Source organism: Dioscorea cayenensis, chromosome 6 (genome assembly GCF_009730915.1).
Source record: "Dioscorea cayenensis subsp. rotundata cultivar TDr96_F1 chromosome 6, TDr96_F1_v2_PseudoChromosome.rev07_lg8_w22 25.fasta, whole genome shotgun sequence".
Classification (NCBI taxonomy): Eukaryota; Viridiplantae; Streptophyta; class Magnoliopsida; order Dioscoreales; family Dioscoreaceae; genus Dioscorea; species Dioscorea cayenensis.
In genome coordinates this window covers 6,465,450-6,609,628 of record NC_052476.1, presented here as the reverse complement: position 1 = coordinate 6,609,628, position 144,179 = coordinate 6,465,450, and the positions used below count along the sequence as shown (strand labels likewise).

General features: G+C 38.3%; 2 protein-coding genes, 1 long non-coding RNA gene, 1 other non-coding gene and 2 pseudogenes across 4 annotated transcripts; 4 read left to right on the top strand and 2 right to left on the bottom strand.

The window, feature by feature from the left end:
- The first annotated feature begins 26,560 nt into the window (after positions 1-26,560).
- On the top strand, positions 26,561-28,955 carry LOC120263802 (patatin-like protein 2). The gene is made up of 6 exons (XM_039271784.1): positions 26,561-26,698; positions 26,783-26,964; positions 27,047-27,236; positions 27,310-27,468; positions 28,334-28,636; positions 28,719-28,955. Exons 1-6 carry the CDS (start codon positions 26,561-26,563, stop codon positions 28,953-28,955), a joined length of 1,209 nt encoding a protein of 402 aa, XP_039127718.1.
- A 7,720-nt stretch (positions 28,956-36,675) lies between these two features.
- Positions 36,676-38,515, bottom strand: LOC120262999. Its single transcript, XR_005537019.1, has 3 exons — positions 38,460-38,515; positions 37,895-37,967; positions 36,676-36,769 (listed from the first exon to the last, which is right to left on the bottom strand). It is a non-coding gene; the product is annotated as an uncharacterized LOC120262999 (long non-coding RNA).
- Positions 38,516-59,566: 21,051 nt separating this feature from the next.
- Positions 59,567-60,202, bottom strand: LOC120263089. Its single transcript, XM_039271000.1, has one exon. It carries the CDS (start codon positions 60,200-60,202, stop codon positions 59,567-59,569), a length of 636 nt encoding a protein of 211 aa, XP_039126934.1.
- A 20,569-nt stretch (positions 60,203-80,771) lies between these two features.
- Positions 80,772-80,878, top strand: LOC120264178. Its single transcript, XR_005537350.1, has one exon. It is a non-coding gene; the product is annotated as a small nucleolar RNA R71 (small nucleolar RNA).
- Positions 80,879-97,452: 16,574 nt separating this feature from the next.
- Positions 97,453-97,544, top strand: LOC120264156 (annotated as a pseudogene).
- A 2,147-nt stretch (positions 97,545-99,691) lies between these two features.
- Positions 99,692-142,555, top strand: LOC120263088 (annotated as a pseudogene).
- The last annotated feature ends 1,624 nt before the right edge of the window (positions 142,556-144,179 follow it).

Below are 144,179 nucleotides of genomic sequence, written 5' to 3'. Positions count from 1 at the left end.
CCAGCTGTTTGGGATTGCTTGCTAATGCTTGCAATGACTTAATTAATAGTCATCTTATGAAGCTTTTCAAAATAACTTGAAGGCATTAGCATCATAATGAAAAAGATTAACTAAGAATAACCATTTCCATCTTCTCTATATATATATTCCAGCTGTTTGGGATTGCTTGCTAATGCTTGCAATGCTTAATAGTCATCTTATGAAGCTTTTCAAAATAAATCAAACGGCCAACGACCTTCGGGTCTGTTGGTAAACTGGTTGCCGATAGAGCTCTCACCGAGTGGTGAGAGCTCGATTTTCGGCTAAGGGCACATTTCTGAGAGTTGTGAATAGTGGTTGTGTATGGGTGGTTCCAGCGCCCATGTGAGCTCGGCCCCGTCCCCACTTGTTCCACCGAGGCTTGTGCATGTCCCTGGGTCTCTAGTGGGTTCAGCCTCGATCCTCTTCCCAAAAAAAATAATAATAAATTAAGGGCATGTTTGGATTGCGAAATAGGAATGAGAATCGAGAGAATAGGAAAAGGAGAGTAATATGAATGGGAATAAGGGGAATGGGAATAATGTGTTTGGTTTGAGGGAATAAGGATTGGGAATGGAAAAAGTAAAAAGAAATGATGTAGTAAAATTACATCAATACCTTTATAGGTAAATGGTATGATATTATATAAAGTAATGGATTATGTTTAATGATAAACATTTAAAATTATTTATTATTAATTATTTATAATATAAATATATATTTCAATATATTATAATTATATAATTAATTTTAATAATTTATTTAACTAATATATATTTATTAAATTAGTTAATATCATGAAATATGTTTAATTAAGTTAATTTCATTTATTGATTTTAATTTTAATTTAAAAAAATTATTTAAAAATTATTTAATAATTAAAGCTAAGTAGGGTTCAGTTGCTAGAGAGGGAAAGAAAAAAGAGAAAGTGAGAAAGAGAGGCTTTATATATGATAGGGGTATATTAGTAATTTTATGACTAAAGGAATACTCTCCCCCCATTTTTGGGTGGAATAGGATGCCTCTCCAGGAAAGTAATCTTTTTCCCATGCATGGAGGCAACCCATACCTTTCCTGGTTACCAAACAAGGGCTTAGGAATGAGATTCTAATTCCCAAGCCCTCGATCCATGATCCAAACGCCTCTAAAGGCATTAGCATCATAATAAAAAAAAACAAAGAATAATCATTTCCATCTTCTCTCTCTATATATTCGAACAAGGGTGTCACTAGAGATGCAAAATAAAAGCTTTTGATTTCTCCATGGCTAGCAATGAAAATCCAAGTTCAGTCATTCCAGTTTCTCAGGCTAAAATTATCACAGTGCTTAGCATAGATGAAGGTGGAGTTAGGGGTTTAATTCCAGGCACAATACTTGCTTTCCTGGAATCCAAACTACAAGTCAGTCTCACTGCTAAAATATTCATGTGAACATGTATACCGTCGCCTACCTTGAATGATATATGATTATATTATTTCTGATAAGAACTTGATGGAGAGGACGCAAGGATTGCAGATTACTTCAATGTGATTGCAGGAACGAGCACCGGAGGTCTTGTTACAGCAATGCTTACTGCTCCTGACAAAAATAATAAACCGCTATTCCCAGCCAAACAGATTAACGAATTTTATCTAGAAAAACTGTCCAAAGATATTTCCTCAAAAAGAGTAAGCTATTAAGTTTTCATTTTCTCAATAATTAACATCAAGATTGCAGAAGCTAATAAGGATTGTTGATATATGATGTAGATCTTGCATATTAAGTTCAGCATTTAATTTTCTTTGTATTGCCACGAGGCCAAAGTACAATGGCAAGTATCTTCACTGGAAGATTCAACAACTGCTTGGCAACATGACACTTGATAAAACACTAACTAATATAGTCATTTTGTAATGGATTCTCAGCTGAAACCAGGAGATCAATATAGAACCAATAACTAGAAGGATCTCTTTCTAGTATGATTTTTCTTAATTAAATTCAGAGATTATCTCATCAATATCATCACATACATTGGATCTAACAATCAACAACCAATTGATGTTCAAATCTCACAAACAAGCTAATAAGCAACAGAGAAATTCCCAAACAAGCAACAGATGATAAAACTAAGCTCACAGAGCTTTAGATCTACTAGAAATGAACAAAAAAAAAGTACTATAAATGGGAATCACTTCCCTATCATCAAAAAACCCAAATGAGCCCAAGATCCTTCTTCTTTCTTCTTAGCTAATTCCTTCCCCCTTTTCCTTTAGCTTTTATACTGAAGCATAACTAGCTCTCGCCCTCCTCTAATCCCTCACCTTGCTTTTGCTGTGCTGTCAGGTGCATATATAATCCCTCCACCGTACGTTGCACTTCCCTTCCCATTTGTTCATAGGTCCAGCTAATAAAGATTCTGCCACATCATGAGCCGAGTCTATGGCTTATTTAACTTCTGATGCTTTTCTCACTGTGCTCCTCCTTACGTGCCCCTGTTTTAAACTCTTTGGGGCCTTCAACTTACCCGCCATTACATTACCCCTCCCATTGAAATTAACATTATCCTCAAGGTTCAAAGATGGATAGTATTGCTATAGTTAAATCACATCCTCCCAAGAATTTTTAGTATCTGACATACCATCCCATTGAATCAATACTTGCTCCATAGGTTGATTGTCACGGGAGAATTATTCTTTTTTTTTGAAGAACTGAAATTAGTTGTAATTATGGGCCTTTCTCAATTGTAAGCAATGGAAGAAGAATAGAATTTTCCTGTGCACTAGGATCTCCTTCACATAATTTCAATAAAGAGACATGAAACATAGGATGAATGCAAGCACTCTCAAGCAAAGCTAACTAATAAGCCACATAACCCAACTTCTTCATGATTTGGAATGGACCAAAATATCTCATACCCAACTTCTAGTTCTTTCGCAAAGCTACTGAGTGTTTTCTATAAGGTTGCAACTTTACAAACACCCACTGGCCTTCTGAGAATAAAATCTCACTTCTTTGCTTATTTGCCAATTTCTTCATGCATATTTGAGCCTTGATCAAATTGTGCTTCAATTGCTATAGAACCTTGTTTCTCTGCTGGTGGAAAGCTATGTCTAGTGGATCATGCTCATTAGAGTATTATGTAAGCAATGGTAAAGGTTCCTGTCCATAAACTACATGAAATGGTGTCATACCGACACTACATTGGAAAGAAGTGTTGTACCACAATTGGGGCCAAAAAAGGAATTCATACCATTTCTGGGGGTGATTAGTAACAAAGCATCTGAGATACATCTCTAAACACTTGTTTAATGGTTCAGTTTGACCATCTAGTTGAGGGAGATAAGAGGAGGACATTGATAGTGTTGCACCCATTGCTTGAAACAGAGATTTCCAAAAGATTACTGAGAAAGACTCTTTCTCTATCTGTTACTATAGATCTAGGAACCCCATGTAATTTCAATAAATTGTTTATAAATGCTACAACTAATGTAGAACTTGAGAAATCTCCCTTAAGTGGGAAAAAATGGAAAAATTTAGAGAGTCTATCGACCACAACCAAGATTACCATGTAGCTCTTTGAATTTGGAAGCCCAATAATAAAGTCCATAGCAATATCTTTCCATATTTTCTGTGGAATGGGAAAAGGCTGTAATAACCCTCCTAGATGTGTGTTGCAGATTTTGCTTGTTAACATATTTAATAAACCTTTATAAATTCTGCAACATCCTTGCGCAATCCATGCCAAAAAATTAAGAAAAGTCTACATGCTCTTTAGAAAATTCCTGAACATGTATACACACTCAGAGCCTGCTTCTACAATGCAAAATATACCAAAGAATCATGAAAAACATGCTCAAATGACTAAGAACTTCGCCACACACATTTAAGCACACGATAACACTAAACAATCCACGAGGAAATCACAGCAATAGCATCTAAAAATCAAGACACCAAAGCTCATGCTTTTATTCATGCAAACACTAACTAAAAATAGAAAAACAGTAAAGACTTGGGTTTCCTCCCAAGAAGCGCTTGTTTAATGTCACTTAGCTTGACATACCTTGCCTTACCTCACGAGGGTTCATGAATGAAGGTTTGCCTCTTACCCATGACTTGAAAGCATGATGAACATAATCTTTTTAAGGTAGAGGGGGAGTTATCAAGCATGTTACCACATGAGGGTTTGTCACCCTCACTCCGGTCTTTGCACATCCCCAATAGCCTTGGGGCATTTCTTGTGGCGTCGTCTTACTCGTTTCATCTTCCGGAGCACCTTCTTCATAATCCCTGGGGTAGATGGTACATTTTCCTCTAGACCAAGCATCAAGACTTCTTCATTCTCCTTCCCGTGGTCTAGCAACCTCTCGTATGGGTCTGGATTCATCATTTCCTGCACATATTCATCTATTACTTCATCGGTAGTGTCAAGGAAGTAAAGAGTATCATCAAAGTCAAGAGAATGTCGCATGGCTTCGGTGAGGCAGTATGTAAGATTGTCATCGCCAACCCTCAGTGTCAACTCCCCAGCGTCCATGTCGATAAGTGCCTTGGAAGTGCACAAGAATGGCCTCCCAAGTATCAAAGGAAAATCTACATCCTCATCAACATCCAACACTACAAAGTCCACAGAAAATATGTACTTGTCAACCTTCACAAGTACGTCTTCAATAATGCCCCTCGGATGTCTAACCGTTCGGTCCACCAATTGAAATGTCATCCGAGTGGGCCTAGGCTCTCCCAAGCCTAGCTTCTAAAAGAACGAGTACGGCATGATGTCGATACTAGCCCCTGAATCTGCCAATGCCATCTCTTCACCCATGTTACCAATGTTACACGGAATAACAAAGCTTCCGGGGTCTATCTTCTTGTTCGGCATATTCTTTTGCAACACTGCCGAACAAGAGGCATCTAAGATTACCGATGCACTCTCCTCCAACTTCCTCTTGTTGGTCAAAAGAATTGAGTTTCAGGGTTGGAAAACCGGATGACCCACTTAGAGAAGGCTTTGACCAGTTCATTTCATCATCGGATACAAGATTTCAATCGGTTGAAGCCACACTTCGCAACCACACCGCTTCATTACACAACTTGGAGAACCAAGTGGACAAATTGCAAAGTTATTCTCGGAAAGACTTCAAGGGAGTTTGCCTAGCAACACAGAGACCAATCCAAGGAAACATGTGAAGGTGATCACTTTGAAAAGTCATCCTGAAGTTGAGGGTAGGCTCCCTAGTGAGAAGATTAGTGTTGAGCCACCTGTGGTCGTGAAGGTTGAGGAGAGAGCCAACAAAGAAAAGGAGATGGCAACCCCACCTTACAAGCCAAGAATCCCTTATCCTTCAAGATTGAAGAACGACCAAAATGATAAGCAATATAAGAAGTTCTTGGGTCTATTCAAGCAGTTGCACATTAACATTCCATTTGTAGAGGCGTTGTCTCAAATACTTCGCTATGCAAAGTTTCTCAAGGACCTCTTGACCAACAAGAGGAAAGTTGGAGTGCATCTGTGATCTTAGATGCCTCTTGTTCGGCGGTGTTGCAAAAGAATATGCCAAACAAGATGAAGGACCTCGGAAGCTTTATCATTCCATGTAACTTTGGTAATTTGGGGAAGAAAAGGCATTGGCGGATTCAGGGGCTAGCATCAACATCATGCCTTACACATTTTTCCAAAAGCTAGGCTTGGGAGAACCTAGACCCACTTAGATGACGCTTCAATTGGCCAATCGAACAGTTTGAAATCTGAGGAGCATCATTAAAGACGTACATGTGAAGGTTTACAAGTACATATTTCCTATAGACTTTATGGTGTTGGATGTTATTGAGGATGCCGAGTTTCCATTGATACTTGGCAGGCCATTCTTGCTCATTTCCAAAGCTCTCATTGACATGGACGGTGGGGAGTTGACATTACGAGTTGATGATGATAAGTTGACATTCTGCCTCGCCAAAGCCGTACGACATTCTCTTGATTTTGATGATATATTATTTTTTCTAGACACCACTAATGAGCTAATTGATGAATACATCCAGGAAATGATGTGTCCGGACCCCTAGGAAGGGTTGCTAAACCAAGAGGTGGAGAATGAAGAAGTCTTAACACTTGGTCTAAAGGATAAGGTGCAACCTACCCCAAGAATCATGAAGAGGATGATCCAAAAGATGAAGCGAGCAAGGAGATGTCACAAGAAGCACCCTAAAGATAATGGGGATGTGCAACCACGGAGTGAAGATGACGGACCCTTGTGTGGTAACAAACTCGATAACCCTTCCTCTACCTTGAAACAATTACATGCATCATGCTTTCAAGTTGTAGGTAAGAGGGCAACTTTCATCTATGAGCCCTCGTGAGGTAAGGTCAGGTATGTCAAGCTTAGTGACATTAAACAAGCCCTTCTTGGAAGGAAACCCAAGTCTTTATTGTTTTTCTAGGTGTTAGTTTAGTACTTCCATGAATAAGAGCTTGAGTGTTGGTGTCTTGATCTTTTACATGCTATTACTGTGTTTTACTCTTGAATTGCTGCTATTTTAGTGTGCTTAATTGTGATTGGAGAAGTTTCTTAATCATTTGAGCATGTTTTCCATGATTCTCTGGTCTGTTTTTATAGTTTATGCAGACTCTGTGTGTGTATAAGTGTGCAGAACTTTTTTGCAGAGTCTGTGATAAGTGCTTGTGCGATAAGAATGCGAAGCATTCTTTCCTTATGATAAGCATTACTTTTGTCAGGTTTTAGCGCTAATACATGTGTATTTGTGTACTTTTATGCAGGTTGGGTTGTGAGGCCGATTATTTGTGAAAGAAGCCATTGTAGATCATTTTACGCATTATTTGGAGGAGATCTTGAGAAGGTTCAAACGCGGAGACATGAGTCAGGTTTAGAATGCTAGAATGTATGCCAACCTCCTTGTATTCGAGCTAAGGCAATGATTCGGAGGGGCACGAAGGCAGTTACATCCTAGTATTCTGGCTTGTGCATATTTAGCAAGATCTCCACCAACGTGACTGTTTATTGAAGAACCAAGATGATCTATGACGTGAACGTGTGCTCGTTTACGTTACCTCGATGAAAGCATGGATTCGGGAGTATTTTGGGCCATTACTGTAGCAGAGCACTATAGTAATCACTGTAGCAGGTACTGTTCATAGCTGGCCGAAGAAAGAGCAAAACAGAGGAGCCACACGGGCGTGTGGAAATTCCACATGCCCGTGCGTTAATTCCACAGGCCCATGTGGAATATCCACAGGGGCGTGTGGAATCCTGATTCCAGCCCTATTTAAGGCCGATTTCAGCCCCGATTTCAACATTCTTTTCTCCATCTTTTCCCCAACTTGAGATAGGGCTGCGGCTAGGGTTTTGAGAGGTATTGGCTAGGGATTTGGAGAGGTTCTACGGCTCTGACATCGTCATCTCTTTGGAAGAAGGTTGGTAAGTGATAAGTGCTTGAGTGAACATGTTTTTATGCATGTTTTACATACATTGAGCATCATATTTTATACGGTTTATGTCTCATTTCGTGTATTGGGTGTTCTTTTATGCATATAGGTTGTGAAGGCATTGGGAATTCAAAAGGGAGCGAAGATAGGCTATCATGGCATAATATTGGGAGTTCTTGTACAAATCAAGTTGGAAGACACAAGAGGAGTTCGTGTATGAGGAGATGTGTGCCAACTTCCATAGTTTTGCAAGCCAAGTTATTAATGGAAGGGCACAAAGGTAGCCATGTCTCCACATTCCTCCTCTTTGTAAAGATTTCAAGACCTTTCAAGACGCATTGATGAAGGAAAAGCCGTATAGCCTACCATATGATCGTGTGCCCGATCGTATGGCCTTAAGAGGAGAATGTTTATCATCGCGTTGTGGAAATCACTATAGCAAAAGTACTGTAGTAGAATTACTGTAGCAAAAGTACTGTAGCGTGGAAATTCCTGCAGCCCACGCGGGCGCGTGGAAAATCCACACGAGCGCGTGGGGGCACGTGACAGACGCGACGTGAGGCTATAAATACACCTTTTGGCCGATTCTAAAGGGACTTTTTGCGAAGCTTTGAGAGAGACATTGAGAGAGAGGCGGCTAGGGTTTGAGGAGAAGGTCTTCGCCGATTGAGAGGGAGTTCTTCACCAACTTTGATAGGTTCCTTCGACGTCATAGCATTTTGGGGAGCCATTGGCGACCTAGCTTCGGAGAGGAACCCTTCAAGACGTAGAACTACCAATCAAGGCCAATCCGCGCGAATTCGAGGGGGTTTTCTCTATGGGTTTTATTGCTTTTCATTATATCCATTATTGTTTTATAACTAGGCCCATGGAGGGCTAAACCCTAGTGGGTATTTGGGCATGTGAACCCTAAGATTTATATTTTGGATTGATTCTCTTAATGCTTCTAGTTAATCCGAGTTGTCTTGAGTTTTAATCTTGTGATTTAATTGCTTGCTAGAGTTGTTAATCCTTGTGGTTGATTTACATTGCATGATTTAATACTTTGATGTGAGAGGTCTCCATTATAGTTAGATTTCCAAGATTAAAGAGGGTTGAGAGGGTGAGCCTTGAGATGGAGGAGTGTCCCCTTTCCCCTTCGATTGAGTGTTTCCTATCTCCGCTTTTCCATATTCTCTTTGCAACCATATTTGGTGTGAGGCGTGAGATTGCTCGATTTCTCCGCCCGGGACCTTGTAGGGGGTTAGGATCCTTCGCCGGGAATTAGGGTTGGATCTACATTTAGGAATCGGTTTCACTCTTAGGTTTCCTTATAGCATATTGTGGTCATATAGGGTGTGAAGTGTTGAGATTGGTCGATTTCTCCACCGGGACCTTGTAGGGGACTAGTGCCTTTTGCTTGGAGACAAGGATTGGTTATCGTTGGACTACCTCAACTCATTAGACTCGATTCTAGAGCATTTAGTGAATCGTGAGCTTCAAGGAAGATCTTAGGGGGATCATTGCCCGAATACCTCATCCTTAGTGATTGAGACTCTTCTACTTTATTTCTTGCATACTTGTTTGCTTTGCTTGCAATTAGTTCACTTCATCATATTCATTGATTCCGACTAGATAATTGAGAAGTGGTTATTACTAATACTTCCGTTCCCTGTGGATTCGACTACCCGACTCACCGGGTAATTATTACTTCGACACTCGTGCACTTGCGGTTTATATGCATATTCGGGCGTGTCAGTAAGGGAGCCTCCATTGTATTGATTCGGCGAGGCGTATCTTATACCGGACAAGGGAATCTTGCGACGAGTAGAGGACTCTCCACAAGACCATCGCCACGACTATCAAGGTGGTTTTTCCTATGAATTGTTCTCTTTTATATTTGATTTCATTATCGTTTGTATTGTGCTCCATGGAGAGCTAAACCCCTAGTGGGTACTTGGGTATTTGTGAACCCTAGGATGTATTAGTTTCATTGAATCTTTTTATTATGCTTTCAATTAATTGATGCTATTGTGAGTTCCAATCTTGAATGCTTGATTGTTTGAATATTCCCCTAGAGTGACACTAAGGTTGAGAGTTCATGTGGTAACCCTTGTGAGTGAGTGACACACCACTAGAGTTAGACAAAGCTTGATTGGAGAGGGTTGAGAGGGTGAGTCGAGAGGTACAGGAGTGTTCCCTTTCTCATTCAGTGTGATAAATTCTACCTCCGTTCCTCAAGTTCTTTGCAGCCATAATAGAGCGAATGAGCTAAGGGATGACCCTCCATTGGGGCTTAGTTGCAAGTGCAACAGAGTGAAGTGTTGAGGTGATTTTAGCATCTAGGGCTTAATTGTGGTTAGGGACCTTTCTTCTGGACCAAAGGGTTAGGTCTACAATTAGGAAGAGATTTATCACTTGGAATCCCAAGAGCTTAATGCAGTCCTTCTTACGAGTGCGAGGTTGAGAGGTTGTTCAACCTCTCCTCCGGGACATGTAGAGGATTAGGCTTGGTAACCCTAGATTCAAGGCCATGCAGTAAAGGATATCCCTGACTCACCATTGCATTAGTTAGGAAGTATAATAGAGAGTTCTTGCACTTGAAACAATTTTCCTAGGCGGATCAATACCCGGGTACCCCATCTTTATCGATTGCCTTATCTTCTCTTTTACTTTTACTCTCTTTCGGGTTGCTTTACTTTTGAGAATTGAATCTTGTCACATATCACTATTCATCTTTCATATAGTTAAGAAGCAAATTAAGTATTTTTATTCCCTTTTTCCTGTGGATACGATACCCCACTCACCTGGGATTTATTACTTCGACAACTCTGTGCACTTGCGGGTAGCACTGTCAGTCTGTAATTTTTTTTCTAAGTCATGCAGAAAAGACACACGGCCATGTGGAATTTCCACACAGGCGTGTGTTTCCGTTCAGAGCTTATCCCGAAAGAACACATGGGTGTGTGTCTGCTCTTGTGAATGATCTTGTGACGGTCACACGCCCGTGGGTAATTTCTACATGGGCTTGTGGATCTCTACAGAGTTCTCAGACTCCATCCTGGGAAAATAAAAGAACGTGTGAGTGCCCCTGTGGATGGCCCTGTGAAATACACACAGGCGTGGGTAATTTCCACACGGGCGTGTGGAACTCTGTAGAGAGTCCTCCTCCATCCCGAGATGACACAGGGGCATGTGAGTACCCATGTGAGTACCCCTGTGAATTTCCACACGCCCGTGTGGAATTTCTAAAGGGGCATGTGGAACACTTAAAAATTTTCTTGGGATGACAAAAAAGCCACAGGGGTGTATGGGTGCCCCTGTGGGTCGGGCGCACGGGCGTGGGTAATTTTCACACGCCCGTGTGGATGCATTCAAAGACAATTCGGGCTATCTTGAGAGCACACAAGGGTGTGTGTCTACCCCTGTGAAGCTCCTCTATGGAGTCACATGGGCGTGGGTGATTTCCACATGCCTGTGTGGATGTACAGAACTCAAAAAGCCGTGATTTTTCTTTATAAACTCTTTGTGCCTTTTCATTTTTGAACATCTCCACACTCAAAGAATGCCTTTGCTCGCTCTCCTGACCTTGTTGCTCTCTATTTGAGAGGATTTAGGGTGCTTTCTTGCCATATTCAATGTTTTTCACTTCCATTTCGTCGCTAAGCCCTCTTTCCCTTTTTCTTCACTAATCTTGATTTATTTTCGATAAACTGGTGATTGTTGCTTCGATTTCATGTTTAAATGGTTGATGAGAGCTTTTAGGAAGAATTTAGAATAGATTCTTGATGTTTTTTGGATTTTTGCATAGTGGCCGTGCGGTTTTCATGCCCCGTGGATCCACATGGGCGTGTGGAATTTCCACACAACCGTGTGGATTTCTGTAGTATTGGATTCTTAAATTTATTTGATCAATTTCCTTTTCAATTCTTGCAAACATGGCTCCCAAAACAAAGAAGCAAGCCAGTAAGCGTCCACGTGAGCATTGTTTAGAGCCGGAACTTATGGAGTTCACCATTCCTGAGCACCAAGCCCATTTTGAGCGTTTGTCCAAGTTGATGTTTGGACAGTCTCATTTCCCAGATTTGAGCACATTCAGAGAGATATAGTTAGGGGATGAGATGGCCAATGAAGTAGAGGAGCTCCTAATTGTGGGCAGTTGGTAGCGGTTATTTTTTATTCTAGAGCTAGCGATTCGTATGCTCACATTGGAGGTTTTAGCGTCATTCGAGTTCGACAGAGCATATAGCAATTTTTCCAACACTGACCCTATCCAGTTCCGAGCGTTTGGGAAGTATCATAGCATGCGTATGATGCAGTTTACTATTTATTTGGGCTTATATGATGAGGCATTCACCGACACTGAGGAATTTGATCAGTTACCGACAGACTATCCTGGCAGTTTAACTTCACAAAGAGCTTATCGAGCATTATGTGGATAAGGGCAGTATGAGCCAGGCATGTCCAAGGCCACCTGCCTTTCTCGGTCATCGTATAGATACATCCATGCCGTCCTCAGCCGATCAGTGAACGAGCGTGGTGACAGCACAGGAGTTATAATACTTGTACTCCATGGTCCAGAGCGAGCCGATTCACCTTGGGCACATCTTGGTCGGGTACTTATACCACCAGGGCTAGTATATCAGTGTTGGAGTTCCCTTCTCGGGCCCGTACATTACCAGACTGATCATGGGGATGGATCTTATGGATGCCATTTCGAGGGGCCGAGAAGATCATGGTACCCTCTCCTCTTGGTCTCGAGACGATGCGATTGATGGATATGATCAAGACGTATAGAGATGCGGGTTTATATGATGAACATGCCACACCAGAGCCAGTCAAGACCGAGACAGATGCAGTAGAGGGGTCTCAGCCTGCGCAAGACCCACAGCTGGAGCATAGGGAGACATAGGCACCACCTGCAGCACAGGAGTCACCTCCAATACCTATGTTTTCTCCATCTCAAGCCTATGATTGCTTTAAGAGGCTCGAGAGTGTTGTAGGGGTACTACGGGCGGAGATTGGTGAGGTTCGCACTACACATGCTGTGAACCACAAAGAGGTGATGGTATGTCTCGACATCTTACAGCAAATTCTCGAGCGAGACGTGACCTCTCCCTTTGTGATGCGACCTAGAGCTCCACCGACTCCTCCGGCATCATCAACACCACTATCACCAGTTTCAGCAGTACCAATTGATCCAACAGCAAAAGCATTAGTAGAGGCAGCAGAGGTTGACACTGACGCTGGATGCATCTTTACTTGTGTTGTCTTTATGTTTTCCGTATTTTATTTTTGCATCTTATTTGGACTTGTACTATTCAGAAAGGATCCTCCTTCTGAGTTTTTCTTTTATTTTCGGTTATCTCGAGTTGTATTTCATTTTCATATCTTTATATACTCGGGTTTATTTTGTTTTTGTTGAGCTCCATGGAACCCCCTTGTGTATACGTGCAGATGGTCTTGTGAGTCAGGAAATTGAGGAATAATCATGGACACAATTATGTTTCTATTCACATGGCCGTCTATGCTCCACAACCCATTGGAACTTAACTCTCAATGAATTTAGATCCATCAAACATGCCATTAGGAGTTCATGGGAGTATTATTTCTATTGCCCATCTTCACACAGGCTTTTGATTGTTATATTTTTTTTATTGTGCTTGCATGCGTACATTGAGGGCAATGTACATCTTAAGTGTGGGGGAGAGTTCAAATTACACATTTCCTATACTTATGCTTTCATTTTTCATGCCCATGTAGCCAATGGCGGTTCACCTTAGTTGCAATGGTTGTATTCTTAAGTTTAGGGTAGTTTTTAACATTGAATGTTCTCATGCTCTAGTTTTACTTGAATTTTTAGGATTTTTTGCCCGATTGACACTTGTTGCACTACTCACTCATTAAACCTTGTGGAAACTCGAGTTCAATGTTTAAGGGACTACATTAGTTTGTTTTTTGTCCTAATTTCATTAAAAAAAAAGAGTGTTGTTTGTACAGTTTTGTTTGTGGATTGGGGGTGAAAAGAGCTACCACCTATGAAGAATGAAGCTAATCTCATAAGTCAGATACTAGTTATGCCCTAATGAGAGAAAGAGTTATCTCATGGGATGAGTGAAAGCTACCACCCTGGTAGAAAGAGCTACCACCTCAAAAGTGTGAAAGCCACCTTAGCGGCCGCTTAGGAAAGGGCTACCTTAGAAGATGTGTGAAGCTACTACCTTTTCTTTTTTTTATTTTGTAAATAAATAAGTCCCTCTTACTTAGAGCTTTGAGGAGTATACGTTGGATTGACTTGAGTAAGTTTACACACACTTACACGATATAGGGTTGTTATCCTTTTTCATTCAAGTTTTTAGCTAGAGTATTGATTTTTCTTATTCGGTGTTGAAATTTTCATTACTTGTAGAATGCTTCCCTTGCATGCTTATGGTGAAACTAAGGCCAAGCACTTTCAATTCTCCTTTTATATGCTTGAATGTTTTATTTTTACTTGAGGACAAGTAAAAGCTTAAGTGTGTGGGAGTTTGATAAGTGCTTGTGTATTAGTAATATGATTATTCTTTTCTTATACTGAGCATTACTTTTCTTAGATTTTATCGCTTATGAATGTGTATTTGTGTTCTTTTGTGCATGTAGGGTTGTGTAGACAATAGTGGAAGAAAAGAACCAAAAGTAGATCGTGGATGCATATTTTTAATGAAATCTTGAAGTGAACAAACACAAAGTCACAAGTTATGCTCAAAGACATGTGAGTGTGTGCCAACCTCCATTGTGCTAGAGTGAACATACAAATTGGAGGAGCACAAAGACAGTCACACTCATATGTTCCAACTTGTCCAATACTAGCAAGATCTTCGTCAAATGTGATTTTATTGAAAATGCAACGCGATCTACCGCATGGATGTATACCCATTCGTGTGGCCTCGATTAAAAGTGTGGATTCAGGAAAATTTTGGCTGAGCACTGTAGCAGTAATGCACGAAACCTCTGTAGTAAAATTACTGTAGCCGATACTGTTCACAGCCCGCAGAAATTCAATTCCTTGAAATTCATATGGGCGTGAAGAAATTCCACAAGTCCATGTGGATGCCTGACTCTAGCAATATTTAAACCGCGACTTCAGACGTTTTGAGGGATCCTTTTCACATCTTTTTCCACCCACTAGGTCTTTGGAGGGGTTCTACGGCCTTTGACACCGTGTTTCTTCGGAAGATAGTTATTGGGGGAGCTTTCGTCGGCATCAGTTCGGGGAGGTGTGCCATAGGCTTGACGAGGGAATCTTTGGAGAAGACAAGGCAACTCCACAAGACCATCGATATAGACACTGAGGGGGTTTTAGTTATGGATTACATGCTTATACATTCGATTTCATTATTGATTCTATCTTGCTCCATATAGAGCTAAACTCCTAGTGGGTGCTTGGACTTGTAAACCTTAGGATGATTTTGTTTTATTGATCTTTCATTATGGTTTCTTTAATTGATGTTTTTTTTTAATTGAGTTCCATCCTTCAATGTTTATTGTATTGATTTTCCCTTAAAGTGACACTAGGGTTTAGATTTTATTGTTTTTTTAATTGTTTTTTATAATTTCCATGCGGATATGTGAAAATTCCACACGTCCGTGTGGATGCCCGATTCCAACCCTATTTAAACCGCGATTTTAGATGTTTTGAGGGATCTTTTTCACATATTTTCCCTACGTTTGGAGGCGCACGTGGCTAGGGTTTGGAGAGGCTATGGCTAGGTCTTTGGAGGGGTTCTATGGCCTTCAACATTGTGTTCTTTCGGAGCATAGTTATTGGGGGAGCTTTTGTCGACATCGATTTGGCAAGGTGTGCCCTAGGCTTGACGAGGGAACCCTTGGAGAAGATGAGACAACTCCACAAGACCATCAATACTGGCCACAAGGGGGTTTTACTTATGTATTACATGCTTTTACATTTGATTTCATTATTATTTGTATCTTGCTCCATGGAGAGCTAAACTCCTAGTAGGTGCTTGGACTTGTAAACCCGAGGATGATTTTGTTTCATTGATCTTTCGTTATGTTTTCTTTAATTGATGTTTTTCTTAATTGAGTTCTATCCTTGAATGTTTATTGTATTGATTTTCCCTTAGAGTGATACTAGGGTTGAGAATCTATCTTGGTAATCCTTGTGGATGAGTGACACACCATGAGGGTTAGACAAAGCAAGGTTCGAGAGGGTCGAGAGGGTGAGTCGAGAGGTAGCGGAACGTCCCCTTTCACTTCCGATGTGATTTATCCTACCTCCACATTCCAAGAGTTCTTTACGGACATGATAGAGTGAAGTGCTAAGAGACAGACTCCGCTGGGGCTTAGTTGCGGAAGCAACAGAGTGAAACGTTGAAGTAATCCTTAATACTGGGGCTTAATTGTGGCTAGGGGTCTTTCGCCTGGACCAAAGGGTTAGAACTATATTAGGGAATACGGTTTATCACTTGAGCTTCTTGCAATCCCACATAGTGTGAGGCATCGAGAGTACTCCTTTCTGCCGGGGCATAGTGTGAGGGTTAGTCACAGTTGACCTTAGGTTTGGGACTGTATGACTTAGGATTTCTATGACTAGTTAGACATCAATTATGAGACATAATGATTGGTCTTGCACTTGAAACAATAGTCCTAGGGTGAGCAATGTTCGGGTTCCCCCACTTTCTATCGATTGCCTCTCCTATTATTCTATTGCGTCTCTTTATTCTTTACTTTATTCCTATTTGCGTTGATATTGTTCACACCACTCTTAAATCATCTTCACTACAGCTAAATAGCAATACTTGTGTTTCTGAGCACTATTCCTTGTGAATACGACTACCCACTCACCAGGGTACTTTATTAATTCGACAACCCGTGCACGTGTGGTACACACTCGCAAGGGGTATGTCAGACACTTAGAAAAATATGCATTCTTTGGTTGATTTTCCTCCCGATATCACTCCTATTAGCTCTGAACACTAAAATCCTGTACCATGAACAAACATACCCAGAATAGAATCCTATATATCCAAAAAGTGCCAAAAGATGGGCAAAAGTACGAATTGGGAGTAATTAAAGCATGATATAAATTGCACTCATCATTTTTTCTGCTAAAGAAATGAGAAGTGGTTAAGATCCTTATAACGTGAGAGTTTTCCTTTTATTCCCTCCGCAATCTGAAATGCTTAGGGTTGGCTAAAATGGTAACCATATTTACAAATAATTATCTAGTTTATTTAAAGAATGATTTGAGTTTACAACGTGAGAGTTTTACTAATTCTAGTTTATTTGCCTATGTAAGTGCTCATTGATATACACTTTCTTATTATCAATTGTGTCAATTTGCATGCATTATCAAATAATTCTAATCGTTTAGTTACTTAATTTGTTGTTTTTAGTGACTGATACCATTATTACCCCATTTCTAGTGAAAAGAGCAGAGATAAGATCATTTGGAGCCATTTTTTTTAGATAGATAGCTAGAACCATTTCTTTGAGGATCCACTCCCACACACACGGCCCATGCAAGACCCATGAATGCTATGCCCCTACTCAAGTCAAAAATTAAATTTCGTTGGAGATCCATAGCCTTATCCAGGAAACCATACAAACCCCATGGATAATCATCAAAGGGGTTAATCAACACCCTATGAATCCATTCAAGGACTCAACTCCGAAGAGGATCCATAGCCCATCAACGGGCTACATTCACCCTTTTGATTACTACATAAAGCCCAACTAGGGACACCAATTCTAGAGATTTGGAGATAGGTTTTTCTCGCTATAATGTGGGGGCAAGTACACTAATAGAGATCGATTAGAGAGAACAATCCATAAAAAATCATTGAAGAAATAAAGGAGGCTTTTCATCATGTTCATTGTTTTTCTATTTTTCTCCTTTTTCATATTTTGGACATCCTTGGGTATTCAGGTATAGGTAAACCCTAGGATGGCATTATAATCAGATATCAGGTCTATATCAAACTTTATTCATCCATTCTGTGATAATATATTGTTTGTTGTAGAAACAACTCCAATCGATGTTATGACTATGTGTGGATGATTGAGAAATCCATCGCATATTGATTTAGCATATATGAAGGAAATATATTTGATACCTAGAGATAGCATGTCATATTTCTTCTAATTAGGGTTAGTGTTGGTAGGTTTGAGAGAGCTATCAACATGGATTAGTAATCTTTGTTATCCAAGCGATTCAATCCTTAATTAAATTGATATAGATGTCTAGTTACAGTTAACTTTCCAGGTGGATCCATATCGGAGTGCCTTATCCATCAATTGATAGTACTCTTGGTATAGTTTTTTGCCATTACTTTAGTAATATTTAGTATACCTTAGTTAGTTTTCCTTATCCTCACATTTAATTTGGTGGTCTAGATAACAAAAATGTATATAGTATAGTTACTGGTCCCCATGCAATATGGTGCCCCTACTTATCACTTTATTACTTAAGCAACTAGTACATTTGCTAGTGCAAGAGACCCATCGTATACACACACAAATTTACATATCGTGAATATGGTAAAATGTTTTTCTTTGGAGCTTTCATATTAAATTTGACACCTTCCATCTCTCTTAGATTGTTGAGACCCCCATTGTTGAGGTTTGAGGTCGAACACTTATTTTCCTCTTTGTTTTCATCATATTTTATTTATTTATTTATTTATTTATTTTAGGACAAGTAAAAGATTAAGTGTGGAGGAATTTGATAAGTGCTTGAATACAAAAATGATATTTTTTTTATGATTTTAACCACTTTGGATGTATTCTCGGAGAATTATGACTTGTCTCATACTTTGTTTATTTTATATGTCCAAGTAATATAAAGTTTTAGGAAATAGTTTGGGACATTTTTTAAGTGAATTAACCAAATTTGGATCTTTATAAAGTGGCACATGTTTGTAAGCTTGATAGTGTAAACCCTCAATAGTAGAACAAAAAAAAAAGACACGGAACAATACTTTATGGGCTAGCTTACACCTTAGTCTTACGTCCGTGGCATCCATATGGCCTTATGGCTTCTCAAGGTACTCATAAGGTTTGGAAATCTTTAGATATAAACCCTTAAGCTTTGCCAACACCCGTAAGACCCTTTATAACTGCTCAAGTATAAATAGGTAATTATTAGGATTTGAGAATGACTTCTTTCGGCAGGATGCTTTTGACCATGATTCATTGGTGATATTTTCACTAGTGAGAGCTCAACAATGAGAGGAAGTGGAGTCTCATGTGGAGGGATCCCAATGTTGACATTGCTTCTTTGTTAAACTCCATCAATCCAAACTTGAGAAAGCTTTTTTTTATTTTGATTCTTTTGCATCATTTTGGATTATGTTTACTTTCTTTCATGATGAGTAATTAAACTATTATAGTATTAGGGTGTAGATGAGCCATGGGGTAATTTTGTATTAGACTTGGGATATTGGCTTTTAATGCATTGTGTTTTGGTTGAGATTTAATTATATGTGCTTCACTGTCATGGTTAAATACACAGTGAGAGCCCAGATCTTCACGTTTCATTCACATGCAAGAGATTGAGAAATCCTCTGTATGTAAATCTAAGATAGTGAAAGTTATGAGTAAGCAAAGAGATAATGTACTTTAGATTAAATCCTCGAAGTTCTTCCGACCAAGGGATTTGTAGAACCCAATGCAATCATATGGATCTCTACATTAGCTATGTATTGTATTAGGTGTTGATTACCTTGAGAAACAGATCAATGCATCTTAGGAATACTGTAACGGACCAACCTCCGGATTCGTTACAACAGATCACTGTAGCAGATTAACAAAGTGTTACAGAATAAGTGATACAGTTCAGACTCTTCTTAACAAACCACATCCAATTTCTCAACAAAACACAACCATACCATAGCATCCACAAAACGGGTTGCAACAACTCATAACCAACAAGATTTCCTCTGAACTACAATAGGGATATCTTTACAGATAAAACACAATCAAGAACATACAAGAAAGATACAAACTCCAGACAACTCGTCGACGACCCACTCGCCACTCCTTGTTTAGCCTCTGGTTCCCCTTCCAAGAGCCACCAGCCAATACTAAATTTTTCCCCCCTTCCACTCTTGCTACCTTCCTCCCTAAATATCACCTCCATAGCTGTCCCTCACAAAGTCCCTGAAGCGAGAATTAACTTTTCTTTCTCGAGTACTACGCCATGAAATTCCCCCACGTCCATTCGCCGTTTTGATAAGACTTTCTCTCTCAATTTCTTTCCAGCTGTCATCTTATCCTTCACTGACGTACTGAGGATGGTCTTCGTTGTCTCTTGTTAATGGGGCCACGATGTCCTTCTGCAGAGCTATCTCGATAGGGAACATTACATTACTCCCCCATCGTTAAGGACCTTGTCCTCAAGGTCCAGGTGTGGAAACTGGTGCTGCAAATGAGAGAAGTTCTCCCATGAATTGTCAGCGGAACTCAGACCGTCCCAGTGAATGAGGACCTGAACATGCGGTTGCCCCTGCTGAATGACAGAGCGAGCTTGCAGGATATAAGTCGGTTGGATGAGGGGTCTGTAGTCGGCCGTTAGTTGTGGCAGCGGTAGTGCTGCGGTGTCTGGGTCACCATGACATGGTTTAAGTACCGACACATGAAAGACCGGGTGAATCTTAACACCCATCGGTAGTCGTAACTTATATGCCATGGTGCCAATCCTCTGAACAACTTGGAAAGGCCCAAAGTAGCGCATTCTAAACTTCTGATTCCTGCGCAAGGAGACCGAATGCTGTCGATATGGCTATAGTCGAACGAACACCCAGGCGCCCTCCTCATATGAGACTTCGGTTCGACGTTTATCGACAAATTTCTTTATCCGTGCTTGTGCCTTGGAGAGGTTGTGTTTTAATTGAGCTAAGACTCGAGCACGATTCTGGAGAATGGATGATACGTCGAGGGGGTCGTCATCCTGGCTCAAAGAAGGAAGGAGTGCAGGCGGGTCACGCCCATAGACCACCTGGAAAGGAGTCATGCTGATACTGTTATGATACGCCGTATTGTACCACAATTCCGCCCATGGCAAGAGGATAGTCCAGCCCTTAGGATTTGTTAAGGGCCTCCGTTTGCCCATCGGACTGTGGGTGGTAGGCCGAGGACATGGCCAACGTCGTTCCCATTCGCTGGAACAAATGACACCAAAAACAGTTGGTAAATGCTCGATTGGGATCGCTCACAATCGACTGTGGAATACCATGGAGCTTAACAATAGTGTTAAGAAACACCTCTGCAACCCCCGTGCTCATATAATCAGCCCGCAATGGCATGAAGTGCCCATGTTTGGAGAGGCGATCAACGATGACAAAGATGACGGAGAACCCCTTTGAGAGAGGCAACCCGGATATAAAATCCATCACGATATCATCCCAAATGCGGCTGGGAACCGGCAACAGTTGGAGGAGACCCGCCGGTCGTGTATTGGGGTCGTTGGCCTGTTGACAAATCATACAAGTCTTGACGAACTGTGCGATGTCTCGGCACATGCCGCTCCAGTGGAAGTGAAGAGCCATGCACGCATAGGTGCGGAATGCTCCTACGTGGCCTCCCCCGAATGTAGCATGGTACTCCAGCATGAGTTACCGCTTAAGACCCATATTGTCTGGAATGACCAGGCGATCCTTGCACCAGAGCACATTATGTTTCTAGGTATAGTGATCAGCTATGGACGAGTGAATGTGCAGCGCCCGCACGATGGAAATGCAGCGGGGATCTTGCTCTTGAAAAAGCTGCAACTGCTCCATGAGGAGAGGATGTGGCTGAGAACACGCTAGGGTGAAACACCTGGAGAATGCATCCGCAGCTAGATTCTCACGACCAGGCCGATATTCAATAGTGAAGTTATAACCCAATAATTTCGGAAGCCAGAGTTGCTGTTCGGGGGTATGAATGGTCTGGTTGCGCAGATGCTTTAAGGCCTGCTGATTTGTGCAGATGATGAAGCGATGACCGAACAGGTAATGCCGAAATTTGGCCACGGCTTCGGTGATAGCAAAGAATTCACGCACATAAGCAGACTAGGCCTTCATGCGTGGTGTGAGTTTCTTCGAAAAGAATGCGATGGGGAGGCTATCCTGGCTAAGGACTGCACCCACTCCCTCACCTGAGGCATCTGTTTCTAACACAAATGGACGAGAGAAATCCGGCATTTTCAACACCGGAGCAGATGTAACGGCTTTCTTAAGGTTAGTGAAAGCATCTGCAGCAGTCGAACTCCACTGAAAGCTGTAAAGCTTCAATAGGTCTGTTATCGGATGTGCGATGGAGGCATAATTTTTGATGAATCGGCGTTAATAGCCGCTCAAGCCGAGAAACCCCCGCAGCTGTTTGATGTTTGTTGGCACGGGCCAACGAATGATCGCATCGACCTTGCCGTGATCCATCTAAACACCTTGATCAGAGACAATGTGGCCAAGATACTCGATGTGCTCGAGGCCGAAGTTACACTTGGAATACTTGGCAAATAACTGATGTGCTTGGAGAGTTGCGAGGACAATCTCCAAATGGTGAAGATGATCATCCCAGCTGGTGCTATAGACTAAGATGTCATCAAAGAAAATGAGGACAAACTTCCGCAGGGCAAAGTGGAATACTTGATTCATTAGGGCTTGAAAGGTTGTCAGTGCATTGGAGAGGCCGAAAGGCATAACCAGCCATTGATAGTGTCCGTGATGCGTGCGGAACGCCGTCTTATGATGGTCCTCCGGATGGTCCAAGACTTGGTGATAACCAGCTGTTAAATCCAGCTTAGAGAAAACAACAGCACCCGAGAGTTCATCCAGAAGCTCATCCACCGTGGGGATAGGGAAGACATCCTTGAATGTGATGGCTTTTAATGCTTGGTAGTCAGTGCAAAAATGCCATGAACCATTCTTTTTTTTACCAGAATAACCGGAGAGGAGAAAGGGCTGGTGCTTGGTTCGATGAGCCCCTCTGCTAGCATATGTGAAACCATCTCTTCAATCTCGGTCTTTTGACAGTGTGGGTACCGGTAGGGTCGGACCTTCACAGGTGGTGTAGTGGGCATAAGGGGAATCCTGTGATCGCATGGACGAGTTGGTGGCAGGCCGACCGGAACAGCGAAAACTGGGTGGTATTGCTATAATATTTGTCGCAGATCAAGTGGCATTTCTGCAGGAAAAATTAAGGATGGAGTGGAGGACTGGGTACCTTGCTCCGGTGGAGTTGGTGCTGGGCGAGCTGTGAACCTCTTGCCAGGTTAATGTAAAGTATTGCACTATGGCTTTGGTCGACTAGAGGCGGTGTAGTTGATAAATGGAAGAGTGTTGCAGAGAAGGTGGAGTCTCCCCTCGCAAGGTGACAAAGCGATTGTCCTGAATGAACTACAGAGTAAGGGTGTTGTAATCGACCAAGTGGAGGCCCAAGGTTGCCAACCAAGCAGCACCCAGAATTAACTCGGCACCGTCGATCGGTAGCACATACACCGGGCAATGCAGCAGGTAACCCTGCACTTGAACCTGTAGGCGCTCGATGAAACCTTCAACTTGTAGGGAATTCCCGTCTCCCACTAGCACTCATAGCGGCTTTGCTGGGTAAACAGAAAGATTAAGGAACTTGGCCACCCGTGGCTGGATGAAGTTGTCATCACTCCCACCATCAAGTAAGATCTGCATGGGATGGTCCTGGATATAGTCCATGAAACGCATGGTGCCGGATGGCTGTGTGTGATTCATAGTATTCAACGACATCCTGTGAAATTACTCGCCTAAAACCTTGGAAGGTTCGGTTTGCAAAATGAACTCCATGGCGGAAACCTCAGATGTGTCATCAGTCATTTGCAAGACGAGAAGCTTTTTATTGGCGTAGATATGAGACTTGGAGAATTTCTCATCTCAGTTGAAGCATAAACCTTTCGCTCGGCGAAGTTGCATTTCCTCCAAGCTGATGCGTTTGTAAGCTGGACCCCGAGAGGAAGACGTCGTCGCCATGGGAGCAGGTAACATGGGAGGTGTGTGGGCTGCTTGAAGTGGTGAGGCAATAACGGTGGGGGCCGGTAGGTGTGGCGGCCGAATACTTGGTGTAGACTGCACGTTGGACAGCCCCGGGCCCGGAGAGAACACATGCCGATCTTCATAGAGTTCAGCAAGGGCTACAGCCTTGGAAAGTGAGTCAGGATGCCATGGTAACATGCCGCGCTGAAGCTCACGCTGGAGACCGCTAATGAAGCAGTTCAATAAGGCCGTTGTGGACATGCCCTCGACGCTGTTTGCCAAGGCATTGAAGTGAGCATTATAGTTAACCACGAAACCTATTTGACTGAGCTTGAACAGGGCATACTGTGGGCATTCAAAAATAGATGGTCCGTATGCTAGCTCGATCGCCTGTGCTAATGTATGCCACGACGTTATAGTCCCCGATTTTTGCAACATTTGGAACCAAGGCACCACCTGTCCTTCGAAATGGATCGCAACAATCTTCAAGCGATAGGTGTCGGAGATGTCGTAGTAATCGAAAAATTGTTCCGCTTTAAAGATCTAGTGCAAGGCATCATGCCCATCGAACTTCGGGAAGTCCATTTTCACGCAGGGAGCTTGAAAGGGAACACACTGGCGGGACTCACGCACCATGAGGTCCTGATGTGCGGAGGTTGGGGCTTCGAGAGAAGCATCGGAGGGACCGCCTTCGTGCTGCGCTTCAATGTACTTGGTTACAGCAGCCATAGATTACTCCAGTAGTTTAAATCTTTCTTCTTCTTGGTCGACGACGGCAATGAGGGTGTCAACTTTGTTGCTGAGTTCCTTCAAGCGGGTGTTGTCAGCCATTTAGAAAGGAGTTCGAATGAAAGCACCAAATTGTAACGGACCAACCTCCGGATTAGTTACAACGGATCACTGTAGCAGCTCAACAAAGTGTTACAGAATAAGTGATACAGTTCAGACTCGTCTTAACAAACCACAACCAATTCTCAACAAAACACAACCATACCATAGCATCCACGAAACGGGTTACAACAACTCATAACCAACAAGATTTCCTCTGAACTACAACAAGGATATCTTTACAGACAAAACACAATCAAGAACATACAAGAAAGATACAAACTCCAAAAGATACTAACTCCAGACAACTCGTCGACGACCCACTCGCCACTCCTTGTCCAGCCTCTGGTTCCCCTTCCAAGAGCCACCAGCCAATACTAACTTTTTCCCCCCTTATACTCTTGCTATCTTCCTCCCTAAATATCACCTCCATAGCCTGTCCCCCACAAAGTCCCTGTAGCGAGAATTAACTTTTCTTTCTCGAGTACTGCGCCTTGGAATTCCCCCACCTTCATTCGCCGTTTTGATAAGACTTCCTCTCTCAATTTCTTCCCAGCTGTCGTCTTCTCCTTCACTAACGTGCTGAGGATGGTCTTTGTTCTCTCTTGTTGATATGGCCACGACGTCCTTCTGCAGAGCTATCTCGATAGGGAACGTTACAAATACCCACGGTCCAATGGAGCTTTTTTGTCTTTCCAATATCCAAGCGCTTAATAGAAACCCTCGGGATTCTCTGTCTAGATACCCACTTCCTATACTTGATTCTCTTCAGTTTGGTATTATCATCTATATTAGACTTAGTTTATTTAAATTCTTTGCTACTTCAGTTTTCATTACTTCGTTATGATAGATAATAGATGAGTAGTAGGTACTAGTATTCTTAGTCATTGCGTGAATGACAACTTAGATTTTTAGCTCAATATATTACTTGATCGATTTGGGTATGCATTTGCACTTAGTTATTACATACCTCACATATAAAAAAATATGAGACTAAATGGGCGATCTGACATAAATGAAAGGACTATTTAGGGTTTATACCTATTTCGAATTATAAGGTTTTAAATTTGGATGTAATTTCATATTTAACATCATGAATTATATAGAGTTGTACGTAGAATCTAGTTCAGATTTAGGAAGCTGAATGGTCATATAGGAAGCTTTACTAACTGTTAATCTCCTCATGAATTTGGCAAGCAAATAACATAGGAGAGATAAACAAATTTTGTCATCTTTCATAATTATGTATTCTATCTTGGTTTTTATTTTCTAATAAAATGTAGACATTTGGTGCACAATAGTGACTTTATTTAGTTATCCTCCATTTTCTCATGTGGGTGATATTTATAACTCATACCATGTCTACAAAGCACAGTAAAAAAAATTTAATATTTTAGATTTTTCTAATTTACATTTTTCATGCATCAATAACGTGGTGGACGCCTACCATTTGGTTCCTCGTGCTTATTTGCACCGACAAGGTTGATAATATTTCCTACTGGAGTGCTTTAAAGAATTTCTGATAATTAGTTCCTTAAAATAAATTATATTTATTTGTTTAGTAAATATGACAGAATATAACAATAACAAGTGGCCATTTATGTAATCATGTATTTTATGGAAAGGATGTAAAATTTTCCATGTATTAAAAAAAAGCACCATTTTATTAGAGGAATTCAAAGTGTGAGAAGCAATATTAATGGAGAGCACATTATCATCATTGAAGATGTTTAGTTAAATTGATTTTCCAAACTTATAACAGAAGTAAAATAATATATATATATATTGATGTGTTGCATTGTAAAATCATATAATTTAGACAAACGTGTGGAAGTCTAACCTGAGGGGAAGTTGACTTGCCACCTCTCGTGGAAACCAAACATTACTTAATTAAAAGCATAATCAGATCATTTATTTTAGTAATCAGATCTTTGAGAATAAAATCAAAGTCTTCTCTCCGAATCTTAATAATGAAGTGGTGTGGGTTCTACATGTCCAGCTGTTTGGGATTGCTTGCTAATGCTTGCAATGACTTAATTAATAGTCATCTTATGAAGCATTTCAAATAACTTGAAGGCATTAGCATCATAATAAAAAAGATTAATTAAGAATAACCATTTTCATCTTCTCTCTCTATATATTCCAGCTGTTTGGGATTGCTTGCTAATGCTTGCAATGACTTAATAGTTATCTTATGAAGCTTTTCAAAATAAATTGAAGGCATTAGCATCATAATAATAAAGATTAACTAAGAATAACCATTTCCATCTTCTCTCTCTATATATTCTAACAAGGGTGTCACTGGAGATGCAAGATAAAAGCTTTTAATTTCTCTATGGCTAGCAATGAAAATCCAAGTTCAGTCATTCCAGTTTCTCAGGATAAAATTGTCACAGTGCTTAGCATAGATGGAGGTGGAGTTAGGGGTCTAATTCCAGGCACAATACTTGCCTTCCTGGAATCCAAACTACAAGTCAGTTTCACTGCTAAAATATTCATGTGAACATGTATACTGTTGCCTACCTTGAATGATAGATGATTAATTTGTTTCTGATAGGAACTTGATGGAGAGGACGCAAGGATTGCAGATTACTTCGATGTGATTGCAGGAACGAGCACTGGAGGTCTTGTTACAGCAATGCTTACTGCTCCTGACAAAAATAATAGACCGCTATTCCCAGCGAAAGAGATCAACGAATTTTATCTAGAAAACTGTCCAAAGATATTTCCTCAAAAAGAGTAAGCTGTTAACTTTTCATTTTCTCAAGAATTAACATCAAAATTGGAGAAATTAATAAGGATTGTTGGCATATAAATGTAGAACTTGCATAATAAGTTCAGCATTTAATTTTCTCCGTGTTGCCACGGGGCCAAAGTACAATGGAAAGTATCTTCACTGGAAGATTCAACAACTGCTTGGCAACATGACACTTGATAAAACATTAACCAATATAGTGATTCCCACATTTGATATCAAACTTCTTCAGCCCACAATCTTCTCAACATTTTCGGTAACTCTTTGATTAGTTCTCAAAATTATTAATCCATCGCTAGATGGATACTCATTGTAGTCTTTAAATACAGGCAAAGAATCAACCTTTGAAGAATCCTCATCTCTCGGATGTTTGCATAGCAACATCTGCAGCCCCAACTTTTCTTCCTGCTCACTACTTCGAAACTAAAAATCAAGGGAAAACTAGAAGCTTTAATCTTGTGGATGGAGGGGTGGCAGCAAATAATCCAGTTAAGTCGTGAATACACGTTGAGCATATTGACATAATGCCTTGAGTGTTTCTATTATATTATTATGCCGAACTTTAGAGGTGTACTCTAACCGTTTGGATCATGGAATAGAAATACGAATGAAAAAAAAATAGTAATAATAATGGTAATAGTAATGGTAATGGTAATGGAAATAAAACTGTGTTTGGTTGGTAAAAAATTTCATTGGAAATGGGAAAAAGAAAAAGAAGTATGTTGTAAAGTTACCATTTTGACTTTAGTGCAAATGAATAATATCGAAACATTACTTATTTTAAATTTTTTATTAGTGAAATATTTTGAATATTATATATTTTAATTATTATCTTATATTAATTAAATAATTTATTTTTATTATGATTTAAATTACTTACTACAAATAACTATTATAAATATTTAGATATTATTGTCCATTTTAATAATTATAGTTAAATATGTACATTAAACTATTCGTATTATTATTATTATTATTATTGTTTATTTTAAAAATTAGAATTAAATATATATGTTAAATATGTTGTAATTAAATATAATGGGAGAAGGGCATTAATGTATTTTCCCTTTAATTCTCATCCATTACCCCCAAATTTGGGGTAATGGAGAATAGCCATCTATTGCTTTGACCAGGGCATCCATTCTCATTCCTTACCTTCCCAAACATGTGCTTCTCTTGAGATATATGCTCATTCCCATTCTTGGGTAATCAAAACCCCCATCCGAACACACACTTAAGAATTTTTCCATGGAACCTCTCTATGTATCTATTTAGGATCTATGTTTTCCCGTATTACTAATAATGTAATTTATATTCTCTATTTTAACAAGAAATATAAAAATATATCCATAGACCTTAACAGCGATGAACTACGTAACAAAGGAGATCTTCTTGAAACATCAACAATTCTTTCCAATCAAGCCTATGGACTATGGAAAATTCCTCATCATCTCTCTAGGAACTGGTTCCTCAAAGAAAGAAGAGAGGTTCAGTGCTCAAGAATCATCCAAATGGAGTCTGTTTGGATGGCTATTCAACAAGGGAACCAGTCCTTTGGTCAATATCTTTAGCCAAGCTAGTGCTGATATGGTCGACATTCACGCATCGGTTCTCTTTCAAGTGCTCCAAAGTCAAAAGAATTACCTTCGCATTCAGGTATTGTTCATTAACTTGTATTGTTGAAGTTCGGTAAAAGAGAAATCTATAACAGTGTTTTGAAATTTCTTGTGGCGATTAGGATGATAGCCTTGAAGGTGAAACGTCATCAATGGATAATTCTACAAAAGAGAACTTGGAAAACTTGATAAAGATCAGTAATGAATTGTTGAAGAAGCCGGTTTCAAGAGTAAACCTTGAGACGGGAGAGTTTGTGGCAGTTGGTGGTGAGGCAACAAACGAGGAGGAGCTCACTCGTTTCGCAAAGCTTTTATCTGATGAAAGACAATGCAGGCAAGGAAACTTGTCAGCCAAATGAAAACATCCTTTGCTCTTTCAACTCAATGATTCACGCATACAAGGAATGTTGTTCTACGATTGATATATATATATATATATATATATCAAATAATAATTCAATTCATTTTGTTTTTCTAGTAACTTATTTAGTTTTTTTATTTGAAAAAATAATGGATATTAATTATACATGGCCAAATAGAATGAATGGTAAGAACTATTTGATTATTCAAAGTGTTATGAAACCAACAACATATTGGCAATCTCCTCCAGTCAAATAATCACAGAACAAATTAATAAACTCTAACAAATTAATCAACAAGGACATCAAGCATCAACATACTAATCGATGGCGGCGATTGCATGTTAAAGTGTGTGAGATGATTTTTTATTTTTTATTTTTTATTTTGGGTTGTGCTTTGGATGTATCCCAAATTAAATAGGGAATTAAATAAGATGGTTACTTTGATTTGTTCAAGTTGAACTCCCATGTCTTGCCTTCTTTAAGTACTTCTCGTTCTTCCCTATGTTGTCACCTTGCATCACCAACAAATCCTTACAATTCCACGATTCTCACTCAGTCACTTTCTTAATTCACTACAAGAAAGACGATCTTTAGCGACATAAAAATCCGCCACTATAGATCCCATTTTAGTTTCAAAATCCTTATAACAGCAGATAGCCAATTAGCCAATAAAACCTTCATCGCTATATATTTATTGTAACAAATGTACACTTTTGTCGCTATCCCATATGATAGGGTTGGAGTTGCACAATAATCTGTAGCGGCAGAGAATTTTGCCGCTATAAATCTTATAACAGTAGAATATTTGGACCTATAGTGGCAAAAAAATCTACCGCTATAGCCCTTGTAACTCACCCGAAATATTAAATCCATCGTAGATGCGTTAATAGTTAATCAAAAGTATTTCTTATATTGACAAACAAATATATATATATATATATATATATGAGACAACATCAAAGACAAAATTAATCTCACACCTTGAGGCCCGTTTGGTGGACATAATAAGAATAATTGCATATGATAGACTATGATATCCTGCTGTTGTCCTTTATTTGGTGTGCCAATAGGATATAATAGCCTTATCCTGTTGGCCCACTTTATCATGTTGGTCACATGATAATGAATCCTATGGGGGGAGTAAGGATAAAAACAGGTAGGATATGATAAAAAAATAAATTTATTTTTTTGTTCTATTATTTGGTTTGTCTCCCTTATCTAGTGTTTCATTATATCTCGTTCTTTTGATCTTTTAAACACTATGCTTGGGACAAGAATCTTGTCAACAACTAGATAGAACATTAATTTGACTATATTAAATAAAATTTTACACATTTAGAGTGGTTAAAAAGTTTCTTTATCAATCTTGGTGCTTGAGCAAATTATTTTTCATCTAAATCTTTTTTTTAATCATATCTTATTTTTAGTTTCTCTAGTTTGATGATTTTTTTCCAAATTGATTTCGATGTGATCTATTTATTTTCTATTAATGAGTTTGTTACTCTAGCTTTATGTCATATTGATGACTTTGTATATGATTTTCTCCAAGGAAATAAGTAGTAACTATAATTTTTGCAAATTTCTGATATTGTAATTTATATATTTGTGGACATTATTTATAAGTTATTTATTTTTAAAAAATTTAAAATATACTGATAAGTAAATCATTAAGGAACAAAATTTAAAAAAAAGTCTATTTAAAAAATATATATAACTATATTATAAAGGCTAATTTTGTCTATTTACATACTATTCATATTATATCTGTCATTACCCAGTCCACTTCAAACATAAAATAGGATAACAAAATGCTATCTAATGGTTTATCCGGTGTCCATCAAACATCTAATAAGATATGAGCTTATTATGCCCATATCCTTTCCTACTCCTATCCAGTTCTCATATCATATCCATCGATATCTTATCTTGTCCGCCAAACTGGCCCTAAAAGTTACAAAAATAATTAACTAAAAAACAGCTTTCCTTTTTTATAATAATTACACATATTATAAGAAAAAACACACATGAGCTACTAAGGAATGAATCAAAACCACCAGACAATAAAACTACAAATGAACGTCACTCATGAGCCTCTTAATCACAACCTAAACAAAATCAAGAATATAATAGCGTTTAACAATGAACTCAAATTCTTAGTTCTTCTAAAGTTTTAATTGCTTTAGTGATCTTTATAGTTTACATCCTCAAAAGCCTTTCTCAATACCTACGGATCATATAGAGTAGAAGGAATATGATTGAATATTCAAAGTGGTAATACCTAACTAAATAAAGAGAAATTGCTGCATAGTTTTTGCGACAAGTAAACAGCTTTTACTGATGAGAAAGTAAACATATTTATGCAAAATTAGGGTGAACATTTTATACTATGCATATGATAGTTGTAAATTGGGGAAAAGGTAACCGCTTGTTTTCCATCACTTTAAATCATTTGTTAAAACTATCTATGGGCATCTATGCATTTATGATTGCAGAACAACAGAAGGCAAAACTTGTTGGGCATATAAAAGTTCAAGAGATGGGACTTAGAACTTATTAAGATAAACTCTAAATCTTATGTTACACCAAAATCAGTGTGTGAAATTATTAACAAGCACATCACTAACCAAAATTCTTTTCATAAGCTTATGTGAATAACTTTACAAGCTCAAGCACATGTTTGTTTATAAACTACCATATGCATATACTCATAAGACTTCACATAAAGTTTTTTTCTTAGCCCTTGCTTGAGTTTCATCCTAATGTTATAAAACAAGTCTACACATGAGCTCCAAACAAGTTAGTTCATCACCCAATGCAAGACAAGCTTAGCTCATTTGCTATAGAAGCCTAGGAATGGGACTTAAATTTGTCTATTTGAACAAACACAAACAGACCATTAGAATTAGCTTTGTCAGTCACTTTGTTCATTGCCTTATGTACAATAAAATTTTCTTTATCTTACTTCTCAGTAAGACAATGGTCAAGGTCCAAGGATATTTTATCAGAGATTTTGATATCCCAGATAAAATGGACACACTGGGACATGAAATTCAAAAGAACCCTATCATTGCATATGACTAATGTATAAAATTTGGACACTCACAAAAAATAAATGCAGCTTCCATTGATGACCTTGAGATCCTTGATGACAGTAACATGCTTTTTAGGTATAATGCATTTGCAAGATCTTGTAGAATAACTTGAATTAAATCTACAAATTGTGATTGGCCCAATTTTTCTTCACCCTCAGCTCCATGTTTTTTTATGATGTTTGGAAACAGATCAATGGATTCTGATTCTAACAAAAGCCAAATACAGTAAAAATTCAATAGAGAAATTGAAAAACATTAGATGATGATGATACAGGCATAACTAAAGCTTATGTCTTCTTGGGGCATTTGATGTTACATAAATAGGTCCTCTTTAAAATGTTTTAGAACTTTTAAAAATGCCTAAATTGAAGCAAAGGATCCATTACTATGATTTTCAGATAGTTTGTTGGATCAAACAGAATATAGAAATATAGTCATTGATGTTATATACAATTATAGTCATTGGTGTTATAGTACATATACATGCACAAAATGGAGAAACAAAGTGCTAGATCCCACGGGCAGCCATAAAGAAACCAGAGAGAGATACGTAGACTCAAAAAAGCATAGCTATATTGTGTATGTGTGTATGTATGGCTTTATTTGCACACTGAGAAAGGGAACTAATATATACTATATAGTGAGACTTCTAAATTCTCAAAATTGAGGTTAAAGGCCATTAATGTCTCTCGAACATATCACCATAACTCCATAAGCCATTGAACCCAATTTAAGAACCTTGTTGTCGTGGAACACACACAACTATGTAACAAACCAAGCAATAGTTTCTTTATAGGGATAAATACCACAAAAACCGTGAAAATAAGATGATTGTTTAGGTAACTTTCAACCAATTCATAATGCCAACTTTTAGAATCACTCATGTATAATTTAATTAATGATGACCTCAAAAAAATCACAAATAGTGTCGCTAACTACAATTTTCAAGAAATGGGGGCAAGAATATGGGAAAAATTAAATAAAACAACCATATCATTTTCTATTCCCTTTCTCATGTGAAGAATCCTCCATATATATTCACTACATCAGTGAAAAGTTGGTGTACTTTGCATCATAATGAATGTATAAGTTATTCTAATAAAGAAATGAGTATTTGCCTAGATCTAGTTCAAATTATCATCCTCAAACAGTTCTTGAAGAAATTGATAAGAAACCAAATATCATAAGTGGAACCAGCAAATGAACAACAGTAATATTTCAGACGCACAAGCAACATGACCAACCTCGAACAGGAGGAACCCTCAGTTGTACCCCCAAACATAGAAAGACATTTGTTATATCAATTTTTCTAGGTTTTTTGCTAACATTGCAAAATCATCATTATCATCCAGAACAATCCGAAGAACATTTCCATCCAATATCATAACAACAAAAGGATCATCTATAGCACAAAAAAATAAAAAGGCAAAATCAACTGGATGGTAAAGTAAAAATAAAAGCATGCAAAGCAAATAGTTGGCAAAAAACTATATTTAAAAACCTTCAAATAACACTATACATCATATGATAATAGTCACTATTTTCCAATCCTTAACCTAACAATAACAAGGAGACCATTTATAACACAAGACAAAGAGAAAATCAAAACAAATTAGAAACATGACACATGTATATAGTCAATAATGAATTTCATAGAGCTTAGTCAATATCTTCCAAGCTAGAAATCTATATTAAGTTGTTGTTTTGAAGAGCAAGCACAAATCAAGAAGGAACTTGTAAGAGATCAACCTTTTTTTTTTCAATATTTGACAAACTAGCATAGCTCTTGATTAGCCGATATCAAAATGCGCCTTTGAGTTTCAAAGAAGAAACTTGTTGAATAGAATAAATAGAAAAACAAGTTTAGAAATTGCTTGTTTTAAGTGATTAATTGCTGCATTGATGATGGGCTGCAGAGAAAACCCAAATATGTGTGTGAAAGTGGCTTGTTATAAGGGTCCTGCCTTACACGGTCAGCAAAGGGTGGTGCCTTGCCGAGAGAAAATGGACGATGATGCCAAGGTTGGCCAAAATCCAAGTCCAAGTAGGTATTGTCCGTCCGATCATTCGATGTGTGGGTTGAAGCCGTACATGATCGAGGATTCTAGCCGGGAATGCCGAGCAAGAGTTTCACGAGCAGGGTGCTACAAGTTATCGAGGGCTTATCGACAGCGCACTGGGTGTGAGGCTCATGGCCAAGGGATCTCGACGGGGTTGGTGGGTAATCGTGTGATCATAGGTCAGGGGACCAAAAAATTGGCTAAGTATGAGACAATTTACTGGGTCAGCGTAAGCACAAGCAGTATGGTCGGTATGGACTTATACGGTCAGTCGGCTTGATCTGGTGGATGGAGCGTGGGCTCTTAGCTCAACTGTGAGCCGTGATAGCATGGATGCTCTTGGCCGATAACGAGCGTTGTTACCGAGAAATGGCACGGTAAGATATAGGGCAAGACTGAGAGGGAGCGGCCGGGCATAAGGCTGGACACAGTAGTGGATCAGCACTATTCCAATGAGTGGTCTGTACTGTTCCAGGGGATAGGGATGACCACTGTTGTTGGTACTATAGCATTGAGAGTGATGATGTGTTTCTTGTGTGTTTTCTTGGACATGACCATTGACTTGTGGTGGCCCTTGAATTATTCTCATGCTAGCCATCCATGGACGTGTTGGATTGGCTATATATATCCCTTATATCCCTTAGTATCCATTAGGTTAGACTCTTGGGAGAGAGTTCCTCTTGGTTGTTAGCTGGTTCCCCTTTATCCTTTGGTTTGGGTAAAGGTCTTGGCTTTGCTATTCCGGTTCATGATGCATTCTTGGTATTATTTATAGAGAGTTTATTTTTTTTCTCTCATATGTCCTTGTTAGTATGTATGTTTGCTTGTATCTTGCTTGTGTGTGGCCAGTTGTAGCCTATTCTTGGGCGTATGCTGGGTTGGTGGGTGTGGGTGTAGCTAATCGCCGGACGGTGTGATCGAGGGGTCGCATGGTATCAGAGCTGTGTGAGCTCTCCATAAGGCAATATCGGTGCTGGTGGTGACGAACTGTTGCCGGACAAGCAATCACAAAACAAGAAGAGTTTCTCTAAATGGATGCAGGGACTAAGGATATAGGCTGGACAATTTGGAGAAGTGTACAAGAGGCATCGAACAGGTGCTGGGGTGGTTCGATGATGTGTTGGAAGCTTCAGAGAGGAAGCAGTGCCCTTCAAACCTGTTTGTGCTAGATTGGTTGATCTAGACATTCATGGGCTAGAGATGAGGCGTTCTATTGAGGCGTTGGCTTTGAAGGTCCAGGTCCTTACTGATGAGTTGGGGAACTCATAATTGCCAAGAGTGTTGGCGGAGGCACATCGAACTGGGAATAAGCCAAGAAAGAGAAAAATCATGAGAGCCAAGGTGTGGAGGGTGAGGATTCAAAGGCATCTTGACCGCAATTGGGTTCGTGGTGTAGAAAAGGTTGTGGTGGAGTCTATCCATTCAGCGGCTTCAGTGGTACATCCTGATTTCGCTGGTCCTCCCTTGGTTCATGAGTTCAAGGCTCAGGAACTATCCGTTGAGATGAGGTGGGAAGGCTCGAGAGGCTGATGGAGTCTTTCATCTAGGATGGTTCGTATTAGGCAAGGGAGTGTCCGAAGAGGACAAACCTCGCTGCCCTTGTCACTGCAGCAAAGGAGAGTGAAGGTTAGGCTGATGTTTGTTTGTTACCTCTACAGCTACATAAAAGGTAGTTTGTGCAAAGTCAAAAGATGAAGCTCAGTTGCTTGCTATGCTATACGGAGTCCGAAAAGGCATCAAAGTGCTGTAGGACCGAGTCCTTTGTGTATCAAAAGAGATATGTTATTCTTTTTTGGGGTTGTCAAAAGAGATGGGTGTTCTCTTTTGTCTGTTTTGGAACCATGTATGTAGACCAGATGGCTAGTCATCTCTTCATTGTATGTTAGGCGCTTTAGGAGGCAAGAGGTTGGGTAGTCCCTTTGCAGGAAAGATAACTTGTTAGAGGTAGGGGCTTGTGAGGCAAAAGCAAGATAATTTTTTACATGGCCGTCAAGAATAGCAAAAGCATAGGCTACTTGATTGATCGATCAAGGGCGGTAGGTTTGGTCGAGGTAGGGATGATAACTAGCACAGATTGCTTGGTTGAGAGCAAGTTGAGAGACTTTACTATTTTGTTATAATGAAGATATTGCAAGGGCGGGTAGACTGTGGTGATGTTGGCATGAGATGGGATGAGATTCGGGATAGATTTCCTCATGTCAAAGTGCCAAATAATCATCATCCGTTGAGGATGGTGATAGAGTCCCGAAGAGGAGGAATCCTCGAGGGGGATCTGAAGTTCAACTTTGGCGCTGGAGAGCAAAGGGATGAAGTTGAAGTTCAGTGACACATGTCACGTCCCGACCCGCGGGCCCGCCACGTGACAACCACCGCGACGATCCCGAGGAGGAACACACACCACTCAACCCTCGAGTCATCGCAAGGCTCACAAACTCCTGCTAAACAACACAACAATAATAAAGGTACCAAAAGCAAAACTTTCACTCGAAGAATCAACAGTAAAGTGAAAGATATACAAATCACAGTTACAGAGTTAAGAACACTAGTGGATCCACTGTAATCATACAATGCAATCTGATTAACAGTAAATAAACAACCTGACTTGGGATACAAATTGCCAAACACTTCGCCTCGCTATGACGACCAAAACCACTAAATCCTGGAAGGGAGAAGGGGGTGAGTAACCATAGTCACTCAGTGAATGGGTTAGCACAAATCTAAAAGAATATCAAAATGAATCGATGAAATATATTAAACACGATTTACAATAACATAAATGAACTGGAACGTTTCGCATTTACACCACAATGAAAGTGCAAGATAAGAAACCTTTGTATTTAAAAACCAAAACATAGGTTCTCACAAGTATAGATAAAACATTAACATGTATAAAACAAATGCCTGTATATAAGTTACCAAAATGAGTAAAAGAATCAACTTAAACAAATAAAATTCTCGATCAAATAAGTAATGGCCTAAAATCACTTTCCCCAACATTAGCCGCCGTCGCGACTAAGTTGAGAGCGGTCAAGGTCTTCGTACCATTGACGTTGGCCCACCGGTCCCGTGTGGTGACCCCGGCATCCCGATGTATCATCCAATCAGGGTTCTACGCTCCCACCTGTAGATACCACACTATGATCGTACTACAACTAAGCACCCTACACTATGCTCACAAGAACAAACCTCATCAACTTTGATAATTCTACAACATAAGTATAATAATGTCATTCATGGTTCTCAAATATTGCAAAGAAGATATTAGTATAAATCTCACTAAGTACCCAAAATCATGTATAAGGTTCCACAAGTCATTCAATTTCCAACGTACTAGTGTAATTATATGTCTTAGCATTTAAGGCTTCATCAGGTTCCATGTACCATATGTATCATATCATGTCTCAAACTTTAGAAATTATGTATCATTAAGGAGAGATTAAATCATCCATTGAACATACATAATCAATTTCACTTATAACACATAGACTCAATGAACTCATTGTAATAATCCACAATTTTCATTCATCCACCAAGCATGTATGTCCTCAAGTTCAATCTCAACTAACACAAGTACATCATCAGTAAGCTTTCTCATGATTTTTCAAAAAAAATAAACCATAAGTCATTCCAAATAAACCATAGTCTCTAGTGGTCATCTACACTTTCTTTTCTCCTATAGCTAGTGATTTAAAAACATGATAAAGCCATGGAAATCATTTCAGAAAAACAAATAAAATATTTTCGATACTCAATTAGAATTGTGCACTCAACATAACCCACTCACAGAACATGTTTCCATGCATGGAGACGCGCACACTGATTGGCGGTTTCCTTCCCCTTGGAGGATGCTTTGCCACCTAGATACAAGCAGGGAATCTAAATACTAAGGAACACAAGAAAGATAGCTAAAAGAAAATGCATGCAAATGCATTTATACATGTCTAATATGAAACGTTAGGGTTTTAGGGCAAAACATTGTCATTTTGGACCCAAACGACCTCAGAATGGAGTAAACCTAGTACCCAATAAGTTCAGTGAATGAAGGGCTTCTATTTGGATCAAAGAAATACAAGAAAAGGCCAATGTTTTTCCAGTGCTACAGTAATTTCGGGATTGCTACAGTAAAACCCGAACCTTACAAATGATTTTCTCTCATTTTACAACATCAAACGATGAAATTTCACCACAATTTTCATGAATAACTATTGACAACATCAAGGGCTTCATTTTAAGCCCAAAAACTCCCACAAATCATGGAAAATCTAAGGTTTTGGTCTAGTTTTCTAAATAATGAATACAATGAAAATATGGAAGAAATACATGGTAAAAACTCGGATAAAGGCTCTTACCTTACTCAAGAGGATGTGGGGAATAAACTTTTGGGGTTGGTTCGCCGGAATTGGTCGTCGGAAATAGTTATAGATTTTTAAGGGTTGGGCCGGCATGGAGAAGCAAAGAAGGAGAAGGAAAGAAGAAGGAAAAGAAAGGAACTTAGACATTAATTCCCGGTCTGCTACAGTGCTAAGCTGCTACGGTGTCATTTTTGCTACAGTATCGGGGTGCTACAGTGTCAGACAGAATCAATAGTGCTGGGCTGCAAAAACTACAGGAACAGGCTGGTTTAACTATAGTAATGGGCTGCTACAATGTTTTTATTCTTTTCTAAATTACTCTATTACCCCTCTAATACAAGAATGGGAACAAAATCCAAATGACCGAATTGCCCCTATTTTTGGCAGAATTTTCGCACATAACCAACTTGCAATCCAGTAAAAATCTATTAATGCAAAATGACCATTTTACCCTAATGCATTCACAGAAATAAGAGAAGATCGTAGGTCCAAATTTGGACTGGGTACAACAACACACCTCTTGCGTGCATGTACAACAAGTGCACGAGTGTCGAACTAATAAAGTATCCAATGAGTCAGGTAGTTGAATCTACAGGGAACAGAAATATTAGTAGTAACTACTTCTCAGTTATCTAGTCGGAATCAAGATTATGGTGAAATGAACTAAATTGCAAGAATATGAATGCCTCAAGCAAGCAAGGAAAAATAAAATTAAGGGAAGTCTCAATTAATAAAGAAGAAGTACCCGAGCAATGCTCCCTCTAGGATCTAATATGAAGCACAAGATTTATCATATGTTTCTAAACAGAGTAAATCGATCGAGGTAATCCAAGAATAATTGGCCCCTACCTCCAGGCCACCGATAGTAGTCCCCTATGAGGTCCCGGTGGAGAAATCACTCAATATCACACCTCACACCACATATGACCGCAATAAACTCTAGGGATTCCTTAGAGCACACCCGATTCATAAGGAGACCTAACCCTACTTCTAGGTGAAAGATCCTTAACCCCCTACAAAGGTCCTGGTGGAGAAATCTCTCAATCTCACACCTCACACTAAATATGGAGGGGAAAGGTGACACTCCACTATCTCATGACTCACCCTCTCAACCCTCATCAATATTGGAGTTCTAATCCTAATGGAGACCTCTCTCTCACCAAGGCAATAAATCATGCAATACAAATCAACCATAAGGATTAATACAACATGTAAGCAATGAGAAAATAAGATTGAAACTCAATTAAACTCGAATTCAATAGAAAACATAAAGTAAATCAATACAAAGATAATATCCTAAGGTTCACATACCCAAATACCTACTAGGGTTTAGCCCTCCGTTGGGCAAATTACAAAGAAAATAATAATACAATGGAAATCAATAAAAACCATGGAATAACCCCCTTTGAATTCATGATGATGGCCTTGATTGGTCGCTTAACGTCTTGAAGGATCCCTCTTTGAAGCTAGGTAGCCGAAGGCTCCCTTGATGCTATGACAAAGAATAGATCTATCAAAGTTGGTTAAGAACGCCCCATAAATTCACCAAAGACCTCTCGAAACCCTAGACACTTTGCCTTTCAAACGCTAGCAAAAAGTCTCCAAAGAATAGAGCAAAAGGGCTATTTATAGTCAAAAACTGTCTCTCATATGACTTCATGCGATCGTGTTTTGTTACAACACTTTGCTACAATGCTCTTCATAACAATACTCCACATTCTTTCCTTGAGGCCACATGGACGGGAACACGTCCGCGTGGTAGATTATGAGGCTTCTCCTCGTCTAACTATCATTGGGAAGATTCTTGAATTCTTCACACAATTCGGGACATAGGAGTGTGATTGCCTTTGTACACTTCCAACTCACAATTTAGCTTGAATTCTCTTGGAAGTTGGCACACACCCCTGTGTGCATGAGCTCCTCTTGTGTCTTGATCCTTATGATGTACAAAAACTCCTAAAAGGTGCCTCCATAACCTATCTGTGCTTCTTTTTCTTCTATTAAGACCTTCACAACCTAATTGTACAAAGGAGCACCAAATACACTTTATGATATATAAACCATGGCAAAATGATGCTCAATGCATGTAAAACATATAGAGAAATATGTCTACTCAAGCATTTATCATTCAACAAGTGGAAAATTAGATAGTTATGCTACTTTAGCCGTGAGGGATTACAAGCAAGACTTGCATTTTGCTCGATAAGGGCGTCAAGCTTTCTCTAGCGAGGGAGGTTTATAAGGGTCCTTCCTTACATGCTCCGTAGAGGGTGGTACCTTACCGAGGAAAGATAGCCAATGAAGCCAAGGTTGGCCAAAATCCAAGTCTAAGTAAATATTGTCCATCTGATCATCTTATGTGTAGCTTGAGGCCGCACATGATCGAGAATTCTAGCCAGGAGTGCCGAGCAATCAAGTCACGGCCAGGGTGCAATGGGTTATCGAGGGCTTGCTAAGCAACCCACAGGGTGTGAGGTGTGTGACTGAGGGATCTCAGCTGGGTTGGTGGGTAATCGTGTGATCATAGGGCAGGGGGCTAAAATTGGCTAAGGATGCGCCAATTTACTGGGTCAGTGTAAGCAAAGACAGTATGATCGGTATGGACTTTTACAGTTGGTCGGCTTGATTTGGTGGCTAGGGCATAGGCTCTTAGCTCAGTTGTAAGATGAGATAGAATGGATGCGCTTGGGCGGTACTGAGCATCGTTACCGAGCATCATTACTGAGAGATGGCATGGTAGGATACCAGGTAGGATCGAGAGGGAGCTGCCAGGTATGAGGCTGGCGTACAGTTGCAGATCAGCACTATTTTGTACTGTTCCAAGGGATAGGGATGAGCACTGTTGGGCACTATAGCACTGAGAGTGATGGTGTGTTTCTTGTGTGTTTTCTTGGACATGATCATCAACTTAGTGGTGGCCTTTGGATTGTTCTCATCCTAGCCATCCATGGAGGTGTTGGATGGCCTATATATATCCCTTGAATCCCTTAGTGACCATTAGGTTAGACTCTTGAGAAAGACTTCCTCTTGGTTGTGAGATAGTTCTCCTTCATCCTTTAAGTTTGGTGGAGGTCTTGGCTTTGCTATTCCAGTTCATAGTGTATTTGACAACGTCCCTTGCGTATGTCCCGTAAGTGCATGTGTTTGTCGAGTAATAAAATCCCAGGTGAGTGGGTATCTTATCCACACGGAATAGGGAATAAAAATACTTAAGGTGTTTCTTAACTAAGCGGAATATAAATAGTGATTTGTATGGTAAGAAGTACTGCAAACAAAAGTAAAAGAGACAAGAGAGAGAGCACAAGTAAAGGAGAGGTAAGGCAATCGATATAAATGGGGTGCTCAGATATTGATCCGCCTAAGATAATCGTTTCAAATGCAAAAACCGTCTATTATGCTTTCCTAACTAATGCATTAATGAGTCATGGAGATTCTTTAATACATGGTCCCAAATCTAAGGTCAACCATGCCTTACACTATACATTTCCCAGAGGAGAAATTAAACAATCTCTCAACCTCGCACTCGTATAGAATTGCAATGAGTTCTAGGGATTCCAAGTGATAAATCCTCTTCCTATATGTAGATCTAACCCTTTGGTCTAGGCGGAAGGTCCTTAGCCACAATTAAGCCCTAGATGCTAAAATCACTTCAACGCTTCACTCCATTGCACTCGTGACTAAGCCCCAGCGGAAGGTCATCCCTTAGCCCATTCACTTTATTATGACCGCAAAAGACTCGAGAAATTGGAGGTAGAATAAATCACACCGGCGGAGAAAGGGGACGCTCCGCTACCTCTCGACTCACCCTCTCAACCCTCTCCAATCTAGCTTTGTCTAACTCTTGTGGTGTGTCACTCACTCACAAAGGTTACCAATAAGAACTCTCAACCCTAGTGTCACTCTAAGAGAGTATTCATACAATCAATGCATTCACGATTGGAACTCAATAAAAACATTGATTAATGAAAGCATAAATACAAGGTTCAATGAAACAAATACATCATAGGGTTCACAATCCAAGTACCCACTAGGCGGTTTAGCTCTCCATGGAGCTAAGTACAATCAATGAAATCGAATGTAAAAGCAATGAATCCGTAGAAAACCCCCTCAATAGTCATGAAAATGGTTTTGTGGAGAGTCCTCTACTCATCCAAAGGTCCCTTTGTCCGCCTAGGATACACCTCACCGGATCGGTGCCAACGAAAGCTCTTCCACTAACTTTCTTCCAAACGGAGCGCGATGTCAGAGCCATAGAACCTCTCCCAATCCCTAGCCGAAAACCTCTCAAAACCCTGGCCGCTGCCCTCTCTCAAGTTGGGGAAAAGATGAAGAAAAAGGATCCTGAAATCGGGGCTCAAATCGGCCTTAAATAGGGCTGGAATTTGGAATCCACAAGCCCATGTGAATATTTCACACGGCCCGTATGGAATTAACGCACGGGCGTGTGGAATTTCCACACGCTTGTGTGGCTTCTCTGGATAACTACTTCTTCGGCCGGCCGTGAACAATACCTGCTACAATATTTTGATACATTGTTGCTATAGTGTTTTGCTACAGTACTGGTTCGAAACACTTCTAAAACCATGCTTTCATCGAGGTAATGTAAACAGACACACATTTACGTCATAGATCACTTTGCTTCTTCAATGAACGACTGCGTTGGTGGAGATCTTGTTACACATGCACAAGCTGGAATGCTTAGAATGTGACTGCCTTTGTGCCCTTCCAAATCATTGTGCTAGCTTGAATACAAGGAGGTTGGCACACATTCTAGCATCTTGAACCCGACTTATGTCTTCGCGTTTGAACCTTCTCAAGATTTCCTCCAAATGGCGCACTCACGATCTACGTTGGCTTCTTTCTCTAAGATTCGGCTTCACAACCCTATATGCATGAAAGTAACATAAATACACATATATTAGCGTTAAAAGCCGATAAAAGTAATGCTTATCATAAAGAAAGAACACTTCGTATTCTTATCACACGAGCACTTATCAAACTTCCCCACACTTAAGCTTTTGCTTGTCCTCAAGAAAAAATTAAAACATTGTATGCATAGATGAAGGAAATATTGGAAGTGCTTAGCCTTAGGATCACCAAAGCATGCAAAGAGAGCATTCTACATGTAAGGGAGATTTCAACACTAAATACGAAAAATCAATGCTCTAGCTAAAAACTTGAATCGAAAAGGAAAATAAACCCAAAATCGTATAAGTGTGTGAACTCACTAAAGTCAACCCAAAGTATACTCCTCAAAGTTCTACATATAAGGGACTTATTTATCTACAAAACATAACAAAAATTTAAAAAGGGTAGTAGCTTCACACATCCTCTAATATAGCCCTTTCCAAAGAGGCCACTAAGGTGGCTTTCACACTTTCGAGGTGGTAGCTCTTTCTACCGGGGTGGTAGCTTTCACACATCCCATGGGATAGCTCTTTCTCTCATTAGGGCATAACTAGTATCCGACTTATGAGAGTAGCTTCATACATCATAGGTGGTAGCTCTTTCCACCCAACAAGCACAACAAAACTATTTTGTTCTTTCTTTGCATTTTTCCAATTTTTTTTCACAAATAACAAAAGAAATAACAATAATTAGACCCTTTAACATTGAACATGAGTTTTCAAAAGAGTTTAAAGAGTGAGTAGTGCAACAAGTGTCAATCGGGCAAAAATTCCTACAAATTCAAGCAAAAAACTAGAGCATGAAGACATTCAATGTTAAAAATTCTCCTCCTAAACCTAAGAATATAATTATTACAACTAAGGTGAACCGTCATTGGCTATGTGAGCATATATGACAATCAAGACTAATATAAAAGAGATGTGTGCACTATGAAACTCCCCCCCCCCAACACACACACACACACACATAAGTTGTACATTGTCCCCCAATGTACACATGCAAGCTCACTCATGATGTATATAAATCAAGAATAAGTGTGGGAGAAGCAATCGAAATAATACTCCCCTCACTCCTAGTGTTGCATTTGATGGAGCCAATTTGTTGGGAGTAGTGTTCCAACGGGTTGTGAAGCACTCACGGCCAAGTGTCGAAGCACCTTGGCCATGTCTATGACAAGTTCTCAATTCCCATGATGACAAAACCATCTGTACGTATAGACGAGGGGGTTCAGTGAAGCTCAATAAAACAAAAACAGCTCGAGTATATAAAGGATAGAGAAATGAATACAACTCGAGACAACAAAATGGAAATAAACTTAGAAGGAAAGTCCTTTATGAGTATACAAGTCTAAAATAAAATGTAAAGAGTAATAAAAATAAAAGAATATAAATCAAGTGTCAGTGCCGCGCTCTGGCTCCTTTGCTGCTGATGCTGGTGGTAGGTCAAAGGGTGCCTGTGGAGGTGGTGATGGTGATGCTGGAGGGGTCTACGGGACCCTCGGTTGCAAGACAAATGACAAGGAGACGTCTCGCTCTAGAATCTCTTAGAGCGTGTCGAAACGTGCCATGAACTCTATGTACTGTGTGGCCTCCGCAGCCCGAACCTCAGCAATCTCTGCTCAGACCTAAGCGATCTCTGTCCGTATCACCCTTACAGCATTCTCGAGCCTCTCAAAGCGATCATGGGTTGCGAGATGGTGAAAACATGCGTACTAGGGGTGGGTCCTCTGCCACCGGATGTATATCGGTCTCCATCTATGTCGGCAGGGGCTCAGGAACAGGCTACGAAGCCTTGGCATCATAACCCTCTTCCTCTGCTATCTCTGGAGCTTGTAGAACCAATGCATAAACTACTGTTCAAACCCTGCAGACCACACCCATCAATCTCATCATTTCTAGGCTTAGGGGAGCAGGTACACTCATCTTCTCAGCCCCGCGAATCGCGTCTAAGAGACCCATACCCAAAACTAGTCTCGTAATGTAAGGGCCTAAGAAGATCGCTCCCAATCTGGTATACTACCGCTGATGTTAGATGTACTCTGCGACGATATACCCCAGCTGAATCGGTATGCGCTAAACCATCGAATACAGTTACAAAAGCTCCTGCCGGCTAAGGACACCAGTGCTATCACCACTGCCATTCACCGACCTGCTCAGAATGGCATGTAAATATCGGTATGTAGGTCAGGAAAGGCACGTGGCTTTGGACACCCCCGGCTCATATTGACCCTGACCACACAATGCTTTATAAGCTCTCTGCGGGGTCAAAGCACTTGAGTAATCTGTCGGTAACTGGGAATACTCCTCAGTGTCAGTAAATGGCTCCTCGTATAAGCCAAGCCAAACTGAAAACTGAGTAATGCTCATGCTATGGTGATATCCAAATGCTCTGAACTGAATGGCATCCAAACTGTCAAATCTCGCATAAGATCTATCAAACTCGAAGGATGATAAGACCTCAAGTGTAAGCTCACGAATGGCTGGCTCCCTAGTTCACAATAACTGCCTCAAACCTCCTACTGAAATGAGATCATCTACCTCATCTGTGAACTCATCTCCCTTGTAGATCTCTCAATATGCTCGTGTCTAGGAATCGAGTCTGTCCGAAATGAAGTCTCGATAACAGATCAAAATGTGCCTGGTGCTCGGGAATAGCAAATCTCATGCATTCGGACACGGGAGATGACTCACGCTGCTGTTTCTCAGCTTGCTTCTTAGACTGAGGTGCCATAAGCTGCAAGAATTGAAAGAAAATCAATTAAACCAGTTAATTAAGCAATGATGCAGAAATCCACATGGTCGTGTGGATCCATGGGGCATGAAAAATGCATGGCCGCGCCTCAAAAATCCAAAAATACACCGTTAGATTGCTTCTAACTTCATTCTAAACACGCATGATCATTCTAATTGCAAAGACAAAACATTATTCACCAGTTTCATTGAATAAAATCAAGAATTGACGAAGGAAACAAAAGATAAGGCTTACCGATTATGTGAAATGGGAAAAATTTGAATCGGCCGGAAAACAAAAAAAAATCCCTCCAAATTGGCACTACGAGGGTGGGAAAAGGTGTGAGATTGCTCTCGGATAACTGGAGAATGTGAGGATGAAAAGAAACGATGATCTTTTTAAAAGGACTAGTGCCTCTTGACATTCTGTACATCCGCACAGGCGTGCAGAAATTCTCCACGCCCGTGCGCCTCCACAGGAAAGCATCACAGGGGCAGGTACACGCCCTTGTGGGCTATCGAGAAAACCCTCAACCTCTCTGAACGCAACCGGACAGGCGTGCGGAAATTACCCACGCCCGTGCGCCCAACCCACAGGGGTAGCCGCACGCCCCTGTGGGTTCTCTGTCTAACCGAGAAGAATAGCTAAGTGTTTCACATGGCAGTGCAAAAATTCTACACTGGCGTGGACAGTCATAGGCCTGACTTACAAGGGTAGCCACAAGCCCTGTGTCTTTTCAGGATGGAGAGAACTCATCTACAGAGATACGCACGGGCGTGCAAAAAATGCCCACGCCCATGCATTTTTTCACAAGGTCACTCACAGGGGCGAGTACACACCCTTGTGTGCTCTTGGGATAATTAGCCAAGTCTCTGCAGGAAGGCGCACGGCCGTGCAAAAATTACCCACGGGGGTGGACCATCACAAGGTTGCTCACAGGGGAGAGTCCACGCCCCTGTGCCATCTCTGGATGAGCTCTGAACAAAAAACGGACGCCCGTGCGGTAATTCCACATGACCGTGTGTTATCTCTGGACACTTAGAGAACTTTGCAAGCACTGCAGAAAATTTCTGAATGCAACTATACACTCAGAGCTTGCTTTACAAGGCAACTTTAACCAGAGAAAACACGAAAAATAGGCTCAATGACCTAAACTTCACCAAATCCACATGAAAACACACGATGACATTAAAAATCCACATTAAAACACAGCAAAAACATCTAAAAATCAAGACACCAACATTCAACACTTTATTCACACAAAACTAAACTACAATCTAAGAAAACAGTAAACGCTTGAGTTGCCTCCCAAGAAGTGCTTGTTTTACATCACTAAGCTTGACGTACCTCTTCCTTACCTCACGAGGGCTTATAGATAAAGATTGCCCTCTTACCCATGGCTTGAAAGCATGACGAGCAAAGTCTCTTGAAGGTAGAGGGGAGTTATCGGACTTGGGACCACCTAGCAATGGTTCATCCAACTTATTCTGTTCACGCACATCTCCAATAGCCTTTCAGCATTTTCGGTGGCGTCTTCTCGCCCTCTTCATCTTCCGGAGCACCTTCTTCAGAATCCTCGGAGTAGATGGTACTTCTTCAGTCGAGCCAAGCATCATTACTTCTTCAGTTTCCTCCTCTTGGTCGAATAGACCCTCATACGGGTCTGGATTGAACATTTCCTGCATATATTTGTCAACAATCTCATCAGTAGTGTCTAGAAAATACAAAGTATCATCGAAATCAAGAGAATACTGCATGGCTTCAGCAAGGCGGTATGTGAGCTTGTTATCTCCAACTCTCAAAGTTAGCTCCCCGCCATCCATGTCAATCAATGCCTTGGAAGTCCGCAAGAATAGCCTCCCAAGTATCAAGGGTACATCTGCATCCTCATCGATGTCTAGCACCACAAAATCTACAGGAAATATGTACTTATCCACCTTGACAAGCACATCTTTGACATTACCCCTCAAATGTCTCACCGTTCGGTCCGCCAATTGCAAAGTCATCCTAGTGGGCCTAGGCTCGCCCAAGCCTAGCTTCTGAAAGAATGTGTACGGCATGACGTTGATACTGGCCCCTGAGTCCGCCAATGCCATTTCTTCACCTAAATTGCCAATGTTACATGGAATGATGAAGCTTCCCGGGTCTTTTCCCTTGTTCGGCATGTTCTTTTGCAAAACCGTCGAGCAAGAAACATCTAAGATCACTGAAGCACTCTCCTCTTACTTCCTCTTGTTAGTCAACAAGTCCTTCAAGAATTTTGCATACTTAGGTATTTGAGACAATACCTCAACAAAAGGAATGTTGATGTGGAGTTGCTTGAACAAACTCAGGAACTTCTTGTACTGTTCAACCGCTTGGTCATTCTTCAACTTAGAGGGATAAGGGATTCTTGGCTTAAAAGGTGGGGGTGTCACCTCCTTCTCTTTGCTTGTTCCCTCTTCAACCTCTATGACCTCGAGTGCGTGTTCATTGGGCTTCTCACTTGGAAACTTGCCTTCAACCTCACGACCACTTCTCAAAGTGATCACCTTCACATGCTCTCTAGGATTGGTCTCTGTATTCCTTGTGGTCTCTCCGATAGAGACTTCGCAATTTGCCCCACTTGATTCTTAAGGTTGTGCAAAGAAGCAGTGTGGTTGCGAAGTGTAGCCTTATCTGATTGAAACCTTACATCCAATGATTACACGAATCTAGTCAAGGCCTTCTCAAATAGAGACTCCAATTCCAACTGTACAAAGGACGAGATCTCATTCCTAAGCTTAGCAGATTTTTCGGGAGGGAAATATCGGGCAAGAAAAGCTTCTACCATCTCCACCCATGTGGTAATTGATTCTCTAGGTAATGAATGTAGCCACTGTTTCGCTCTTCCCTTTAAGGAAAATGGGAAGGCTCTCAACTTCATGGCATCATCCGTCACCCCGTTTATCTTGAGCATATAACACACCTCGAGAAAGTTCTCTATATGACTGTTTAGATCCTCATCAGCCAAACTATTGAACTATGCGGATTATTGCAACATGTGGATGAATGTCGGTTTCAGCTCGAAGTTCTGAGCTGTAATCAGGGGACGCACAATACTCGATTGTGTCCCAAATACTGAGGGTCTGGCATAATCGGATAATGTCCTCTGTTGCTCATTTTGTTCCACCATATTATCCGACCTTTCAACTTCCAAATCAGCTAGATTAGACTGTTCTTGTACAGGTTCTTTCCCTTTTCTTCTAAATGTACATTTGAACTCAGGGTCTCCTTCAATTAATATCGAAGGGTTCCATTGGGTTATGAACCTGGAGCTGCACGAAAAGAAGGAAAACAAATCAGAATGATGATAGAATAGAAGATGTGAAATAGAATGAATAAATGAATAGCTAAGAAAACAAAGTGCAAAGTATCTCTAAACGCCTATTCCCGGGCAACGGCGGCAAAAACTTGACAACGCCCCTTGCGTATGTCCCACAAGTGCACGGGGGTTTGTCCAGTAATAAAATCCCAGGTGAGAGGGTATCGTATCCACAGGGAATAGAGAATAAAAATACTTAAGTTGTTTCTTAACTAAGCTGAATATGAATAGTGATTTGTATGGTAAGAAGTACTGCAAACAAAAGTAAAAAAGACAAGAGAGAGAGCACAAGTAAAGGAGAGGTAAGGCAATCGATATAAATGGGGTACTCGGATATTGATCCGCCAAGGACAATCGTTTCAAGTGCAAAACCCTCTATTATGCTTCCTAACTAATGCATTAATGAGTCGTGGAGATCCTTTAATACATGGTCCCAAATCTAAGGTCAACCATGCCTAACCCTATACATGTCCCGGAGGAGAAATTGAACAATCTCTCAACCTCGCACTCGTATAGAAATGCAATGAGTTATAGGGATTCCAAGTGATAAATCCTCTTCTTATATGTAAACCTAACCCTTTGGTCCAGGAGGAAGGTCCCTAGCCACAATTAAGCCCTAGATGCTAAAATCACTTCAACGCTTCACTCCATTGCACTCACAACTAAGCCCCAGCGGAAGGTCATCCCTTAGCCCATTCACTCTATTATGACTGCAAAGAACTCAAGGAATTGGAGGTAGAATAAATCACACCGGAGGGGAAAGGGAACGCTCCGCTACCTCTCGACTCACCCTCTCAACCCTCTCCAATCTAGTTTTGTCTAACTCTTATGGTGTGTCACTCACTCACAAGGGTTACCAATAAAAACTCTCAACCCTAATGTCACTCTAAGGGAGTATTCATACAATCAATGCATTCAAGATTGGAACTCAATAAAAACATCAATTAATGAAAGCATAAATATAAGGTTCAATGAAATGAATACATCCTAGGATTCACAATCCAAGTACCCACTAGAGGTTTAGCTCTCCATGGAGCTAAGTACATTCAATGAAATCGAATGTAAAAGTAATGAATCCATAGAAAACCCTATCGATAGTCGTGACGATGGTCTTGTGGAGAATCCTCTACTCGTCCAAACGTCTCTTTGTCCGACCTAGGATACACCTCGCCGGATCGGTGCCGACGAAAGCTCTCCCACTAACCTTCTTCCAAACAGAGGGCGATGTCGGAGCCGTAGAACCTCTCCCAATCCCTAGCCAAAATCTCTCAAAACCCTAGCCGCTGTCCCTCTCAAGTTGGGAAAAGATGGAGAAAAAGATCCTGAAATCAGGGCTAAAATCGGCCTTAAATAGGGCTGGAATCGGGAATCCACACGCCCATGTGAATATTTCACACGGCCCGTGTTTAATTAACGCACGGGTGTGTGGAATTTCCACACGCCCAAGTGGCTTCTCTGGATAACTCCTTCTTCGGCCGGCCATGAATAGTACCTACTACAGTATTCGGTACAGTGTCCTAATACTGTACCAGTTTGAAACACTCCCAAAACCATGCTTTCATCGAGGTAACCTAAACGGGCACACGTTTACGTCGTAGATGAATGGCCGCGTTGGTGAAGATCATGTTACACATGCACAAGGAATACTTATAATGTGACTCCCTCTGTGCCTCTCCAAATTATTGTGCTAGCTTGAATAAAAGGAGGTTGGCACACATTCTAGCATCTTGAACCCGACTTATGTCTTCACGTTTGAACCTTCTCAAGATTTCCTCCAAATGGTGCACTCACGATCTACATTGGCTTCTTTCTCTAAGATTCGGCTTCACAACCCTATATGCATTAAAGTAACATAAATACACACATATTAGCGTTAAAATCCGATAAAAGTAATTCTCATTATAAGGAAAGAACATTTCGTATTCTTATCACACAAGCACTTATCGGTATTCTTGGCTTCATTTATAGTGAGTTTATTTTTTTTCCTCTCTTATATCCTTGTTTGTATGCATGTTTGCTTGTATCTTGCTTGTGTGTGGCTGGTTGTAGCTGATTCTTGGGAGTAGGATGGGTTGGTGCGTGACCCCTCGGTCATTTCGTGATAGTTGTCCACACTGCATTCATAAAGCGGTAAACACTATTAGTCTGTAAATAGAAAAAAGAATAATAATATAAATATAGCCATCAAATCAAGTTGGGATAAATGTTGAAATCAAACTACAGCTCCCCTATTTCAAATTCAAATGGATCAAACTAGTTTCTCCAAAAGACATCAATGTTCAAGCATTACATGCATGCATCAAAACATACCCTTTATCCTTTTTACCCCAAGTTTATCCACTACTGAATCTTATATAAAGCTCAGTTACTAGTTCATGTACTGCTCAAGTTTGGCTTGGACTCAATTATTTTCTTACAAAAGTTTCATAGCCCTTCACATGTGGCAGTTCACATTTGACTCAGCAAATATCATAGTGACTCAAATTCCAACTTTGGGCTTGCAAGGCTTTATGAGTCAAAGATGAACCCACTCAATTTGAACCCAAGCCAAAATCAAGTAAGAAACTCACTTGCTCAAGCTTGAACACTAATAACTCAAGTCACATGGGAGACAAGAAAGACTCTTCATTAAATAGAACTATAAGTTGTGTATCAATTGTAACGAGAGCAAAATACAATTGAAAAGGCGCAAACACACCTTTTGTTGTTGTTGTATTTTCACCAAATTTCATGCAAATATCATCCTACAATGATAGACATGAGAAAATTGGATAGCTTTAGTCTTTTTGATAGTTTCACTATGTTCTGCCATAAGGAACTATTAATATGTAACAAATGGAGCGATCACCACCTTAGGATTTTTCTGATCTTTCTACATGCTAACATTTTCCATGAAATAAATATTATATAGAAATTAACATAATGCAATAGTAACAAAGGAGAAAAAGGACAAAAGAAAATATAAGACAAATGGTAATTTTGATGCCCAAATTATCCATTTAAGTTGTAAATTCTATGCATTCTTGATGGCTAGTTCAACTCAAATTTCACAAATGTTATCTCATCTAGAATCACAGTTCTTATTTAACACATCCAAATGGCTCATACTATCATAGAAGATTGATTTACTAAAATAAAGTCAATGCATGTAACACTTCAAACTTCAAGGTTAATAGTTACCTTCGGTTTACTTAGATCATATTTTCTCGATTTGTTATCTCCGAACGCCTCAACTTTATTCTTTCCCCTCCATTGCTGTACTAATTTCGATTCTTTAACATTATATGTTTGTGCCTCTGGCTGAAAAGTAGTTGCTAATTAGTTAATTGGAATTCAAGATATACTTCTCATTACTCAATTCATCAAGTCTAACAAGAACTTCACCTTCTGCTTTTTGCTTGTATCTATTACTTATGTTCTTTCATCGACAACCTTATAAGAAACGAACCAAAAACAAAAAACAATAATTATACAAATTACTACACCTGATAAACAAAAATTTCCCATACCACCATTAGAAAATGAACCGCTATCAATTTACAGACATAGGCAAGGAGATATATCAAATCAATGTCATTGTACAACAAACAAAAGTACTTCCAATAGCTAAAGACATATACATACTTGTCCAGGGCACCATGAACAACCATTGACCTTGGTCCACAGAGTATCACCTGGTTGCAGTTTCGAATGCTTTCCAACCTTACAAACAAAACATCGATTGGTTTCACAATCATCATTATTGAACTGATTTTGGATATTCCTTGAACTTTTCCTTGGCATTATGCCCTTAAAGCAACCAGAACCAACAACCTAAAAAATACAAAGCTGCAATAAAAAACATCAATAAGTGTAGAACTATTTCCAAAAGATTAAATTTTTATCTCAAATTCTACACAAGAACAAACATTCCCATGAACATTATCCAAGATAAAATTTATCCCATAGAGAAACCACTCACTGGACTGCTTCAGCACATATTAAAGCAATGAAGCACAAAGAAAAGCATAGATCTTAATATAACTCAAACCCAAATCAATTTAAGCAACAAAACACAAGATTTCTTTGTGTTAAATGCATGAAACAATAGAAGAATAAAAAAACCAAACAAGAAAACATATCAAAAACTCAACACTGAGGAAAGAGTGAGAAGATACCTAGGGTTTTTCTCAGCTTTAGAGATCGAAGTAAAGGTGGAGCATCGGCGGCTCGTTGATGGTCCAAGCAAGCAACAATGGATTCCGAACTACACTTGAGAACTCTGCCACATGGAGAGAGAGAGTAGGATCTCCATCTCTCTCATCTCGCCATGGCCACACGAGAGTAAGAACCTCCAACCCTAGTTCTTGGACACACCAGAGCAAAGGAGGAGAAGGGCATGGTTTTATATATAGAGATTGATGAACGACCATGACTTGGCGCAAGTGTGGGAACTGCAGTAGACGCGGACAGACTCACCAGAGTGATTGATGGTGTGACCCTTTGTACCAATGCTGGAGAGGAAATCATCGGAGTGGGCACAGGAGAAGGAGAAGGGATCATTGGAGATCCCGTGGGTGATGAATGAGAGAAGGAAGTACTGATGATCCTGGCGATCATCAGAACGACGATGATCAGATTTGCCATTGTTGCTGTTTTTTTAGTAAAGAGTTAAGGGGATTAGATGGTATATATCGAGATCATGGAGGGATTTAATTAGGGTTTCCTTCCCATTAATGATGATAATTTGGAGATTGCGGTGGATTTTAGAGGATTTTGGTTTTCCTTCCATTTCTTTTCACTTAGTTTTTAGTTAAGGAGCTACCGAATTTGGATTTTTGGGAGATTTGTTTCCTCTTTATTTGATGCAGTTACTAAATGAGATTGAGATTCAGAATTTTGTGGCATAATTCTTGTGATTTCGTAGTACCATGTTTAGAAGGTGATTAGAAAAAAACTTTGGATTCAAAAATATTTTTTGAGGGGTTTAGAAATGTTTTAGGGTTTTCTTGGACTCTAATTTTAGTACCAACTTTGTTTGGTGAGCAAGAAACGTGTTTGGATAGCCCAATGGTATGACACCAAAAGTATAAGGGGAGATCATGGGTTCAAATCCCTCCCCCGACAGTAATGTTCACCATACTTTTCATATACTGTTCATCCGGGATTCTTATACTATTCTCATACGGTACATATTGTACATCCGGTTCTAGTACTGTTTAGTACTGTTTGTATTCATATAAAAAAGGCGCTTGTCGTCTATTATTCAAAAAGAAACGTGTGCCACGTGATTGATGATGACAATCATCTGATGATCCGACTGATCACGATGGAAATTTCTTTATATATTTCTTTAGAGGAGTAGAAAATGGAAAATAAAAAATAGTGGAAAAAAACTAGGAAAAATTGTTATTTTTTTCTTTTTTTGTTTTAATATTTCAGGAGTGTAAATTTTTTTGAAGTGTTTTTGTGTGTGTGAAGTAAATGGTTGGGATTATAGAGCACTGGCTTTGTGGACATTTGGGACATTTCGGCTTGTGGAGAATTAAAAATGGAGATTAGTGAGTTAATAATTTTAATTTTTTTGAGGTGGTGCTACTTGGAAAGAAAAAAATGTCCTTTTCTTTGGTGAGGATTAGTGGGTTAATTAGTTTATTATGTATATTTATTTACTATTTCATTTCTGGATTGTGTATCGAATTGTCCACATGTGTGTAAATATCATCATTACTGATTGTTATTATTTAAATGATAGAATGAGAACATAGCTTTAATTGTACCAGTGTTCACAACAGTAAGAATGGATTATGTGATTTTTTTACATTTTGTAATACAATTTATTTTTACTTTTTTTCAAACATAATAATTAGTAGCCGAAAGAAAATTATTTCTCTAATAATTTTTCAATAATTTATTGTGGTAAAAGAAAATTTTAAGAAAATTTTTCCCATTCATAATATTATTTAAATCAATTATAAAAAATAGCAAAGATCATTTTTCACCTTTAAATATAATTTTTAAAATTTAATATGTAGTGGCTAATACATGAATTGACCACTATAAAAGGCATTGTTAAAAAATAAACAAATAAACTTGTGTCTACATTAGCTAATTAAAAATTTGTCCTAAAAACGCCTCTTATGTTGTTAATCTATAGTAATGAATTTGAAAATCCATAAAATTTGGAGGAATAGAATATCTTCAATAAACTAAATAAATAAATAAAATTTTAAAAAGTTCTCAAAGTTTGTTAAAAGTTTTTGAAATAAAAAATTATCCATAAAATTCAGAATAATTGATTTTTTCGCTAATATTTTTTATTTAAATAAATAATAAAAAATATTGGAGATCATTTTCCACCCTTAAATATATTTTAAAAAATTTAATATATATAGCGGCTAATATATGAATTGGCACTATAAAAACTATTATTTGAAAATATTAAATAAACTTGTGTCTATAGTAGCTAATTCAAAATTTTTCTGTTAAAAACACATCTATAGCGGCTAATATAAAAAAAATCCACCTCTATAGATATTTATAGCGACAAATTTATGAATTTGTCGCTAAATTTAGTCGCTATAGGCTAACCTTTTTGTAGTGTAAATTGGCAAAAAGCTTTTGGTAAGTACAAACCTAACATGTCCTCATCATTTCTATTAGTGACCTTGGGTGAATGCTTGAGAATTTCAAGAAGTTATATTTCCTACTTCTCTTTCTTTTGCAAGTCGAGAAAACGTTTATTTATTAATTGTAGCAAAAATATAGATCAAATTATAAAGTTATCATTGTTGATAATTGACTATATTGTATTATAAACTTCATATCTAAATTTGATTGCATTTTGCAATTGATGAAGGTGTAGACAAAGAACATTGTCACATCCCAAACCCTGTCTAAGAGATCCAAGGAGGGCAAAGAACATTATCACATCCCATACCCTTTCTAACAGATCCAAAGAGGGCAATGAACGTTGTCGCATCCCATACCCTCTCTATTAGATACAAAGGGGGCAAGTGCCCGTATGGGATGTGATAGGGTATTCTCACACCCCATACTATGCAATGTCTCAAAACCTGTCTCAGAGTAGAAAATACTAGAAATATAGTCTAATAACAAAAGTTTAGAGATCTATAGCACAATTACAATTTAGTTAACAAAAAACTCACTGTACAAAAGTTTAGAGGTCTCCGCAATTTGAATCATTTTCTAATTTTGCAGGTTTTAAATAAAAAAGTTTGAAGTCTATGGCACAAGTTAATAACAAAAAACTTAGTATGCACTCAGTGTGCTTCTACTACCTCTAATCTCTGCTAAACAACTCATCAAACTAAATTTCACTTGATCTAAAATGAATTAACAACACTATCATGAGGTTGACAATTCAGTAAATAATCCATTAAAAAATTTGGATCATATAGAGTTTGCAAATTTGGGTTAAAATCCATATAACTATTTTCTGGAAAGTATGAATATTCATATATATATATATATATATATATGCATTAAAATACAATATCTAAGTTTCAGAAGTTAGACAAAGTTAGAAAATAATAGTTGTAAAAGTTAAGTCTTATAAATAGAATGGTTAATTTGAGCAAATATGTACCCAAAAACAGATGTCAAAACATGGCAAAATACCTCTTAAAAATATACCTCTCCCAAAGTACTTACTGGTCATTATATTACCTCTATTGCCTTAAATCAAAATAACTATATCTATTAATTTATTTGGGTAACCCAAATTAGATTGTCAAAATTTATTTCTTTTACTATAGTAGTCCAAGTTAGAATATCGCATTCTTTATTCTTTCACTGATGATATTACTCAAAACTATAATCTAAATTTATTTCTTTTACTATAGTAGTCCAAGTTAGAATGTTGCACTACCATTGACCGAGTTAATGCATAGTTAATGTAGCATTGCAAATTTTTTTGATATTTATTTTAAAATTAACAAGGACTTTTCCACTGTGATTTTATGAGTTAATTTACTTCTCAAGGATGTATATGCAAGAGTTTTGTGAAAAACTAATTACTATTCATAGAGGACTATTTTGTAACGATTCTTTCACAGAAGGACTACAAAGGAATTTGAGAAGAAAAATAAAATTGTCGCACGTGATGGAGTGTTAGGCTGTTGAGTGGATAAGTAGGTTTTAAGTGGGTCAGTTAGGCTTAACGCTTTAACTAAAGCGTTGGTTAAAACTGTTTAACCGTTACCTTTGACTTGCTACCCATGGACTTTGATCACCATCACCAACTGAATGGAAAGTTTTGAGAAGTTCTCACAGCCTCTTCCTAGTTTAGGGAGGTTAGAGAGAGACAGGGGAGCAAGGGAATAACCGGCAAAGTTCCATGAAAAGCAAGATGAGGTTTTCTTCTTGCTACTATGGAAAAGAACCATGCTCCTTAAATTTCCGTTCAGGCATGTGGGTGTAATTATAGGAGGGTTGATTAGTTGTTGTATGGGTCGGAAAGAAAAGAGAGATGTTGTTAAAGGTGGTGGAGAAGTTGGTGAGGGCAGTGATGGGAATGGAGTTGTGATGTTTATGAGTAAGAGAGCTTCTTTCGGAAACACATAATTGCATGCATGCTTGATGAAAAGGTAGAGATATATTAGTGTTGTGATAAGGATATAAAGATGAAGATGGTGGTGGTGTGCATGATGAGGATAATGGTGATTGCCAGTGGCGGTGCCAGGAATTATAGATAAAAGGGGGCAAAAAATTTAATTAATCAAAATTTAAATATAATCAAAATCATATAATTGTTTTTTAAAAAAAGTGTTTTACATAAGAAAGTACAATAAAACATCAATAAAAATAAATTCATAATTGACCTCTATGAGTTTTCATATTTTGAAAGTAATGAATAATTATTTCATTATATCACTAGGCAGTCAGCTAAGAGTTGATCTCTAGTTTTATTGCATGGTCGAGTGTTCACAATTTTTATTGAAGAGAAAACCATCTCCATAGTTGCAATTTAAATAGATAAAATCAAAGCTAAAGTTATGAGCTTCTAAACCAAAGGATACAAAATATCTCCTCATGTTCTCATCAATCTCATAGCAAGCTCATTAATTCCATGTAAATTATTGAACTCTATGTTGGACCTCACATCAATAATATAAATCTCTATTGATTCTCTAGAGTAAAGACTTCTACCCCTGAAAAATCATTTGGATTTAGCCGAGCAAGTTAAGCTAACTTTTCTTTATCAAAAGTTGAAAATAAGTCCATTGGACTCAAGCTTACAACACAAATAAGTAGCTTTGTACGTGGATACTTCATTAAAATGGTTATTGAGCTCTTGAAGTTGTATATCTATAATAGAATAAAATACATCAATCTGATTAATAGGCCAATTATAAAGTAGATGGGGCGCAATTAGCATATTAAGTAAATAAAAATACATTTAAAAAATATAAATTAAAATTAAGAATTTTTTAATAAAAAAAATTAAATAATAAAAACTAAAGAGTAAAGAGTAAGAGGATTAATTATCAAACTAATCGAGGCAATTAGCATATAATGAATAAATAAATAATTTTAAAGCAAAAATCTCAACCATGTTTGTTGTTGGTTCTATAAAAACGTGTTCAAGGCTATATTTAGGCTTGTTATTTGTTGTTTCAAAAATCTCAACCACCTAATCTAATAAAAACTAAAGAGTAAAGAGTAAGGAGGTTAATTATTAAACTGATAGGGGCAATTAGCATATTAAATAAATAAATATTTTAAAACAAAAATCTTAACTTGTTGGTTCTATATATAGAAACGTGTTTCAAGGCCATATTTAGGCTCGATATTTGTTGTTTCAAAAATCTCAACCACCTAATCCACCCATTAAACACCCCGTGTTTAGTGGCCATGTTTAGTTGTAGATAAGACCTTACAAAAAGATTTGAAAAACTTTTAGGTGGCGATCTTTTAGCTGGAATGAAATACAAGCTACTTTGAGACGAACAAGCTTCCCAGGAAAGTTAAGTCATCTCAGTGGCGGAACCAGAAATAAAATCAAGGGGGTGCTGGGTTTAACTAAAAAATAAATATAAAAAATTAATTATATTAATCCAAATTTAAGATTATACTAATTAATTTTTTAAAAAAATATAAAAATATAAAAATATACATACCACTAACGAAGTGAGAGTTGAATCCTTCGGTTTTGCATATTCTGAAATCGAACCAAAATAGCTTCATCATTAATTGTTTCAAACACTTGGCGTTCGATATAGCATATCATCATATCATTCAACCATTCATCTCTTATCTTATTGCGCAAATCGGTTTTGATGATATTCATGGCCGAGAAGGATCTTTCAACTGATGTTGTTGCCACCGGTAAAATCAAAGCTAATTCAATAAGGCGATAAACCAACGGAAATACCAAATGCTTTCTACTTTCAACTAGTTTCACAGCAAGACTTGCAAGATCATCACATTCAACAAAATCAGAACATCTTCTAACATCATGAATGTATGTGTGAAGTTGCTCTTTTAGAACTTGAAGATCTTGTATAGAAAAATCATCATAATAAATTTCTGCAAGACGAAGTAGCTTGGCATGATGGAATCTAGAAAATGAATTTCTTGGATCAAGACATGATATGCAAGTTAGCAACTCTGTGGTTGTCTCAGTGAACCGATTATTCATCTCAATGGCAATTAAATCAATAACTACAATAAAAATCTCTGCATGATAATGATGATAATAAGTAATCCACTGCCCTTCACGCCTAGAACGGCCCCAAACTGGTATTTTGTCTTCCATGTTAGGCACTGTAATATACATTCTATCACAAAAACTTCAAACCTCTTTTAATAACTCATTCCATCTGTTATCCCTTAAATCTTGAATACGATCTTTTACAGTATCAATTAATGCCATTGCATTGACAATATTTTGATCTTTCTGTTGTAAAGCATTTGATAATTCATTTGTGATCCCCAACACTTTCATCATCAAATGCAAGACAAAGACAAACTCAAAGCTTTCCATTTTACTAATCAAGCTTGACGCCAAACCTTTTTGATCTGCAACTGATCCATCTTGACACACATTTTGTAACACCTCCAAAACTGATTCCCACATTGTCAGGAGACGAATCAAAGTTGTAAAATGTGAACCCCAACGAGTATCTCCTGCTTTTGCAAGATTTGTCTCTTGATGCTTTCCTTTTCCTGAAAAAATCTCACCAGTCTCTAATCTTTCAACAATTTTTTGATGATGTGTTTGAAGCAATGCATCTTTTCTTTTACATGACGCACCCAGGATATTCACAATCATATTTGTATAACAAAAAAAATCAGAAACAACCAGAATACCCTTGGCAATAGAAACAACTACTAATTGTAGTTGGTGGGCGAAGCAGTGGATATAAAATGCGAAAGGATTTTCCTTTAAAATCAATGTCTTCAGACCATTAAATTCTCCTCTCATATTTGAGGCTCCATCATACCCTTGTCCTCTCAATTTTTGAAATTGATAGACCATGACGAGCAAATAATTCATCTAAAAGTTACTTTTTAGAGAAAATGTCTGAAGTGTCGGTTACATCGTCGAATCGCAAGAAATCTTTCAACAACTCGACCTTGCTTGTTCACAAACCTCAAAATGATCGCCATTTGCTCTTTTTATTGATTTATCCCGAGACTCATCAACCATTAGTGAGAAATTACGTCACCAATTTCATTAATAATTGCTAATGTTGTCTCTAGAAGACATGCATTCACCAATTATTTTTTTGAATCATTGGAGAAGTTAATTGATTATTCCGGGGAGCATTTTTCATTAATAACATTCCCAACCTTCTCAACCCTTTTTGCATACCAATTGAGTATCTCCAGAAAGTTTCCCTTATTTTTAGAACTTGAAGACTCATCATGACCACGGAATGCAAGACCTTGTACTAAAAGAATTCGTACAACATCTAGAATAGTCTAGTTAGGCGAGAGTGATAATCGATCTCCATTTGATGCCCATGAGAAGATAACACGTGTGACACACTTTGCCTCTGATTTTTAAAATCTTCACAATGTCGTCTAGCATCATTATGTGCACTATTCTATCGGACCTACATGTTGATTAAAGGCCTCAAGTGCTTTCCTCCAATTAGAAAAATCCTTTTCTTGTAAAAAAATATCACTTGCTCCCTTTTTCACTTCTATCCCGCTTTCGAAGAGCAAACAATAAAAAAAACAATAGGCTTCATCTTTTTGCCACACTATATTCCAACCAATCATACTTTTGAAACCACGCTTCTTGAAAGCGTCGCATTTCTTTTCCTTGTTGTTTTTTGGGGAAGTCATATCCAGTTGGTTGACATGGTCCTTTCAATAAATACGATCTTTGAACTTGATCTCTAATACCCACATCATACTCTTCAATTGGTTGGCGAATTCCAGGATCATCAATGATATCATATGGACTGAACTCAACATGAGTTCTCTTTTGTGCTCCAGTGCTAGCTTCAGAAGAAATATTTGTTCCCGATTCACAACTTTTTGGTTTAGGTTTAAAAAACCTCTCCATATCTATATATAATAATTAATTCAACAAGAAATTAAAACCTAAAGTAACAAATAATGTAATTAAAAAAACAACTAAACTCAATTAAAACCATAAGTAACAAATAACGTAATTAATAAAATCATAAAAACTAAATTTTATTTAAAAAAAAAAATCTTACCTGAATAGTGGCAATGAAGTCAACAATAAGGTGGAGAAAACAAATAAACAATGATTCTAGTAAATTTGCTGATGGTGGGCTTGGAGGCTTGTGTGCACTGGGGCTAGGCTGTAAAAACAAATCCATTAAAAGCTCCTTCCATCTTGACATCAATGCAATATACGAAGAAAACAAAATATATTTGCAAATAGACTTTTGAAAATGTCATTATGCATTTATGCTTACATAATACATACCATTTGGTTCAAAGATATATTTAATGTATAACAAGATGTCTGAAGATGTACAATGAATATAGATTAAAAAAAAGGGACCCAACTTCGAAAGTGTACAAATCACAACACCTAAAATAACCAAAAGTTTTTTGAGTTGGTTGCAGACTTGGAATTCTACAACATAGTTACATATTAGAAGAACCATGTATTATGTGGGCTAACCATGTACAAAGTTTCATATCAAATAAAGGAAAGCCTGGCTATAATTCTATAAACATACATGCTCAGCTTGATTAGATTTCTCAAAAACATTGATCCATTCAGGTTACATTTTATGGAACTATTTGTTAATGCCCTAAAGAAATTTGAATTTGTTTAAACAACTAAATTATATTAATTCAAGCACAGCACTTGAAAACTTTGACAAGGATAGACACTTAATTGGACTAATTTGCTTATATTGAGCAAATGATGTAGAATTCTTAATATATGCAGTCCTGAATCCTTAACAGAACACTTTTAAAAAAAAAAAATTGATTACCTGGTAGATGATTTGGAAGAGAGAGATACCCCAAAATCCAGCAATTTTACAGTCACTGTGTTACCACTAGGGATAGGCTGAAAAAAATATCATTAAAAGCTTTGTATAAATATCATCGAGAAAAAAATGGAAAGAGCGAGGGAGGTTTCAGGTTTGGAACTTGGAAGAACCTATGGCACTGGCAGTCTTCGAGTTGATGAGGAGAACGGCAAATCACTGGGAGTCTGGGACACTGGATCAGTTTATCAATAGATCACCAAAGGGCAAAGGGCAAAGGGCAAAGGCTCTTCTCAAAGAAAGAATTTGGCTAAATCAATGTCTAAGATCATGACTTGTTTCAATCAAACGGTGGAAATAAAATAAAAAAAAGTCACACTGACAAGGTCAAAAGGCAATGGGCTCATTGGAAAATGTGTTAAGTTAACCCATTAAATTAATTATTGGAAATAAATGTTGATGATTAGGTGCTCAACACTTTACAGTTCAAGCTTTGTCAAGACTTAAGGGCTGCTCATCTACTAAACTTTGCCAAGGGGGTGCTCAAGCTGTGAAGCACCCAAATTAAAAATTAAAAATTAAGAAGAACTTGGGGGCCAAGGGGGTGCTTGAGCACCCCCTTGCCTCCCCTCCCTCCGCCACTGAGTCATCTCATTAATTTCTTATATTTTGATTGAATCTTGTATAAGATTCTCATTCATGAATGCCTAGACAACTTCTTGGTGTTTGAACTTGATGAATCTTGGTAGGCTTTCGATTTCTTGACATCTTTTGAATTGATCTACTTCTTATTGATATTCAAATTTAATTGTGGCAATACTTGACCCATGAATTTAGTTAGCGATAGCTCGAATTTGTGTGCATAGGTTTAGTTAACAAGAGCCTTCTTGGTGTTTGAACTTGAAGAATCTTGGAAGGCTTTCGATTTCTTGACATCTTTGCAATTGATCTACTTCTTATTGATATTCAGATTTAATTGTGGCAATACTTGACCCATGAATTTAGTTAGCGATAGCTCGAATTTGTGTGCATAGGTTTAGTTAACAAGAGCCCAGACTTATGATCGAGTGTGTGAGTGATCTCCACAACTAAAAGAGTTTGAACTCATTTCTTAGAGTTAGAATGATAAGAACTCTCCAGACTAAAGTGATTATTAGTGAGGATCATAAAGGAAAATACATTCATGGAGGGGAACGTGCGAAATACCTTGTCCACCATGTTTAGAAGCTAGTCACTTAGAGATAAGGGCTAGTTTATGCAAGGAACTTCAATGGTGCAATAATCATTAAGAATTAGGTTTAAGAATCTATTAAAAATTGAAGTCATTACTCTAAACAATCAACAAAATTCTTGTTCCATGCACTCGCGACATTATCTTCAAGTTTTCTTAATCATGTTTGTGAATCTCGGAAGCACATTCTTGGCCTTTGTTAATTTTTCTTGTTAACAATCTGAGCTTTATTTGATTTTTAGATAACAAGAGGAGAGTTAGTAGCTAGTACTTAATTTCCTCAAGGGATCGACCTTGCTTTGTTGCACACTTTTACTGCTGACATGATACAAGCACTCGTGCTTTTTATCTTGTTCACATAGCTCATCAGAAGTGATAGTAGGCTCCCATGATGTTTGTTCACAATCACATAAGTAAAATTTAGGAAGAGGAATAATATCTTGGAATTTTTCATATCTTTTATTTCATGTTTTCTCTTTTCTTTCTCTTACAAAATGAAGGAGTATTATACTATATTTATAGAGTTAGACTCATAATTAAACACTGCTTCAAGTTAGAAATAGCACAAGACTTCACAAAAACAAAAAAACAAAAAAACAAAAACAAAAACAAAACAAAAGTTTTACAGACTTGACACTATTAAATTCGGCATAAATTTCTTTATGAAACTCTAAATGACTCAAAATAAATTTTGTCATAAACTCGACTCCCATAGATTTATTTTGGCTTTTAAATCACTAAGTTTGGTTATGATTTCACCTTTAAAATTTCAAATGAAATTCAATATTTCTGTAGAATTCAAGAAATCAAGTTTATACTTTCAACATCCGTTTGTAAACTTGATTTCTTCACAACTCCAAGCATCATTATTAATTTCTGAAAACCATCATACTTGTAGGGCTTGAAAAAATGTCAGCAACTAGATCAAGAGCTTTCATAAATTCTAAATCAGCTTCCTTCTTGGCATTGCATTCTTAAATTAAATGAAATCTCGCATCAATATGCTTGCTTTCTTCATGAAACACTGGATCCCTATCCAATTCTTGGTCCAATTTGTTATCAATCATGATCTTTGTTGCTTCTAGTTTCTCTAAAAAGAGCTCTTTCAATAACTTTCTTAGCCAAGTAGCATGGCATGCACAACAAGTGGGTGAAACATATTTTGATTCATAGGTAGACATTGTAACTATGGGTTGAACACGAAGAGATACCATTATTTCCCAAGAAGAACACAAAACCAATAGTGCTTTTCTAGTCATCAAGATCTCCAGCAAAATCACTATCACAATTACACATCAAATTACATTCTTTGGAGGACGAATAAAACACGCAAAACTAGCAAGTTCTCTGGATATACCAAAGGATTCTCTTCTTTGTCTTCATGTGAACTTCAGAAGGTTTCTCCATAAAATAGCTACCAAATACCACTGTAAATGAGATATCCAACCTTGTACAAGTAAAGTATCTTAAGCTTCCAATAAAATTTTTGAATAAAGTTGTATCTACACTTGCTTGCCCATCCAACTTTGGGAGATTTGTTTTACACTCTATCGGAGTATATGCTTGCATTACAACAAATTGAATTTCTTCATCAACTCCTATGCATAGCTTTCTTGAGTAATAAAATTGCCATCCTCAAATTGTTTCATTTTAATGCCTAAATAGTAGGACATCAACCCAAGTCATCTCAAATTCTCGAGCAACTAAACATTTGAAATCTTTATTAATATGATCATCCACATAGATACAAGAAAATAACAAACCATCTTCATCCTTTTTAACATAAACAAAATACTCTTATAAACACCTATTAAAGAAAAAGCATTCTCTTGGAAGAACTTGTGGCTATTCCATACTCTTGGTGCTTGATTGCGCCCTTAAAATGCCTTCTTTAACTTTAGTACTTTATCTTCTTTCCCTAAAATTAATTACATGCCCAATTGGTTACACACTATAAACTTCCTCTTCAAGATAGCCATCAAGAAATGCCGAATTGACATCCATTTGATGAATTATCTAATGATTTTGTGTTGTAAGAGAAATCGACAAAGGAATATTCTCCAAAGAGAGTGACAGGAGCAAATATTTTTTTCATAGTCAATCCCTTGCTTTTGCTTGTACCTTTTGATGACAAGTCTCATCTTGTATCTCTCCACTTCACCTTTCTCCTTTGCTAGATTCTACAAAAGTTAAAGGTTCAACATCTATAAATAAACATATCAAATTAGTGTTTTCACATATTCCATCAAGGTTGTGATATCCTAGAAGCCCAATGCTTTTTGGTGAAGATGTGGATGTGATGCTTGATAATATGGAGTCAATGAAGACGGTGAAGTGGGATCATTTCTTTCTTCATGGATTATCTTCTCCTTCTCCTCATCTTCTTCTTCTTCTTCAAAATATGGAAGAAAATCATAAGATTATTTCATGTAAGTTCTCAAAAAACATGATGTTTCTTCAGCGAATTAAACATCTCTGCTAATCAAAATCTTTGAAATGCTTGAATTAAACAACTTGTAGTCTTTTGAGATCTCATTATAGCTGTTGAAGACAAACTTCCTAATTTGATTTTCATGCTTAGATCTTTCTTGCTTCAGAATATGCATATAAGCAATGGAGCCAAAACTACTATGTGCGATGCACAAGGCTTCCATCCACTGCATACCTCTTGAGGGATAACATCCTTTAAGTTTCTTGTATGAGTATCGTTTGAGAGATTAATCGTGCATCCTACTGCTTCAGCCAACTGATCTTTAGGCCTGTTTTTACTTTTGAACATAGTTCTCACCATATTGAGGTTTGTTATGTTCTTTCTCTTGGCTACTCGATTTTGTTAGAGAAATCAATGAACTATCAAATGATAGCAGATTCCATGAAACTCAAAATAATAATAACAATAATAATAATAATAATAATAATAATAATAATAATAATAACAACAACAACAACAAACTCATTAGAAGTAAATTATCCTATGTTATAAGTTATTAAAGCTATAATCTAAATGCCACTTTCTTTCTCAACTAAATCTTTAAACTTTCTAAATGCATCAAAATCTTTAGACTTGTACTTTGGGAAATACATTGATGGCCGCTCACCAAAATAGCTGCAGTGCACTGCAAGTGCATGGGCTATATCAAGTAATATAGAGTGAGCAAGGTTGTCATATCCCATGAGGAACATTATTACTAGTATTACATAATTTTCTATTATGTCTTAAAGCAATAATGATGGTTTGATTGGAATTATAAGGAAATAACTATACAAAATATAAAAGGTAAGAGCTAAAAACCAAAGAGGCTTACATGGGTGTTGAATCCCCTTAAAACCTGAATATGGTTTCAAAGTTGGATCTCAGATTTATATCAAGAGACCAACGGAAGTCCTGTGGTATACTAATCCATTTCTCAAGGCAATTAGTAACTAATCTCTTATTGAACTAAATCGACTTCTCTTTTTTGCATAGGTTCTATATAATTGCATTGCGATCAATGAATTCCTAGCATGTGGGCAATCCAAGTTTCCTCGAATGAACTAATCTCTTTCTCAAGAAAACTAGCACCTACTCCCATATAAGATGGAAGGTAAAGAACTCTTTTAAACTGAAATTTGTATATTAAAATAATTTTTAAATTTTGAACAAAATTCCTCTTGATTAACTGTAGTTGGCCCGTTGCAAAATACACTTGGTTGATACAATGTGGTTGTTGGTACATGTGATAACTTTCATTTATATGTAGTCTACAATACAATGATTTGATGGTACATGATGACTTTCATTTATTAATAATTAAATACATAAAATATTTTAATTTTCAAATATTTATTTTAATTCATATTAATTAAATTAATAAAAATTGGTATATTAAAACAATTACAATCACTGTAAAGGAACACGTGATGACTTATACGCAAGGGGTGTTGTCAAAAAAACTTGACAACGCCCGTTCCGTATGTCCCGCTAGTGCACGGGTTTGTCGAAGTAATAAATCCCATATGAGTGGGTATCATATCCACAGAGAGTAGGGAATAAAAATACTTGAATTGTTTCTTAACTAAGCGAAAAGTGAATAATAGTTGTGTAACAAGATGTAATGTAAACAAAAGTAAAAGAGACAAGAGAGAAGGCACAAGTAAAGGGGAGGTAAGGCAATTGATATAAATAGGGTACCCGGATATTGTTCAGCCTAGGACAATCATTTCAAGTGCAAAAACCATCTAATATGACAACCATGTCATATGCGTATATGATGACTTTCATTTAGTATTAATTAAATTAGTCACTCATATACGACAGGCATGTCTATCAAGATTTAACAACCAATTCCTCTTAATTTGATAGGATTTAATTATTTAAAAAAATATATTTAATTATTAATTTTATAAATTATTAATTTTATCAATTAATTGATTAATTAATTAAAAACTTAATTTAAAATATTTAGTTTTAATATTATTAATTAAATCAATCAAAATTTTGCATATAAAAATAGTTTTATAATTTTGAATCAAATTCCTAATACATTACTTTAGTGGTCCTCTTCCTAAACACACTTATTAGTTTGATAATTATCAATTGACTCCATAATAAGGTATACTTAGCTAGTCAATTTTACATAAGATTTATTATGTCTTTTAAGATAACCCACCACTCTCTTTTTACTGGATTTATTATTTAGATAAATATATTTACTAACTATTTTTTAAAGAATATCAATTTTAACAAATGATTATTTAATTTTCAAATATTTATTTTGATTTATTTTAATCAAATCAATCAAAAGAAACTTTTTTCCACCAAAATCAATGGAAATTTTATATATTAAAAAATATTAAAATTGTGAACCTAATTTCTAATAACTTACTCTGACGGCACCATTTTCACACTTGGTTCATAATTATAAGTATTAAGTTGACGTGATATATGACTTAATAATAAGGACATTGATGGGACATGTGATGCCTTGCTTTGTATGCATATCCATTGCACATATGCTATACTTGTCTTGGGATTGCGATAGAGTTAGCAGAGCGGGCATGTCCTGGCCATCCCATTTTCGAATTCCCAACACTCCAAAATCAACCCAAATTTTTGAAGGCAATTATGGGGAACTTTTCCTCCATATTGGGACAAAGGTAGGTTCCTTGTCTCATCTTTCTATCTCTTCAACTTTTCTTCATTAATTTTTAAACGAGTATCGATCAAAATAAGATAAGAAATAATTAATGACAAGATAATTATTTTAATATAGATAAGTATATATATATATATTTCCGAAAGACATAGACCTGTCATAAATCAAATAATAATACTCTAAAAAATAAAATTAGAATGGGAAATTCCAACCTTTAAGAACACTGAAGGCTTTAGAAGTTCATCACTTTTTCATTAAACCAACCTTCAATATGAGGATCTCAGTCATAATTGGTTCGGTGCTCTTATCACTATTTTTGTGTGTTAGAGTAATAACCCTGCTTGTATATATATATATATATTGTATTTATATGTATATATACATCCTCATGTAAATGTCATTATTGTATTTATATGGGCTAGTTTGCCCAATGAAATCCAACTCATTCTTTCTATCATATTTTGTCTATCATGGTATCAGAAGCCTGCCAATCTCCCTGGAATTTTGCATAGTTCAGTCTTTGACAACAAAGTCGTTTGTTTGGTTCTCTTTGTTTTGCCGGAACTCTGTAAGCCACTTTGTAAGTCCACTGACAACTTGTAAGCTTGTCACATAGCTTTGTCTACCCAGTGACGAGCTTTGAGAGCTCGGTCTACTTGAAGCACCATAGTTATTCCATTATTTTCTCTTTCTCTATTAAAAAAAAATATTGTGCTTCACTGTCACGAACCCAAACCTGCAGTCGCCAGATCTTGTTGTACCCTGCCCTATTTTTTTAAACCCTAATCTTTTTTTTTTGTTATATTTTTGCATGTTTGGGAGTTAGAATGGCAATTTGGTCTTTTTTAATGTTCCTTCTTTTGGCAATACCCCCAACCATGCTTTGTCATTTCAAAGCCATGCCTTGTCTTTTAATGCCATACTTTTCCTTTCATTATCTCTTTGCTTTTCTCTTGGAGAAGAAGGAGACATTGAATGCAAAATCCTTCCCTTGATGGCTTGAAGCTCCATCTTTCCTTCCTACTCTCTTGAAGCTAGCAAGGTAAAAACACCATAATTCTTTCTTGTTTTCTCATTGTTTCTTCATCCTTGCTAGGTGAACTTAGTGCTTATGGTAAATGAGCATATTTGAGCCTAGATTCTTGCATTATCTTATTGTTAGATTGTAAAAGGTTATTGGAGTATGTTTCCCTTGTTTGTTTTCCAATAATTGTTGGAATCTTGAGTGAATCTTGTGCTTGCAATTTCGGGGGTTATTGTAGCACCGGTGAGTTCTCCTTGTTTTCTTGGTTTCTTTGGCTTAGAGGGAAGCCTGGAACCTTTGGAATTCTTTAGAAATCACCAATCTTAGCTTTGAGCTAACACTTGACATCGTTGAGGATCAATGTGTGTGTTTGATCTTATGGTTTTCCTTGGTGTTTCTTTGACTTACTCTTATCTTGCTTGTGTGTGTGTGTGCGGTTATGGTTAGTTAGGTATTGAGGGATTGGCTTGAGGCAAGGAACCGGTGGAGGAGCAACACTCTCGCGTGTTATACTCGCCTAAGTTTGTGACTTGGACTAATTAGCATAATTCTATTAAAAAACTACTAATAGCTATATATATATTGTGGTTTAAGTAAAGCTTTATTGGTTTATACTTATTTTGTATCTTGTTTAATGATGGTTATTATTGTTAAGGAGTTTGTGAAATCTTTGTTTTGTGAAACTTGGGATTTGTCGTGGAATTCTTTAATTTTGCATAATCTAAGCTTAAACTCCTTTTAGGCTATCGAAAAGAAAGAATTTCCATGTTATTTCTTGTGTTGGATTATGTAAATTGTTTTGTATTCAAAGCTTGAGTTTTGCTTGAGCGTTTGTCATTTCCTTATAGAAATGGCTGAAATGGTGTTGATTGATGGTAATTGTTGGCTATTATACTTCATGTGGAGTTGTGCTTATTGTTGAGTTTGTATGGTGATACCCTACCGCAGTAGGCGGTCTCCACGGCCAGCCAATGGAGGTGGTGTGGTAGACCAACTGATTATTACGAGAGCCAGTTCAGGTGGGAGTGTAGAATCCTGATTGGATATTCATCGCAAAGCCATTGTCACCATATGGTAAACCGATGGGTTAATGTCAAGGGCATGAGTACTTTGACGACTCTAAACTTAGCCACGGTAGCGGTGAAGGTTTAGGGAGGTTTCTAGACCACTTTATGCTGGGTGAGTGTTGGGTGTTGCTTTACTCTGGGTTTGAGATTTACTTCCTTTGTGTTTTTCTTGTTGTGTCATATTGAATTTGTGGTGAGGGGGCGAAGCCCAATTGTCGCTCTTAGGAGGGCAGTTTCTCATAAATTCGATTTGCCACTAGTTTTATGTTTACTTATTGTGAAACCCATGATTATTTAGTTGTTATACTTGTATTTTGGAACTATTTTGTTTTATATGTTTTATGGTGAAATATTAGCTAGAAATGAACTCGTTTTCATATTTTTTTTAGCCCTGTGTTTGGTATTTTATGAATTTGATGTTGTAAAACCCTACTTGAGGCAAATAGCTTTCTTGGCCCTAGCTTTATTAGTTTGTTTTGGAGATCACTACTATGTGTAATTATGTTCTAAACTAGTTGTGTTATTAGTAAAGTATTATTATTTTGGTGGTTTATGATTACTATACTTTTGGTATATTACTAGTAGAGTTGTGCTAACCTCTCCTCACTGAGTAACTTTAGTTGCTCACCCCTCTTTCTTCCTCCCAGTCTGTTACAGGAAGTAGGTGCAGCTGTGTGGCAGCGTGCTAGCATTTGCTACCGTTATATCTTCTATTTTTCCCTTTTAGTTCATGTATGTTATATTTGTCATGAACATGTTATTTATTCCCGGATCCACTAACTTGTACAGAACCTTGTTGCATGCTTTTGTATCTAAACAACTCTTAAACTCTTATGTATCAGGAATTCCTAATGTTATTAGTGTTGTTTCCCTGTGCAGTTATGAACCTCTATATTTTTTGTATATTGCAGTCGTTAATGTTATTGTTACTTCCGCTGTGTATTATTGTGCTTCTCTGTTCTATATATAATAGATGTTGTTGAATTCTAGGTGTGTTGGTCAGCCTTGCGGCGTGCCGAGGGTTGAGTGGTGGAGTATCCCTCCTTGTGATTGTCACGGCGGTTGTCACGTCCCGTGGGCTTGAGGATCAGGGCATGACAGATCTACTGCCAGGTCCCACACCCGCCGTAGCTGGATTTATGCCGTTATGATGCCATACCCGAATAGCTTCGTCACCGCCAGTACCTTCCGACTACCAGCCAGTGCTTACCTCGTCATCCTGCTGCTGACAAGCTCCAAAGCAATACATTTACATCACCCACACCTTCAGCCCACTGCCGACAAGCTCCATGTCAGCCCAAGCCATCTTTCCCGCCCATAAGAATTATTTACATCATCTTTTCCTTGATTCCCAACCGGCATGCATTTTCACCCATTCAAGTCACAACGTAATTGGCCTTATCGCCTCAGTTTGATTCCCATCTTTATTTCATTTTACAATATACATATTAATTATAATATATATCTTAAAAAAACAAAAAAATAAAAAACAAAACACAAAAACAAAAACAAAAACAAACGCACATGCACACATGGCATTATCTTCATCTCCACATTTCCTTGCTCCTGTTGATATCATATTAAACGGTCCCAACTATAAAGAATGGTTTACTACTATTCATATAGTCTTACTTGGTGTAGATCTGCTTAACCATGTCGACGATATCTCTCCCCAACCGTCCAAACCTGACACATCATCGACACTTGCTGATTATCGTAACATGACCATTATCTGTCAGTCTTATGAGATTAATGTTCGTATGAAAATTGGGCATCTTCCCACTGCTCATGCACTGTGGCACACCTAGGTAGTACATTTGAGCATTCTAACTCTGCTCATCAGTATGCCATTCTGCAAGATCTTACTCACATACAGTAACGTGAGCGTTTTGTCAGGCGAGTATGTTAGTGACCTATGATCCTTGTGGCGTCAGATTGATTCTTTGGAGGAGTCTACTTGCTTGACATGCAGATGTTGTAAAACTCACACTCAATCTCGCCAAACACAACGCACCTTCGAATTCCTAATGCATCTTTGTCCTGATTTTCAGGCTGTTCATAGGCAACTACTTAATCAGGACCCTCTTTCCTCATTTGACATTGTCATTCATAGTGTTATTGCTGAGGAGACTCATCTCAGCACACTATCTAATTAATCTCTCTCTATAGACACAGTTTTCACCATAATCTCACCACGCTCTTGTCGGGTACCTCCTAGTCCTTCTGTACACCCAGCTCTTGCTTCATCCAACTCTTTCTAGATCATCTATTATCTGTTATTATTGCAAGCGCCCTAGTAATATGAAGAGTCAGTGTCTTAAGCTTCAGCACCAACAACAGTAGCAGTCATCATAATCTTGCTGACAACGCCCCTTGCGTGTTACCCGCAAGTGCACAGGTTTGTCGAAGTAATAAATCCCAAGTGAGTTTGATATCGTACCTCACAGGGAGTAGGGAATAAAAATACTAAGATTACTACTTAACCAAGTGAAGATGAATAATGATTATGTTGATGAAATGTAATGTAAACTGAAATAAAAGAAACAAGAACGAGAGGCACAAATAAGTGAGAGGAAAGGCAATAGATAGAAGTAGGGTACTAGGACAATGCTTCCCCCAAGACTAATGTTTCAAGTGCAAGACCAACTATTATGTCTCCTAATTGATGCTTAATGAGTTGTGGACATCCTTGAATACACGATCCCAAACCTAAGGTCAACCGTGACTAACTCTACACTATGCCCCGGCGGAGAAATCAAATAGTCTCAACACCTCACGCTGTGTAAAGTTGCAAGATGCTCTAGGGATTCAAGGTGATAAACCCTATTTCTATGTGTAGATCTAACCCTTTGGTCCAGGCGAAAGATCCTTAGTCACAATTAAGCCCTAGGTGCTAAAGTCACTTCAACGCTTCACTCTGTTGCTCGCGCAACTAAGCACCAACGGAGTTCATCCCTTAGCCCTTCACTCTACTATAACCGCAAAGAACTCTTGGAACGTGGAGGTAGGATAAATCACATTGAAAGGGAAAGGGGACGCTCCGCTACCTCTCGACTCATCCTCTCGACCCTCTCCAACCTTGCTTTGTCTAACTCTCATGGTGTGTCACTCATCCACAAAGGTTACCAAGATGGTCTCTCAACCCTAAAGTCACTCTAAGGGAGAAATCATTCAACATGTATTCAAGATTAGAACTCAATTAGAGACATCAATTAAGGAAAGCATAAGAAAAGGTTAATGAAACAAAAACATCCTAGGGTTTACAAAATCCAAGTACCCACTAGGGGGTTTAGCTCTCCATGGACCAAGATACAATCAATAATGAAATCGAAAGTAAAAACAAGTAAACCATAGGAAAAACCCCTTGGTATTCATGTCAATGGTCTTGTGGAGTAGGCTCTTCTTCTCCAAAGGTCCCCTTGTCCTACCTGAGGGCACACCTCGCTGGATCGGTGCCGATGAAAGCTCCCCCAATAACCTTCTTCCAAGAGAAGCGCGATGTTAAATCCGTACGACCACTCCAAAGACTTGCCAAAAGCCTCTCTAAACCCTAGCAAACGGCCTCCCAAAAGATGGAGAAAAGTTGGAGAGAAGGATGAAAGATGGCCCCCAAAATCTGGCTAAATCGAGGCTTAAATAGGGCTGGAATCGGGCATCCACATGGGCCTGTGGATTTCTCACACGCCCCTGTGGAATTTCTACACGGGTATGTGGAATTTCCACATACCCGTGTGAATTCTCTGGAGTCCTGATTTTCGGCTTTCTGTGAATAGTAACTGCTACAGTGAACAGTACCTGCTACTCCCGATTCCACACTTTTCATAGAGGCAACATTAACGGGCACACGTGCTATACTGTAGATCACGACGATTCTTCAATAAAAAGCCTCATTGGCGAATATCTTGCTATCAATGCACAATTCGGGATACGCAAATGCGATTGCCTTCGTGCCCCTCCAACTCATTGTAATTGCTTGAATACATGGAAGTTGGCACACATTCACGTATCTTCAAACCTAACTTGTGTCTTCACATTTGTTCCTTTCAAGATTCTACCAAATAGTGCATTCACGATGTACTTGGCCTTCTTTTCTTAATACTTAGCTTCACAAACCTACATACATGAAAGTATTACAAATACACATGTATTAGCATTAAAACCTAATAAAAATAATGCTCATCATAAGAAAAGAATACTTCATATTACTAATATACAAGCACTTATCAAACTCCCCCACACTTATGCTTTTGCTTGTCTTTAAGCAAAAATAAAACATTGAAGTATAGAAGAAGGAAATATTGAAAGTGCTTGGCCTTAGGTTCACCAAAATATGCAAGGAGAGCATTCTACAAGTAAGGGAAATTTCAACATTAAATACGAAAAATCAATGTTCTAGCTAAAAACTTGAATCAAAAAGGACAAAAAACCCGAAATCGTGCAAGTGTGCATAAACTTGCTCAATTCAACCCAGAGTATATTACTCAAAGTTCTAAGTATAAGGGAGTTATTTATCTACAAAACATAATAAACAAAAGATGGTAGTAGCTTTCACACGTCCTCTAAGGTAGCCCTTTCCGAAGTGGCCGCTAAGGTGGCTTTCACACTTTTGAGGTGGTAGCTTTCACTCATCCTATGAGATAGCTCTTTCTCTCATTAGGGCATAACTAGTATCCGATTTATGAGAGTAGCTTCATACTTCATAGGTGGTTGCTCTTTCCACCGAAAATGCACAACTAAACAATATATCCTTTTTTTAACAAGAAAACCACAAAAAATAAAACCACTTAGTACCTTAAACACTGAACTTGAGTTTCTAAAAGAGTTTCATGAGCAAGTGGTTCAACAAGTGTCAATCGGGCATAAATTCCTAGTAATTCAAGAAAAAAACTAGAGCATGAGAATATTCAATGTTAAAAATTCTCCCAAACTCAAGAATACAATCATTGCAACTAAGGTGAACCGCCATTGGCTGCGCAAGCATGTATGTCAATCAAAACTTATGTAAAAGACATGTGCAAAGTGAACTCCCCCTCCCCCCCACACTTAAGATGTACATTGCCCTCAATGTATATATGCAAGCACAATAGAAAATACATCAATCAAGTAAATATATGGGAGTGGCAGTTGAAACAATACTCCCGTGACTCCTAGTGTTGCATTTGATGGAACTAAATTATGGGAGTGAAGTTCCAACGGGTTGTGAAGCACACACGGCCAAGTGTAAAACACCTTGACCGTGTCCATGACTAGTTCTCAATTCCCATACTAACAAGACCATCTGCAGGTATACACAAGGGGATTCAGTGAAGCGCAATAAACAAAAACCAAATAAACTTGAGTATATAAAAGATATAGCAATGGAATACAACTCAAAACAAAATAAAAGATAAACTCAGAAGGAGAATCCTTTCTGAGTGTACAAGTCCAAAAGATAGTGCAAAAGATAAAATACAAGAAATAAAAGAAATAAAAGAAAAGATGCCTCAAGCGTCGGTGTCATCTGCTGTCAGCTCTACTGCTGTTGTTAGTGCTGCTGTCAGTGAATTCGGTGATTGTGATGCTTGAGGAGCCGGAGGGGTCCTTGGTCTCATAATAAAAGGTGAGGACGCATCGCACTCAAATAACTACTATAAGGTGTCGAGACGCGCCATCACCTCTGAGTGCTACGTAGCCTGCGTCTCGCGAACCTCAGCGATCTCTGTCCGTAGCACCCCTACCACACTTTCGAGCCTTTCAAAATGATCATGAGCTCGAGAGGGAGAGAACATACATACTAGGGATGGCTCCAGTGCCGCAGGAGGTGGCTCTGGGATAGGTTAAGCTCAAACGACCAGAAACTTTGCCAAACACATTTAAGCACACGACAACACTAAATAAACCACAATAAAATTCCAGCAATAGCATCTATACATCAAGATAACAACACTTAAAGCCTTATTTATGCAAACACTAAACTAAACACTAGAAAACAGTAAAGACTTGGGTTGCCTCCCAAGAAGCGCTTGTTTTACGTCACTTAGCTTGACATACCTTGTCTTACCTCACCGGGGCTCATAGATGAAGGTTTCTGCCAACCTCCTCATACTTGAGTTAGCACAACTATTTGGAGGGGTACAAGGGCAGTCACATTCAAGCATTCTGACTTGTGTATATAGAACAAGATCTCCACCAACATGTCCGTTATTGAAGAAGCAAAGTGATCCACCACATAAACGTGTGCCCGTTTGCGTTACCTCGATGAAAGTATGGATTCGGGAGTATTTTAGGCCGGTACTGTAGTAGGGTACTATAGAAAATACTGTAGCAGCACTGTTTACAGTTGGCCGAGAAAACATGAAAACAGAGAATCCACACGCCCGTGTGAAAAATCCATACTTGCGCCCACATGGGCGTGTGGATTCCCGATTCCAGCCCTTTAAAAGCCGATTTCAGCCCTGATTTCAGCATTCTTTCATCCATCTTTTCCCCTATCTTTTCTTCCACCTTTCCCCATCTTTGAAGGCGCCGGCGGCTAGGGTTTAGAGAGTCTTTGGAAAGGCTATGGAGAGGTTTGACGGCCTTCGACACCATATTTCCTTCAGAAGAGAGCTATTGGGGGAGCTTTCGTCGGCACCGATTCGGCGAGGTGTGCCCTAGGTTTGACGAGGGGATCTTTAAAGAAGACGTGGCCGATCCACAAGACCTTCGACACGAACACAAGAGGGTTTTCATTCATGGATTGTATCTCTTTATTTTTAATTTCATTATCTATTGTATTTTGCTCCATGGAGAGCTAAACCCTTAGTGGGTACTTGGGTATTTGTGAACCCTAGGATGTATTCGTTTTTACTGAATCTCTTTATTATGCTTTCAATTAATTAATGTTTATTGTGAGTTCCAATCTTGTAGGCTTGAGTGTTTGAATACTTACCTAGAGTAACACTAGGGTTGAGTGTTCTTGTTGGTAACTCTTATGAGTGAGTGAGACACCATGAGAGTTAGACAAAGGTAGATTGGAGAGGGTTGAGAGGGTGAGTCGAGAGGTAGTGGAGCATCCCCTTCCCCCGCCAGTGTGATCTATCCTACCTCCACGTTCCAAGAGTTCTTTGCGGCCATAGTAGAGTGAATGGGCTAAGGGATGACCTTCCGCTGGGGCTTAGTTGCGAGTGCAATGGAGTGAAGCGTTGAAGTGATTTTAGCACCTAGAGCTTAATTGTGGGTTGGGACCCTCCACCTGGAACAAAGGGTTCGGTATATACATAGGAAGAGGGTTTATCACTTGGAATCCCTAAAACTCATTGTAATTCTATACGAGTGTGAGGTTGAGAGGTTATTCAATTTCTCCTCCGGGACATGTATAGAGTTAGACATGGTTGACCTTAGATTTAGGACCATGTATTAAAGAATCTCCACGACTCATTAATGCATTAGTTAGAAAGCATAATAGGGGATTTTTGCACTTGAAACGATTGTCCTGGGCAGAACAATATCTAGGTACCCCATTTATCGTCGATTGCCTCCCCTATCTTTTACTTGCGCCTCCTTTATCTTTTCTTATTTTTGTTTGCATTGAGTTTGTTTTCACATTACTTTCAACATATTTTCATTCTAGTTAAATAGCAATCTTGGTGGTTCTAAGCACTATTCCCTATGGATTTGACTACCCTCTCACCGGGGCATTATTACTTCGATACCCGTGCACTTGCGGTTTACACGCATATTCGGTCGTGTCACCCATAACTTGGAAGCATGATGAACATAGTCTTCTGAAGGTAGAGGGAGAGTTATCGAGCTTGTTACTACTTGAGGGATCATTACCCCAGTTGTGTTTTGCGCATCCCCAACAGATTCATCGATTTCTGCATATATTCATCGATTTGTTCATCGGTAGTGTCAAGAAAATACAGAGTATCATCAAAGTCAAGAGAATGTCACATGGCTTCAGCAAGGCGGTATGTAAGCTTGTCATCTCCAACCCTCAGTGTTAACTACCCGTCGTTTATGTCGATAAGTACCGTGGAAGTGCGCAAGAATGGCCTCCCAAGTATTAAAAGAACATCTACATCCTCATCGGCATCCAACACTATGAAGTCTATAGGAAATATGTACTTGTCCACCTTGACAAGCACGTCTTAAATAATACCCCTCGGATGTCGCACTGTTTTGTCCGTCAATTCTAATGTCATCCGAGTAGGCCTAGGCTCTCCCAAGCCTAGCTTCTCAAAGAAAGAGTATGGCATGATGTTGATATTGGCCTCTAAATCCGCCAATGCCATCTCTTCGACCAAATTGCCAATGTTGCACGGAATCACAAAGCTTCCGGGGTCTTTCCTCTTGTTTGGCATATTCTTTTGCAACACTGCCAAACAAAGAGGCATCTAAGATCATCGATGCACTTTCCTCCAACTTCCTCTTGTTGGTCAAAAGGTCCTTCAAGAACTTTGCATACCGAGGCATTTGAGACAACACCTCCACAAAAGAAATGTTGATATGCAATTGTTTGAATAGACCCAAGAACTTTTTGTATTGCTCATCATTTTGGTCGTTCTTCAATCATGAAGGGTAAGGGATTCTTGGCTTGTAAGATGGGGGTGCTACATCTTTCTCTTTGTTGGCTCTCTCCTCAACCTCCATGGCCTCTGGCTCTTCAACATTGGTCTTCTCAAATGGAAGCCTACCCTCGACCCCACGACCACTTCTTAAAGTGATCTCCTTCACATGTTCTCTCAGGTTAGTCTTGGTGTTACTCGGCAAGCTTCCTTGTGGTCTCTTTGATAGAGACTTCGTAATTTATCCCACTTGATTTTCTAAATTGTGCAATGAAGCGGTGTGGTTGCGAAGTGTAGCCTCGACCGATTAAAACCATGTATCTGATGATTGCACAAATCTAGTCAAGGCTTTTTGTAAGTCAGTCATTCGGGTTTCCAAGACTGAAACTCTGTTCTCCATGTTCAAGGCTTGTTATTGGGAACCTAGTGGTTCTGTGGCCTTTTGTTGCCCTTGGTTGTTCTAGGAAAAATTCGGGTGGTTCCTCTAACCCATATTGTAGGTGTTGCTATAAGGATTACCTTGGTTTCTTATCGCATTACCCACAAAGTTAACTTGCTCAACGGAGATGTACCATCAACGGTTATCGGGCAATCTGACGGGGCATGCCCCCCTCCACATCCATCATAACTCGTTACGGCCGCCAATCTAGGAGAAGTTAGAGTGTCTAACTTCTTACTCAATGCCTCCACTTGGGCCGCTAACAATGTAACCGCATCAATCTTATAGATGCCGGTCACTTTCTTCTTCTCCTTAGCATTCCATTGGTAGCTATTCAAACCCATTTCTTCAATTAACTGCCGGGCTTCTCCGGGGGTCTTGCTACCTAAGGTACCTCCTACTGCAGCATCAAGTAATTGTCTTGTACTTGGGTTCAAACCATTGTAAAAAGTCTGAATGATCATCCACTCTGGAAACCCATGTTGAGGAAATTTTCACATGAGTTCCTTGAGCCTTTCCCATGTCTCAAATAGAGACTCCAATTTCATTTGCACGAAGGAAGAAATCTCATTCCTAAGCTTTGCAGATTTTTCGGGAGGAAAATATGGGGTAAGAAAAACTCCCACCATCTCTTTCCATCTAGTGATTGATGCTCTAGGTAATGAGTGTAGCCATTGCAGTCGCTCTCCAATTCAAGGAAAGTGGGAAGGCCCTCAATCTGATAGCATTATCCATAACTCCATTGATCTTGAGCATGTCGCACACCTCGAAAAAGTTCTCTATGTGGTTGTTTGGATCCTCATTGGCCAAACCATTAAACTGTGCCGACTGCTGTATCATTTGGATGAATGCTGGCTTTAGCTTCAAATCTTGAGCTGTAATCCGAGGCCACACAATGCTAGATTGTGTGCCCAAAATTGATGGTCTGGCATAATTGGAAAGTGTTCTCTGTTGCTCATTCTGTTATGCCATATTTTCTGACCCTTCACCTTCAACCTTAGCTAGATTTGACGGTTCTTGCACAAGTTCTTTTCCCTTTCTTCAGAGTGTATGTTCAAGTTCAGGATCTCCTTCAATAATTGTCGAGTGGTGTTCCCTCGGGTCATAACTTGGAGCTGCACCAAAAAAAAAAACAAAAAACAAAATTAGAATGATGATAGAATAAGAAGATATGGAATAGAATGAATGACGAATAGCTAAGATAACAAAGTGTGAAGTATCTCTAAACGCCTACTCCCTAGTAATGGCGCCAAAAACTTGACAACGCCCCTGCGTGTTAAACGCAAGTGCACGGGTTTGTCAAAGTAATAAATCCTAGGTGAGTGGGATATCATATCCATAGGGAGTAGGAAATAAAAATACTAAGATTGCTACTTAACCAAGCGAAGATGAATAATGATTATGCTGATGAAATGTAATGTAAACTGAAATAAAAGAAACAAGACCAAGAGGCACAAATAAGTGAGAGAAAAGACAATCGATAGAAGTGGGGTACTCAGACAATGCTCCCCCTAGGACTAATGTTTCAAGTGCAATACCAACTATTATGTCTCCTAATTGATGCTTAATGAGTCGTGGGCATCCTTGAATACACAGTCCCAAACCTAAGGTCAACTGTGACTAACTCTACACTATGCCCTGGCGAAGAAATTAAACAGTCTCAACACCTCACACTGTGTAAAGTTGCAAGACACTCTATAGATTCCAGGTGATAAACCCTATTCCTATGTGTAGGTCTAACCCTTTGGTCCATGTGAAAGATTCCTAGTAATAATTAAGCCCCAGGTGCTAAAGTCACTTCAACACTTCACTTTGTTGCTCGTGCAACTAAGCCCCAATAGAGTTCATCCCTTAGCCATTCACTCTACTGTGACCGCAAAGAACTCTTGGAACGTGGAGGTAGGATAAATCACATCGGAAGGGAAAGGGGACGCTCCGCTACCTCTCGACTCACCCTCTCGACCCTCTTCAATCTTGCTTTGTCTAATCCTCATGGTGTGTCACTCATTCACAAAGGTTACCAAGATGGTCTCTCAACCCTAGTGTCACTCTAAGGGAGAAATCTTTCAACAAGTATTCAAGATTTGAACTCAATTAGAGACATCAATTAAGGAAAGCATAATAAAAGGTTAATGAAACAAAAACATCCTAGTGTTTACAAAATCCAAGTACCCACTAGGGGGTTTAGCTCTCCATGGAGTAAGATACAATCAATAATGAAATAGAAAATAAAAAACAAATAAACCATAGGAAAACACTCTCGGTATTAGTGTCGATGGTCTTGTGCAGTAGCCTCTTCTTCTCCAAAGGTCCCCTTGTCCTGCCTAGGGCACACCTCGCTGGATCGGTGCCGAGGAAAGCTCCCCCAATAACCTTCTTCCAAGAGAAGCGTGGTGTTGAATCCATAGGACCACTCCAAAGACTTGCCAAAAAGCCTCTCTAAACCTTAGGCGACGGCTTCCCAAAAGATGGAGAAAAGTTAGAGACAAGGATGAAAAATGGCCCCCGAAATCAGGCTGAATCGCGGCTTAAATAAGGCTGGAATCGGACATCCACACAGGCCTGTGGATTTCTCACACGCCCCTATGGAATTTCCACACTGGTATGTGGAATTTCCATACACCCGTGTGGATTCTCTGGAATCCTGATTTTCGACCGGCTATGAATAGTAACTGCTACAGTGATTTGCTACATTGATTTGCTATAGTACCCCTCCAAAACACTCTCGATTCCACAATTTTCATCGAGGCAACATAAATAAGCATATGTCTATACCGTAGATCGTGACGCTTCTTCAATAAAAAACCTCATTGGTGAAGATCTTGCTATCATTTCATAAGTCGGGATACGCAAATGCAACTACCTTCATGCCCCTCCAACTCATTGTAATTGCTTGAATACATGGAGGTTGGCACACATTCATGTATTTTCGAACCTAACTTGTGTCTTCACATTTGTTCCTTCCAAGATTTTACCAAATAGTGCATTCACGATCTACTTGGGCTTCTTTTGTTAATACTTAGCTTGACAAACCTACATGCACGAAAGTATCACAAATACACATGTATTAGCACTAAAACCTGATAAAAGTAATGCTCATCGTAAGAAAAGAATACTTCGTATTACTAATACACAAGCACTTATCACTTGCCATTCGCCTTGATCTCCTACTTCCTCTCCTCATCCTGCCTATATTTTAGTTTCAGCTTCTCTTTCCTCTATTGATATTCTCTCTTAGGTTGCTCAGCTTACTGAATAGCCCCATGCTATGAAGCGCACTCTGCCCCCCAATGTTTCCTCTGCTATGTCTTCCTCTCTTGGATTTATAATCTGGTGCCACTCATCATATGAGTGCAGATGCCTCTAGTCTAGTTTCTATTTCTACACCTCACACCTTTTCCAGTATTTGCACTGCTGATGGGAGCCTTCATCCTGTCACGTAGTGTGGTAATCTTTAGTCCAATTCATCCTATCATGCAGACATCCATCATGTTCCAGGCTTAGCTCTTAACCTTCTTTCTATTAGTGATCTTACTGATCATAGTCTCACAGTTACTTTTTCTTCTTCTACTTGTACTGTACAGGACCATCTTATAGGCTAGATGATTAGGATCGTGAGTAAAGTTGGTGGTCTCTATCACTTAGACTCACTTCATCTTTCCCCTCTTCTTTCTACTAATATTGCTGCTTCTATGTGTTCTCTTGATTGTTGGCATAATTGCCTCGGTCATTTTTCTAGTTGGCTCCTGAAACTCTTAACAAGTCCAGGTACTCTTAGTTCTATTTCTTCCCTTCCTTCACATCCATGTATAGGTTATAAACTCGCTAAACACACCACTCTTCCTTTCTCTTCATGTGACTCTATTTCAGACTCTACTTTTGATCTTGTTCATTTTAATATTTAGCGTCTTGCCCTTCTCTCATCTTTTGGTGGTTTCTTCTATTGCATATCTTTCGTTGATGATTTCTCGCGGTATATTTGGCTTTATTTAATGCATTCTCAATATGTGATTTTACCATTTACTCTCAATTTGCGCAAATGCTATATACACAGTTTGGTAAACGCATTAAGATCTTTCGCTCTAATAGGGCACGTGAGTATCTCTCTGCATCTTTCCGAACATTATTCTCCACTCACTGCACCATTCCTCAGTAATCTTGTCCTTACACACCTGCTCAGAACGGTGTCGCTTAGGTTAAACATCATCATATCTTAGATACTGCACGTGCACTTCTCTTTACTTCTTCTATCCCTCGTCTTTCTAGGGCTGAGGCCGTTCTTACCTCCTTCTATCTCATTAATCACACTCCTACGTCTAGTCTCTCTGGCACCATACCTTATGAACATCTTTAAACGCTTCCTCCCCTTATGGCCACCTTGGCACTTTCGGTTGCACCTGTTTCGTTCTTTTACCTTCCCTTGAGTGAAACAAACTTTCTCCTCGTTCTCCTATGTGCACTTTTTTTGGTTATAGCTCTGAACACAAGAGCTATCACTGCTATGATCCTTGTTCTCACCGTCTTCGTATTTCCTGTCACATTATCTTTCTTGAAGATACTCCTTATTTCTCTTCGTCCTTCCCTAATCTTTATTTTCTTCAATCTTCTAGTAGTACATCATCTTCTCTCCCCTCCGTAGTTCTTCCAAGTTCTACTACCACTGCTACATCTGTGCCTTCTCCTAACATCTCAACAAACATTTCTTTTGTTCCTCCTTCCTTTTCATCTGGATACATTGATAGATTTGGTGATTCGCCTTCTCTCTCCGCCAACCCACCCTTTCCTGAAGATGCTCTTGCTGTTCCCTGTCATTATCTAGATTGTACTCTCTGTCATCTTGCTCGGTATGTCCTTTCCCTCTCCTCTACCTACTCTTCCAATTTTCAGGCCTTTCTTGTTACTATTTACTCTCATTCCTAGCCGTAGTCTTATCGTGAGGTGGTAAAACATCCTAAGTGGCAACAAGCTATGACAGAGGAACTTGATGCTCTTCAGCGCATGCATACATGGGATCTTTTTTGGCTTTCGTCTAGTGTTACTCCTATTAGCTGATAGCGGGTCTATCAAGTCAAGACTCCTGCCGATGGTAGTATTGAGCTACACAAAGCGCGTCTTGTTTCTAGTGGTTTTATTTAGGATTATGGCATTGATTATGAGGAGATATTTGCTCCTGTGGCCAAGTTGATTATTGTTATTCTTCTCTTCGCTATTGATGTTGCTCGTCACTGGCCACTTCATCAGTTAGATGTGACCAATGCCGTCTTATATCAACATCTTTTTGAGGATGTTTATATGATTCCTCCTCCTGCTTCTCTCATCCTTCTCAGCATGTCTGTCATCTTTGGCAAGTTATCTATGGACTCAAACAGGCTCCTCGTGCCCGGTTTAAGCGGTTTCGCAGTGTGGTTCTTACCCTTGGTTTTACTGAGAGCTCTCATGATTATGCCCTCTTCACTCAGCAAACTTCTCGAGGCCTTACTCTTCTTCTTTTTTATGTTGACGACATAGTGATTACTGGTGATGATGTTGATTGATAAACGCCTAAATATGTGTATTTAATGCATATTCTTGTTGTACTATTTATGTATAGATCAATGATTTATTGCTTTTTGTGTGGTTTAACTGATGTTATTCATGTTACAAGTCATGAGGATGCCCATGTGAGCTTGACAACTCAAAAGAGAAGAAAAAACAGTACTGGAAATGGCATTTTAGAGCCCGGTACTATAGCAGAAATGTAGCAGTTATTGTAGCACGAAGAACTCAAGAAATGACAAAGTCTTGGGTTTCGCTGATGGCTGTGAAGATGCCTGTCAACTGGATGAAGAATACACAAGTACTATAGCAGTTTACTGTAGTAGTTCTATGAATTTTCTTCGAATTCCCGAGACTCTGACGCCCTCTTTCACGCTCGTGAAAAAGGCCGTGAAGCCAACCCAAGAACATTTTAAAAAGGCAGTTAGGGCTTAATTGAAAGGGTCGTTGGCCACCCTTTCTCCATCCTCATCACCTAGGGCTTCAAGGCAAGAGGAGAAGGAGATCTAAGGCGTGAATCCTATGGCAGAAGAAGGTTGCTGTCAAGGAGAACATCAAGTAGCTTTTCATCTTAGATTTAACAAGTTCTCATCATCACCTTCTAGTCAACATTTCAAGGAAGTTTCTTTGGTTTTCTTCATATTTCCTATCTATTTTGAGATTTCTCTCTTATTTATGTTGAACTAGACTCCCAAGGTCACCGGGTATCTAGTGAACCTTAAGATGAACGTGCTTGTATGGATGTTGTGATTTACTTCTAGTGTATTTGGTTTGGTTTGTAGTTAAAGCTTTGTGTTCATTGATATGTTGTTTTACATTAGAACTCTATGATCCAACTTCTAGGTTGTACTTGGTTGAGTGACGATCACCCTTGCACTAGACTCACTTAGCTTGATGGGGATTTATGTATGAATACGCCATGACCATCAGGTATTTCATACCCCTCCAACCGTTATGGCTGGACTTCTAGCATCCTTCTAGCTTTAGTAGTCCTGAGGGTATCCTCACCCGGGGACCTCACTCTTTCATTGTTAATTGTTTCCTTAATGTGTTTATTTGGTGTGTCTTAGTCCAATTGTTTATAGTTTTTGCTTTTGTTAGTTTTGTTAGTTTCTTTTAAACTTATATTGGGTAGCATAGATAGTGCCGTCTAGGGGGAACTAATAGCAGCTCTTGGGACCCTAGGGAATATGACCCTATGGTTGTGCAAGAGGTATTACTTGACGACCCGTGAACTTACGGATCTCATCATTGATACTGCTCTTTCTCTGAAACACTTGTTACACACCGAGTTTCAGATGAAAGATCTTGGCCCTCTTCGTTACTTTCTGGGTCTTGAGGTTTCTTATTCTCATCAAGGTTACCTGGTGTCTTAACAGAAGTACATTTCTGACATTTTTCGATGAGCTAATATCACCGTCTCCACATTGCCTCTATTCTTATTGAGCTACATCACCATCTCTCCTCTTATGATGGAGAGCTTCTGCCTGATCCCACTCACTATCATGTACTTGTTAGTGCTCTCATTTATTTGACCATCACTCGGCCAAATATCACATATTCTGTTCATGTTCATAGTTATTATGTTGCTCTCTTAAGAACTCGTTATCTTCGTGGCACTATATCTCGCTCTTTACTTTTCTTTGCCACATCTTCTCTTAAGTTGCGTGCTTATTGTGATGCTGATTGGGCAGGTGATGCTTCTGATCGACAATCTACTACTGGTTTCTGCATTTTCCTTGGAGATTCCCTTATCTCTTGGAAAAGCAAGAAATAATCTATTGTTTCTCTTTCAACTACTAAGGCTAAGTATGGTGCTATATTCTCTACTGCTAATAAGGTTCTTTGGTTGCGTCAGATATTGATGGACTTTGGTGTTTCTCTCTCTGCCCCTACTCCTATATTCTGTGATAACCAAAGTGCCATCAAAATCGCTGCCAATCCATATTTTATGAGCGTACAAAGCATCTTGAGGTCACTTTTCGCTTCGTTTGTCATCATTATCTTATTGGTAGTATTCTTCTTCCTTATGTAGGCTCTACACAGTAGATTGCTGATCTTTTCACTAAGGCTCATTGACACGTCCGTAAATGCTTGTAAACCGCAAGTGCACAGGTGTCGATGTAATAATCCTAGATGAGTGGGTATCGTATCCACGGAGATTAGGGAATAAAAACATTTAAGTTGTTTCTTAACAAATGTGGAAGATGAATAATGATATGTGTGACAAGATTCAATTCTCAAAAGTAAAAACAACAAGAAAGAGAGCACAAGTAAAGGAGAAGGTAAGGCAATTAATAAAGATGGGGTACCCAGATATTATTCTGCCTAGGACAATCGTTTCAAGTGCAAGAAACCTCTATTATGCTTCCTAATTAATGCAATATGAGTCATGGAAATCCTTAATTGCATAGTCCCAAAGCTAAGGTCAACCATGCCTAACTCTATATATGTCCCGGAGGAGAAATTGAACAATCTCAACACCTCGCACTCATATAGAATTGCAATGCGCTCTATGGATTCCAAATAATATACCATATTCCTATGTATAGACCTAACCCTTTGGTCAAGGTGAAAGATCCCTAGCCATAATTAAGCCCTAGATGCTAAAATCACTTCAACGCTTCACTCCGTTGCACTCGCAACTAAGCCCTAGCGGAAGGTCATCCCTTAACCCATTCACTCTACTATGGCCTCAAAGAACTCTTGGAACATGGAGGTATGATAGATCACACCGGAGGGGAAAGGGGACGCTCTGTTACCTCTCGACTCACCCTCTTAACCCTCTCCAATCTATCTTTGTCTAACTCTCATGGTGTGTTACTCACTCACAAGAGTTACCAAGAAGAACTCTCAACCATAGTGTCACTCTAGGGGAGTTTTCATACAATCAAGCATATAAGATTAGAACTCACAATAAACATCAATTAATTAAAAGCATAATAAAGAGATTCAATTAAATGAATACATCCTAGGGTTCACAAATACCCAAGTACCCACTTGGGGTTTAGCTCTCCATGGAGCTAGATATAATCAATGAAATCGAATGTAAAAACAAAGCATCCATAGAAAACCCCCTCATTTGTCATGGCGATGGTCTTGTGGAGAGTCCTCTACTCATCGCAAAGGTTCCTTTGTCCGGCCTAGGATACACCTCGCCGGATCGGTGCCGCCGAAAGCTCTCCCACTAACCTTCTTGCAAAAGGCGCACGATGTCGGAGCCGTAGAACCTCTCCAAAGCACTACCCAATAACTCTCAAAACCCTAGCCGCAACCCTCTCTCAAGTTAGGGAAAAGATGGAGAAAAGAATACTGAAATCGGGGCTGAAATCGGCTTTTAAAGGGCTGGAATCGGGATTCCACACGCCCGTTTGAGTGCCCTTGTGGATTTTTCACATGGGCGTGTGGAATTTCCAGACGGCCTTATGGATCCTCTGTTTTCCTGTTTTCTCAGCCGGCTGTAAACAATGCTAGTACAGTATTCTTGCTACAGTACCCTGCTACAGTACCGGCTCGCAATACTCCCGAATCCATGCTTTCATCGAGGTAACACAAACGGGCACACGTTTATGTTGTGGATCGCTTTGCTTCTTCAATAACGGACATGTTGGTTGAGATCTTGTTCTATATGCACAAGTTGGAATGCTTGAATGTGACTACCCTTGTGCCCCTCCAAATAGTTGTGCTAACTCAAATACGAGGAGGTTGGCACACATTCCCCCATCTCGAACCCGACCTATGTCTTCGCATTTGAACCTTAGCAAGATTTCCTCCAAATTGGTGCATTACGACCCGAATTGGGTTCTTTCTCTCATATTCGGCCTCACAACCCAACATGTATGAAAGTAACATAAATACACACATATTATTGTTAAAACCCGAGAAAAATAATGCTCAACACAAGGAAAGAACACTTCGTATTCTTATCGCACAAGCACATATCAAACTCCCCCACACTTAAGCTTTTGCTTGTCCTTAAGCAAAAATTAAAACATTAAAGCATAGATGAAGGAAATATTGGAAGTGCTTGGCCTTAGGTTCACCGAAGCATACAAAGAGAGCATTCTACAAGTAAGGGAAATTTCAACACTAAATACGAAAAATCAATGTTCTAGCTAAAAACTTGAATCAAAAAAGACAGCAAACCCGAAATCGTGTAAGTGTGTGCACTCACTCAAGTCAGCCCAAAGTATACTCCTCAAAGCTCTATGTACAGGAGACTTATTTATCTACAAAAGGTGACAAAAATTCAAAAAGGGTAGTAGCTTCACACTTTGGAGGTGGTAGCTCTTTCTACCGGGGTGGTAGCTTTCACACATCCCATGAGATAGCTCTTTCTCTCATTAGGGCATAACTAGTATCTGACTTATGAGAGTAGCTTTATACATCATAGGTAGTAGCTCTATTCACCCAATAAACACAACTAAACAACAAAACTATTTTGTTCTTTCTTTTCATTTTTCCATTTTTTTAGAATTAACACAAGAAACAACTATAACTAGTCCCTTATACATCAAACATGAGTTTCCAAAAGAGTTCAAAGAGTGAGTAGTGCCACAAGTGTCAATCGGGCAAAAATTCCTAGAAATTCAAGCAAAAACTAGAACATGAAAACATTCAATGTTAAAAATTCTCCTAAACTCAAGAATACAATCAATGCAACTAAGGTGAACCACCATTGGCTATGTGAGCATGTATATCAATCAAAACTAGTATAAAAGAGATGCGTGCACTATAAAACTCCCCTGCACACTTAAGTTGTACATTGTCCCCAATGTACACATACAAGCTCATTCATAATGTAAATCAGTTGGATTCAGATGTGGGAGAAGCAATCAAAACAATACTCCCCTGACTCCTAGTGTTGCATTTGATGGAGCTAAGTCCTTGGGAGTGTTGTTCCAACAGGTTGTGAAGCTCACATGGCCAAGTGCCGAAACACCTTGGCCATGCCCATGACAAAGTCTCAATTCCCATGATGATAAGACCATCTGCACACATACACAAGGGGGTTCAGTGAAGCTAGATAAAAACGAAAATAACTCGAGTATATAAAAGATAAGACAATAAATACAACTCGAGATACAAAATAAAAATAAACTCAGAAGGAAAGCCCTTTCTGAGTATACAAGTGATGAAGTACATGGTGGGTCATCTGGTGCTACTGCTACTGGTGATGAAGTACATGGTGGGTCATTTGGTGCCAGAATATGGGATGGAGGTGCCTGAGAAACTGAGGCGGCCTGAGGAGTCCTCGGCCGCATGACAAATGACGAGCCGACGTCTCGCTCTAAGATCTACTGTAATGTGTCGAAACGTGCCATGAACTCCGTATACTGTGCAGCCTCCACTACCTATGTCCGTATCACCCAAACAGTGCTCTCAAGCCTCTCAAAGCGATCCTGGTGACAAGGTCCCCTTGCGTATATCCCGCAAGTGCACAGGTTTGTCAAAGTAATAATCCCGGATGAGCGGGTATCATATCCACAGGGAGTAGGGAATAAAAACACTTAATTCGCTTCTTAGCTATGTGAAAAATGAATAGTGATATATTTGATAATGATTCAATTCTCAAAAGTAAAAACAACAAGTAAGAGAGCACAAGTAAAGGAGAAGGTAAGGCAATCAATAAAGATGGGGTACCCGGATATTACTCCACCTAGGACAATTGTTTCAAGTGCAAGAACCCTCTATTATGCTTCCTAATGAATGCAACAGTGAGTCGTGGAAATCCTTAATTACATAGTCCCATATCTAAGGTCAACCATGCCTAACTCTATACATGTCCCGGAGGAGAGATTGGATAACCTCTCAACCTCGCACTTGCATAGAATTGCAATGAGCTCTAGGGATTCCAAGTGATAAATCACTTTCTAATTATAGACCTAACCCTTTGGTCCAGGTTGAAGGTCCCCAACCACAATTAAGCCCTAGATATTAAGATCACTTCTACGCTTCACTGCATTGCACCCGCAACTAAGCCCCAGCGGAAGGTCATCCCTTAGACCATTCACTCTATTATGGCCGCAAAGAACTCAAGGAACGGAGGTAGAATCTAACACATCGGAGGTGAAAGGGGACGCTCCTGTTCCTCTCGACTCACCCTCTCAACCCTCTCCAACCTAGCTTTAACTAACACTCGTGGTGTATCACTCACTCACAAGGTTACCAACAAGAACTCTCAATCCTAGTGTCACTCTAGGGGAGTATTCAAACAATCAAGCATTCAAGGTTGGAACTCACAATAAACATCAATTAATTGAAAGCATAATAAAGAGATTCAATGAAACGAATACATCCTAGGGTTCACAAATACCCAAGTACCCACTAGGGGTTTACCTCTCCATGGAGCTAATTACAATCAAAGAAATAGAATGTAAAAGCAATGAATCCATAGAAAACCCCTCGATAGTCGTGTCGATGGTCTTGTGGAGAGTCCTCTACTCGTCGCAAAGGGTCCTTCGTCCGGCATAGGATACACCTCGCCGGATCGGTGCCGATGAAAGCTCTCCCAATAACCTTCTTCCAAACGACACGCAATGTCGGAGCCATAGAACCTCTCCAAAACCCTAGCCAATACATCTCAAAACCCTAGCCGAAGCCATATCTCAAGTTGGGGAAAAGATCGAGAAAAGAATCCTGAAATCAGGGCTGAATCGGCTTTAAATAGGGATGGAATCGGGGATCCACACGCCCCTGTGGATTTTTCACACGGGCGTGTGGAAATTCCACACGCCCGTGTGGATTCTATGTTCTGCAGTTTTCTCGGCCGGCTGTGAAAAGTGTTTCTATAGTACTTTGCTACAATGTTGCTACAGTGCTCTGTTACAGTATCCGCCTAAAATACTTCCCGAATCCATACTTTAATCGAGGTAACGCAAACGGGCACACGTTCACGTCTTGGATCGCTTTGCTTCTTTAATGACGGATAACTTGATGGAGATCTTGTGCTATGTGCATAAGTCGGAATGCTTGAGTGTGACTGCCCTTGTGCCTCTCCAAATGGTTGTGCTAAGTCAAATACGAGGAGGTTGGCACACACTCTAGGATCTCACACCTGACCTATGTCTTCACGTTTGAACCTTAGCAAGATTTCCTCCAAAATCGGTGCATTATGATGCACATTAGCTTCTTTCCTTCATAATCGGCCTCACAACCCTACCTGCATAAAAGTAACATAAAAATACACAAATTAGTGTAAAAACCCAAGAAAGGTAATGGTTAACATAAGGAAAGAATGCTTCGCATTCATATCACACAAGCACTTATCACCTGGGCTCGAGATTGTGAAAACATGCGCACGGGGGTGGGTCCTCTGTCACCGGAGCTACCTCTGTCTCCATTGGTGCTGACTGAGGCTCGGGGGCAGGCTGGGAAGCCTCAGCATCATCGCCCTCCTCCTCGGCTATCTCTTGGACCAGTAGAACCCGAGCATAAACCCCAGTCTAAACCCTACGGACCATGCCCATCAATCTCATCGTTTCCTGGTTCAGGGCACAGGTATACTCATTTTCTTGGCCCCGCGAATCGCGCCCAAGAGACCCATACCCAGAGCTAATCTTGTAATGTATCGACCTGAGAAGATCGCTCCCAATCTGGCATACTGGCCCTGATGTCGAATGTACTCAGCGATGATGTGCCCTAGATGGATCGGTGTGCGCTGTATCATCGAATACAAGTACATATGCTCCTGCCAGCTCAGAACGCCACTGCTATCACCACGACCATTTATCGACCTAGTCATGATAGCATGTAGATATCGGTACGGAGGTCGGGAAAGCCACGTGGCCTTGGACACCCCCGGCTCATACTGGCCCTAACCACATAATGCTCTGTAAGCTCTCTGTAGGGTCAGAGCTCCAGGATAACCTACCGGTGACTGAGAGTACTCCTCAGTGTCTGTAAATGCCTCCTCGTACAAGCCGAGCCGAACTAAAAACTGAGTGATACTCAGACTATAGTGATGTCCAAGTGCTCTGAACTGAACTATGTCGAGGTCGTCGAATCTCACATAGGATTTGTCGAACTTGAATGTCTACAGGACCTCAGTGTAAGCTCCCGGATGGCTGGCTCTCTAATCGACAATAACTGCCTCCAACCTCCCACTGAAATGAGATCCTCGACCTCATCAGGGAACTCATCCCCCTGCTGCAAATCTCTCAATATACTCGTGTCCAAGAACCGAGTCTGTCCGAACTGAAGTCTCGACAAACGCTCAAAACAAGCCTGATGCTCGGGGATAGTGAATCTCACGCTCTCAGACTCAGGAGACGACTCTCGCAGTCGCTTATCAGCTTGCTTCTTTGACCTGGGTGCCATAATCTGCAAAAATTAAAAGATAATTGATCAAACAGGTTAATTAAACATAGCTGCCAAAATCCACAGTCTTGTGGAATTTCCGCACGCCTGTGTGGACTACGGGTCGTGAACAAACGCACGGCCATGCTTCAAACTCCACAAATGCACCATTACAATGCTTTTACTTCGTTCTAAATATAAATAATCATTCTAATTGAAGAAACGAAGCATTATTGACTAGTTTCATCGATGAAAATTATGAATTTGCGAAGGAAATCAAAGATAGGGCTTACCGTCGAGTTGAGATGAAAAAGCTTTGAAAATGGCTGGAAAACCAAGTGATATCCCTCCAAATTGGCGATATGAGGTCGGGAAACAATGTAGAAGTGCTCTCAGACAACTAGAGGATATTAGGTTGAAGAGAAACGATAATCCTTTTAAAAGGACTCATGCCTCTTGGAGTTCTGTACATCCGCACGGGCGTGCGGAAATTAAACACGCCCGTGTACCTCCACAGGAAAGCTTGACAGGGGCAGGTGCACGCCCCTGTGTGCTCTCGGGAAAACACTCACTGTCTCTGAATGCAAATATACGGGCGTGTGAGAAATACCCACACCCGTGCGCCCGACCCACAGGGGCAGACGCACACCCACTGTGGCTAGTCTGGACATCCGAGAAAAATTACTAAGTGTTCCGCACGCCAGTGTGGCAATTCCGCACGGGCGTGGGCATTCACAAGCCCAACTCACAGGGGCAAGTGCACACCCGTGTGATTTCTCGGGATGAAGAGAGCTCCTTTGTAGAGATTCGCAGGGGCGTGCGGAAATTACCCATGCCCGTGTGATTTTCACAAGGTCGCCCACAGGGGCGAGGCCATGCCCATGTGTGCTTTCAGGAAAGTCTGCCAATCTCTGCAGGACTTCACACGCCCGTGCTAAAATTACCCACGGGCGTGCGAGGATTGCATGGTCGTTCACCGGGGCGAGTCCACGCCCCTGTGCCTTCTCTGGATGAGCTCGCAATACAAAACCATGGGCGTGTTTTAATTCCACACGCCCGTGTGTTTTTCTGGATGCCTTAGAAAATTTTGTAGGCTCTGCCAAAAATTTCTGAACATGTTTACACACTCAGAGCCTGCCCCAAAATGCAATTTATACCAGTGAAAAACATGAGAAATAGCTCAAACGACCAAAACTTTGCCAAATTCACATGAAAGCACACGATGAACTTGAAAACCCACGATAAAATCATAGCAGAAATATAAAACATCAAGATACCAACACTCAACGATTTATTCAAGCAACACTAAACTACCAAATTAAGAAAATAGTAAACACTTGTGTTGCTTCCCAAGAAGCGCTTGTTTAACGTCACTTAGCTTGACGTACCTTGTCTTACCTCACGGGCGATCATAGATGAAAGTTTCCCCCTTACCCATGGCTTGGAAACGTGATGAGCAAAATCTCTTGAGGGTAGAGGGTGAATTGTCGAGCTTGGGACTACCTAGCAATGATTCACCCAGTTTGTTCGGTTCACGCACGTCTCCAACAGCCTTGGAGCATTTCCGATGGAGTCTCCTAGCCTTCTTCAATTTCCGGAGCACCTTCTTCAAGATCCCCGGGGTAGATGGTACTTCTTCCGTTTAACCAAGCATCATGATCTCTTCATTGTCCTCCTCTTGGTACAACAAGCCTTCGTATGGAACCAGATTGAACATTTCCTACATGTTTTCATCAACAATCTCATCAGCAGCATCTAGAAAATACAAAGTATCATCGAAATCAAGAGAATGCCGCATGGCTTCAACAAGGTGGTATGTGAGCTTGTCATCTCCAACTCTCAAAGTTAGCTCTCCACCGTCCATGTCAATCAATGCCTTGGAAGTCAGCAAAAATGGCCTCCCAAGTATCAAGGGTACATCTGCATCCTCATCGATGTCTAGCACTACGAAGTCTACAGGAAATATATACTTGTCCACCTTGACAAGCACATCTTCGATGATACCCCACGGATGTCTCACCGTTTGATCCGCCAATTCCAAAGTCATCCGAGTAGGTCTAGGCTCGCCCAAACATAGCTTTTGAAAGAAAGTGTATGCTATGACGTTGATACTGGCCCCTGAGTCCGCCAATGCCATTTCCTCACCTAGATTGCCAATATTACATGGAATGATGAAGCTTCCCGGGTCTTTCTTCTTGTTCAGTATGTTTATTTCCAAGACCGCCGAGCAAGATGCATCTAAGATAACTGAAGCACTCTCCTCCAACTTCCTCTTGTTGGTCAACAAGTCTTTCAAGAATTTTGCATACTTAGGCATTTGGGCCAATGCCTCAACAAAAGGAATATTGATGTGGAGTTGCTTGAACAAACTCAGGAACTTCTTGTACTGTTCATCCCCTTGGTCATCCTTCAATCTAGAGGGATAAGGGATTCTTGGCTTCAAAGGTGGGGTTGCCACGTCCTTCTCTTTACTTTCTCCCTTGTCAACCTCTATAACCTATGTTGCGTGTTCATTTGGCTTCTCATCCGGAAACTTACCCTTAACCTCATGACCACTTCTCAAAGTGATCGCCTTCACATGCTCTCTAGGGTTTGTCTCGGTATTACTCGGTAAGCTTCCATGTGGTCTTTCCGATAGAGACTTCGCAATCTGCCCCACTTGATTTTCAAGATTATGTAAGGAGTCGGTATGGTTGCGAAGTGTAGACTCAACTGATTCAAACCTTGTATTTGGCGATTGCACAAACCTAGTCAAGGGCTTCTCCAAATTGGTCATTCGGGTCTCCAAACCTGAAACTCTATTTTCCACATTTGGGCCTTGTTGTTGGAAACCCGCTGGCCCTATGGCCTTTTGTAGACCTTGGTTGCTCCATGAGAAATTGGGATGACTCTTCCAACTTGGATTGTAGGTGTTGCTGTATGGATTTCCTTGATTCCTCATGCCATTACCCACAAAATCGACATTTTCAACCGAAGATGCATCACCAATAGATATCGGCAATCGGAGGGAGCATGTCCTCCACCACACCCGGTGCAAGTAATCACGGCCGCTACTCTGTTCTAAGTTAGAAGATCTAACTTCTTACTCAATGATTCCACTTGAGCCGCCAACGAAGTTACTGCATCTATCTCATGAAGACTGGCCACCTTTTTCTTCTCCCTGGCATTCTATTGGTAGCTGTTTAACACCATTTCTTTAATCAATTGACGGGCCTCACCGGCGGTCTTGCTACCTAAGGTACCTCCTATTGCCACATCCAAGAGTTGCTTTGTACTTGGATTCAGACCGTTGTAAAAGGTCTGAACAATCACCCACTCCGAGAATCTGTGTTGCGGGCACTTTCTCAGGAGCTCCTTGAACCTTTCCCACTCCAATTCCAATTGTACAAAGGATGAGATCTCATTCCTAAGCTTTGCAGATTTTCTGGGAGGGAAATATCGGCCAAGAAAAGCTTCTGCCATCTCCGCCCATTTGGTAAATGATGCTCTAGGTAATGAGTGTAGCCACTGCTTCGCTCTCCCTTTCAAGGAAAATGGGAAGGCTCTCAACTTGATAGCATCATCCATTACCCCATTTATCTTTAACATATCACACACCTCTAGAAAGTTCTCTATATGATTCTTCGGATCCTCATTAGCCAAACTATTAAACTGTGCGGATTGCTGCAACATGTTAATGAATGCCGACTTCAGCTCGAAGTTCTGAGCTGTAATTAGGGGACGCACAATGCTCGATTGTATCCCCAATACTGAAGGTCTGGCATAATCGGATAATGTCCACTGCTGCTTATTCTGTTCTGCCATGTTTTCAGATTCTTCTACTTCCAAATCAGCTAGATTAGACTGTTCTTGCATAGGTTCTTTCCCTTTTCTTCTAAGTGTACGTTCAAGCTCGGGATCTCCTTCAATCAGTATGGAGGGGTTCCCTCGGGTCATAACTTGAAGCTGCACCCAAAAAGAAAGCAAAAGAAATCAGAATGATGATATAATAAGAAAATATAAAATAGAATGAATAAATGAATAGCTAAGAAAACAAAGTGCAAAGTATCTCTAAACGCCTATTCCCCTGCAATGGCGCCAAAAACTTGACACGTTTGTATATGCGTGTAAACCGCAAGTGCACGGGTGTCGAAGTAAAGATCCAGATGAGTGGGTATCGTATCCACAGAGAGTAGGGAATAAAAAAACTTAAGTTGTTCCTTAACTAATGTGGAAGATGAATAGTGAGATGTGTGATAAGATTCAATTCTCAAAAGTAAAAACAACAAGAAACAGAGCACAAGTAAAGGAGAAGGTAAGGCAATCGATACACCTCGTTAGTCGTGGTGATGGTCTTGTGGAGAGTCCTCTACTCGTCTCAATGGTCCCTTTATCTGGCCTAGGATACACCTCACAGGATCGGTGTCGATGAAAGCTATCCCACTAACCTTCTTCCAAACGGCGCGCGATGTCAGAGCCGTAAAACCTATCTAAAGCCCTAGCCAATACCTCTCAAAGCCCTAGCCGCATCACTCTCTCAAGTTGGGGAAAAGATGGAGAAAAGAATACTGAAATCGGGGCTGAAATCGGCTTTTAAAGGGCTGGAATCGGGATTCCACACGCCCATGTAAGCGCCCCTGTGGATTTTTCACACGCCCGTGTGGATTCTCTGTTTTTCTGTTTTCTCGGGCGACTGTGAACAATGCTGGTATAGTATTCTTGCTACAGTTTTTTCTACAGTACCCTACTACAGTACCGGCCCGAAATACTCCCGAATCCATGCTTTCATTGAGGTAACGCAAACGGTCACACGTTTACATCGTGGATCGCTTTGCTTCTTCAATAACGGACATGTTGGTGGAGATCTTGTTCTATATGCACAAGTCGGAATGCTTGAATGTGACTGCCCTTGTGACCCTCCAAATAGTAATGCTAATTCGAATACGAGGAGGTTGGCACACATTCCCGCATCTCAAAACCGACCTATGTCTTCGTGTTTGAACCTTAGCAAGATTTCCTCCAAATTGGTGCATTACGACCCACATTGGTTTTCTTTCTCTCATACTCGGCCTCACAACCCTACCTGCATGAAAGTAACATAAATACATAAATATTAGCATTAAAACCCGAGAAAAATAATGCTCAACACAAGGAAAGAACACTTCGTATTCTTATCACACAAGCATTTATCACTCATACTGTTTTCCAGTTTTAGTTTCTAGTTGACAAACTCTCGGTTCATGACCCACCTTAAGTTTGAGGGGGCGTGTTAGAGTAATAATACTACTTGTATATATATATTGCATTTATACATATATATACATCCTCATGTATACATCATTATTGTATTTATATGGGCTAGTTTGTTCCAATGAAACACAAGTCATTCTTTCTCTCATATTTTGTCTATCATTGTGCATGTGTTGTTCATGCCATTCAAGCAGTAGTGAGATAGAGTATCTTAAAAAGATCATGAGTTTTCAAAGTTTATTGTTAGGGTCTCTTGTAGATGTCAATTGGAAGCATTTAAACCCGAAGGATAGCTTCTTTTCGTCAATGAGTATTGGACAAAATGACGGTCGATGGAGGCCGATAAGGTGGACTCATTGCCCGGACAACCAAAGGAGTTGGAATTCAACCAATATGATGGTTATGTAAGAGTTGATGCTCATTCTGGTAGTGTATTGTTTTATTACTTTGTCAAGTCCCCTCAAGATTCATTGAAAAAGCCTTTGGTATTGTGGCTTAAGGGAGGTAAGATGCATGGTTACTTCATTTCTAGTTTAACTGAATTAAAATTTTGAGGGATGGTTTTTCTTTTAATAATTTTCATAAGGGAGCTCCTTTCTTGTGATAAGAATTTTGGTCTCAAGTTATTATCTTTTCTTGGCAAAAATCGTTCCACATCTTTTGATTTTAATAATACCTTTTTGAGTATGTATTTTTAATTCTAAGGCAAGGTAATCTTGGTTCTAACCTAAATGGGAAAGGAATACTATACATCTTTTTTTCAGTTTTTATTATTCAGTTTTCAATTCATATATACTATCTGAAAAATTTCCAAATGAACAAATAGAATATTATTCATGGTGTAGGTCCTGGGTGCTCGTCTTTTGGTGATGGAGCAATGTTAGAACTTGGGCCATTCAGAGTCAATAGTGATGGAGAAACACTTTATGCAAATGAATATGCATAAAATAAAGGTTAACTTATTTCTTTGTTTATAAACATCTTGTATATTAAGGTATTATGTTGGAAAATATCAGGTATCCGTCGACAATAGATGCATTTTAATACTAATTAATAATAGTTTGAATTAATTGATTGAAATGATTGGCTGTAGGTTTGATATTTATTTAACCATTATAGTAGTATTTTTGTGCTAGTTATTATTATTATTATTATTATTATTATTATTATTATATTAACAAGCCAACACACATCTTACTTGTTCCACAGGAAAGTCAAATTCCTTAATTACTCAACCATTTCGATGGTTGCCATTGTATTTATATATACATTTTATACCCTAACATTAAAAATGAGAACTTATAAAAGATTTTTGGTATCAAATCTTTTTAAAAACTTTTCAATGTAGTCCATGGCCGATAAGTTGTCTCATGGGCCAACATGCTAATGCCCACATGCTAGCAAATTATGCATGGCTTGGCCCCCATCACTTATGTACTTTTGAAGGTGAACTCCAGATCTCCAAGAAGTTGTGAATCCTGATGCCCTTGCATTGTATTTTTTCACTTTCATGTTCTACCACATTATCTATTTGACCATGCCAATGCCTGTTAATGTTCTCTTCATCATAATGCCGTGAAAACAAAGTTTCGAAAGTTGCACAAATTGTATTGATCACTTATATGGCATTAAAACAATGTGCTTTAGTTTCTTATAGCAAGAATCAAGCCCATAAAATATGAACCATATTTCCACAATAAAATAAAAATATATGCCAACTATTCATCCAAAAATCATGGAGAGTTATTTCTTAATTTAGGAAGTATCACTAATAGAAATTGAAAATGAATTTGGAGATCTTGTATGGTGGGGTTGATTTCTCTATTGATTTCTGCAAATTATATGTGATTTATTATACCCTTTGAAGACTATATTTGCATCAACAAGTCAAGTTTTGTATAATTGTTGATATAGTTGCTAACAAGGCGAGGGCTTTATAAGTAAATAAGCACGTTGATTATTAATATGCACATGTGCCATTTTAACAATTTTTGTTAAACCTGTTTTTAACAAAATAAAAATGCATAGCAATGTGTTTCATGAGGCTATAGAAGACAAGGTTATGATAAATATAGGCTATGCCATCATTGTAATAAATTGTTATTGCAGTTTTGGTAATATATCTAGCTCCATTAGAAAATTTTGAATCCAATTAATCTTAGCAATTATAAAGTCACCACTTTGGATTATGCTTGAATTGAGGATTTGGACATTGTTTTTGATTCATGGTTGCCCAACTAATGAGATTCATGCATAAAATAAAAACATATATTTGAAAACTTATGAAGAGTGAAGGCCTTGGATTGTTGTACATAAATGTCATAGACATTTATGTGTTTGAGATAATATAGTGTTCACCAAGTGGCTTGCTAATGAAGAGATAATAGTAATGTATGTGGAATAGATCACGTGTTTACTTTTGTTGATAGAGAGCAAGACCTTGTGGTAAATGGAGAACCTAAATGCCTAAAACATAGTGGAGGGTCTTTATGTGAACCCCACTATTAGTGTGGACCTACTCATTTTATATTTTTTTGTCTCCCTTAAAGCCTGATTAGTTGCTAAGCCTTCATTATTCCCTTAATCCTTTCTTCTTCTTCTTGTCACCTTGCTGGAAGAACTTTGTTGAGTCTATACACCCCATGATCATCTTCCTCCTCCATTCCTCCATCTTTCTTCTTCATCTCCATTCTCCCACTCCATCTTGCTCCCTTTGGAAGTTGAAGAAGAGTGTCATCCATCGCCGGAGTTCGGGTCTCTACCGGTTTTCTTGGCACCAAGAGGCGAGGAGAAGAAGAACAAGGAGCCATCGGCTTTCCCAAAAGGCTAGGTAGGCTCTTTCACTCTCTTGGTGATGGTAGAGTTTGATGATAGAGTTTTGGGAGAGGCTTGTGTATGTGAATCTTAAGCTTGGTGGTAGATTATTTTCTAATAATTATGCATATTTTGAAACTCCTAGTTGCTTGTGCTTATACTCATGCAACCCCTGTGATCCTTGTAGCTTGCTATCTTTCTCCTACTCCATGGAACTTGAAACATTTTTATGCCACCTTGGTCTAGTTGCATGTGATTAGTGGGTGATTTATACTCTCATGTGTCTATAGATGCCTTTGATAATGATGTTTGCTTGCAGAGCTTCACCCTTTTTATTAGTGTTTGGTTTATCCTTGCATGGAGCTATATATATATTTGCATACATGAGACCATGGCTATTGAATATGCAGGAAATTATATATATGCATGCTTTCATACTCATGCAAGAGACTAAATAGTTAGTCATACTTGAAACCACTTCTACCTATAAGTTGTAGAACACTCTTGTGCCCCTTGAATACCTCTATTTCATGGCATCCAAGGATGTATTTAGATATATATTTACACACATGAAACCACCTCCATATATATATGCATATATGTTTGAAACCACTCATACATGTGCAAGAAACCATGTTCTCCCTTGCATGAAACCTTAGGTTTACACCCTTGAATGTTAGCTTGCATAATCCATGCATTGATGTATGAGTTTTACATGCATACACCTGCCCTTATATACATATATATAGATTATATTTAATTACTATGTGTGCATTACAATGGTGTTTAAGTGACATGCATTCTGGTTGTGTTAATATGAGATATATATGTATTGGCATAGTAAACCACTATTTTTGTAGAGCATGAGTGGTGTTCATTTAATTATAGCATTTGATGTTTTGTTCTTGTTGCTTCTTTTGAATCCTTGAGTTCTAATTTGTGTTTAGAAAAGCCATGCCTTGTTGTAGAGTGTTGGTATTTTAGACTAGCTTATCATTAGCTTTTGTGCTTGAACTCTCCCAACTATTCATGTCTATTTGGTTTGTTTTCCCTTGGATTATAGGACCACCTTAAGCATCATCTTGGATTTATTTTGAATTTAGGAGATCACCAAGTAAGTAATCCCTTGAACTCTTGTATTTAAAATTTGTTGTTTTGGTTTATTTTCATGTAAAATTTCTGAAAATTATTTGCAATTATTCTTTGAAAATTATTTTCAATTATTCTTTGAAAATTATTGTGGGAATGTCATCTTGTTCATGACTTATGTTTTTAGATGAAGAGAAGTTTCTATACTTAGTTGGAACCGTGGTGTTATTACTTTGCCAAAACTTATATAGGTTATTTCCCTTCATTACTTTCAATTATTGGACAAAGTATTTATCCTTTTTGTAATCCTATTTATTTCCATTAACAAAAAAACATAAGATTTAATAAGTGCTTGAATCTTTGGTCCACCTGCCATCATCTTGGATTATCTATTTATTATTTGGTTATATTTTTATTCCTTAAATATCCACTTGCCTTTAGGTCCTTGCCTATCTCCTTTCTAAATTGTTACCATCCTTGTTCTGCCATTGTTTCCTTTGAATTTATTTATCTAGCAATTTTGGAAATAGGTGGGCCATCTATCTTCAATTGATGAAACATATTAGACCTTGTAAATTTTTCAAATTGTGGTATTTAACTGTATTAATAATTATGCATTCCACCCCTTGAGATTGGTTGAATAGTTATTTATTGGTTTCGCTATTAATTGTACTTGTGGTATTTTATTTTATTGGTAAATCATTTATTATCTAGAATTTTGGGAAAATATTTGTGAAATGTTGTTATTATTTCTTCAAAGTGGGAACTAGGCTAAGGCTTCGAAAAATGAATATATTCTTTTACATTTATTTATTTATCTATTTATTATTTATTTATTTACTTTATTTTATTAGATGAATTTTTAGAAAATACTTGTGGATATTCTTTATTCTTGGCTTGGAAATGTGTCTGAATATTTTGGTCTCCAAATGAGTGATATGCAACCCTGTCAGTGGAGGGTTAAACCCTGACCTTGTCGACAAGTAATTTTGGGAAAATGAGACTGTAGTTTCGCACCGTACCCATTCGGAAAAATAATCAATGGCCACCTGGTATTCAGTCTCGGGTCACAGAGGGCAAATAAATGATTTCTGTTATTTTGGCTCGGATCTGTCACCGAGGATAAACAAATGACCTTTGGCACTTATAGTGAATTTGGATACACACTCTGGAACATGTTATTTATTGGTTTACCCTTTGGTTTTGTTTATACTATTTTGTGTTATTGATTTTTGTGCAAGATTCAAACTAGAACTTTTCCTTTCAGTTTGTTTTTGGATTATTTACTGGGCTAGTGAGCTTATGGATTTATTTTAAATCCTTTTCAGATCAGGAGCATTAGACCCAGGGATCTTAGAAGGCTTCCTGTGGATGTCTTCCTTTGAGTTGAATTGTTGTTGTTGTATCAGTTGTATGGTTGTTTAAGAACCTCATTATAGGTCACTCTGTATTTCATTTGATTTGTATTCGAGCTTGGTCGTAAACCTTAACTTGTACTCTTATTTGGTATATCTATTAGTTTATTTTCTACTCCCAGTCTGTGTTTAGGTTTTGAGGCCTTGCAGGTTCACTGGGCCCTGCTTGTGGGTCTACGACCGTTTATCAGCGCACCAGGTTCGGGGCGTGACAAATCTGAGTGGTATCAGAGAGAATTTAGATAAACCTCTTATCTAACGATCCTAGCAGTCTAGATAGAGTCTTTAGTGTGAAAATTCTTAGGATGATTAATGATTTTAGTAGTGGATATGTTCAGTATAACATTGCTTGTATTCTTTTGCATTGATTCTTATGTTTTGTTAGGAAAAAGATGACTTCAGGACTCAAGCAGAACAACGAGCAGCCAACCTTAGGATATAATAAAGAAGCAGTTGAGCAACTTATCAGGACAAAGAAGAAAGGGGAGAAAAAGCGGTTAAAGAAGCTGGAAAGGCTATGAACCGTCAAGTGGAGCAGTAGTTCATCCTCTCATGCCATCATCTTCTATGGTGATAAGTATGAACACCCGCGATTTCAGCTCACTAATAGCAATGACCATGAGAGAGCTGTATGAAGAAGAGACTAATATTCGCATGATGTAGTGGGACATTGGGAGGTGGATGCGTAAGGACGAGCTTTCTGAAGAAACAGCTACTGCTTATGACTTTTCTGGGATAATACTAACCTAGCTGTATTATCACCCAGAATAGTACAAGGCCGTGAGTATTTCATATGTATGGGAGTTCAGGAAAAAAGAAGGGCTGCGAAACTGGCAAGGAGAATTTTGGTGGAAGATCCAGTTACTCCTCCTGCTTCCTCCACCATAGTTTATGATGATAGTTCGGCTCAAGAGAGTTGTGGAAGCTGCTAGTGATTTGAGACATCTCTTTTTCCTTTCTTAGTCTAACCCTTTGGTGTTGATTACTAAACCCTTCTCCTTGTATGTTTTGTTGTTATTCTCTAAGACTAGTAGTACCTAAGTGTTTGCTTTGATCATCTGCTTTTCCACTATCATGTTCCTTTTTCTAGTGTCCTTATTATCTTCCCAGGGATACCTGTTTAGATTGTGGTTAAGCCTTGTTGTATTCAAGTAATGGTTCTGCTTGATTTTAAAACCTGCTTTCAATAAACCTTTGTTGTCCTCGTGCGTTAGTTTCTAATTAGATTAGGGTTTTTGCAGAATGCCTCACAGAGCAGCTAACAGGAGCATGAATGATTTACTTGGTCAACCAGCAGCTGCTCATGAAGCCCAAGGTGGAAACCAAACAGATTCTGCTAAGAGTCCAGGGGTGATGCTGGAGCTATTGCGAGAAGTAGTGGGGTTGGTGCTGGAGCAGCGACTATCTCAACAACCAACACCACCACCTCCTCTTACTCCCACTAAGGAACCCAAACAGAGGACAGTTATGGAATTTAGGAGTAAAGGAACCACCAATGCAGATGAGGTAGACTAGTGGGTAGCAAAGATGGAGAAAGCTTTTGCTGTAATGAACTGTACTCCAGAAGAGAAGCTCAGGTTTGGTATCTACATGATTCAAGGACCTGCTAAATTATTGGTATAATGGGGAAACTAGGATCTGACAAGGAAAGGAGTTTGAATAATGGGAAGATTTGAGGAAGGCGCTCTTTGGGAATTACTTTACCAGGGACAAGTAGAGGCAACTAGAGCGATAGTTCATCCATTTAACATAGGGGAATAGATAAATAGATGAATATGAAGTGGAGTTTGATCAACTATCCAAGTATGCTTCGAAGCTAGTAGAAGATGATCAGAGTTGGGCGAATTGATTTGAGGAGGGGTTACACCCTCATATTCGCAGGGGACTAGCACCTCTGCATTTGAGTACTTATGCTGAAGTGGTGGGACACATTAAGTTCCTAGATTCTGTTTGGAAGGATACTCATGAACAGAAGAAAAGCTTCTAGTAGAAGAGAGACAGGAATTTTGACAACCAAAGTACCCGACCTACTGGAGTTGGAGACAGGAACAACTCTGGAAACAGAGTTCCGGCTGAGTCACAAACGGTCAATGGGCCACCAGCATAGAGACATCGGAAACTACCCCCTCTTCCACTTCCCCGTACTAACCAACAAGGTTGTGCCACTTGTGGTGGAGCTCATAGGACTACAGATTGCTGACGGGCTTCTGGAGCTTGTTATAGGTGTGACAGTCAGGGTCACCGTATCGCTCAGTGCCCGCAAATGCTTTCTAAGCCTCAACAGGCTTATCGTGGGCAGAGTTCCAGGGTTGTACCACCATAGAAACCCCAGGCCCCTCCGGAGCAGCATGCAAGAAAGGCTGTTAGTGAGCAACCATCCTCCTAAAACCATCAAAAGACGGGTAAACCTAAGACTCAAGGGCGAGTCTATGCACTGACTCATGACAATGCTCATGCCTCTAATGCTGTTGTGTCAGGTACCTTACTAGTATATTCTGCTTATGCCTATGTCTTGTTTGATTCTGGAGCTACGCATTCCTTTATTTATTCTGCATTTGTTCGGAAGCATGCTTTTGCTACTATTGTGTTGGATTATGATTTGAGTGTTGCTACACCTGCTGGTGATGCCTTAATAATCAGCAAAGTTTGTGTAAACTGTCCAGTGGTGATTGATAATCATGTGTTGCTAGCTGATCTCAATGTCATGAGCATGAAGGACTTCAATGATAATTTGGGGATGGGCTGGTTATCCTCCACCCATGTAGTGGTTGATTATCGTAGGAAAAGAGTTGACTTTAGAATCCCTGGAGAAACAGAGTTCTCTTTTCTTGGGAGTGCTTCCATTTCACCAGCCCGACTAATTTCTGCCCTACAAGCTAAAAAATTACTTTTGAGTGGGTGCTTAGGAGTTCTCGCCACTGTGGTGGAAATCAAGAATGGAAGTTAGGCACTTGAAGATATCCCAGTGGTGAGGGAATTTCCAAATGTTTTCCCTGAAGATCTTCTGGGGTTGCCTCCGGACATGGAGATAAAGTTCTCTATTAACCTAGTCCCAAGCACTAACCACATCTCTAAGGCACCTTATAGGATGGCCCCATGTTGAGCTAGTTGAATTGAAAAAGCAGCTTGAAGAACTTCTCGATAAGGGTTTCATCCATCCAAGTGTTTATCTTTGGGGAGCTGACACGTGTCCGAATATGCCTGTAAACCGCAAGTGCACGGGTGTCGAAGTAATAATTACCCCGGTGAGTGGGTAGTCGAATCCACAGGGAACAGGGCTACTAGTACTAACTTCTTCTCTGCTTTCTAGCCTAATGATAAATGGAAAGGTGTGTTGATCTAATGTGTAAAGAAATGAATACCAGAGACGAATATGCAAGTATGAAATGGAGGGAGATCTTAATCAGTAAAAGTGGGGTATTCGGGCAATGCTCCCCTTAGGATTCAGGTATTAGGTACCGAATGAGCAAAGTGTTTCTATAAAGAGTAAGTTAAGTCATGGAAATCCAAATATAATCGGATCCGGCCTCCCGATCACCGATACTAGTCCCCTAGAGGTCCCGGTGGAGAAATCGCTCAATCTCAACACCTCACACCACATATGACCGCAAAGCACTCTAGGGATTCCAAGAGGTGTATCCGATTCCTAAAGATTGATCCAACCCTAATTCTCGGTGAAGGATCCTAACCCCCTACAAGGTCCCGGTGGAGAAATTTCTCAATCTCATGTCTCACACCAAATATGGTTGCATAGAGCTTAGGGAACGAAGATAGAATACACCAATCGGAGGAGAAAGGGGATGCTCATTATCTCATGACTCGCCCTCTCAACCCTCTTCAATCTTAAGATTCTAACCCTAATGGAGATCTCTCTCTCACCAAGGTAACAAATCATGCAAACCAAATAACCAAAAGATCAATAAGGCAAGCAAGCATTAGACAATCAAGATTAAAACTTAATCAAACTCGGATTAAATAGAAACACTAAGCAAATCCACAAAAGATGAGAATCCTAGGGTTCACAAGCCCAAATACCCTCTAGGGTTTTAGCTCTCCATGGAGTAACATACAAAACACACCATCCATGAATGAAAGTACATTAAAACCATAGAAATAAACCCCTTATATATGAACTAATGGCCTTGATGGAGAGCTTCGACGTCTTGAAGGACCCACTCCGAAGCTAGGTTCACCGGTGGCTTCCTTGATGCTATGACGGAGGAGGAATCGATCAAAGTTGGTGATGAAGCGCCTCCAAAGCCGCAAAGACCTCCTCTCCAAACCCTAGCCGTCTCACGTGCCCTCACGTGCCCTCCACAAAAGATGAGAAAGAATAGGGCAAAACGGCTATTTATAGGCCTTAGATCGCGCCTGTCACGTGCCCTCACACGCCCGTGTGGATTTTCCACGCGGCCGCATGGGCTGGAGGAATTTTCACGCGGGCGCGTGGAATTTCCACACGACCGCATGAACAGTACTTTTTCTATAGTGAAAATTGCTACAGTACTTTTTCGCAAAACGCGGTCCAAACACTCTTCTCTTGAGGCCACATGTCTGGGCACACGTCCATGCGGTAGGCTATAAAATTTTTCTTCATCGACGTATCTTTGAGAGGCCTTGCAATCTTCACAAAGAGAAAGAACATGAAGATGTTGCTGCCTTTGTGCCCTTCCAACTAGTGAATTGACTTGAATCTTCTTAGAAGTTGGCACACATCTCCACGTTTATGAACTCCTCTCGTGTCTTGGTCCTTGAATTGAACAAGAACTCCCAACATTATGTCTTTATAGCCCATCTTTGCTTCCTTTTTACTCTTCAAGGCATTCACAACCTATATGCATAAAAGAACACCAAATACATAATATGAGACATAAACCATGGTAAAAATGATGCTCAATGCATGTAAAACATATATAAAAATATGTCTACTCAAGCACTTATCAGGAGATCCTGTACTTTTTGTGAAAAAAAAAGATGGCAATTTGAGATTATGTATCGACTACAGAGAACTAAATAAAGTGATTGTGAAGAACAGCTATCCATTACGTAGGATTGATGACCTATTTGATCAACTGCAAGGTTCGCAAGTTTTCTCGAAGATTGAACTTAGAACGGGATACTACCAGCTAAAGATCAAGCAAGAGAATGTGCCAATATTTGCATTTCGAACTCATTATGGTCATTACGAATTCCTAGTAATGCCTTTCTGGTTGACTAATGCACCAGCTGCTTTAATGGATTTGATGAATAGAACTTTCAAACCTTTCATGGACAAGTTTTTTGGGGTGTTTATCGATGACATCTTAGTGTATTCCAGAAATCTGGAGGAGCATGAAGAGTACTTGAGGATCGTGTTGGGGACGCTCAAAGAGAAGAAACTTTTCGCCAAATTCTCCAAGACCTTTTTGGAATTTAGTAGAGGTCAAAGGCAATCTAGACAGCAATATGGTAGAGGTGGTTTGCAAAATGTACAGTGATTTAAATGTAAAAAATTTGGGCATTATCAATCTCACTATCGGGCCTCTCAAAGTAGGAATTCAGATGAGGGGTCTAGCTCAACTTCTACACCAAGTGCTAGTGATTATGGGAACTTATTTGTGGTACACAATGGAGAGGAAATTCATAATTCTTCTATTTGGCTGTTAGACAGTGGGACTTCTTGTCACATGACTAGTACAAGAGAATTGTTTCATAGCTTGGATGAAACAATGAGGCATAAAGTCAGATTAGGAGATGATAAAGAGGTTGATGTTCTTGTCAAGGGTTATGTTGCAATTCATGTGTGTGGAGAAGGAATTAACTTGATTCATGTAGTTCAATTTGTGCCTTCTCTAGCACATAGTTTACTCAGTGTTGGCCAACTTATTGAAGGGGGATATGATGTGTTTTTTGGAAAGGATGGTTGTGTAATTTAAGCCTCGAACACTGGCAGGATTTTGTTAAAAGTTCCAAAAAACTGTATTAACTTGTATCCGATTGAGTTCTCAAGTAAAGTACAGGTGAATATAGCTATGAAGAAGAAGGATTTGGTAGTTCTGTGGCATAAGAGATATGCACATCTGAATTTTCAAGGCTCGAAGGTACTAGCACAACAGAATATGGTAGTTGGCTTACTTGAGGTTGAGAAATTGAACAATTGTGAAGAATGTGTATTTGGAAAGCTGGAAAGATTTCCATTCCAGTCTGGAAAATCTTTGAGAGCTAGACAAAAGCTTCAATTGGTGCATGCTGATGTGTGTGGTCCTATGCAGACAAAATCTAATGAAGGTGGTAAGTATTTTTTGTTGTTCATAGATGATTTTTCAAGGATGTGTTGGGTGTACATTTTGAAATTCAAGTATGAGGTGTTCAATTTCTTTCAAAAATTTGTGTCAATGGTGGAGAGGCAATCAGTAAATCAGTTGAAGATAATTAGAACTAATAGAGGTGGAGAGTTTTTATCAATGGAATTTCAAGAATTTTGTGAGCAAAGGGGGATGAAGCATTAATTAACAGCTCCTTATACTCCTTAGAAGAATGGAGTAGTTGAAAGGAAGAACATGACCTTAGTTGAGAAGGCCAAGAGTATGTTAAAATCTAGTGAATTACCAAAGACTTTCTGGGCAGATGCAGTTGCAACAGTAGCCTATGTCTCTAATATTTTTCCCACTTATGCAGTGTGGCAGAAAACACCACATGAAGCCTGGTTTAGAGTGAAGTCAAAGTTAAGTCATTTGAGGGTTTTTGGTTGTGTGGCCTAGGTTCATATGCCTGTGTAAAAATTAGACAAAAACTGGATGACAGGGCTGTAAAAGGAATATTTATTGGGTACTATATAGATGAAAAAGCTTACAGAATTTATGTACCAAAGACTAAGAAGGTTATAATTAGTAGAGATGTGAAGTTTGCGGAATCAGAAAAATGAAACTGGGCAGCGAGAAATGAAGCTTTACCTAAAATAATTGTGTTACAAGAAAGGATGTCAGATATTTTTGCAAAAACGTAGAGAAATGAATAGGTGAATGGGCCTAATTGAGAGGCCATCAGCAATGATGAAAATTGTTCTTCAGTGGTTTAGAGAAGTGCAGCAGGTAGCTCTAATATTGATGAGTCATCAACATTGAAGGTCAGGACTCTAAAGGATTTATATGAGAGTTGCTCTTTTGCTCTAAATGTTGATGATCCTAGTTGTTATGAAGAGCCTGAGAAATCAAGGCATTGGAGGCAAGCAATGGCAGATGAAATTGAACCAATTTAGAAGAATAATTCTTAGAGACTTTGTGAATTGCCAGAAGGGAAAAAGGAAGTAGGAGTCAAATGGGTGTACAAAACCAAGTTGAAGCCAAATGGTGAAGTTGAGAGGTACAAGGCTAGACTTGTTGCAAAAGGCTATTCTCAAGATTATGGGATTGATTATGATGAGGTATTTGCTCCAGTGGCAAGAATGGACAGAATTAGAATGATTCCAACTCTCGGAGCTCAGAAAGGTTGGCTAATTCAACAATTGGATGTGAAATTGGCATTCTTGAATGGCATACTTTAATAAGAGGTATATGTTTCACAACCAAGGGGGTTTGAAGTGCAAGGAAAGGAAATCAGGTCTACAGATTGCTTAAAGCCTTTTATGGGCTGAAACAAGCTCCAAGGGCGTGGTATGCTAAACCGGATAGTTGGTTTAATTCTCAAGGATTTTGTAGAAGTGTGACAGAACATACATTTTATAAGAAATTGAGGAATCAGTTTGAGGTGTTGTTGGTGTGTGTATATGTGTATGATCTCATTTGTTTGGGCTAATCAGTGATAGTTGTTGATGAATTCAAGGAAGCTATGAAGAGGGAGTCTGAGATGACAAACTTGGGGTTGATGAAATATTTTTTTGGGGCTAGAAATAAATCTGGATAGTCATGATGTTCATGTATCCCAGAAAAGATATGCAAGAGATTTATTGAAGTAGTTTAATATGCAAGGTTGCAAAGCAGCAGCTGTTCCAATGAGTCAAAGTACAAAGTTGCAATTGAATAAAGATGCAGAAACAACTAATTCAACCATTTATAGGAGCTTGGTGGATAAGCTTTTGTATTTGACTCATACTAGGCCTGATTTGGTATATGCTGTAAACTTATTGTCCAAACATATGGCTCATCCCACCAAAATTCATTCACGAGCTACTAAGCATGTATTGAGGTATGTTGTTGGAATATATGATTTTGGGATTTAATATAACAGCAATGTTACATGTGTGTTAGAAGGGTATTGTGATAGTGATTGGAGTGGTGATGTTCAAGATAGAAAAAGTACTTTTGGGTTTGTGTTTAATTTGGGATCATGAACAGTATGTTGGGCCTTAAAGGAACAGGAGATTGTTGCTTTATCTTCTACTGAAGCTGAATATGTCTTTGAGTGCAACATGTTGTCAAAGCATGCGGATGGAGAAAATTTTGATTGATTCTGAAGTCAATTATGAAGCAGCAGTGCAGATTTGGTGTAACAATAAGTCTTGCATTGCAATTTCCAAGAATCCCACACTCCATGGTAGAACCAAACATATGGATGTCAAATTCCATCACATTAGAGAGCCTGTGGCAAAGAAGAAGGTCCAATTAAATTACTTCAATACTGATGTACAGGTTGCTGATATTTTCACAAAATGTTTAAGTATTCAGAAGCACAATCAGTTCAGAGGAGAAATGGGAGTGTGTAAGCTTCAATCAATTGGGAATTTTGTTGAGAATGATTGAAGCTGGGTGTTTCTAAAGAGTGTTTTTGAGTTACAGGAATGTCCTGGTGTAAATAGATTGTGATCAAGGGGTAAAATGGACTTTTCAAGTGTTTGAAAGTTTGTTGTTTCAGTTGAAGTTTGAGAAGTAAAAGATGAACACCTGATATTGGATCCATCAAGACAATTGGATCAAGTTTGAGGCAGTGTTAAGATCTTAGTTTCAATGAAGGATCAGGATTGCATCATCACAAAAAAATGCGCGTTAGTTCGAGGCAAGCAAGGTTAAGCGGTCGGGTGCACCAGGTTGTAACAAGTAGCTAGATGACTAAGCTAGTTAGTTTCTTTGTGGATACTAATGTTTCTGTTTGTTTAAATAGTTGATGTATTCTTAGTTCTATAAGGTTTTTTTCTGTTGTTCTTTGGAGTTTCTTCTCTTGTATGAATTTCCCTAGTTTATAGAAGGGTTTCTGATGTTTGAGTTCAATAACAAACTTGTTCCTCATGAAGTCTAGTTGCTATATAGTGTTTATCAAACTATATATACGCCTAATATGCCACCATCTTTCTAGTTGCTATATAGTGTTTATCAAAAATTAAAATATGAAATTAATCAAACTATTTATGAATTTCATATTTTAATTTTTTTTAGGATTATCGCCTAATACGCCACCATCTTTGAGGAGAATTTCATTGTATCATGTTTTTTAATAAAACTTCCACTTTATTAGACTATTTTTGCTACACACTTATGAACAATATAGTCTCAGTTAACTTTAAGTTAGTTTACAATATGTTGAAGATTGAGAAAGGTAACAAAAGTACTCAAGAATTATAGAGCCTTAAATGGGAAGTGTATCTGACTAAGAACACTAGTAACCTTATCAATAATAGTCACTTTATTATGGATAAAATGATCCTCATGTAAGGGGAATCCTTTTATTCACACAAAATCAAAAGTCAAAACACCTTTTCACATGTTTTATGATAAGTTTTATAAATATTGTTTTGTTTGTAGTAAGACTAATGATGCTATTATAGGTTGTTTCTTTAAGTAGAAAAAACTAGTATTTTGTTATACAATGTTTATTTAGGCAAAACAAACTAATAAATTACTATAATCCTCCTTTCAAAGCATTGATAGATGTGTTTCAGTTCAGGAGAACCTTCCATTGAGAGCCATTTTAGGTCAATTAGTTTTATTAATACAATTAACTTGTCTTTTAATCATTAAGAATGGTGGCTACATTTAGGAGATAATTTTCATACATGTAGTAATCATTTATGGTATTTTACCTATCAAGTGTCAAGTCGAGATAATTTTCAAAGGCATAATAATCAATTGTGGCTTTTTGCTTATCAAAACTCAAATAGAGAATGAGTGACCTATAAAAATTGATATGTAGCATATGAATTAGGAAGAGAACAAGTGGAATTGAAGATGATAAATGATGTGTTTGTGTTGTTGTGCACACTACTCCACAAGTGTATGGATCATCAAGTAATAGTGTGTGTGAGCAGAGTTGTTGAATCCATAGGGACTAAATAATGCTAGTACTAGCTCTAACCTCATTATCTAGCTAAAACCAAAACATTAATGGTTGCCAAATAAACTAAAATCCAAGAATGAAAAGGACTTAAATCACAAGTCTAAGAAGTAAGTAATCAATTGAAAAAGAAGGTGTCCGGATAAGATTTCACCTGGGAATAGTAAATTGAAGTAATTGCAATTGAATATAGATTAAACACTAGTATTGTTGGACTGAGGTTTTCCAAAAATATATCGAGTGCTTTCTCGAGTCACCTCAACACCTAATCACATGCTATGGTAGAATTGGATCTCTTCTAACCCTACTTTCACATGATTGCAAAGAGATTTGGGAAACTCATAATAAAGATCGGAGCTCTCTCTACATGACTAGCCACTCTCGTTATGCTATACCAACAATATAAAGACATAGATGAACACAACAATCTCACGGAAACCTATATTAAAAGCAGTATCAAAATGAAATCATCCCATGCTACATCAAATCCAAACACCCATGGAAGTTACCCCTCCATGGGGTTCATGTTCATCACAAAACAATAGAAAGAAAGCCCTTGAACACTAAGCATAGAAGAAGAAACCCCCTTTCAATGTCTTCAATATAGGAATCGATGTTAGCTGATATTGTCACTTTGGATGATCACTCCTGTGACTCCTTCGAACTCCCTCTTCTTTCTTTCATTCACCTTAAAAGCTTACCCATGGTCTAGAAGTCACTTTCCTAAAGCCTAGCTATAAATAACTTTTATAGCTTTCTATTTATACCCCTAGGAATCGAGTAAGTACACTAGAAAGTACATGTGCATGTACTTTCCTTGTAGATCTCTTGATAGGTCGAAGGAAAGACTCTTGGGTACATGGTCAGGTGTACAAGACTGTGTATCTCTTCATCTGGCCATGTAGATCTACGGGGTGTGTCTTGCTTAAGCCCATGTTCTCCTTTAAACCATGCTCTTTAGATTCCTGGATGTCCACGGGCATGTGTCTTGCTTCAATTAGTGTTCTCCTTTGGACCAGTGTCTTTAGATTCCTGAATGTACATTCCTATGTACATCATTTACATGGCCGTATTCTTCTTTGGAAGACTTTAGTTCTAGAAGTGCACAGTCTTGTACATGGCCAGATGCATGGGTTATGTGTTTCTCGGGATGTTCAGCTTACCGATTTTCAAAAGATACATGGGCAAGTACACGAGCATCTACCTTGCCCATGTATTTGTCTAAATGTTGATTTCGACCTTAGTTTGCTCCTTATTTTGTACTTTTTCTTGAGTTTTGTTTTTTTCCCTTAAAAGTATAAATAGAACAAACTAAGTACCAAATAATCTATAAAAGCACTCTTGAAAACCACTTAAGCGCAAAAGATAATCAATAAGATATGTATGATATAGCACCTATCAGTAAATGGTTGTATTTATACTTTGAGAGGAATTTGATTAGTACCCTTTTTCTATTCAAAATGGTTGTAAACTTATATTAAAATCTAAGAGGGTTATTCCACATAAGCAAACCATTTCTTTGTGTATGGTTTAACAATTCACATAAAGACTATTTATTTATAAATTTTCTATTAGTAAAAATGTTTTGAAATATATTATAAAAATCTAAATATATATTTTTTTCTTTAACTAAAACACGTGAGATATTTTTCCAAATTTAATGATAAACCCATAATATCTAATTGTACACACTACAACACCATCTTATGTTGCAAGATTCATGATTAATTAGGGCTGATTTTTAGTGAAATTTGTTTGTGATTTCGATTCCTAGAATAGCCTTGTATAGTTGTCAATTAGGCTATCAGTTAGGTTGTCAATTAGCTATGAATTAGCATCATTTTTTTTGTTTTTATGCCTACCATAATCAGCCCCATGTACAACTATATATTTGTAACATGTCATAATATCAATATACAATTATTCATTAGCATACAAGTTAATTTGGTACTAAAGCAAGAACTCTAATTCCTGGAAAAATCCTAGTAACACCTCATTCTTAAAAAAAAAATAAACCTTAATTCTTAGCCTTCACCATCATGTTGGAGGTCACCACACTACACCAAAATATATCTTCAGCGGCGTTTTAAAGCCACATCAATATCAGAACGGCGTTTTCACAAAATGCCAAAAAAAACCCGACAAAAATAGTGTTGGTAATGTTCCATTAATTGGTAGCATTTATGTGACCTTAAGCGGCATTTTACATTTTAAAAATATAATTAATTGACCAATTAATTTAGCGGTGTTTATATGCAAAAACCCCTGAATTAGCAGTGTTTTGTGGCCTTTAGTGCCATTTTTCAAAAATAATTTTTTAAAATAAAGTAAATTAAAATTTTTTAAAAAATTAGGTTAATATTTTTGACCTGATTTTTAAAAAATAAAAGTAAATCAGCTCCTCTAATTATTATTGTTATTTATTTCTTTTTTTTTTAGATTTTTTTGTTTTTGTTTTTTGATTATTTTCTCTTTTCTCTTCCTTTCTAGTTCCTCATCCTCCTCCTCCTCCTTATACTTTCTTCTTCTTATTATTATTATTACCCTAGCTTTATCGTAGCATCATCATCATCATCGTCGTCGTCGTTGTCGTCGTCATCGTCAACTTCATCATCTTCACGATTCCTTCTTCCATTTTTCTTTTCTTATTTTTCAACTTTCTTTCTCATTTCAATATCTTCCAATTGAAAGGTATTTATAGAACAATAAAAAATGATGTTATTTAACGGTGTTTCTCTCAAAAACTGCCATTTTCCTTTTAAAATAGTTGGCTCTAATTGATAAGTGCTTATATATAAGTAATACGAAGTATTCTTTTCCTATATTGAAAATTACTTTTCTCAGATTTTATCCCTTATTCGTGTGTATATGTGTTCATTTGTGCCTTTAGGGTTGTGGAGACAATTAGTGAAGAAAGGAACTAAAAGTGGATCATGGATACATTTGTTGATGAAGTCTTGGAGTAAACAAACATGAAGACACAAGTTGTGCTAAAAGACATGTGAGCATGTGCCAATCTCCATTGTGCTCCAGCGAACACACAAATTGGAGGGGCACCAAGGCAGTCACACTCATGTGTTCCGACTTGTGCAATACTAGCAAGATCTTCGTCAATGTGATTTCATTGAAGGCGCAACGCGATCTACCGCATGAGATATGTGCCTATTCATGTGGCCTCAATGAAGGATTTGGGAGCATTTTGGCAAAGTACTGCAGCAGTTTACTGTAGCAAAGCAATGTAGTGGTTACTGTTCATAGCTCACAGGAAATCAATTTTTGGAAATCCACACGGCCATGTGGAAATTCCACACACCTATGTGGATGCCCGATTCTAGCCACTATAAATACCGCGATTTGAAACATTTCGAAGAATCTTTCCCCTATGTTTTTCTTATTTTCCCCATCTTTGGAGGCGCTCGTGGCTAGGGTTTGGAGAGGCTTTGCTAGGTCTTTGGAGTGTTTCTACGGCCTTCGACATCGCGTTCCTTTGGAAGAGAGTTATTGGAGGAGCTTTTTGTTAGCATCGATTTGGTGGGCTGTGCCCTAGTCTTGATGAGGGAACCCTTGGAGAAGACGAGGTGACTTAACAAGACCATCGATACGTACTACGAGGGGGGTTTACTTATGGATTACATGCTTTTACATTTGATTTCATTATTGATTGTATATTGCTCCATGGAGAGCTAAACCCCTAGTAGGGTGCTTGGACTTGTAAACCCTAGGATGATTTTATTTAATTGGCCTTTTATTATGTTTCTTAATTGATGTTTTAATTGAGTTCCAAACTTGAATACTTGTTAAATTGATTTTCCCTTAGAGTGACAATAGGGTTGAGAATCTATATTAGTAATCCTTGTGAATGAGTGACACTTCATTAGGATTAGACAAAGCTAGGTTGGAGAGGGTCGAGAGGGTGAGTCAAGGGTGAGTCGAAAGTGCTAAAAGACAAAGTCCACTGAGGCTTAGTTGCACGGGCAACAGAGTAAAGTGTTGAAGTAATCCATAGTGTTGGGCCTTAATCGTGACTAGAGGTCTTTTGCCTGGACCAAAGGGTTAGATCTATATTAGGGAATAGGGTTTATCACTTGGAGTCCCTAAAGCTTTAAGCAACCTTGCACAATGTGAGGTGTTAAGAGTACTCCTTTCCTCCGGGGCATAGTGTAGGGTTAGCCACGCTTGACCTTAGGTTTGGGACCATGTGTTTTTGGATTTCCATGACTCATTAAACAATAGTTAGGAGATATAATGATTAGTCTTGCACTTGAAACAATAGTCCTAGGGTGAGCAATGTCCGGGTCCCCGTCTTCTATCGATTGCCTCTCTTTATATTCTATTGTGTCTCCTTCTTCCTTTCTTTATTTTTACTTGCATCGATATTGTTCACACCACTCTTGAATCATCTTCACTATAGTTAAATAGCAATTTTTGTGTTTCCGAGCACTATTCCATATGGATACGACTACCCACTCACCAGGGTACTTTATTACTTGGACAATCCGTGCACTTGCGGTACACACACGCAAGGGGTGTGTCACTTATTTTGAATGTTCAAAAAACATTTATAACATGGTGGCATTTTTATGCACAAATGCAACAAAACTTTAAATTTGAAAATTTTAAATTAAAAATTATATAAATTTTGTGGCGCTTTATAGGACAAATGCCATGAAAATTTAATGTGATAAATTTTAAATTCAAAAAAATTCATAATTTAGTGCCGTTTATTAAAAAATGCCACAAAAGTTTAATTATATGAATTTAAAAATTAAAAATTTTCTATCATTTTGGTGGCATTTTTTTGTGAAACACCATTAAATATAAATTTTATGACTTTTATGTTTAAAAATATCAAGAATTTCGCGGTGTTTTACTTAGAAACGACACTAAATTTAAGTAGTTTGGTAGTGTTTGTTTAAAAACGCTGTGAAAGTTTAATTTAATGAATTTTAAAATTTAAAAAATTATATATGGCACTGTTTTGAAAAAAAGGCAGTAGAAATAAATTTTATCAATTTTAAATTTAAAAATATCACAAATTTTTGGGCGTTTGACTTTCAAATGGCGCTAAAGTTCAGTACTTTAGCGGTATTTGTTGAGAAATAGCGTGAAAGTTTACGGTTTAGCCGTGTTTTACTTAAAAACGATGCTAAATTATAGTACTTTGGCATCACTTTTTTAGTAAACACTGCTAAATTGTGCTTTTAGTCGCATTTATGTAAAAATGCACTGAAAACTCTAAATATAGCAGCGTTTATTAAAAACAAAAAAAATTAAACGTCGTTAAAGACCCATTATGTTGTAGTGCTAGCACTGCTGTAGAGAAGAACATGGCCTATAATACTCACAACGTCATCTTGAAATCCCACTTAATTCAATTTAACACCATTTAATTAAATGGGGCAAGATGGGTTACTTGGCTGGAGAAAAAAGGAGCCTGCACTCAGTGACTCAAGCCATGCTATTTGTGATGTAGAGAACTCTATGGTGGTGACGTGGTTGGTGAACTCAATGAGGAGGTAATAAGCTCCAATTACATGTGCCATCATACGACCAACGAGCTTTGGTACAATGTCAACCAAATGTACTTAGACATGGGAAATCAATCTCAGTTAAATGAGTTAATGACATACCTCTTTCGTGTGTCCGCAAGTGCACGGGTCATTCAAGTAATAAAGTGTACCCAACTGGTCATGTAGTCGAATCCATACGAAACATGAGTACTAGTAATTAATGTAACCTCGTTATCAAGCCTAATCAATGATATGAGTGTGGAAGTGATCAATTTCACAAACAAGTAAACAAGGAAAGAGAAGCAGGCAAATAGATAAATTTAGAGGAATTAATTAAGATAGATGAGGTACCCAAACAATGCTCCCCCTAGGATTTTTTTAAGTTAAGTGCAAGACTAAAATTACACTTCCCTAATTGATATTAATTGAGTCGTGGAAATCCAAAAGCACACCGGTCCGAAACATAAGGTCAACCGGTGACTAGTCCACTACAACATCCTGGCGGAGAGAAGGCTCTTGATGCCTCACACCACATATAACTTCTTGGCATTCTAGGGATTCTAAATGATAAACCCTATTGCTAAAAATAGATTAAACCTTTTGGTCTTAGTGAAAGATTCCAAATCCCATATGAGGTCCCGGCGGAGAGGATGCTCTCGATGCCTCACACCACATACGATTGCTAAGAGCTCTTGGAATGCAGAGTTAGAGTAAATCAAACCGAAGGGGAAAGGGGACCCTTCACTACCTCTCAACTCACCCTCTCAACCCTCTTCAACCTCAGTAAATCCATTCCTAGAAGTGATAATCACTCGTCAGTAAGATAATTAGGTGTAGCTCTCAACCCTAGTGTCACTCTAAGCAAAAGCAATCATAAAGCACACAAGATTGAAACTCAAATGAATACACAATTAAAAGAAATGCAATAAAAATCAATAAAACAACAAATCCTAGGGATTACATGTCCAAGTATCCACTACACTTTAGCTCTCTATGGAACAATAAAATATACAATTAATCAATGAATGAAAACACATGAAAACCATAAAGAAACCCCCTTTTATATCTGTGATGATGGTCTTAAAGGTGTGCTTTATATTCTACAAGAGTTCCTCTAACGAAGCTAGGCATGCATCTTCAAATTGATATTGTCCGCGGCTTCCCCTATGGCTACAATGATGAAGGAATCTATCAAAGCTCATGAAAAAAATGCTCTCTTGAATGCAAAGATCTCCTCTCGAAAACCCTAGCTAACTTCACCCAAAAATTTGTTGAACAAGATGTCGAAAAACCTTTGAGCGGCCTTTTAATAAGTGAAACTTGGGGATCTACATCGCCTCGCAATGCCCATGTGGACGGTGTGTGAAGTTATGTCGGGATGCTATAGTACTTTTTCTATAGTGTTTTACTATAGTACTAGGTAATTTCCTTTGGAAGGCCACACGATCGTGTGGAACGATGTGTGGGATTCTATCAATGCAAATAGCTAAAATAACTCCTGAAAACTCCCACCAAAGCTTGTAAACACATACATGACTGCCTCCGTGCCCTCCTAACATGTCAATTGGCTTCTAAAATCTTAGGAGTTGGCATATATGGCCTTGTAGATGATCTAACTTGAGTGTTCATCCTTAAAGCTTGCGAAATCATCTCAGAAATATCTCCACAACCCTTTCTTTCCTTCTTTCTCATCAATTCCCTTCACATGCCCTGATTGCACAAAAGAACACAAACACATGCTATTAATGAAAATATCTGAATATAATCATGCTTAAAGTGCATAAAAGATGTGAAAAAATATATATCAAACAAGCACTTATCTGTTAACTTTAAAACTGGAAGGTATCCACCAAGCTGAGGAATCTGTCACCAAATATTTCAATTCCTTGAAAAGACTTTGGAAAGACTTGGATCTTTTCAATGATTATGAATGGAAATGTACTGATGATTGCAATTATTATAAGAAGATCTTGGAGGAAAATCATATTTTTAAATTTCTTATTGGACTTAATATGGAATTTAATGGGACTAGAGGTAGGATTATTGATAGACAGGTGCTTCAATTGGTTGGAGAAGTATTCTCTGAAGTTTGGCTTGAAGAAAGTCATCGTCTTGATATGCTCGACAATAAAACTCCTAGCAACACTATTGAAAGTTCTACCCTTGTTGCTGGAAGTAATTACGAATGAAATACTAGTAAGAAAAATGGTGACAAGACTCATATGTGGTGTGACTATTATAACAAACCTCGTCATACGTGGGAGACATGCTAGAAAATTCATGGAACACGAGAAATTTGGAAGGAATTGCATGAAGGACTATTTAATAAAACACTAGCAACACATGAGGCAGATTTGGCTTTGTTCAACAAAGAGCAAATTGATCAACTCCTGAAGCTATTGAAGCCCAACTCGAGTTCATCTAGTGCTCCTAATGCTTCAATTGCAAAAGTAGGTAGTATCTCTAAAGAATTCTCTTATCACTCATTTATTCATTCCACTCCAAGAGCTTCTAACCATATAACAATTATGTCTAGCTTATTACACTCATATTTTCCTTGTTCTAGCCATGAGAAAGTTGGTATAGAAGATGAATCTTATCCTTCTATAGCCATCAAAAGTCTGATAAATCTTTCAAATAATGTTTTCCTTAAGAACATATTGCATGTTTCTAAACTTCTTTGCAATCTATTATCAGTTAACAAATTATTTAAGGATTCTAATTATCATGTTACCTTTTTTGAATCATAATGTACCTTATAGGAACTGAGCTTGTGGAAGATGATTAGCAATCTTAAATTAATTGATGGCCTCTACTTTTTTGAAGATCAAAATTCCAAGAATAAAAGAAAACAAGGCTTCAGTTGTATTTGTTCCACCTCAATTAAGGATCAAATTATGCTTTCGTATTACCAGCTAGGGCATTCTAGTTTTCTTTATCTTAAAAATTTATTTCCTAGTTTATTTAAAAGTTTGGCTTATTATAAATTATATTGTGAAAACTACATTTTATCTAAGAGTCAAAGAATTGTTTATCATCCTCAAGCTTATCAAGCATCAAAACTATTTTATTTAATTCATAGTGATATTTGGGGACTGCCAAGAATTAATAAACCTTTAAATAAAAAGTGGTTTATGACTTTTGTTGATGACCATACTTGCCTATGTTGGGTTTACCTAATGTTAGAAAATATGAGGTTAAAAAACTATTGAAGATGTTTTACTCGGTTATTGAAAACATTTTTCGAAACAAAAATTAGAATCCTTCACACAAATAATGGAACCGAATATTTTAAAGGGACTCTTGGAAGTTTTTTCATTGGACAACAAATTCATCATCAAACTACTTGTGTTGACATACCTCAACAAAATGGTATTGTTGAATGCAATAATAAACATATTCTTGAACTTTTTCAATCTATTATGTTTTCGATGAATGCCCCTAAGTACTTTTGGGAAAAAGTTATTTTAATTGCATCTTATCTTATTAATAGAGTGTCTACTCATGTTCTGGACAATGTTACTCAGCTTGACTATTTTAAAAAAAATATTTTATAACATCACGCATTCCTTCAAATCTAAATCTGAAAATATTTGGGTGTACAACATATGTTCACATAAATAGTAAAAAGAGATCCAAACATGATCCAAGGGTAGAAAAATGTATTTTTATTGGTTATGCTCCAAATAAAATGTGATAGAAGTGTTTTAATTCGAAGACAAAAAAAAGAGTAGTGTCTATGAATGTTGTTTTTCTCGAGAAGCAACCTTACTTTCAAAACATTTCTCCTCAGGGGAAGAACTTAGAAGAAGAAGAAGGAATTTTTGAAAGTATTGCTACTATTCCTTTATCTAAAACTAATGATTTTTTTTACCCTATTACGACATCAATTATTGGTTCTACATTTGAAAATGATTTTTTAATTAAAAAGGAGATTACTAGTCAAGAGGAAATAAGTGATTCTAAACCTATTTTGCCAAACATTCCTAAATCCTTGACAGGGGTAGCAATACTACCCATAGTTCTAACACAACATGTAAAGAGCTCCTTATCTATTCAAGGAAGAAAGGTCACCCCAAGGGCAAGAAAGTCATCATTCCTTTAGCACCAGTTCAATCATCTGCTCTAAAAATAGAACTAGAAAACTACTCAAGGTATTCATAACATTCCTCCTTTTTCATACTTCTTGTGTCCATAATAATCAAACATAATGCTTTATATCTAAGTTGTCTAACTTGTTTGTTCTGAGATATATACAAGAAGCACTTGGTGACTCTAATTGAAAATCAGTAATGATGGAAGAGATGAATGCTCTAAGAAAAAGTGGGACATGGAAACTTGTTAACCTACCAAAAGATCAAAGAATAGTCGAATGTAAATGGTCGTTTACTATGAAGTGTAAGGCAGATGGGAGTATTAAAAGATACAAGGTGAGATTAGTTGCCAAAGGTTTCACCCAAAAAAATGGAATTGATTATCAAGAAACTTTCGCTCCTATTGTAAAAGTCAATTCTATCAAGGTGTTACTATCTTTAGCGGCTAATTGTGGCTGGTCGTTACACTAGTTAGATGTCAAGAATGCAATCCTAAATGGTGATTTGCAAGAAGAGGTGTTTGTGAGCCTATCTCAAGGATTTGAGAAGATGTTAGGACAAAATAAAGTGTGTATGATTAAAAAATTCCTATATGGTCTTAAACAATATCTGGGAGCTTGGTTAGAATGCGTTAGAAAAGTAGTGAAAAGCCATGGTCATCATGAAAGCCAGGTTGATCACGCGATGATTTTATAAGTGATCAGAGAATGGTAAGATCTCTATCTTAATTATCTATGTGGATGATGAATCTTGACAGGAGGTGATTATGAAGTATTAGTAGATTTGAAAAGGAGGTTGGCCCAGAATTTGGAGATTAAGGATCTAGGGGCTTTTCTAATACTTCCTTGGTATGGAGTTTCCCAGGTTGAAGGAGAGTATTTTTGTTAACCATAGAAAGTATATCCTTGATCTCCTTAGTGAGTCTGGTCTTCTAAGTTGAAAAGTAGTAAATTCTCACTTTAATGTTAATATGAAACTTGACCCTCCTAAAGCTGAAGATGTCACTGTTAAAGAGAAATTTCAAAGACTTGTGGGAAAGTCAATCTATCTATCATATACTCAACCAAATATAGCATTCGCAGTGAGCTTGGTTAGCTAATATATGCAGTCAAATCGACACAATTATTTTGATGCAGCCTATAGAATACTAAGATACTTAAAAGGAAGTCTTGGAACGGGTCTTATGTTCCAGAAGAATAACAATCTAGAAATAGAAGTCTATACTGATGCAAATTATGCTAGTAATAGTACTGACAGAAGATCTACTTCAAGCTATTATACATTTGTTTGGGAAATTTAATTACATGGAGGAGTAAAAGCCAAAATGTTATGGCATAGAGTAGTATAGAGGCAGAGTTTAGATCTCTAACTCACGGGCTTCGCTAGCCAATTTGGCTGAAAAGATTGTTTAAAGACTTGAAAATCCATGTGACTCGTCTGATGAAAGTATATTGTGATAACAAGGTAGCTATCTCAATCGCTCACAACCCGGTCTTACATGAATAAACAAAGCAAATTGAGGTTGATAAACATTTTGTCAAAGAAATATATTAAAAGTAAGTCGATTTGTTTTTCTTATGTACCAACTACAAATTAGATAGCAGATATCCTTACCAAAGGGCTACACAAGGGATAGTTCAAAATTTTATTGAGCAAACTAGCTATAGAAGACATATTCAAGGCAGCTTGAGGGGTTGTGTTGCAAGATTCATGGTTAATTAGGGCTGATTTTATCAATTAGCTTTATTTTTTGCTATTTTTATACCTACCATAATCAACCAATGTACAACTATATATTTGTAACATTTCAGAACATCAATATACAATTATTCATTATTATACAAGTTAATTTCCTACACTTGTAATGATTATACTTATAAGTTGTAGACTTGTTGAGCTAAGCTTGGGTTTACCTCTGATGTGGATGTGTTGAGCAAATCTTGAGTTCGAGTTTAGGTGTTGGAATTCAAGCTCGGGTTACTTAGATTACATGGGTTAAAATGCTACTCATGTACTCCATTAGACACATAATTGAAGATATGGCCTACATTGATTCAATGTGTTATAGTTCTTTAGATGGATTAATTTAAAATTTACTATATAAAATAATAGTTAGGCAAAGCTTGTACACTAGTGTATATCATTATACAAGGAAGCCATATCCCACTCCACTATTCTTTGCAAAAAATCTACCATTCGTACTTTGCATATGCCTCATCTTTATTCTTTATCTCTCTTGTTTTCCATTTGAGTGATATCCAAGAGCACACATGTCCATGTTGGCATGCCGAGCTTTATGATGTTAAGTGACACAATGGGTAGAGTAGAAGAACACTCTAATAAGATCAAATATTCAAAATACAATTCCAATAAAATAACCTACACTCAAAATTAATGTAATAAGCATTGATGGTTGAAAACTTCTTTGAAAACAAAATTCAATAGATTGATAGATCACTAACCTAGAAATAGTATTTATATAGGTATGGATGAAGGTCAAAATAATTAATTCAATTAGCCTAATGGCAAAGTATTTAACAAAACAAAACCTCTAATTTTTTTAGTTATGAAATTCTCAAGAGCCTTCTTACCAATGCATGTTGTTATGCCTCAGTATTTACTTCCACTCACTAGAAACTTGAGCTCCACTTATGATTTAAATAATCAAGCTTGCAATTGGGTAAATATAAGTCAAAAACATTGAAATAACTAGAAATGTTATCCATCCATCTTTGGAAATCAACAACGTAAGTGATAAGTGCTTGAGTAGACATATTTCTCTATATGTTTTACATGTTTTGAGCATCATTTTTTACCATGGTTTATGTCTCATATAGTGTATTTGGTGTTCTTTTGTGCAATTAGGTTGTGAATGCCTTTAAGGAAGAAAAAAGAAGCAAAGATAGTTTATAAAGACACATTTTATGAGGTCTTGTGCAATCCAAGGATCAAGACGTAAGAGTAGCTCACGTACATGGATGTGTGTGCCAACTTCCAAGAGGATTCAAGCCAATTTGTTAGTTGGAAGGGCACAAAGGCAGTAACATCTCCATGTCCCTACTCTATGTGAAAAATGCAAGACCTTCCGAATGATAATTCGATGAAGAAAAGTCTTATAATCTACCACATGGATATATGCCCAACCATGTGGCCTCAAGAGAAGAGTATGTGATCTGCGTTTATGAAAAATTCCACGCGGTCATGTGGGAATTTTTGCAGCCCACGCGAGCGCTTGAAATCTCATGCAGTCACGTGGAAGCACATGATAGTCATGGTTTAGGCCTATAAATATCCCTTTTGCCCTACTCTTTGGGGACTTTTTACTACAGTTCAAAGGGCAAAATGGCTAAGGGTTTCAAGAGGAGGTCATTGGTGAATTTGAGGGGCATTCTTGACCAACTTTGATAGATCTTTCTTCCGTCATAGCATCGAGGGGGCCATCAGTAACCTAGCTTCGAAGAAGGATCCTTCAAGATGTTGAGCGACCTATCAAGGTCATCATCATGAATTCAAGGGGTTTTCCCTATGGTTTACATTGCTATTTATTGCATTATTCTTTGCTTTATAACTTGCCCCATGGAGGGCTAAACCCTAGTAGGTATTTGGGAATGTGAACCCTAGGATCATATCTTTTGTATTGACTTACTTTATGTTTTCTATTAATTCCTAGTTTATTTGAGTTTTAATCATGTTTTCTCTTTGTTTCCATATAGTATTGATCTTTGTGATTGATTTGTAATGCATGATTTGTTGCCTTGGTAGGAGTAGAGGTCTCCATTAGGGTTAGAACTGCAAGATTAAAGAGGGTTAAGAGGGTGAGTCATGAGATAGTGGAGTGTCCCCTTTCCCCTCCGATCAGTGCTTCTTATCTCTGTATTCCCTAAGTATTATGCAACCATATATGGTGTGAGGTGTGAGATTGAGAGATTTTTCTGCCGGGATCTTATAGGGGTTTATGGATCTTTCACCGAGAAGTAGGGTTAGGTCTACTATAGGATCGGTTAAAATCCTAGGTATCCCTAGAGCTTATTGTGGTCATATGTAGTGTGAGGTGTTGAGATTGAGTGATATCTCCACCAAGACCTTGTAGGGGACTAGTATTGCTGGCCTGGAGGTAGGGATCGATTGTTCTTGGATTACCTTGACTCAACTAAATCGGTTTAGGAGCATTTAGTAAGTCTTGCACTTCATGTTTAGATCCTAGGTGGAGCATTGCCAGGGTACCTCATCTTTATAGATTGAGATCTCCCTTATTTTCTACTTTCTCTTTGCTTGCTTGCATTATTCTTATTCTTGCAATTAAGTTCATTTCATCACAATCTTGATTCCGATTAGATAACTAAGAAGTGGTTATTATTAATACTTCTGTTTCCTGTGGATTCGATTACCTATCTCACTGGGTATTTTATTACTTCGACACCCATGCACTTGCGGTACACACACACAAATCGGTCATGTCAGTAAGCATTATCATTGATCTTCTTAATAACTTTGAATGGTCCATACTTCCTCTACTTCAACTTTCTTTGAGTGACATTTGCATTTCTTCCTTTGCTAAAAGAAAACCATGACCTCATCACCCACTTTAATAACTTGTCATCTCTCATGTTGATCAACTGCTATCTTGTACCTTTATTATCTTTCTTAACTTTAGTATTATCATATTTTTTTAATGGCTTAAATTTGTTCTGCTAATTTTTTGGTTGCGTGGTCAATTCATAGGATCTTTGGAAGGTTTAATAAATCCAAAGCATGATTAGGAACTTTCATATACACAACAATGAATGGTGACCAACCTGTAGTATTATAGACACCACTATTATAAGTAAACTCTAGCTGTGTTATAGCCAAGGCTATTGTTTGGTCCTATCTTTGCAAATAATCCATACTAAATTCCCTGATGTTTCATTCATAACCTCTGTCTACCATCGTTTTGTGGATGTGTTGTACTACTAAAGTTCAATTAGGAATCAAAAATCCAAAACAAACTTCTCCAAATGTGATTTAGCAACTTGATATTATGATTGCATGTAATGGTCTTCCACAGATAATATGATCTCACAACCTTCACAAAAATAGTTTGACTACTTTAGTCTTCTTACATGATAGAAACATGCTCTTTTGGAGAACTTGTCACCCATAACAAAAATAGAATCCTTTAACCTTGTTGAGTTGATGATATACCCAACACAAAATAGATACAGAGATCGGCCCAAGCAGCATTAGGCACTAGGAATAACATATGGAGGCTATATTATGAGATTGTTCAATGGATTTTTGTCACACAAAAAGTCTCATCACAATGTTAGACACAATAAATCTTCCTCAAATTTGGCCAAAAATATATATCTCCCTTTCATAGCTTTAGTGGTTTTATCATGATAAGTGCTTATGTATAAATAATATGAAGCATTCTTTTCTTACATTGAGCATTATTTTTCTCACATTTTATCACTTATTCGTGTGCATAAGTGTTTTTTTGTGCATTTAGGGCTATGGAGACAAGTGTGGAAGAAAAGAACCGAAAGTAGATCGTGGATGCAATTTGTTGATGAAGTCTTGGAGTGAACAAACGTGAAGGCGCAAGTTGTGCTCAAAGACATTTGGGTGTGTGCCAACCACCATTGTACTCAAGTGAATACACAAATTAGAGGGGCACAAAGGCAGTCACGCTCATGTGTTGTGACTTGTGCAATACTAGCAAGATCTTCGTCAATGTGATTTCATTGAAGACGCAACGTGAACTACCGCATGGATCTGTGCCCATTCATGTGTCCTCAATTAAAAGTGTGGATTCGGGAGTATTTTGGCGAAGTACTGTAGTAGTTTTACTATAGCAAAATCACTGTAGCAGTTAATGGCCACAGCTCGCAAGAAACAAAATTCTGCCAATTCACACGAGTGTGTGGAAATTGCACACTCCTGTGTGGATGCCCGATTCCAACCACTTTAAAAGCGGCGATTTTAGACGTTTTAAGGGATTCTCTTCCTATCTTTATCCCAACTTTTGCCCATCTTTGGAGGCGCTCGCGGCTAAGGTTTGGAGAGGCTTTTGCTAGGTCTTTGGAGTGGTTCTACGTCTTTTGACATTGCGTTGCTTCAGAAGATAGTTATTGGGGGAGCTTTCATCGGCATCGATTTGGCGAGGTGTATCCAGGCTTGATAAGGGAACCCTTGGAGAAAATGAAGCAACTCCACAAGACCAACGATACGGACTACAAGGGAGTTTTATCTATGGATAGCATGCTTTTACTTTCGATTTCATTGTTGATTGTATCTTGCTTCATGGAGAGCTAAACTCCTCGTGGGTACTTGGACTTGTAAACCCTAGGATGATTTTGTTTTATTCACTCTTGTTTCGTTTACTTTGATTGATGTTTTAATTGAGTTCCAACCTTGAATGCTTATTGCATTGATTTTTCCCTTAGTGACACTATGGTTGAAAATCAATCTTGGTAATCTTTGTGGATGAATGACACACCATGAAGGTTAGCAAAGCAAGGTTGGAAACGGTCAAGAGGATGAGTCGAGAAATAGCGGAATGCCCCATTTCCCTTCCGATGTGATTTATCCTACCTCCATGTTCCAAGAGTTCTTTGCGGTCATGATAGAGTGAAGTGCAAAGAGACAAACTCCGTTGGGGCATAGTTGCACAAGTGATAAAGTGAAGCATTGAAGTAATCCTCAGTGCTCGGGTTTAATTGTGACTAGGGGGTCTTTCACCTAGATAAAAGGGTTAGAACTATACTACGGAATAGGGTTTATCACTTTGAGTCCCCAGAGCTTTATGCAACACCACACAGTGTGAGGCGTTGAGAGTATTCTTTTCCACCGGGGCATAGTATAGGGTTAGTCACGGTTGACCTTAGGTTTTGGACCGTATGTTTTAGGATGTCCACCACTCATTAAACATTAGTTAGGAGACATAATGATTAATCTTGCACTTGAAACAATAGTCCTAGGGTGAGCAATGTCCAGGTGCCCATTTTCTATCGATCGCCTCTCCTTATATTCCTTTGCGTCTCTTTCTACTTTTCTTTATTTGTATTTGCATTGATATTGTTCACACCACTTTTGAATCATCTTCACTATAGCTAAATAGCAATTCTTGTGTTTCTGAGCACTATTCCCTGTGGATACGACTACCCACTCACCCGGGTACTTTATTAGTTCGACAACCCGTGCACTAACGGTACACACACGCAAGAGGTGTGCCATGTCCCTACTAAGATTCCCCGCTAATCTCCCATCATGAAACTCTTCAATAACTAAAGATATACATGGAAGAAGATGTTATACACCTTTCAAAATAAACCATTATAAACAAAGTAGTTATTACATGGTTGCTTTAATGCACATTGCTCTAAAGTCATCCTGAAATCAACATTTTCAGCATATAATTTCTTTATATAATCAAATATCTTAATCACTATAGTCTTAATCAAAGAAACCTTCTCAAAGTATTAATTACTCTATTCTATTGCTCAATTTTATGAAGAAGGTTATAAGGAAACTTTCAATTAAAATTAATCACGAGGCATGCATGTTACTCTCAATTGTTTTCAAAGGCCTCTTGCTCCATACCCCATTGAAACTTGCTTATCTTCAAGCATTCAAGTATAGTTGCAACAATGCTATTAAAATACTTAATAAATATTTTGATAAAAGTAGCTAATCCATGGAAGCTTCTTATATCACTCACACTTTTAGGGATAGGTGACTCTCTAATCACTCTCATTTTTTCTTTATTAACCTTATTTATTCGCGTCATTACTAATAATATACTATGAAAAGAGTAAATACTTACTCATAACACTTTCCAAATTAAGATAGAATTCATTTACTTTTACCAAATTAAAAATATCTTAGATATAACCCATATGCTCATTAAACAATTTAATCAATATTAAGATATCTGACACACCTCTTGCATGTGTGTACCGCAAGTGCACTGATGTCGAAGTAATAAAGTACCCAATGAGTTGGGTAATCAAATCCACAGGGAACGGAAGTATTAGTAGCAATTACTTCTTAGTTATCTAGTCGGAATGAAGATTATGGTGAAATGAACTAATCACAAGAATGTGAATGTCTCAAGCAATCAAGGAAGAGTAGAAATGAGGGAAGTCTCAATCAATAAAGATGAGGTACCCGGGTAATGCTTCCCTTAGGATCTAACATGAAGCGCAAGACATACTATTAGTTTCTAAACCGAGTTAAACGAGTTGAGGTAATCCAAGAACAATTGGTCCATGCCTCTAAGCCGCCGATACTAGTCCCCTACAAGGTCCTCGTGGAGAACTCACTCAATCTCAACACCTCACACCACATATGACCACAATAAACTCTAGAGATTCTTAAGAGTACACCCGATTCCTAAGGATAGACCCAACCCTACTTCTAGGTGAAAGATCCCTAACCCCCTACAAGATCCCGTCGGAGAAATCTCTCAATCTCACACCTCACACCAAAGTATGGTTCCATAAAGTCTAGGGAATACAAAGATAGGATGTACTAATCGGAGTCGGTAGGGGACACTCCACTATCTCATGACTCACTCTCTCAACCCTCTTCAATCTTGGAGTTCTAGCCCTAATGGAAACCTCTCTCTCACCAAAGAAACAAATCATGCAATACAAATCAATCAGAAGGATTAATACAACATGCAAGTAATGAAAAATCAAGATTAAAAATCAATTAAACTTATATTTAATAGAAAACACAAAGTAAATCAATACAAAGATATGATCCTACGGTTCACATGCCCAAATACCTACTGAGGTTTTAGCCCTCCATGAGGCAATTTACAAAGCAAATAATAATGCAATAAAAGTCAATAAAAACCATGGAATAAAACCCCCTATAATAAGTGATGATGGCCTTGATGGGTTGCTCAACGTCTTATAGGATCCCTCTCTGAAGCTAGGTCATCGAAGAATCCCTTGATGCTATGACAAAGAAGAGATCTATCAAAGTTGGTGAAGAACGCCCCCAAAATTCGCCAAAGACCTCCTCTCGAAACCCTAGTTGCTTTGCCTTTCAAACACTAGCAAAAAGTCTCCAAAGAATAGGGCAAAAGGGCTATTTATAGTAAAAAATTGGGTCTGTCACGTGCCTCCACGTGACCGTGTGAGCCTGATAAGTGCTTGTGTGATAAGAATGCGAAGTATTCTTTTTTTATGATGAGTATTACTTTTATCATGTTTTAGCACCAATATGTGTGCATTTATGTTACTTTCATGCATATAGGGTTGTGAAGCCGAATGTTAGAGAAAGAAGCCAATGTAGATCGTGAATGCACCATTTGGAGGAAATCTTGAGAATGATCAAACGCAAAGACATAAGTCCGGTTCAAGATGCGAGAATGTGTGCCAACCTCCTCGTATTTAAGTTAGCACAATGATTTGAAGGAGCACAAAGGCAATCACATTCAAGTATTCTGGCTTGTGCTATAGCAAGATCTCCACCAATGTAGTCATTTATTGAAGAAGTAAACTGATTTACAACGTAAATGTGTACCCATTTACGTTAACTCGATGAGAACATGGATTCGGGAGTATTTCGGGCCGGTACTGTAGTAGTTTAATATAGCAAATAGTGTAGTAATTCACTGTAGCATGTACTGTTCACAGCCGGCCAAGAAAAGTAATTTCAAGAGAATCCACATGGGCGTGTGGAAATTCCACACGCCCGTGCATTAATTTCACAGGTCCGTGCGGTGAATCCACAGGGCGTGTGGATTCTCGATTCCATCCCTATTTAAGGCCGATTTCAGCCCCGATTTCAGCATTCTTTTCTCCATCTTTTCTCCAACTTGATAGAGGGCTGTGGCTAGGGTTTTGAGAGATATTGGCTAGTGATTGGGAGAGGTTCTACAGATCTGATATTGTGCTTCATTTAGAATAAGGTTAGTGAGAGAGCTGTCATCGGCACTGATCCGGCGAGGTGTATCCTAGGCCGGAAAAGGGACCCTTGGACGAGTAGAGGCTTCTCCACAAGACCATCGTCATGACTATAGAGGGGGTTTTCTATGGATTACTTGTTTTTACATTCGATTTCATTGATTTTAACTAGCTCCATGGAGAGCTAAACCCCCTAGTGGGTACTTGGATTTGTGAACCCTAGGATGTATTTGTTTCATTAAACCTTGTTATTATGCTTTCATTGATTGATGTGTTAATTGAGTTCCAATCTTGTATGCTTGATTGTTTGAATACTGCCTTGGAGTGACACTAGGGTTGAGGGTTCTTATTGGTAACCCTTGTGAGTGAGTGACACACCACAAGAGTTAGATAAAGCTAGATTGGAGAGGATTGAGAGGGTGAGTCAAGAGGTAGAGGAGCGTCCCCTTTCCCCTCCGGTGTGATTTATCCTATCTCCATTTCCTCGAGTTCTTTGCGGTCATAGTAGAGTGAATGGGCTAAGGGATGACCTTCTGATGTGGCTTAGTTGTAAAGGCAACGGAGTGAAGCGTTGAAGTGATTTTAGCACCTAAGGCTTAATTATGATTAGGGACATTTCACCTAGACCAAAGGGTTAGGTCTACATCTAGGAAGAGGATTTATCACTTGGAATCCCTAGAACTCATTGCGATTCTATAAGAGTGTGAGGTCAAGAGATTGTTCAATTTCTCCTCCAGGACATGTATAGAGTTAGACATGATTGGCCTTAGATTTGGGACCCTGTATTGAAGGATCTCCATGACTCATTAATGCATTTGTTAGAAAGCATAATAGAGGGTTTTGCACTTGAAATGATTGTCCTAGGCGGAACAATACCCGAGTACCCCATTTTTAACGATTGCCTTACCTCCCCTTTACTTGTGCTCTTTTTCTTGTCTATTTTACTTTTGTTACATTACATCTTGTCACACAACTATTATTCACTTTCTGCTTAGTTAAGAAATAGTTTAAGTGTTTTTATTCCCTACTCCCTATGGATTCGATACCCACTCATCTGGGATTTATTACTTCGACAAACCCATGCACTTGCTGGACATACACAAGGGGCTTTGTTAGAGCCTCCCACGCGACCGTGTGGAAATTTCACACTGAGAGTGAATAGTATTTTCCTATAGTGTTTTGATATAGTGTTTTGCTAAAGTATTTTTCAACAAGGCTCCACACTGTTCTCTTGATGCCACATGGATGGGCACATGTCCGCGTGGTAGGTTATGTGGCTTGTCGTCATCTATACATCATTGGGAAGATTCTTGAATTCTTCACACAAGTTGGGACATGGGAGTGTGACTACTTTTGTACCTTTCCAACTCATATTTTGGCTTGAATTCTCTTGGAAGTTGGCACACACCCCTATGTGCATGAGCTCCTCTTGTGTCTTGATCCTTATGTTGCACAAAAACTCCCAAAAGGTGCCTTCATAACCTATCTTTGCTTCCTTTTTACCTTTCAAGGCATTCACAACCTAGTTGCACGAAGGGGTACCAAATACACATTATGTGACATAAACCATGATAAAAATGATACTTAATACATGTAAAACATATAGAGAAATTATGTTTACTCAAGCACTTGTCAATATCATAAAAATATATTTACAAAAATCTACCAAGCACATAATACATTAACCTTGAGAAAATGCTTGGTACACTAGTTAGTCCAAAAGGTGTGACTAACTACTCATATAGCCCATCCCTTGTCTTAATTGTAGTCTTTTACTTATCTCCAAAATGAATTTTGATTAGTTTGTAGCAAATTCTAAGATTAATCTAAGAAAAGAACCACTATCTCTCATGTTGATGTAACATGTCATCCAGTGTAGGAAAAGGAAATTGGTACTTAATGATACGTACTTGATGATCTTCTATTAGTACACATTCTCCAAGTCTCATCTTTATTAATTGTCAACAAGCTTAGCACTTTACATGTACTCATACTAGCTCAGATATGCTTTATTCTGCAATAATTCTTCTAATTTCTTCTAAGAATCTCATTCTCTTTTAGGCTCATCCTCTAGTGTGGAAAATTAGGTAGGTTAGCTTTAGGAACCAAATCCGTTTGATGTTGTATATTCCTCATGCAAGTCAAGTTAGTGCGTAATTCTTCAAGAAAAACATTTTAGAAATTTACTGCACTCTAACTCCTCATTTGTAGCAACTCAATTCTCAATCAACATGTGAAACTCTCAGCCAATTATAAATTTTGATGGCAAGTGTTGAATTATGAAAGAAGTCCTTTTTTATAGTTTAGAATCTTTGGTAGGAGTCTTTTTCCAAAGTAGCATAGGAGTATATTTAAATCCCCTTTATATGATAGGATTTCCTCTTTCCCAAGTGCTTAATATCAACATCAAAACACAAAGGCCTACGAAACAATATATGTAATAAGTATTCAAATTAACCGTATTATCACAAACCTAATCGGAACACTTACTAGTAGAGAATAACACTTCATATTTCTTTTTAACCCAAATTCCTCCTACTTATTTGATCGATCCAATAGTATAAGGATTAGGATAAATTTAAGGCATTAATTGTAAGTTTAACACAACATTTCTTACTAGTAATGTTCTCTTGGTTGGTACAATCAGTGGGTTCAAAAAAATCAATTGTACTATAAATCAATATGGAAAAACTAACCTCTCTGAGATTCATCCCCGCTCTTTCATTATAACATCAACTTTCTCACCACACAAACATGCTCCTCCCCATGCTCATTATTATCAACAACATCCCCATTCAGACTACATAATACCCCATCCTTACTCATCATCTTGCTTAATAATATTCACATGTTTCCTACTAGGACATTCAGTAGACATATGCCTAACCTCCTTGTATCTATTACATTTCAAAAAGGGTCAAGGTTTGTATATGGATTAGAGGTTGTAGGAGTAACAAAGGTAGTATCTTTGGTGCCATTTTCCCCACTTGGAGTATTTTTGGTATCACCACCATCAACTTTAACACTAGCACTTATTTTGTTTCCATTTATTATATATAAGAAATAGACTGGTCGTCCATCCCGCCATACTGCCTATAATTATTACTATGAGTTTTTTCTTGAATCATCAACTCATTTTTCAAGCTACATTTTTTGTTCTTACACACTCAAGACTATTCATACCCTAATCTTGTTAAGGATAGCAAAATTTAATCCACCCACATACGTTGTTGCCTTTTAACTTGCTCTCTTATAGCTGATTCATCTCTGCCATTCTTAAGAATTCAACTATATATTTATTCACATTTGTAGTGCATTAGGTACATCTTTTGTAAGTTTTAAATATGTATTGCTCATAATCAAGAAGTAAATGGCTAGCTATTATAAACTATTACATCTTGCTCAAATAGTTAACATGATTTCTACTTTATCGCCTTTTAGGCCTTTTTTGGATTAGGTTTTGAAAAAGTATTTTTTTAGTTTGGTAGAAGGACTTCCGAAAAAGTGCTTATCAGAGTAAGTTAAGTGCTTCTCTGTATTTTTTTGTTTGGATATGTTAATATAGAAGTACTTCTATATTTGTGAATTTGTTTAGATGATCACTCGTAGAAGGACCTTTTCAGTAGTAAATTACTAAAATTGGCATTCATTGAATTATAATAATATCCTAATTGTTTGGCATTTATCACACTTGGGACAGGGATAGGAGTTGATGTGAGAAGAGGCCTTCAAATCTTTGAGGCAAAGAAGATAATATCGGGATGCAAAAATCTTGGAGAGAAACCTTAAAAGAAGTAGAAACACTACTTTTTTTCATAACTAATAGTATGATGCTTATGAAAAAAAAATAGTTTTTAAATAGCAATTTTGGGTCACATAATTACTTAATTGCCCTGATGAAATAAAAAAATTCTATATATTCAAATAATCTATCAATTTTATTAATCCAAACAATTTTTTTTTTTAGCCTAGAAGAGCTTAACTTATAAAAAAGTGCTTCTAGGCTTCCTAGAGCTAATCTAAATAAGGCCTTAGTCACTTTCAATCTATCCTACTATACAAAAGCTCCATATTTCAATCAATATGCAACCAATTCCATCTTTTTCCTTATAGAATTTCTATATATTCAAATAATCCATCAATTTTAGTAATCCAAAAATGAAATAACACTATATCTATGCCACCACTAAAATTTTGAATATCCACTTTTAGTTTAAATTCATCATCTCCTCTTTAGTTAACATTTACATTATAATTTCCACCAACCCATGATTTTTTTTAACCTTTGGTTGTGACACAGTAAGCTCACGGGTTATCAAGTAATACCTCTCACGCAAGGATGAGAGGGTCGTATTCCCAAGGACTAAGAAGCTGCTCTTACTTCCTCTTCATGTGTTGTCTAGCCTACAAGTTCAAGTGATGTGGTCTAAACTACAAGGAATCAGAAAGAACTCTAAATGAATGTCTACAGTCGAGGCAAAGTGCGGGTAGAAATCAAGTGATGAACCTGGACACGGATGTGGATTCCCCTGGGGCTACTAAAGTGTTAAGAATGCTACAACTATTATGCAATTGGTGGTTTAGACCAAGAGATTCCTCAGATAGGTCAACTCGATGGTCACATAAATTGACCCCTAATCCTGTATGAATATTGATATGGAATTTTTTTAGACCAAATCCACCTATGATTGCATTACAAGTGTGGAATTCTCTAATTAGGGCCAAAACACAAACTAGGTCCAATCCCTAATTTTGGAGGGGTACAAAATACCCGATGGTCAAGGCATATTTGTACATGGAACCCTTCCAAGCTAGGTGTGTCTAGTACAAGGGTGATGGTCACACAACCAAATACAACCTAAAAATCAACATACAAAGTTCTCATCCATATCATTACATTAAAATACACCAAGCATGAATCACAAATACACCAAAAGCAATAGAATAGATCAAAGCATCCAACTACACAATTACATCCCAAGATTCACCGACATCTAGTGACCTTTGGGTTTAGTTGTTAATACTAAGAAAATACATGATTAAATCCACAAAAACAACTATATAAAGCAACAAATAACTTCCTCAAGTGATGAATGCAGAGAGACAAGTCGAGGGAAGCTTCCAACGACGCCACCAAAAGGGTGGCTTCCTTGCCCTCTATAAGCTTGAACAATGGGAGATGATGCCAGATCTTGCCTTCTTACCTAAAATGTCTTCTTGAGCCTTCTTTATCCTAGATTTGAAAGATGGAGAGGAATAGTAGAGGTAGGAGAAGGGGATGATGAAGAATTCTCCCAAAAAGCCCTAAAAAGTCCTTTTAAAGACCTTCTTAGGATGGCTTCACGGCTTTGTTCACGGGCGTAAAGGAGGCCGTCAGACTCTCTGGATTTCGCCAAAAATTTTGTGAACTACTACAGTAAACTACGCATTCTTCAGCCGGTTCAGGAGAGTCTTCACAGCTATTAGTAAGCCTGTCAACGAAACCCGAGGCATTGTTGTTTCCTATGTTCTCCGTACTACATTGTTGCTACAGTACCTGAGCTTTAAAACACCATTTTCGGTTTCATTTTCCTTCTCTTTTGCATTGTCGAGCTCACCTGGGCATCCTCAGGACCTGTAACACGAATAAGACCAATTAAACCACACAAATGGTAACATATCATTGATTTATACATAAATAATATGACATGAATACATATAGAATACACACATTTAGGCGTTTATCAACCTTAGGTTGGCATCTTCATCATCAATAATAATCATCATTCATATCCATTCTTCGATTATTCTCATAAATAGTGTTATTAACAATTCAATCTTCGTCATATCCTCTAGTCAGTTTGCTTTATAATTCCTATTTTGATTTCCACTTGTCCACAGCAAGACTTACAATTGAACTTGCATAGCAACCAATAACAATTCCATATTGTAAATTAAGCTTTGCTAATTTTTCCATTGCTCTCTATGCAACATGTAACCGTTGATTATTAACATAAAGTTGGTTATCACCACTACTTCCTTAGTTAGCCATCTGACCCAAGGAAACTCACTCTGATAGTAATTAACACAGTGAGTATCAAGGAAGAAACTCTAACGAGACCAAGTATTCATAATGCAGTTTTAAGGTAAGAACCCACACTCAAAATTAAGTAATAAGCACTTATATCTGAAACCTTCCTTAAAATATATTTAATTGATTGATAGGTAAAAAAGCTCAAAAATATTATTAATATAAGTCTATAATAAGGGCAAAAAATAATGAAATTTCTATAAGAAAATAGTAAATAAAATTATAACTTTTCAAATTGTGCAATATGCATGTTTTCTTTTTTACCACATGTTCTCATGGCTTACAATTGAGTATATAAGGTTGTCCTAGGCAAGGTTCGGGAGATGCCAAAAGTAAATCTTAAGAGAGTTACATCAATTTTAAAGCACCGCATGACACACCTTAAACATAGACATGGAATTTATTGGTAATTACTCCTAATCTTGTTTATTGTCAATTGCATGCTACTATGCTTAATAACATATTTATTTCCACCATACTATATTTTTAATGAAGTGTGCAATATCATCTTCTTGGAATCACCTGCAGATGTTGGATTCTCTTATTAGAACTCGACCACGGATTATAAGTCTAGTGGAGATAGGAGAACTACCAATGATAACTATATTTTTCTTATGGATTGGCTTGAGAGTTTCCCACAGTATAATGACCGTGATTTCTACATCATGGGAGAGATTTATGCTGACCATTACGTGCTAGAGCTTGTAGTTATAATCATCACAAATAAGAAGCACATAAACCAGACAAATATCAACCTTGAAGGCATTGTCGTAAGTTGTCATGACCTCAACTCTTTAGCCCAGTTTATAGGACTAAGTTCTAACTGAGTGTTGATGTTCTTCCTTGATAGATTGGAAATGGATATTTCGATATGGTTTTTGAATTTGAAGGTTATGATTGATTACTTCTGGACACATGCATTGATATCGGATGAAACTTATGAAGTTATTCTGTCTACATGTAACTTTACTAGAGAGAATTTTAGTGAAGAATGTACATTTCTATGATATCTGTCTACATGGAGATTGGAAATATAGATGACTATGATATCTATGCTCATATTTTCCATGTTTCCCCAAAAGCAAAAACCAAGATCACTAGTTCGGTTAGTCTCTACTCCATTGACTAGTGTAATCTAATCATGTGAATAGATAACAACATGTAAATACCATATATTCTGTAGTTCATTTAGGTGAAGGAAATTGATCCATGTGCTAAATTCTATGTGATTGCATATCTTAATCTTCCCAAGGTGCAACAGTCTCTTGATGCAAATATAACATGATTGCATATCTTAATCTTCCCAAGGTGCAACAGTCCCTTGATTAAAATATAACATTATTGCCATATTCATGGACTACTTGCATGTTGGCCATTTAATTTATGCCAATTTTCATTAATATCATTCTATAATTATGATATATGCATTTTTGTGGTATGAACTTCATGTTTACAGTGATCTAGATTGGATTGATGCACCAAGAACAATGTTACCCACAATCAAGAAGGTTATTGCCAAAGGTATTAGAATTTGGCTTTACAGGTGAGTTCATGGAATAACATATCTTTAACACTAGCTAATTTCACTATATTTAAGCAAAACCTAAAGGCAAGAGTTTGTATCCATGCAGTGGGGATGTGGATGCTGGGTGTTCTGCGACATCAACTCGATACTTTATTAATAAGTTACATCTCACCATCAAAACACCTTGGCGCCCATGGTACACCAATGAAGAAGTACAAGACTTGCTTGGCTACCATCTAATAATACATATAGAATACCTATCATTTCTATTTATTTTGATTATTACTATGTCCTATACACACAGGTTGGAGGATATGTTGTTGGCTATAAGGAACTAACATATGTGGCAGTTAGGGGAGCAGGGCATCACGTGCCGATTGGTCAACCTGAAAGAGCACTAACCATGACAAATCATTCCTTAAAGGAGAGCTTCCAACTATTGCATATAAAAGGTGGATGTTTTATTTGAAAATATGTTCTTGTCCTTTACTTATCATTTGATATTTGGTCTTTTAATAGGCTGAAGACAAATTGAGCTTTTAAATTATGTTTGGTTTGTAAATCTTTTACGAGAACAAAAAAGAAAAGATGCTATGAATAAATTTATGTATGAACACCATTATGTTTTTTGCAAGCCTTAGATGGATACTATGTACATGATATATCACATGTTTAGCATATAAGATAAGTCTTATTTTATTTTACTTAATTTTTTTATGAATAAGCAACAGGGATTGTCAAAGGGATAGACAGGTACAGAGATACAATAGTTGTACTGGCTTATGAACCTCTTAAAAAAATTTTTGTTGAAAGCAACCGTGAAAGGGTGAAACTACTGTTTTTCCAACATTATACCATAGGCCGACCCAACAAATAGTACTGAAGATCATTACATGTGCCCAAGTGTACAGTGCATAACAATACATGGAATAGTACTACGGGGGACGGATTCAAACCCTTTGCCCTTCCTCCTTGCACTCTTATGTCATGTTGTTAGAGCTTAAGCACCATGTTGGCATCATTTGACATACATTGGTAATGACGTGGTACCTATGATGAGGTAGCATGATGACATGACAAAATGATGTGGCAAGAGATGACATGAAGACATGAAGCTATCTTTGGAGGAGATATTTTTTGGTAGGACAATCAACTTGGGGGATCTCTCTTGATATGTAACCAATGGTCATATGAAGATACAATCTATCTTTAGCACTTGAATTAATCATGATAGATCAACTATTTGGAGGACAAGATCTTCTTGAAGCTAAAGTTGGTAACAAAGCTATATGAAGATATAAATCATGAAAGAAAGATCTAAGTAACCAACCTAGGTTAAGGCTAAATGAAGATTGAAGTTAATTATGGGAAAAGCTATTTGAAGACTCTATCATGCATGGAGAAGATTGCCGATCAAGCTTGGATGAATGAAGATCAAGTTTGGAAGATTGTGAAGAACTAAACTTGGATGAATTAGAGATCAAATTTAGTAACAAGAAGAATGAAGAATCAAACTTGAATGAATGAAGATCAAATTTAGAAAAAGTATTTAAAGATCTTTGAAGACTATCTTTGATATGATGGAGACGAGCCATATGGGGTGCGGCCCTTTTGAGTATTGTAGATAAGACGTGAGGAGGCAAGTTAGTTTCTGGTAGATCGAGATTGGGAGGATTTCACTACATTGACTCGAACTTGGACACAGCTAGGAAGGATGGTGCTTTCTACAGGTTGAGTTGTAATGGAAGATACGACTCAATCAAGATTAGTAGGATGGTCGCATTGCAAGCTCAATGTCAATAGACATTTTAATGTCTATATTTGCAAAGTGTCCAAATTAGGAGCCACAAAATTCTAAAAGAGGGAGGTGCATTATTTGGGATGTGGAGACGACTAAATAAGAGATCTTATTATAAGATTTAGGATGAGCCACCGAAGAGACCCAATTGTCTAGGTGAGAGTGAGTGGGCATTGGAATATCTAGAGAAGCTTCTTGTTTATCTTTGTGAGGATGAGTGTGAAACTTATACTCATGTTTATTCCCGTCTTTTAGTGGATTTTTATTTCCAAACTTAGCCCCCTTTCCTAAGCAAGTGTTGTGCCAAATTGTGTACCAATTTTGTGTCTCTTTTCTCTTTGCTTTATGTGTGATTGTGAGT

Coding starts and splice junctions, on each gene's coding strand:
- LOC120263802 (XM_039271784.1), top strand. CDS start 26,561: ATGGCTAGCAATGAAAATCCAAGTTCAGTCATTCCAGTTTCTCAGGAT. Junction 27,469..28,333: donor GGGTGGCAGCAAATAATCCA/GTTAAGTCGTGA, acceptor ATATATCCATAG/ACCTTAACAGCGATGAACTA. Junction 28,637..28,718: donor AGAATTACCTTCGCATTCAG/GTATTGTTCATT, acceptor TGTGGCGATTAG/GATGATAGCCTTGAAGGTGA.
- LOC120263089 (XM_039271000.1), bottom strand. CDS start 60,202: ATGGAAGACAAAATACCAGTTTGGGGCCGTTCTAGGCGTGAAGGGCAG.